This window comes from Gouania willdenowi, chromosome 17, assembly GCF_900634775.1.
Source record: "Gouania willdenowi chromosome 17, fGouWil2.1, whole genome shotgun sequence".
Classification (NCBI taxonomy): Eukaryota; Metazoa; Chordata; class Actinopteri; order Blenniiformes; family Gobiesocidae; genus Gouania; species Gouania willdenowi.
In genome coordinates, this window is record NC_041060.1 from 14,185,818 (window position 1) to 14,328,859 (window position 143,042).

The 143,042-nt window shown below is 37.1% G+C and overlaps 8 protein-coding genes and 1 non-coding gene across 14 annotated transcripts; 2 read left to right on the forward strand and 7 right to left on the reverse strand.

The window, feature by feature from the left end:
- Window positions 1–3,944: 3,944 nt before the first annotated feature.
- On the forward strand, window positions 3,945–29,508 carry LOC114479683 (SH3-containing GRB2-like protein 3-interacting protein 1). Of its 3 annotated transcripts, XM_028473497.1 has the most exons (24): window positions 3,945–4,346; window positions 10,456–10,519; window positions 12,495–12,540; window positions 13,557–13,613; window positions 13,868–13,925; window positions 15,159–15,334; window positions 15,455–15,466; window positions 17,147–17,158; window positions 17,691–17,715; window positions 17,890–17,953; window positions 18,379–18,449; window positions 18,541–18,615; window positions 19,409–19,477; window positions 19,559–20,320; window positions 21,352–21,473; window positions 21,564–21,708; window positions 21,842–21,898; window positions 23,205–23,316; window positions 23,402–23,557; window positions 23,738–23,870; window positions 26,420–26,622; window positions 26,987–27,051; window positions 27,169–27,333; window positions 28,799–29,508. In XM_028473497.1, the coding sequence occupies exons 1-24, from the start codon at window positions 4,337–4,339 to the stop codon at window positions 28,819–28,821; spliced, it is 2,682 nt and encodes an 893-aa protein (XP_028329298.1). In that variant the 5' UTR covers window positions 3,945–4,336; the 3' UTR covers window positions 28,822–29,508. The 3 variants fall into 3 exon arrangements, with proteins under 3 accessions (XP_028329298.1, XP_028329299.1, XP_028329300.1); XM_028473498.1 differs by lacking the exon at window positions 21,842–21,898; XM_028473499.1 differs by lacking the exon at window positions 13,557–13,613.
- Window positions 29,509–36,761: 7,253 nt separating this feature from the next.
- Window positions 36,762–38,155, reverse strand: LOC114479678 (relaxin-3-like). Its single transcript, XM_028473481.1, has 2 exons — window positions 37,165–38,155; window positions 36,762–37,043 (listed from the first exon to the last, which is right to left on the reverse strand). The coding sequence occupies exons 1-2, from the start codon at window positions 37,337–37,339 to the stop codon at window positions 36,907–36,909; spliced, it is 312 nt and encodes a 103-aa protein (XP_028329282.1). The 5' UTR covers window positions 37,340–38,155; the 3' UTR covers window positions 36,762–36,906.
- A 1,560-nt stretch (window positions 38,156–39,715) lies between these two features.
- mier1b (mesoderm induction early response 1b, transcriptional regulator) lies at window positions 39,716–51,518 on the forward strand. 3 transcript variants are annotated; one of them, XM_028472468.1, is made up of 13 exons: window positions 39,716–39,823; window positions 40,450–40,474; window positions 42,005–42,153; window positions 42,243–42,461; window positions 44,609–44,738; window positions 44,831–44,898; window positions 45,642–45,714; window positions 45,779–45,930; window positions 46,006–46,087; window positions 46,320–46,414; window positions 47,355–47,482; window positions 48,898–49,028; window positions 49,843–51,518. In XM_028472468.1, exons 1-13 carry the CDS (start codon window positions 39,815–39,817, stop codon window positions 50,157–50,159), a joined length of 1,578 nt encoding a protein of 525 aa, XP_028328269.1. In that variant the 5' UTR covers window positions 39,716–39,814; the 3' UTR covers window positions 50,160–51,518. The 3 variants fall into 3 exon arrangements, with proteins under 3 accessions (XP_028328269.1, XP_028328270.1, XP_028328268.1); XM_028472469.1 differs by having other exon boundaries at window positions 39,805–39,823; window positions 41,981–42,153; window positions 47,436–47,482; XM_028472467.1 differs by having other exon boundaries at window positions 39,806–39,823; window positions 41,981–42,153.
- LOC114479042 (UDP-N-acetylglucosamine/UDP-glucose/GDP-mannose transporter-like) lies at window positions 51,389–59,986 on the reverse strand. The gene is made up of 13 exons (XM_028472470.1): window positions 59,788–59,986; window positions 56,820–56,853; window positions 56,656–56,742; window positions 55,931–55,998; window positions 54,723–54,794; window positions 54,582–54,650; window positions 54,404–54,506; window positions 53,187–53,279; window positions 53,044–53,111; window positions 52,872–52,950; window positions 52,711–52,793; window positions 52,569–52,630; window positions 51,389–51,803 (listed from the first exon to the last, which is right to left on the reverse strand). The coding sequence occupies exons 1-13, from the start codon at window positions 59,964–59,966 to the stop codon at window positions 51,793–51,795; spliced, it is 1,008 nt and encodes a 335-aa protein (XP_028328271.1). The 5' UTR covers window positions 59,967–59,986; the 3' UTR covers window positions 51,389–51,792.
- A 1,571-nt stretch (window positions 59,987–61,557) lies between these two features.
- On the reverse strand, window positions 61,558–76,912 carry serbp1b (SERPINE1 mRNA binding protein 1b). Of its 2 annotated transcripts, none has more exons than XM_028472889.1 (9): window positions 76,506–76,912; window positions 71,579–71,759; window positions 71,332–71,472; window positions 69,050–69,121; window positions 68,090–68,164; window positions 67,769–67,955; window positions 67,525–67,590; window positions 66,932–67,117; window positions 61,558–63,351 (listed from the first exon to the last, which is right to left on the reverse strand). In XM_028472889.1, exons 1-9 carry the CDS (start codon window positions 76,759–76,761, stop codon window positions 63,292–63,294), a joined length of 1,224 nt encoding a protein of 407 aa, XP_028328690.1. In that variant the 5' UTR covers window positions 76,762–76,912; the 3' UTR covers window positions 61,558–63,291. The 2 variants fall into 2 exon arrangements, with proteins under 2 accessions (XP_028328690.1, XP_028328691.1); XM_028472890.1 differs by having other exon boundaries at window positions 67,778–67,955; window positions 76,506–76,911.
- Window positions 76,913–78,969: 2,057 nt separating this feature from the next.
- On the reverse strand, window positions 78,970–86,566 carry LOC114479481 (3-keto-steroid reductase-like). The gene is made up of 9 exons (XM_028473177.1): window positions 86,422–86,566; window positions 85,162–85,365; window positions 82,347–82,439; window positions 82,150–82,264; window positions 80,699–80,893; window positions 79,615–79,719; window positions 79,472–79,528; window positions 79,283–79,381; window positions 78,970–79,170 (listed from the first exon to the last, which is right to left on the reverse strand). The coding sequence occupies exons 1-9, from the start codon at window positions 86,454–86,456 to the stop codon at window positions 79,048–79,050; spliced, it is 1,026 nt and encodes a 341-aa protein (XP_028328978.1). The 5' UTR covers window positions 86,457–86,566; the 3' UTR covers window positions 78,970–79,047.
- Window positions 86,255–86,337, reverse strand: trnal-cag (transfer RNA leucine (anticodon CAG)). Its single transcript has one exon. It is a non-coding gene; the product is annotated as a tRNA-Leu (tRNA).
- Window positions 86,567–91,985: 5,419 nt separating the features above from the next.
- LOC114479202 (discoidin domain-containing receptor 2-like) lies at window positions 91,986–108,684 on the reverse strand. The gene is made up of 14 exons (XM_028472755.1): window positions 108,448–108,684; window positions 106,969–107,116; window positions 106,740–106,842; window positions 105,944–106,127; window positions 103,313–103,553; window positions 103,022–103,087; window positions 102,230–102,366; window positions 99,847–100,057; window positions 98,131–98,348; window positions 96,368–96,495; window positions 96,062–96,283; window positions 94,330–94,564; window positions 92,553–92,702; window positions 91,986–92,428 (listed from the first exon to the last, which is right to left on the reverse strand). The coding sequence occupies exons 1-14, from the start codon at window positions 108,643–108,645 to the stop codon at window positions 92,294–92,296; spliced, it is 2,376 nt and encodes a 791-aa protein (XP_028328556.1). The 5' UTR covers window positions 108,646–108,684; the 3' UTR covers window positions 91,986–92,293.
- A 5,771-nt stretch (window positions 108,685–114,455) lies between these two features.
- On the reverse strand, window positions 114,456–137,663 carry LOC114479871 (carboxyl-terminal PDZ ligand of neuronal nitric oxide synthase protein-like). Its single transcript, XM_028473789.1, has 10 exons — window positions 137,198–137,663; window positions 135,701–135,772; window positions 133,002–133,094; window positions 132,840–132,898; window positions 131,205–131,313; window positions 124,209–124,338; window positions 122,435–122,562; window positions 120,001–120,165; window positions 118,777–118,945; window positions 114,456–117,429 (listed from the first exon to the last, which is right to left on the reverse strand). Exons 1-10 carry the CDS (start codon window positions 137,300–137,302, stop codon window positions 116,894–116,896), a joined length of 1,566 nt encoding a protein of 521 aa, XP_028329590.1. The 5' UTR covers window positions 137,303–137,663; the 3' UTR covers window positions 114,456–116,893.
- Between the last annotated feature and the right edge of the window lie 5,379 nt (window positions 137,664–143,042).

Genomic DNA, 143,042 nt, shown 5'->3' on the forward strand with positions numbered 1-143,042 from the left:
TGTTTCCTTTAGGAGCACAATCACTTTGAAACACTATGTTCTGATCAGTATATGTTGATCACTTTTTTTGTTTTGTCGACTAAAAGGTTTCGTTACAGTTTTCGTCGACTATTTTTTTCAAGTGACAACAAGGAGACTATGAATAATTCAATAAAATACATGTGATCGAAAACTGAAGCTATAAATATACTGATATTTTTTCATTGGCACACACATTTTAAGTTTGATCAGATGAACACGCTTTGAGATATGGGCAATTTAGTGAGAGGGTTATGTGTCAATTTTTGTTTGTTCCATTTTCGGTTTCCAATATAAACCACTGAAATTTGGTATATTAATACAGCTCCACCTACTCTCTCACAATATCAAAAATATCTGCTTGACATTCTATCTGGTGGACACGCCAGCCTCTCTGTAATTTGATTAGTTTTGACCCATGTACATAGACTGTTCAAATCACTAATATTTATTCAGATATATACATTAGTTTCTGGGTGACAGTCTCTTAAACTTTTTTTTCCCCGTTTTAACTATTTTCAAAAGCTTCATAACCCTGCATGTGCATGGGAATGTACGAAGATCTTTGTTTTAGTTTATAGTACAAAAGTTACTCTTTCTTGGGATATAAATCTATTTTTCTTTATGCGACTTCTTTATTTTTATTTTGGACTCAAACTTTGGGTCATTTCACCACTCGTGGATATTGAGGACTTTGTTGCTTTCCTATGCGTCACATCCAATTTGCAAACATTAATTAATCCCATATAAGGCTGATCAATGGTGATTTAATGCATGAACTATATCTTTAACAGATTTAGTTGACTAAAATATTGGAAAATAATGAAATACAGCATGTACAGTAGGTGGTGAGATGCACCTATTCATATTGGTTGCAACGTGGCATTAACCAAGAAAGAAGAAGACAATAAAATATTAATGTCATTTACTGTAGTTGACCTAAACTAGAACAGTGTTGTTTCCCAAACTTTATTGCCCCTTGTACCCCATAACCTTTATTTCTTATCGCAAGCACCCCTTAGCTCATGTTACACATTATTTATTTGTGTCTGCAGGCTCGTCTAAATGCTTTCCTGTGTCTAGTCCAACAACAACCTCAAAATAACCTTAAATTTAATTTGGTGTATTTTAGAGTCGCGCCACAAACTATTATTAACGGCTGCGAAAAACGTCTGTGTGCAAGGTAAAAGAAATAATCTATAATGTTAAAAAAATAAACTGACAAATGTTTCTGTGCACCTCCCTAGGGGTTCAATTACATTTTTCAGTTACAGTTCCATTTTCAATTACCCATATTACACTAGTGACCAGCATTGTTTCTAATTACATTTAATTTTTTTATCCTCAGAAAGTCAATTACAATTACATTCTCAATTACTAAAGCTCAATTACAATTAATCACAATTACTGTGCTTGAAATAAATAATCTAATAAAAGTGAACCTTCCTCCTGTGTTAGCTTTCTGTTAGCATATCTGATGATAGCGGGTCCTAAATCATCTGTGAAATACACTAAAAATAAATATCTATCATCTAATTTCTTTCCTTTCCATTGGTTACCTTTTAGGCTTCATAATCAATGAAAATATTGGTTTGAATCATTTTTTTGTGTCAGTATACGCCTCGATTTACATTTTTTTAAATGGTAAAATGTGGGAAAGCTTGATATGAAACATATTTTAATAACTGTTAACTACATATGTGTAGAAATGCAACACGGTTCCCCAGTTTTGCGTATAATTATAATTGACAATTCTTGTAGAATTTTTATGGCCATTACAATTACAAAGTTAATTATCGAAACTCAATTAGAATTATCCACGATTACGACAGCAACATATCTTTAAAATGACAATTACGATTACAATTACGCCATAATTGTAATTAATGATTAATTGTGCAATTGCAATAATATTTTACCCCCAACTCTGGTGCATGTACCCCAGTTTGGGAACCAATGAACTAGATATTAGAAATTTGGACTAAAACCAAGTTAGAAATGAGTCAAAAGACTATGACTAAAACAATCATAATTTGCTGTCAAAATGTGCACTGGTTGTAATGTTTCTCTGCAAAAGTGCAACAGAATTAAAGTTATTTATAATGTGATTGAGTCACATGATACTGTATATAATATCACAATGAGCTAATGTACTGTATTCCTTCCTGGACCTAATGTCTTCATTTTGGGTGCAATAGGAGCTCTGTTACTAACAGTGTCTGCACCTGGTGACGTGTCAACGTCATCTTGAGTTTAAACAGCCGTGACACACACAGCCACATCAGTGCAGCCTCACTTCCTTCCAATGACGATCATCACTTTTACACGGCAATGATGGCATGTCAGGCGAGCAGCTAAAGCTTCACCAGTGTCTCCTTCTCTGTTCTCCAGTTTCAGCTGGGCTCTTCTTCGCTAATCCATCCACCTTGACCTCTGACCTCTGCTTGACTTCTTATGTAAGTCGAGGAACACACACGGGAATGTCCCATGGTGTGCTACGTCACGTGAACTAAGCTCATTAACAGTTTTTCTTGGATGCCAAGCTACAACAACACCTGCAAAACAACATGAAGGCTCATGGTGAGGACATAGATCCTATATTAGATGGGAGGATATGTTCGATTATTATGACCAAACGAGTGTTGCACACCTTCTACAATCAAGTGTCTCCGCTTTTCTTGTAAAATCCCCTTTCTCTTTATTTCCTTATTTCTTTAAATGTGTGTTTTGTACTGTGTGTAGGATAAATGCTATTGTCTGCAACACTAAATATAAACGTGCTGCTATTGTTGCCGGTATGGATTGCGGATTGTAAAGTTGCGTATGCTAAAATAAACGGCAACTTTTTGCAACATTTAGCAACAAACCATGTTTAAAAAAACATTTGTGATTTTTTTTTTATTTTTTACTTTTGACTAGATTTACAGCAATATTTGTGAAATTTATGATAATTTTTTTCTCATAAAAATATAATGTCAATGTTAAATCTAAAAGATAAATATTAAATCTAAATGTTCCATTTAAATATAAATGTTCCATTTAAATATAAATGTTCCATTTAAATATAAATGTTAATCCAAATGCTAAATGTTAAATTAAAATGTTAAAAGTAAATCTTAAATGTTAAATCTAAATCTAAATGTTAAATCCAAATGCCACGGGTGAAACTAAATATTCAGCTAATATGCAAATTCACCGATTAGACTTAGCATTGAACATTTAGATTTAGCATTTAGATTTACATTTAACATTTCGATTTACATTTATCACAGGTGAAACTAAATATTTAGCTAATATGAAAATTCATCAATTAGACTTAGCATTGAACATTTAGATTTACATTTAACATTTAGATTTACATTTATCAAGGGTGAAACTAAATATTTAGCTATATATGCAAATTCAGCAGAGGTACCAAAATAAAAATATTTAGATTTAACGTTGACATTATTTTTTTTACAAAAATTTAACTTTAAAATTAACATTAAGATTTAATATTTAACATTCAGATTTAGATTCAATATTTAATATTTAGATTTAACATTGACATTGACAAATATTGCTGTAAATCTGGTCAAAAGTAACAGAAAAATTCACATACATTGTTAAAATGTGGTTTGTTACTAAATGTTGCAAAACGTTGCCGTTTATTTTAGCATGCGCAACTTTACAATCGGTGCCGCCCATCACTAGTATAGTGCATGCATGCAGCTGACTGTATTGTGTCTATGTAAAGCTCAGAGCTGCTGCTGGGTGCTGAGGGGACAGCAGCCATGTGACCACAAAGGCAGAGATTGGTTTAGTGCAGATGTGACATCAGCAAGCCTCCCACTTCCTCCCTCCTCTCTCTATCTCTCTCTCTCTCACTCCCAGTTTCTGTCAGGCTCTCTCTTCCCTCTATCTCTCTGTTTTTTTTCTTCCACTCTCCTCTTCCTTTCCTCAGCGTCCCCCCTCTCGGAGATGGCGTGTGTTGGGTGATGCTGAGGCGTCTGAGGCCTAGCACTGCGCACTGAGGAAGCCTCTCTGCTCTGCTGCTCTCCAGGATTTACTGCTGCTTACATCTCATCTGCTGCCACGTTCCTCCATCATCCCTGCTGCCCCCACCCTTCCCTTGCACCCCGCCTCACTGTGCGGGCGTTTGGGAGTCGGGCCCTCAAAGGGTAGAGGAAATAAACACCGTGCTTTTGGTGGGGGGGAGCTGTGCAGAATTGGCCATGCCCTGGCCAGGCATCCAGTAAACCTGCTGGATCTCTTTTTTCCTCCTATCTGTGATCACCTGGTGCAACAGAGGTGCCACGTAGGATGAAAATCTGCAGCCATGATGCAAGGTAAAGCTTCCATGGAGTCCTTCATATTCATTCATTCATTCAATCATCCCTGGTCTTCTACATGTCCTCCTCCTCTTCATCCTGATCCTCCTGCACTTTGTATTGAAACTGGTGGATCCAGTGAGACGTCCAGATCACCTGAGCAGCATCCATGACCAGTGTGACTGTGTGTGTGTGTGTGTGTGTGTGTGTGTGTGTGTGAGAGGGCAGAGTCATTGACAGCTGTGATGATGACCTGAAAGGTGGTGTTGTATAAAAGCTGACCATATGACGCACTGTAGTGCATGCGTGGCTTTCCCCCCCACATGTGACCTAGCTTATCTCTGTGTGCTCATGCTCTGATGACAGCTTTAGCTTTCAGCTTGTGTTACATTCATTTGCATTGAAGGAGGGATGGAAAAGCACTCATTCTTTACCTCTGAAGTGATGCTTCTTCTATCATCATTGATTCATCAAACACAATTAGCCCTGTAAAGCCTGAAACATTAAATAATTGACAGAAAAATCCAATGTTTTGAAACTGGAGCCTTTATTGTTTAGGTGCTGAATGTAAAAAACTTGGTGACTTTTTCATAGCTGACATATTTTGAACAATTAGCTCATTTTTCTTTCATTTGAGACAGAAATTCATGTAAAACAGTATGTTCTATATCATTGTTAAAAATATGTGCACATGAAATCTAAATCTAAATGTAAATGTTAAATCTAAATGCTTAACGCAAATCTACATTTAGATTTATTTTTCATGTTGACACATTTTTTAACAACTAGTACAGTGCCTGTCAGAAGTGTGTATTCATATAGTGGGGGCTTAAGTAGAGTTGCCAATTATGGCCAAATGAGTATATGTTTGAAGGTTGGATGTACAAAGAGGTGTACATACTCTGTATCGTCTGGCTTAAACAACAAACGGTCAAACAAACATGAAAATAAACGTTTTGAAATCACCAAATAAGTCCAAAATGACGCATGCACACACTCGGGCTATGTGCAAGCTGTTCATAAAGTTTCAGGTTGAACGGACACATACTCCACAAACACGCACACACACACATGAAGACCTTTCTTGCTTTATAGATAGATCGATAGATAGATGATATAATGCTGTTTTACACAAATGTGTCTCAAATGAAAGAAAAATATACTAAACGTGAGGAAAGTGAACTAAATGTTCAAAATATGTCGGCTATGAAACAGTAGCCAAGTTTTCACATTCGGCATCCCATATTATTGGTCCCTATGAAAAACCAATTATTTTTTTTTTCAAATAATTCAAATATCAATTTCCATTTATGAGTTCTGTGTCTCAATGCTCAAATATAGTTTTTTTTTTGTTTGTTTGTTTCTTTAACCAACAAAAACATAAATAACCGACATTTTTAGTGCTATTTCTATGCAACAATGAGATATCCACCACTGGCGCAGTGAAGTTAACATATAACATTTCACTTAATTTTCCTCATTTTGTGGATCACAAACTTTTTTTTATTTTGCATGGTGGTCGGCAATTTCTCACAGTACACAAAGTACAAAAGTGGCCTGCACAGTGCTTACATCTCTGTCTGTTTCAATTTAAACATTTATTTAGTTTACTAGAAAAATGTAAAAGACCTTTTGTTGCTTGATGATATGTAAAAAGCATAAAGTGCAATAAAATGACAAATGCCTAATTTAGAGTTACATGCATGTTACATATACCTGCTGGATCAAATCTGATGCACCATTTTCAACACGGTTTTACTCAAACAGAGATTATGTATCAACCCAGTAATTCTTCCTATTGAGGTTTCAGTAAAAAAGTGCATATTTTTCTTGTCTTAATCTTTAAAAAATAGGAAAAGTTCTTCCTCAAAAACCACCTGTGCATTTTTCCTCATAAACGATAATACTGTATTGTAGAGATGCTGGAAAGGCCTTTGCTGAACTAATTACTGCCCTATGGTGGATTATCCTTGTATTGCATGGACATAATCATATACATTGGGTTTTTCAGGGGAACAAAACCATCGCACGGATCATGTAGAGAGTTCCAAAACTCATGCATCAAATATGATATGTTTGGCGTTTTAAGAAGAGTTATTTATTTGGTCCCACGTGGAGCGAAGTAAAGGATGCTGTATCATAGTTTCCTGCTGATAGTGATAACATACATTATTCACCACGATTAAAGTCGATAAATCATCAATATAACCATGCATGGAAGATACTTTGCCCATATCATCCATTAACGCCAAGTGCTAATGGAAGCCGGTTATTCTTAGCTAAAGCCTTCAGTCAGCCTTTCAAGATATTGTACTCAGATCACAAGCTTGAGGAAATCAACACTAAACACAGCTGTCCCTTACTCATTATGGGCTTTGTCAGCTACACAAGCACGACTAATTATACAGTATAGACTGCTGCCAGTCCTGATATAGTATTTATACCGGATATTGGTCCGATATCAGCCAGAAAACGAATATCGGATTTTATTGGACTGCATCTAATATATATTATATTTATAGAAATTGTAGAATACTGTAGATATTATGTTGAAGGTTAAAATGTATGTAACCCATTGGTTAATAATAAATGGGTCAGTTTTTCTCTATTGTTCTCTGTTTGAGTGACATCACTTGATCAAGCCTTTTCTAACATTCCACAATACAAAATAAGTCATAAAAGTATGTACGATTCGTGCTGATATCGTATCGATATTGGTATCGGCCAATACCCAAGGCTGCAATATCGGCATCGTATCGGAAGTGAAAAAGTTGTATCAGGACATCCGTACTGTACATACAGTGTAGCCCGACAGTGAAATTTGGCTCTGAATTTTACCTATCCTGTTGAAGAATAATATATACTGTATAATAATAATTTAAAAAAGAATAATAATCTGTAAGCTCACAAGAAAACAGGGTAGTTTTACAGAGGCCAATGTGTAATTTGTAGGAATGCATGGAGGCTTCTGACGAGTGGTCGATTTATATTCTAGTTTGTAATGTTGTACATATCCCCTATGACAATTTGCGTACTTTACTTTGGGAACTTATAGGAGCTAAAAAGTATTACAAATCTGATATTGTTGTGGTTTTAATGCAGTTTACTTAGCAGATTTATATAGTTTTTTTCTTTTTTTTTTTTTTCTTTCGGTATTTGCTACTTTGTGACCACTACCAACTTATTCAAACTTTAGAAAGGTGATGAACTTTACGAGCACTGGTTGTGTTAGTGCAGTCAGTTCTACATTGCTGTGGAACAGGGAAAGAGAAGGGCAGTGGATGGAGACCGATCTGAGAAAATCCAGGTTACAATCTGTATAGCAGAGGTGGGAAACTTTTAAGACAAACAAAATTGATTGAATCTGATCTGAGGACCTGAGGGCCACATTATCAACAATCATTTCAGCATTGAGATTAATGATGACCAAATTTGAGCATTAATACAGGAAAGAGCAAGGGTTTTGTGTGATTCCTTGACTTTTTGTAGTTGTTTTGTGTCTTTTTCTAGTCATTTTTGTGTATTTTTCTGTTAACTTGTCATTTTGTGTGGTCTTTTTTGTATTTTTCTCTCATCGTTTTGTTTGTTTGCGGAGTCATTTTGTGTGTTTATGTTTTTTTTCCAAAATTTTGTAGTTTTTTTTTTTTTTTAAGTATTCTTGTCATTTTGGGTTTTTTTTTAGTCATTTTACTTTAGTCAAAGTAACTCAAATGACCTAAAAGTTGACTTCAACTTGTAAAAGAAGCTTGATACTGCAACTCTGCGTGAGGGCCACATATGGCCCTCATTCTATTTTTAATGCTGCACACAGTCAGAGTTCCAGTCTCAAGCTTTTTTCAAAGTTGAAGTCAACTTCAGCATCATTTGACCTTAAATTCTCCTTTGATTTCTGGCATTACAAGTCATTTTGGCTCAGATAATCAACCGCTCACAGTATATTTTCTTTGGAACATTTATTGTAAAGCGATGGTTAGAGGTGAGTGTACATGACAATTTCAAAGATTCACAGTTGATCAGATACTCAGACTCACCCATCTGGCACCAACAAGCACTCATCTTTGTTCTCTGAGTGTTTATTACACGATTATTGATATCTGATATCGCAAAGCAATTGTGATCCGTGACGGACTACTAATCTGTTCAAAGTGTACCCTGTCCTGCACGAAAGACGGGCAAATCAAGAATAGAGTTGAAATTTTGAGAATGAAGTCGAAATGTCGAGATTAAAGTTGAAATTTCAAGAATAAAGTTGAAATATTTTGAGATTTTAGATTAAAGTTGAAATGTATTGGTTAGTGTGTTGCAAGTATTTGTGTGTGTATATAAATATATATATATATATATGTGTGTGTGTGTGTGTAGACTGTGATTATACTGTGATGTCAAAATGTACTTAAAGGGGACATATTATACCATGTTTTCACCTTTTAAAATAGTTCCCTGTGGTCTAAATGACATATCAGTGCTGGGATTTGGTCAAAACATAAAAGGGGAGGTTTATGACCCGGTATAAAACAACTTCTTCAGAGCTTTCCGTTTCCCCCTCCCTCCCGCCCCATTCTTCCGCGGGGTGTCCTGAAACGAGTTAAGACTTGCAACCATCTTGAATAGGTGTATATTGCCACCTACTTTTGGGTTTTATTTCATTACTCTCCCATACCACATTGGCACAGGCCATCGACGGGTTTCCTCAAACTTATCCGATTCTGGGCTCTCCTTCCAAGTTCAGACCAGCTAAATCCCAAACCCTGAAACTCGCTTTCTAGATCCCTCCTCCAACTATGCCTTGGGCGGCCTCTTCACTTTTCCCCTGTGGGTTCCAGATAAGAGCCTGCATTGGGGTGTTGTTTGCAGGCTTTCGTAGGGTGTGTCTATAAATAATAATAATAATAATGCATTGGATTTCATATAGCCCTTTTTCATAGACACTTAAAGCGCTTTACATTGATGTGCATTATTTTTTCACTCCATACATGTTGGTGTTAAGCTATTATTGTGGCCACAGCTGCCCTGGGGCAGACTGACAGAGGCAAGGCTGCTATAGCGCGCCATCGGTCCCTCCGACCACCACCATCACTCATTCACACACTACATTCATACTAAGCAATGTGGGTAAGATACCTTACCCAAGGACACATCGGCAATGACTTGGCTAGAGTGGGATTCGAACCCCCAACCCTTCATTCTATCTATCCTCACTTCCTCCTCTTTATCTGTAGTGGCATTGGCCTTTTTATGAGCCACATTTTTATTCTTCTTAAATTCTTAATGTTCATATTTTTTTTTACATTTTTTTTTTTTCAAAAGTAATCCTTGTGGGTTTTATAAAGTAAACTATTTAAGAAGAAAACTTTTTTTAAATTATTAATACATCAGGTTTCTTCCGGTCCCAGCCTCCACCAGGATTCTTTCAAACACCCAAACTCTAAATGAAGCAATTGCACGAAAGAACTTCCAATTAAAACACATTGAGTTTGAAAGTCGTGTCATATACAGCACAAAAAAAAAAAAAAAATGCAGAAGTTGTGGTGGTACATACGGAAAGTGAAACTTATGGTCGTGACAGTGTCACGTTTCCCCATGAGATTGTGTTGTATGCTACTGGTATTCCTCTTGGAATGTAATATTTATTGCAAAAGGCTGTCAATATTAACCTTTCTGGTTTAATCACATTATTTTTTTTTTAAATAATAATTTTGTGTTGTGTTGCCTTCACTCGTCTTATTTTCATACCTTATCTTTAAAAAGGGTCAAATATTGTAAATCTGTGGATTTTCTTATGGATTAAAATGTGTCAACATTGTATTTTCTCAGTAATCCTGCTCTTGTTGCTGCTCTGTCTGAGCTGTAGGGGTCTTGGTACTCCATCTGTCTGATTGAAGGCCATAGTAGACCAGTCAATGTGTTATAAAACATACAGATAAAGTGGACTCATTGATCATTCTGGATTGGCATGTTTTATTGAACTATAAATGGGACACACTGCAGGATTACATTATCTTTACCTCATCAGGTCGATGCTCTATGTAAAGGACAGGGTACATGTTTTAAGATACAAGCATAATAATGAGGCACTAAAACAAAATGTGTTATAATGTTGCTCTTCTTTTACCTCCCCTCTACTTAGGACTGAAAAATCGTACCAGGAAAGCCCTGGGCTTACGAAAGAAAGAGAGGGACGCGGACACAACGTGAGTACAACACAAACCAGGTGACAAACACATTAAATGGCATACTCCGTACTACACACTACAAACTCAATGAGTATATACTGTCTACTATATACTATAAGTATGGTTAGGATGTTGACTGATGATGACCGTTCCCACTGAAGTATACTACCAAGTTTCCCAAGATGAATTTCAAACCCACGACAAAAACCTGAAGCACACTGAGGATAAATGTCGCCGTTAATTCCCCACCTTTGAAAGTTCTGAAAACATTTTAAGCAAGATAGTAACCTAGTAGAATATCAACACGTGGTCATTTGATCCATGAAAAATGTGTATACATTTTCTGGGATTTTCGGTTAACTTCAAAACAAGAGCCCAATTTACAAAAGCGTTAAACTAATGGAAGACAAGAAGAGATGCTTTTGTTTTGAAAAGAGGATGTTTGATTTTTAGCTAGAGTAGTGTGCCGACCATGCATACAAATGTCCCGATATGGTATACATCTGGGTATCTCTCAAGTACTTAATCTTTTCCTAGTATCTAATGTGAATGCACTACTCATTTTGACGTCAGACTTAGTAGTATGTTAGTATGCGATTTCAAACACAGCCAGTGAGTCAGACCATTACACTTTAAGGAACCTATTTTGATGACCTAAAGCACAGCTTTGTGCTGCGTTTCGATTACAAGCGCCTGTTTTGTCAGTCACTTAAAGGATTTCCATAAGTTTACACACCACAGCTACAGCGGGCTGTGTGTGAGCGCTAAAAGTACACCCTGGCCGCAAATGTGAATGTGAGGGGATTATTTCTTGAGCTTCATGCTCCTGTATTTTTAAATCTCAGCCAATCTTTCTACCAATAGGGCGATCCCATGAGCTGTTTTAAGCATTACTATTGGCTGCTTGAGCTGCTCGTCAAAAGTTAATGCACATTCCCGATCTGAGAGTAGGGACAGTCCCATTGCTCTATATTCAAGCAGAAGTGTCTAACGCAACTTTTGTCACAGCGGTTACACGGCAAAGCAAGGAGGAAAAAGGAAGACCGAGGTGGAGAAACAACAGAATAAAGGCACAAACATTTTCAGGAGGAACGGCGGACTTCGCGGAGGTTCCACTGTTATCACTATCTCTCTCTGACTCAGGGCAGACTGCGCATGGACTGAAAGCGGAACGCGCGCAGTCTGTCCCGAGTCAGAGAGAGATAGTGATAACAGATGGAATAAATAGCTTGTAAAACTAAGAGAAATATTATCTAAGGTGGAGACAGAGAAGAGACACATTTCATTTGCAGTGTGGAGTGTGTCTGCTCTGATCAGCAGAGGTCGCTGCAGCGTGTGTGTGTGGTGCGGCTCTGAGCCTCTTACTGTCCTCACAGCAGTGAACGATATGTGCTTTCATGTCTCTAAAACATCAGAAAACTCTTCAATAACACAAAATAAAGTCCCTAAATTTGTTACTAGTCTCCATATAGAAAATACTCATAAGGAATTCCACAGTTGTGCACATGCACATCAAGCTTTACCAAGAAGATCGGTCAGTTTTTCAGGAGGGGAGGGCCTCACGCTTCTGCAAACTGCAGCTTTAAAGGCACCACCGAATTGGTCCTTGGCTACGCAGCCGAGTTGCACCAATTCAGAAAGATGCACAAAGACCCCACGTGCTCTCACCGACACCCCACGCTGCACTTATTGCAATGTCTCTTACTGAGCCATGGCCCTAATGCTGGTCACCCTTTGGTCTCTACGTGCATCAGTAGCAGTTCATGAAGCTGCACAGCTTTCTCATCATTGGTTACTTTAGATAGAAATTGCCAACTGACCATTTCAGACCAGATAAATGCCACTCATTTACATGGTAAAGGATATTAACTATACTGATGTCCACATAACAGTGCTGATTTGGGTGTTAATGTCAATCTTTTTAAAAAGATGTTTAGAAAGATTGTGCGAACAAACTGGTGCTTATTGTGCTTCTGTTTTCTTGTGACCTTAGGAGCTCACCTGACAAAGAAGGAAGTGGAAGTGGAAAGAAAGGAAATGTAGGTACATTTGTTTGAAAGTGTTCAAATGTTCCTTTCTACAACAGAATGTACACCAATGAATGAATATATGAAGCAACTAGAATAAGAGTCACAACCTACTGTTTAGTTATTGTTTAACTTAAGTGAGAAAAAATGTAAACACATTAAAGCAATATTTGCAATTGATTACTATCGCCATCCATTGGAGTTTACAAAACAATACAATATGATCCTCCTGAGAGCCAGTATGTTCATATCTAGTCAATATTTATTTTTTGGTCCGTCTTTTTTTTTACTCCTTAGTTACCAAACTAAAGGAAATCCTAACCTTTTTAATAACATCTCATGTAGTACAATGTGATGATGTGAACTCTTTTAATCTGAGACAGAACAAAGAATACAGTAAAATGTCCGCTTCAGGAAATCTAATAGTTAGTTTCTTTTAAAAAATTGCAATCATAGGTATTTTCTGAAATCATGAACATGTCAGGTGTTATAAATGGTGTCAGTTAAACTTTTTAGGAAAGATAAAAGCCTTTTATCAGTGTTAATTATAATGGACATGATAAGGATTTTATACATTTGTCTAAATTATAACTATATTGTCATCTTTGTTTAGACTCAAAATTCGGTTCCAAAACGCTTAAAAAAAAACAACTTTCTTGTATTTTTGTGTAAAATGTAGTTGACTCAATTAATAAAAACCATGTTTTATTTGTCGTTGAATAGCCATTTTTTTTGTTAGACCATTCTGTTGTCCACAAGTCATACAATTCAAAACAAAGCATCTTTATGAAAATCTTAACTGTAATTATGTGTTTTAGCTTCAAAGTGGCTGGGAATTTGGAAAAGTTCTACAATACATTAGAAACAAATCGCTTTTAATTACTGTTATTCATTTAAAAAGGAGTAGTTGTTTTAGTTAGTATATAATAATATAATATAAATTAGGAAAAAAATTGCCTTTTCTATTTTTTACTAGTTATTCATTATAACAAGTCCTTTTTTTCTTCTCTTTTTATTTTCAATCATAGAAAAAAGCAAATGGGGCGCCCAATGGCTTTTATGGGGAAATTGACTGGGACAGATATGTGAGTATTCATTGCCTCAGTTTTACATTGTACTGATAGTGACAAAGATTTGTCACTATCAGTGCCTTGCCCATGGGTTTCAACATTATTGAGTAAATGGTGAGAATAAAGTGAGAGCGTCCTATATTTGATGACTCAGCAGGAGCCTGAACATCGGGGAACATTAATATGCACAGGACTATAGAGCTCATCAGCAGCTGTCTCTGTTAAAGAAGCTCAAAAATGACATTTCCGTCTCCTTTTTTTTTTTGCAGGCTTCTCCTGACGTCGATGAGGAGGGCTTCAGCCTCCGGCCTGGTGACGGTAGCGATGATATCCTTTTTAGGGAGAAGAAACCAATCAGCAGTGTTGGGACAATTCACCTAAAAAACTATTGACTTGTTTAGCTGAGTGACTGAGTACATGTCAGCATTAATCAGGCCAAATCAATAGTCACTCCGAGTGAGATAGCAAGAGGTGGCAGTGGGTCGGACGGACAGTGTCACATTACATTCGTTCACTTCGGTATACAACACTTTTAATTAATCACTGGTGCAGGTGTCAGTTGCTTTATGTTTAATTCATTCATAGACTTGAAGCTGGATCGAGTTGACACTGAACTGTAGGTCACATAGAGCAGTGGTTCTCAACCTTTTCAGGCCGCGACCCCCAAAATAAAGGTGCCAGAGACCGGGGACCCCCACTGTACCTGAAAGTAGTTCAACACAGACATAAACAGGGCCATCTATAAGGGGGAATAAAGGGGAGAGCTTTTTAGGGGTCCATCCATAAAGTCAGGAAAATGATGGTCCATTGTTCTATGAATCTGTGATAACTACATTTATTTGTTGTTCTGAATAATATCCACTGTTATCCAGGAAGTTTATTATTAGTATATAGTCATATATAGTATATAGTCAGATGCTTAAAGATGGAAGTCTTTGTTTTAATCAGAAATAAAATGGGTTAAAAGTGACCAAAAATGGTGGAAAAGGTAGTAAAATAAGATTTTAAAAACCACAAAAATTGGTTAAAAGTTGCAAATTAGAATGGCCAAAAACTGCCAGAAAAAGTGGTTCAAATTAAGCGTACATATTGGCTTAAAAGTGGCAGAAATGGGGCAAATAATGGGCATGACAAATAGTGAATATGGTGAAAAGAGGTTAGAAGTGACAATAATGGGTCAACATATGTGACATTAGGAGGAAAAAGTGGTGGAAAAGGTTCATGTGTACTGAAAATGTGGGAAAGATTTGCAGAAAGCAAAAGCCGCAAACCCCGCATTTATACGCTAACCATCGGGCTTGTCAGAAGCACCAAGACTGGTAATCATTTATATCAATATAATATTAATTTATACACAGACATAAGTAGCATGTATGTAGAAAGGTAAAACACTGTAATAAACACAAATGGAAATTCATTGCATCCATGTACAGAATAGAATATAACAAAAAAGAAAACAAAAATAACCTTGATTAAAAGAATAGATTCTACATTTGGTTAAAAAAACTATTTTTTCATCTGATAGTATTTTTGTCACTTTGTCCTTGACACTTTTTCCACCAGCTTCCAAAGAAAAACACTTTTTCACCTCCAGCGATTCAGAAGAGGACGAAGAAAGCAGGAAAAAGTTTAAAATCAAAATCAAGCCTCTTGTGTCCGACAGCGCCAAGTGTGTGCCGCCTTCTATGGACGAGCTAAAGGCTTCTGTGGGCGGTCTAGCAATATCTCCCTCTCTAGTGAGAAGCTGCTGATGATGAATGAGCACATTTCCAACTGCTTATAATCATTCTGATTGTTAAAAAAACAATGTTTTGCTCTTTCTCTTTCCTTCCTACTCACCCCTCTGGCCTTTGCAGAGAAGAAGTCCGGTAAGCTCGTCATGCATTTACACATCTGCATCACTATGTGACAGATTGCATGGCATATATCCTAAATAATACCAAGACTAAATGTAGAGTGAAGTCTACTTTCCTGTGATCGTCCATTTGTGTCCTCTAGCATATCAATGCATTATTTAAGCATGAGGTGTAAGTTTTCTTCTTAAACCGTGAGCATGTTAAGTTTCCTTACTTATACTTATCGAGTTTTGTTTCCTCATTTTATGTTGTGTTTTGCTACATCTTCACTTTACGTGTCTGGCAAAGCATCAGTGTAACATATTGTATGTACGGCTGGAAATCCAATAGGATCTGGCCTTTTTAAAGAGGATTTGTCGTGGAATCTTCTAGGCTAGAGTTTCATTTCTTTGGCCAACTGGAGACTCAAAAATTGGATACACACATCAAATTCAAAGTCCATTTAAACATATGGAAAATGGCCAAAGTTAAACTAATTTAATCCTGACCAATACCGTTATGACCCGATACGATATATGCACAGATCACACATACTTTTTAAGTTTATTTTGTAGTGTGGAATGATAGAAAAGGCTTGATCAAGTGATATTCATCAAACACAGAACAATACTCAGCAACCTTCATTTACGATTAACCAATACATTTTAACTATGAACATAAGCATATTTAATAATTGAATAAAAAAAATTAAAAAAATGATTTCAGAAAAATAACCGAGGTAGATCCAAAAAAACCTAATTATTTCAAAACACCTGCATCGGGACTTCCCTAATTCCTGGCATTATGTTAAGATTTTAATTAAATCTTTTATTACAGCTTGTTTCGATAAATACAATGAAGGTTATGTTGGGAATAAGTCACAGCAACTTTTTGCAACATTTAGCAACAAACCACATGTAAAAAACGTTTGTGATTTTTTTTAACGTTACTTTTGACCAGATTTACTGCAAGATTATTTCAATTTGTAATATTCCCTTTTCTCGTCACAATATGTAAATTTTAAATCTAAGTCTAAGTCTTAAATATTAAATCTAAGTCTAAATGATTAATCTAAATCTTAAATCTAATTGCAAATGTTAAATGGTAAATCTTTATGATAAATGTAAAGGATACTTTTAAATCTAAATGTAAATCCTAAATGCTGAATGTTAAATTTATTTGTTAAATCTAAATGTTAAATGTTAGACCACGGATAGCATTTTAGCTAAATATTTAGTTTCACCTGTGACATTTAGATTTAGATTTAAATTTAACATTAGATTTATCATTTAACACTAGATTTAGATTTATTATTTAGATTGAGATTTATTTCACATTTAGATGTAACATTTAGATGACATTTTTACGAGAAAAGTAAATGTAAGAAATTTCACAAATGTTGCTGTAAACCTGGTCAAAATTAACCAAAAAATTTGACATATGGTTTTTGATTGGAGTTTGTTGCTCAATGTTGTGAAAAGTTGCTGTTTATTTTTGCATGCTCAACTTGACAATGGGCGCCCCATACCCATAAGCATGTGCGTGTTGATAGAAGGAAACCCTTCTCCTCTGCGTTGTTGTGTTGGGTGCATTAATAAAGATTTGCTGTGACAGTAAAGAGATGCGTTGCAGTTTTAGTTGTCGTTCACTTGACTGATATGTCACTCGCTCTCTGACCCAGGTCTGTTCTCTCTTCCCTTTTGCTGGTCTCAGAGACGCAGTCCGGTGAGTTTTTATCCGTTAACTAACTCTAAATGCTTTAGTGCTTCTGTGGCTAATTCTAACCGACTAGGTCTGATAATTAAGGAACACAACTACAAATCATATCAAGTTCGCTATAATTTAGTTCGAGAAGTCCTTGTACGAAATAAGGCCACACATCTATCTACAATGCAGGGGTGTTTCCTTTGGAACCTTGGTATATATGGTATGTTAATGTATGTCCCATCAAGTAGTGAGAATACATAAAGTTAAAGAGTTTAAAGGTCACTGAATCATCAACAACGCAACAATATTTTACTTTTTTTGTTGTAAAACATTAAAGGTTCACCTGCAAAACACTGACAGTTTGACGTGTAGTGAACATAGTAGCTATAGTCAACCTTGCTAGCATCATAGCCTGTTAGCATACTGTATAAGACAAATAACAACCTTTTTGAAGCTGGCTCAGCTAAATTTCAATTAATTAAAGGCAACAATTTTGTGGTCATTTATTGTATTCTCACATTATTGTTCACATTTTTTTTTTTTTTCGCAGGGACAGATAAAGCGAAATTTGTCATGTAAGTATCCATATTTGGAAATGCAATGCATAAAATGATCTAATCATGTAAATATGCTTTGTAACAGCAATGCTAACATGGTAATGTTTCACCACTGACAATTTCTCATGCTCTTCAGTTTAGCTCAGTTATCTTCTACAAAGGCACCAGTTATATGTGGTCAATTTGTCATAGGTGAAGAGATTGTTAGACCAAGACGATCTACTCCGACACCAAGTCCTGTTCCTGACACACCAAGGTTTGTTTGGAAAGTTACATTAAACATTACCATTTCCCTCTATGTTCATGTGTTTTATTCGCAGCATTGATCTTTAGAAACAAAAATGTGTTTCAGTTTAAGCCTTCATGAATCCCCTGAAGGGACACATGCTCGCAAAAAAGTTCTACGCGAGGAGACATAAAACCTTAGTCGTGTTTGCAGAAAAATGTGTTACATGCACACAAACGTCTGAATTTTACACGTACACATAAATACGCAGCGATGCCAATGTTATTGGTTGATGTTGACCACCTACACATTGGCATGGTATAATTTCAGCATCTGCGGTCTCAGAATCAGTTGTCTATGTCTGCTTTTTAGGGGCTCTGGTTATCTCTCTGTAAACTCTGATGATTATTTAAGGACTTAGTTTAAAATGTTTCATATGGCATTGTCTCCTACAGTGACAAGCAGTTACAGAACAATCCCGCCTTCTTCGGTCTGCCGTCTGCGAGCAAATTAGCTCGATATGATGGTGGGTTCTCTATACACATACGCATATATAAAAAGTATTTTCATAGTCAAGAAGCATCAATGAGTGTTTTTGTTTTTCTGTTTGCTGACAGTGGTTCCAGCTGATATGAGGGGGGATTCTAGGCCTCACTCGGAATCTCAGCTGAGCAGAAGTTTTCCAACAGGAGGTGAGTGCGTCACCTTCTTTGCCTACATCTGTCTATATACCGTTTTGAAAGTTTTTCCACCTATTTAAACTTTTTCAACCCATTTCAACCTTATTGCTAATGTTCAGCTAATGCTCGGTTAATGCTAATGCCAGGTTAGTGCTTGTCAGTACCCAATCCTTTCATGGGCCAGATCCTTTCAGATCTTTTCAATGCATGCGCTCAACGCATCTACACCCGGGCCTGATCATGCGCGATATACATCTCTATCCGGTCGACTTATTTTACAGTAGGCAGTTTGTGTACTATTTAAAAGGTTGAAACCCTGCTATTTAAAAAGAATTCCTATTTATTTTGTTTTTTTATCTTATTTTCTGTTTGTTTTTTGATTGTCAATGTTGTGTATTGTGTTTTTATCAATTTTTCTTTTTAATTAACAATTAAAAACACCACAAAACAGTCACATATTTAAATGTGAGCTATTTATATATTTAACAAACATCATATGGTTGGTTTACATTCAAATATCACATCCCAGCAGCTCTGTCGTAAGGATAGCGAGTGAAGGAAGTGAAGTAGCATTGAAAGGATCTGAAAGGATCCAGCCCATGAAAGTATTGGGCACTGACAGTGCTAATGCTAGAGTAATGCTAATGCTATTGTTAATGCCAGGCTAATGCTATTGTTATTGCTAGGATAATGCTATTGCTAATGTTAGGCTAATGCAAATGCTAATCTAATGCTAGTTATTGATGTGTTGAAGGTACCAACCATATCTGTGTTGATGCTAACCTGAGTTTTAATTCTTTTGCAGCTCCTCCTCCACTTCCTCCAAAAAACTTTCCATCAAGAAATAACTATGGCAACCCGTCAGACTTTGCTGGTATGTTTTTGTTGGAAACCATGAGGTAGACCATTTGTGATGACCGCAATGATCTTCCAACTTCCAACTACTTTTTCACAGCTGATCTACCAAACGGAAGAGCAACTCGTCGGTCTGCCCCCATCTACCTAAGCATCCTTTCACCAGCCTCTCACCGAAGCTCCCCGGGCCCCGACCTGGATGACGTGTTTGGCCCTGTGGGCAGCCCTCACCCAGGAGAGGAAGTTGTTTCTCCCAGATGGGTCACTTTTGTAGATGAAAGGCCACCACCACCTGATGAACCTGCTCCGCCTCCACCTCCAGACTCTCCTCCCCCAGATACACCTTCATCCACCCCTTCCACCCCATGTCTCTCACCTGGACCACCACCAATGGAACCCCCTCCTTCGCCGCCATCATTTTCCCCTGGGTCGCCACCTCCATTCACACCACCAGACCCACCCCCCTCCATTGTCTTCGGACCTCCACCTCCAGATGAACCGGCCCCTCCTTTGCCCCCTGACTTCTCCCCCTGCCATTCACCTCCCTTATGCCTCGATGAAGAGGCAATCGATGAAGAAATGCTGCAGTTTGCTGAATATTCCTCCTCGCCTGTCCCCATCAGCCCTGCACCTCCTCTTCCAGCGGAGCGGCGGTCTCCCCGGGTGGGAGTCACTTCCCCATTGGTCTTAGGTGCTGTGAGTGGCAAGAGAACACCAGAGGGTGTGTGCCTAAGGGAGGATGTCCAGGACATGGTTGGCTCTCCAAGAGAGTTGACTCCAAGCTTTAGGGGGACGCCACCTCCTCTTCCTCCAACGACCTACAGGTCAATCATGTCTTCCCCGGGGCCGTACTCAGGAAGTAGTAAGTACTTATTTTGTAACTGCCTTCAGAGACCCCTTTGTCATACATCATTTTTTTCAATATCTGCAAGGTAAATAGATTTATTATTTGTACCGTACATCGGGGGCGTCAAACTCATTTTAGTTCATGGGCCAAAGACGGAGCAGTTCATCTTAAAGCTGCAGTATGTAAGATTTTTTTTGGTACAGTTTGTTCAAAAAGCCATAATTATCTTTGAGTATATTGTATTCCAAAGTGTTCTAAGGGGACAGTGAACCTCTTTTCCTTCTCCTGGCCCTGTAACTTAGCTTTAGAAATATAGGAGCGTGACGCTGGTCTTCAGCCAATCAGAGATCTTTCTACAAACACGTATGCTCCATAAGCTGTTTCGGCCATTTCTATTGGCTGCTCGACTGAAGTCAGGTGGGTTCACATGCTATCGGTAGTAAATGTGCAATGGCGGACGTCCCAGCAGAAGCGGCGTTAGGCACAACAGTTACACCGCAAAGCAAAAAAATTTGGGAAATCTGTAATGAAAACTTTTGACTACTGGGGGGCCATGCTCCCCGTCACCCCCTTCAAACTCTGTGTCTGCTTGGGGTATATTCAAAAGGGCAGTGGCTATCCGTACAGTTGCCATATCAATATACCGACATTCTTTATTCCTATTTGGCCAGTTTGGGTCCCGTGATAGGTCAGTCATTGGCCAGTTTAGGTCACGTGACTGAGACTAAACCTTACCCTAAACCTAACCCTATCTCTAACTCTAACCCTAAAAATTGTTGCGATATTGGGTTAAAACCTAACCCTAACCCTAACTCTAAAACTAACCCTAAACCCAATCGTAACCCTAACCCTAAGACGTGTACTTTGGTAACTGTACCAATAGCACCAGGGGTTGTCCGTACGGCAACCATACAAATAGACACTTTGTATTTTAAATCCTTGTGACGGTACCCCGTCTTGCGCTGAGCTTTAGTCAGCAAACATCCCAATCCAAGCAAATGTTTCCTAACAGGAATATTGTTTAAGACTTAATTTTTGTGTTGCAGGCCCCTCGTCTCCAGCGCGAGCAACCACTCCTCAGTCTCGAAGCAGCCCGGTCCCGCCTCCCCCGCCTCCTCGTCCATCCTCTCGACCAAAGCTTCCCCCTGGAAAACCAATCACAGACCTGGTATAGAATAAATGTATTATTTTTCTTTTCACCTAAAGATGGCATTTGTGTTTCTCTTGATGTCTGTCATACATTGTCTTTTGTCTCCAGACACGGCCGTTCAGTCCACCAGTTTCAGGAAGCCCTCCGCCCTTTGCCCCACTGGCCAGAGCAGAGAGCTCCTCCTCCATCTCTTCTGTCACCTCTCACAGCGCAGCGTCTACTCCCACCTTAGGAAAGGACATGTCCACCTCAGGTACTGCTCCACAGGATGGCAACCCTCCTGTTTTCTTTACTCTCACCTCTCAGTCCACATGTCGTCTGTCGATCATCTATGCCTCACTATCCCTCTCCATTATTGTCTCCTCCTCATGTCTCTGCTCCCTCAGAGGCCTCTCAGCCTTTGGTTTGGTTTGACCACGGGAGGTTTCATTTAGCTTTTGAAGGTGAGTTGAGCATATACATTTCGCTGTAGAGCCTCCACCACAGTATTAAAGTCCATCTAAAATCTGTGTTCCTCTCACTCACTTCCTACCCGATGTGTTAAACTGCTTTAGTTCAAGGAGGAAACTTTTATTTCATGCAAACCTGGAAAAATGTGGTAACTAATTAAAAAACGACATGTTGGTAACACTTTATACATGAGGCTGACATTACATTGTCATTATTATGACATGACACCTGTCATTATCCTACATAACCCTAACCCCTACTGCTCACCCAACCTAACTCTACTAGATATCTCCATCTTACCCAAAAAATGCCAACATAGCTCCAAAGGTGTCATATTTAGCAACTTATGATACCTTCATCATACCTTATTCATGCTAATGACAGATAATGACATCGTAATGTCAGCCTTATGTATAAAACTTTTTTTATGGGTAAAAAAAGTGACCTAAAAAAAAAAAGGACTATTATTCTAATCTCATAAAATTTGCAAACATATTCTAGAAGAGTAATATAGCTCTTTATTAATAAAGTGCAATGAAAAACACATTTTCTAATTTCCATGCTCAAGGTCATTCTAGCCACCCCACCTCGCGCACCCCTGACATGATGTCATGCCCCCCCACCCCCCCCCCACCCTCCCCCCGAGGGAGCGACCACCCAGTTTGAGAACCCCCGATTTAGAGGATAAAGGGTTACACTTTACTTATAGATTTATACATAAAGGCTGACATGATACCTGCCATTAGCATGAATAAGGTGTCATGAAAGCTGTCATTAAGTGTTGTACGTAACCCTAACCCTAAGTTACCGTAACACTACTTAACACCACTAGATCCCTCCACCTAAAACAAGAAATGCCAACATAGCTCTAAAGGTGTCAAAATTTAGCAAAATGTGTCATAATTCAGCGAACGCCACTTAATGATAGCCTTCATGACACCTTATTCATGCTAATGACAGATAATGACAGCATAATGTCAGCCTTATGAATAAAACTTCAGGTAAAATGTTACCAGATAAAGTTTATATTTAACTTTTTAAAACAATGTAGATCACAGAAGTGAATTGTATGGTATTGTTTTTTAGGTCATAAATTAATTAATTAATAGAGACCACTGCATTTACAACACTCCAAGATAAATTTAAACCTGATGGCGTTTTTTTTTTAGGACTAAGGGCAAACAAATATTTAAATTTTTGCTGCAGTAGATTTAGAATTTAGAAATTTAGAGTAATTAATAAAATTGAAACAAATTTTCCTTATTTCTATTGCTTCATTTGTAAATATGCTTGCTTCAGGTTGCTCCAGAGGACCCAGTCCACTAACAATGGGACCTCAAGATACACTTCCAGTGGCAGCTGCCTTCACTGAAACAATCAATGCTTACTTTAAAGGCGCTGACCCAAGCAAGTAAGCCTAAAATCACCAGTGAGAGAATGGTTAGAAAATGTCTTTTTTGGCGGATATAAAGTTTTACCTTTTTTGTCCTTTGTAGATGTGTCGTAAAGATCACCGGGGAGATGGTGCTGTCATTTCCCGCAGGCATAACTCGACATTTTGCCAGTCAGCCAACGCAACCCATTCTCACATTCAGCATCAGCAACTACAAGCGCCTGGAGCAGGTCCTCCCCAATCCACAGCTGCTGTGCTGGTAAGAAAAGGTTTACAAGTACGGTTATGAAGATAAAGGGACAAAGAAATACACAGTGTATCAAATTAGTTCTGTCTTTTTATTTACACTTCTCTCAGGATGCCAAAGTCATAAACACCATGCTCATGTTGTTTGCCAGTGATTTGAGAAGCTAAATGAAACACGTCTCTCTCCTCTCAGTGAGTCTTTAACAGATGGTGCAGACTCTAAGGAGTTTTGGGTGAACATGCCAAACCTGATGAGTCACCTGAAGAAAGTGGCGGAGCAGAAACCACAGGCGACATATTACAATGTTGACATGATCAAATATCAGGTATCAAGTAACTTATGGCAAGACGTTTGAACATGTAACAGCTGTCCTGGATGTTAGAGATATCTTTCTGTTTAATTATGCTCCATCAAAATGAATATTGCAGATGTCCCAACTAGCACCGTTCTTCCTAGAAAGAAACTAGGTAATTTTTCTCTATAATGTTGATGGTTAAATATATCTCAAATGACATTTTGACTAGGCAGAAAGACAGTCACAGACATGAAAGTTCTACTTCATATATTCTACTCCTATCTAATAAAGATATACTGCACGGTTGGGGTCAATTACAATTGTACTTGCATAATTGATAATTAATTACAATTATGGCATAATTATAATTAGGGCCCAAGCACAATGGTGCATTGGACTCTACGATCGCCTAGTGGGTCTGTCCTGCTATCTGCGGGCCGATAGGTAAGTCCTGGCGTCTTTGGCTGGGGACTGCTATACCATACCAGGTGTGTGCCATTGGTCAGCCTCCTTCTTGCGGCGGCGGCCGTGAGTCGGTCAGTCGCGCACCAGTGGGGGACATGGCCGGTGGCTTGCGCTGTCCAGTGGGTGGCGAGGCCTGGGCTGCTGTCCTTTTGCCGTCTGGGGCTGTGCGGTCCTGCTGGATGGTGGCTGGTTTGTGGGCTGGGGTGGGGGGGCTCTCCTCGGGGGGCTTCGCCCAGAGGCTTGCCCTGGGGGTTCCCAGTCCCGGGGGGATGCCCTTGGGGTCCAGAAGGCTTGGCCTGTTGGTGTCCGTGTTGGCCTTGCATGTCTGCGGGTGCAGCATGGGGCGGCTCCTGCTTGGGCAGTGCCCTGCGGCTCTGCCACCTCGTGGCTGTGCGTGCAGCATACTGGTATGACGGTCTAGCTGGGACTCTTGGGTGAGGTCCTGACTTTGACAATAACTAAGGCTCATTGCGCTGGCGGCATCGATGAGGGGTGATCTGGGGCGCTCTGGGGGACTCGGCCGCAGTGCCTGGGGGCCAGTGGGGCGACTTGCAGCATCCGCTTGGTGTACCGGGCGGCTGGGGATGTGGCCGTCGTTCTCTGGTGGGCTGCTGCCGGTGCTGCTTATGTTCCGGTTCCTTCTGGCCTGGGGTTCAATCCCTACTGGCTCTGGGCCCTCTGGCATGTGCCCGCAGGCTGCCCGTTTGGCGCGGCTCTGGCCGTCTGCTGGTCGTGGGCCTTTGCTCCTCCACTGGGATCTCGGGTGGGTGGCCCTCTGGGCCCTCTCCTTGGGAGGTTTGGTGCTGTGGCATGGGTGGGGGTGTGGCTGTTGACAGGGGGGTTTGGGGTCGGTGGCAGGGTACGCTGGGTCCTTGGCTCCTTGGAGCTTTCTCGAGTGTGTATGTGGGGGGCAGTGGCTGGGATCTCGGGGGCGTCAGGAGGGCTGCTCGGTTGTGGGGGGGTGGCCTGGGCCTCCTTGGCCCCACTCTCTCTGTTGGCATTACTGCATTTTTGGCCCGGGGCAGCGCTTGGGTTCACAGAAGCCGTTCTTTAACAAACATTGGTCATGGATGCACTGGCATGTTTTGGGCTGTGGGATAAACTCGTACTGGGGTTAACTTTAGACACGTTGATCCCAAATACCAGTTTTAGGTATAACCATTCACTCCTTCCCTCTGTTCACGGCCACCAACATTATACTTTAGCTCCACACTTGTCACCAGACTGGCTGAACTGATTACACAAAACAAAAAGCACAATATGCACAACTATAACATCACATCTCACTCTCACTATAAAGCAGTTAACTCTTCACCACCCTTTCCATTTCCTACCCTGACTCCCTCTTCCCTGTTCCCTTCCCCCTCACCTAGGTGTAACACTGCCCTCTCTTTTTATATCCTCCCTATAATAAAGCGTTTCTTACCCTTCCTTAGGGAGGGCTGGTGACGGTCACAATTATGCAATAAAATAAATTAATTTATTAAATTTCAATAACAAAACATGCATTGCTGTCTTTGAAAGATTGCACTTTAGAAAAAAGAAAAAAAAGAAAAAAGTAATTGAACATGGGTAATTGAAAACATAATTGTAATTGAAAAAATGTACTTGACCCCAATCCTGGGTTAGTATGTATGTATTGTTTATTTTAGATATTTGAGATCATGTTTTATAAACGTCTACACAAAGGAAATGACGTATACCTATTTCACATGAATGGGAAAAGTGACAGAGTTTCATTAAGGCTGAATGACAATAGAGATATCTGTAATCTTAATTCTGCACAGGCACGTTAAAGGCATTAAATGTTAAAACGTGCCATATTTCTTTTCCTCATCAAATATTTTCTTTTTACATTTCCGGTGATTTCTTTTAATCCTGACTCATTCTGTCTATTTGACATAGCATGACATACTTTATTCTTTATACGGCAACTTTGTGCCAGTGAAATTTGGCCATTTGTTTACTTTCTTTCCATTCAACTTAAGATTAGTTTGCAAACCACAACAAATAATTCAGTCTGTTTTTGAGGTAGCTAAAGCTAATGAAGTATACAAGTTAAAAACTGTTACAATACATTAGTTAATACCATCTCTTGGGCATCTTCTGCTCAGGTGTCGGCAGAGGGAATCCAGTCCACACCTCTCAACCTGGCGGTGAGCTGGCGAGGAGAAGCCACCAACGCTGACCTCAGAATAGACTACAAATACAACATGGAGGCCATGGGCGCCCCCACCCCACTACACAACCTTCACTTTCTTGTTCCTGTAGAAGGAGCCACAGCTAAACTCCAGGCTATGATTCCACCTGCCAGCTGGTGAGGAATATAGATGATTACAAGCTACCCTTTGCCATTACATTACACTTGGTTCCTCTTTATTTGCCCATTTTTTGGCCACTCTTTACTGGTTTTGGCCCATTTATTTTTTTTCCACTCTTTTCTTGCCACATTTTTGCCACTTTTCAACATTTTTGGGCCACCTTTTACCATATCTGCCGCCACTTGCTCCTCAAACCCCCCCAAAAAAACATAGCGGACCGGACTGGCCCACTTTGTGTCAACGGCCCACTGGGATGATGCCCGATATGCCAGATGGCCAGTCCACCACTGGACATTTATAATGTTACATAAGGGTGTCTATGTAACTGTCTTCTCTCACGTTGAGTTGTTTTCTCTTTAGGAATCAAGAACAGCAAACAATAGAGTGGAAAATTCCCAGTCTGTCTCACAGGTCTGATAACGGAGGTAAGTCACAATAATCTTTAATCCTCATTTGTTTTTAAAAATTATTTAATTTATTTTTTTTTACTTTGGCGACCCAGTTACAAATATTCATGTCTGCCTGCACTGTCTGCTGTGCAGGAGTTGGGGCTCTACTGGGCCGGTTCCAGATGATGGAAGGTCCCTGTAAACCCTCCCAGTTAATCGTCCAGTTCACCAGCGAGGGAAGCACCCTGTCACAGTGTGACATCCAGCTGGTTGGGACTGGATACCGGCTATCACTGGTCAAAAAGAGATTTGCTGCAGGTAAGGTAGACTGTAAGAAATAACTTGATTTATTTATTTTTAACACACATTTCTTTCAAACTAAAATAAACCTGTTGAAAATACTAAACTCGGTTTACTTTGCCTCAAAATATTTCCCCCCTAAAATAGGAAAAACTTTGTGTTTTTACATTTCTAACAACAGAACGTTGTGACCATGACTACCAGAGATGGGGTCAATTACATTTTTCAGTGGATATTACGTTTTCAATTACCCATGTTCAATTACAATTCAGTTATGATTACAGTGACCAGCATTTTTTCCAATTACAATTAAATCATAATATTTTTTTATCCTCAAAATTGCATTCTCAATTACCAAATTTCCATTACAATTAAGAACAATTACTGAGCCTGAAATAAATAACCGAATAAAAGTCAATTTCCTCTTGTGTTAGCTTTCTGTTAGCATCTCTGATGATAACAGGTCCTAAATCAGCTGTAAAATACACTAAAATGGAATATCTATAATCAAATTTCTTAACTATCTATGGCTTACTTTGTTAGGCTTCCTAATCAATGAAAATATAGTTTGATATGAAACATATTTTAATAATTGTTAACTACATATGTGTAGAACTGTACATAGAACTGAAACATGGTTCCCCAATTTTGCGTTAAATTATATTTGACAATTTTTATAGAATTTTCATGGCAATTATAATTACAAACTCAATTGTCTGAACTTAATTTTCAGAAATCAGTAACAGCTTTATTAAATACATCAAACACAAGATCACACAAGTTTAGGGACAACTGTTTCAAGATAACTTGGACTGCTTAAATGTAATTTGTTTTATTTTATTTTTTATTTATTATATTAGAATATTTCACAGGTACAATGTACATTCATTCACTTTCCAGTAAATTTACCAGTTAGCCAATGGCTAATCATCTGTTGTTCTTGTACAGATGATACAAAGTCATCCTAAGAACAGGATACATCATGAAAACATGAATTATTGTGTAAATCATACCAAATCATTCAAATGTAAATATCTCAGTCCCTCTAAATTCACATATTAAGTTAAACTCTGCAATATTTGCAGGGGCACGCAATTTTCCCTTGCCTGTATTGAATGGTTTCAGCGTTTTTAATCACAAATTGTGGCAATAAGAACTCTCATTTTTTCACACAAGCAATCACAAAAAAATAATTTACATTTCACAAAAAAAAATGTTATAAAATCAAGGAATTAATTTTGAAGTGAAGATTTTGTCATTTGTTGTGTGGATATTGTCTGTGCTTTGTATTTATTATTTACACATGTAGAAGTACAAAATAGGCCACAAATTTCCCTTTTTTTTCTGCCCGTCTAAAATCTGTGGCCCACTTCAGATAAAAGTCATCCGTATTTGGCCCCTGAACTAAAATGAGTGACATGCCTACTCTAAGCAATGACGTAGTACGTCCCTCTCTGATGTGTTTTTTCATTTCTCATCACAGGGAAATATTTGGCAGATAACTAATGGACCTGTCGGTGAACACAAACAAGGATCAACGGCTTTTGACTGTGAAAAATGTGGATCCATCCCCATGTTTAGTGCTTTTTACGATTTGTGTTGTTGCTGTCAGAAAAAAAAAAAGAGTCGAGATCTACAGGAAAAAAACGGCAGTGATTGTGTCTTTGTATACCACCATAATCAGTAGAAGGACTACTGCTGGGTTTATGCAAGTACATGTAAATCCATTTGTTTGTGCCCTTTGAACCAACATGTTTTTGGTCTTTTTAAAAACTGAAAATGGATTTCTCTCCGTTCCAGCCTTTTTTTTTTAAGCATTTTCTTCTGTCTTAATGGCTGTCACTACACAAACACTGTACAAGGTACTGTGTATAGTGTAAATGATATAAAATAGAAATAAATTAATTGGATGAAGGAGGATGAAGGGAGAATGTAGATAAGGGTCATTTAGACATCTGCTGGTTTAGCTTTTCACTATCACCTCAACACTGGTTTTAATTTCTGCCATGTTTCTTGGAGTGGTTCTCAACCTTTTCATCCCGCGACCCCCAAATTATAGGTCCAAGAGGCCAGGGACCCCCACTGTACCTGAAGGTGGTTGAACACAAACTTAAAAGTTGCAAATTAGAGTGGCCATAACAAGACAGAAAAAGGGTTCAAAGTGTCAATATTGGCTTATGAGTGGCAAAAAAATAGTAGGAACAATTAGTTTAAACAGGCAAATAATGGGCATGACAAATTGTGAATGTGGTTTAATTGGCAAAATTAACCATGAAATATGGTGAAAAAAGTGACAATAATGGGTCAACATATGCGACATTTGGTGGGAAAAGTGGTGGAAAGGGTTTAAAAGTGCCGAAAATGTCTTGAAAGTGGAAAAAATGTACAGAAAAGGCATTGAAATTTGATGGAGAAGTGGCAGAAATGGGAGTAATGTAGCAAAAATGCATTTAAAAGGAGCAAAAATGTGGCAAGAAAAAGTGATAAAACAGTTTAAATTATTAGTAAAGTTACAAAAAATGCTAAAAAATAAGCAGAAATGGACACAAATTGTTCAGAAAATATTCTTAGTTTCTTGAAGGTATCTGGTGACCTCCTCCCAGTGTCTCGCAACTCCAAATGGGGTCCTGACCCCAAGGTTGACAACCCTGCTTTAGAAATGTTGTCAAAAAAAAAAAAAAACTGTGAATCTAAAACTCCATTTAAATTACAATTATTATGTGAATCTGTTTAGATAAACCTGGTAATCAAAGCAAATCATTTTTTGCTGACTGGTATCAGTAACAGCACAGTAGTGATCAGAAAACACCCAGGTTTCACTGCTGTACATTGAGGGATCCCAATGGCGCCCCCTGGTGGGATGAGATATATTAACACAACAAATTCTGGGATCACTGCTGGGATTTGTCCCATTTTTCCCAGAAGTTGCTGCAATCAGTGCCCAAAACCTCCATCTGGCTTCAGTCGGTGGACACTGAATAAAAATGTATTTAATATAATATATAAATCTAGTTTAAATAAAATGTAGTGTAAAGAAAAGAAGAAAGAGAAAAAGTACAAAAAAGGAAAAAAAAGTCTTTGTGGTTGCTAGAAATGTTATGATATAAAAATAAGGGTCATGATCTCAAAAAAGTTGAGAACCACTGCTTTAAGGAGTTTGTCATAGAATGACCTTGTGAAGTCTCACAAATCATAATATAAAATGTTGCAGCAAATACTAAATAATTTCCTGTATTAAATTCCAATAATCCACACAATTGTCTTTTGTGAATTAAAAACTAAAAACTATTGCTCTACCAAACAAAACTTCTGCTAACATAACTTTCTTTGCCTCACACTAAACACTGGTAAAAATTCATAACCATGTATGTACAAGCCTTTTAAAACAGTTTTTTGTGAGTATATGTTCATGGGGACATTTTTCCCAAACCTGCTGCAAATTTGATTTAATTTACATTACATAACATGGAAATTATTCCTGTGTGTGTGTGTGTGTGTGTGTGTGTGTTTGAACCAAGCCAATATGTTTTTCAAGAAAAATGAATTGATTCTATGTGGAGTGACATGCATACATATTGCCATACTTTAAAACCAATACAACTACTGGTACGAGTACTTCTACTAACACTTTTGCATTTACTGGTGGCGGTTTGGCATAGATAGATTAACAGTCTGTCCAATTTAACAAAGTAGAATTAAACATTCATACTTTTCCATGTTGGGCATGTGCAATGTTGTGAATCATTAGCGTTGATGAGTTACAGGACTTGGTTGGTGTTTCATTTCATTTCTCTAACACTGGTGGTGTTATTATAATGATGATAGAACAAGCTGCTAACTGTGCAGGGATAGTTTGGGTAAATATGCTCACAGATTAATCAATATGTTGGACTGAGAGTGAGTGCTACAGTATATGCTGTGAAAAGGACCTTTTTACGTTTCCAGGGAAACACAAACAAAGGGACCTGCGGGCGGATGATTGCAGGCGTTGCCTTTGATGCTGCTTTATTTTTTATTTATTTATTTTTCTTAAAATCTCGAAAAGACGTCTTGAGAAAATGTTCCTGAAGTAATGAACAAGTGTCTATGAAAAGACAGCACTAGTCCCTGTTTCAGTTTCTTATCTCTCTCGTGGATCATTTTATAATAGCAATATATCTAAAGACTTAGGTGTAAATAGTGTGTATATAGAAACTAAAGCTATGTTTTTTTCCCTCTGAGCATATGGATGCATTTGTGGTTGTCCTGGTTTATGTCAGCACTGATACATTTGACACACACACACACAATCCTCTGAGTTTTTATTTTTTTATTAGTGGTTTTCTTTAACAACAACAACTACTACTACTGCTAAAAAAAAACTGTTGATTAAAGTGTTCAATGCGTGCTGCGTTTGTACGTCACTAATCGCATCACATGTTCATTTTGTCTGGGTAACGAGTGTGTTGTTGTATAAGTGTGCTATAGAAAGAGACTTTTATTTGGTCTCCCATCCTCTATTTTGCTGTTCAAACGCATTTGTCAATGAATATGGCATGTGCTCATGGTTAAAAGAAAATTAAAAAAAAAAAAAAAAAAAAAACAGCCTCCGACACATCTAATATAGGTGTTTTACATTCCTCTGTCTTTGACTTGCACATGAAACGACACCGTGAATTTTTTATCCATGAAACAATGCATTGCATAATGTGAAACATTTTGTCCGTGAACACCAAATTTGACAGTGTCTTAATGTTTTTTTGTTTTGTTTTTGGTTGTGTAACTTTACATTCATGAGGAAATTATGTTTCTTCTATTTGTGTTTTATTTGCTTTATTTGCCTTATTTTTTTTATTTTTTCTAAAACATTAGTTCATTCAACACATAAAATCCAAGACTGGAGTTGTTGTTTTTTTTTACATGATATATTGTTGGTATTCTTTCACTTCATTAGAATAATGATATGCAAACAGTTCTTGTAAATATCCCATCCAAAGTTTTTGAAAGTGAATATATGAAAAGATATAACATGTGATACCTGTTTTACTTGGTAATAAAGACAAAGAAATATACGAGATGCATTCTCTCTGTTGTTCATTCACATTACCCGTCTTTAAATCAAGAAATAAAACTCATCTGTTTCAAGTTGCCTATTTTCTGTTACATCGCTGATTAATTTTTTTTATTTACTTAACTGTGTTTTCACTCACTCTGTGAAGCAGGGGTGTCAAGTTAATTTGAGTTCAGGGGCCACAAACAGCTACCAGTTTGATTTTAAGTGGGCCACAGATTTTAGCAGGAAAAAGAGTCATTTCAACATGAATGTGCCCTAGTTTGCATCAAAGTATATGCAACCGACAAGTATTAGGTGACTTTAAACTTAAATTCACTCATATTTCCTAGCTATTTTGAACAATTGTACACAATTATACAATAATTAGTAGAATAATTTGAGGACATTTGCAGGATTTTGAAAAAAAAAAAAAAAAAAAATATATATATATATATATATATATATATATTTTTTTTTTTTTTTTTTTTTTTTTCCCCATCAATTTGAGATTTAAAAAATGACTGAAATCATGTTATATAAGCATTGGAAATGAGTACATTAGGGCTGAGATATCTACAACTGAATTATTTTGTAATTTACACAATGATACATGTTTTTTCTGTCATTTTTACTTTCTCCTGTGGGCCGAATTAGTTGCTCAAAAGGGCCGGGGCCGTGCTGAGAACGGTCCTCTTAAAACTGCAGTATGTAGAATCATGAGACTTGTATACGGACCCTCCCCTCCATGTTTTGAAAGCTATATCGTCCCTTACCGGTATATCCTCATGAACGCACACAACTGTTGAGCTCTTAGCGACTTTTTTTCTCATTAGAGAATAGTGTAAAATGTAGAGACTTTATATTGAGTTATTGGCGGGGGTGGAAAGAGTACAGAAAAAAAATCTACTTAAGTAAAAGTCCTGTTACTTTGATTAAATTTGACTTAAAGTAGAAGTAAAGGTACTGGCGTAAAAATCTACTCGAGTAAAAGTAAAAAGTAGAAGTAAAAAGTAGATCACTTAAAATCTACTCAGAGTAATCGTTACTTAGTTACTTTTTTTTTTTTGGGGGGGGGGGGGGGGGGGTCTCTCCCATGCAATAAAAAAGTACAAAGACGTGTATAAAAATCGATGAGGTAAGGGCTTGTGTCAATACATCGAATGCGTCAGAGCATCCAATAAAACATTTTCCAGTAAGATAACATTTCCTATCTAGGAATTTCTGAAAAACTATAAACATTCCGCTCTGAATCGCCCCCCCAAACCCCCCCCCCCCTTCCCCCTTAACGACGACGTTAGCCTGACAGTCAAGGCTACATGGTTTGTTTGTCACATACATACATATATATATATATATACACTACTGAATAGTACTTTATGACATGTAGTGAAATAGCATTATGGTGTTCAGCTTTATGTGCACAGTGTACAGCTGGGGTGTAAGAAAGAAGGCAAATAATAGTAAATGAGTATTTAATAGGGATGTAACGATTAATCGTAAGGCAGTTAAAAATCGATTCATAGGTATCACGGTTGATATCGATTTTCTGAAAATAGAATCGCAGTATTTTTTTTAACCAGCAGAGGGCGGCGTGTACAAGTGTAGGCGGCGGGCGGAGTCTGCTAATAGTTTCTTTCTGGCCGCCTTCTACTCTTAAATATGTTAATAAATGATTCATTACCGAAAGAATATCTGTAGTATTACTTGAATATCTGTAAAAGTCACGTTTTTCTATTAGCTCTGTCTGCTAGCGTAGCTTCTCTTCTTCACTGCAATATATATGCATGCCAACCGACCACTGTGTTACCAGCGCCCTCTGCTGGTCCAAACAAATATGACGTAAATCAGTGTAATCACGGTTTTTTTTTTTAAAGTCCAATTGTTAAGGCACAAAATACATTTTCAGTTGCACTTTTAAAAGAAAAAGAACTATTATGCAGTTTTGCATTGTTTATTATAGAACCAGAATTTAAATTAATAGGCTTCATTTTCATTTGTATTATTCCTTTATTTATTTCATTCAAGATTTATTTTTAGTTAAATTGCATTGTTTTGAATTGTTTATCAAGGAATTCTTTTGACAATGAAAAATAAAAGGAAAATAGTACAGTATTTTCTAGTTTTTTTCCCAAAAAAAAAATTTGTCTACAGTCCCATTTTGTAAAATAAATCGTGAGAGAATCGTGAATCGAATGGTATCGGGAGTTGAGTGAATCGTTACATCCCTAGTATTTAATGACAACCTAATGCTATATAAACACAGCCAACAAAAAGCAAAGTTAGCTCGGTTGCTAACATACCTCTGACAAAGTGGTCGCTGCAGACACGGGCATCAGCAGACTCTGCTCCTCTTGACCGCGGACGTAGGTTTAAAATCCACTTTTTACGGCGTTGTCCTGTGAGCTTTTTACATTTCTCGCCTTTGTGAACGACAGTCTTCGGTACTCTATAAAATATCTTTTCCCTTTCTCGGCTGGAGCAGCTGTAAACTACACAAAACATGAACATTTTGATGATTTCAGACGGCTGACTCTCAAACTTCCTGCTCTCCGTCTAAATTTTTCTCTCCCGCTTCGTCGAGATGCAGCAATGTGAGTGACGTCACAACAGAGCAGGCCATAGACATACACACATTCTATTGGCTGATCCTAACAATAGCTGTAGGGTAAGTTCACTATCACAAATGTTAAACAATTACACCACAGTATATTATATCTATGGAGCAGACTCCCGTCTATTTTACTAGAATATATTTCCAATGTAATGAAGTATTGTTACTTGAAACAAAATTTACTGAAGTAAAAGTAAAATTACAGATTTTAGAAACTACTCAAAAAAGTAGAAGTACACAAAAAAACCTACTCAATTACAGTAATGAGAATAAATGTAATTCGTTACTTTCCACCCCTGGTTATTGGAGAGTTTTTTTAGGCTGAGACTCTGACATGAACCTATCACCCTCTAGTGCAGGGGTCCCCAACATGGTGTCCACGGGCAGCCTGCATGGACCATGTGAGGTGCCCTCTAGCTCGGTCTAAAATTTTATTTGCTTTCCAGGATTAAAACTCACAAAGATAAATCCATACAGAGATGTAGTTAGTTATTAGTAAATTTGAATACTGCTGATAAAGTTTTATTATTAATTAACCCCCCCTAAATGTATATTTTTGCCAAAACACTGTGACATATGTCTTCAAGTGTGGCAGATCTGGTGTATGGTCAGTGGTACGTTATATATAAGATATCTTTTAATAAAATGCAAGATGGATTTTCTATGAAATTTGAATAAAATTACAAGAAATTGATTAAAAGAAAATAATAATAAAAAATAAATAAATAAATTGGAGACATAAAGTGTTTCTTGTTGGAACTTCAACAGTTCCTACCTTTTTAAGTTACTGCTAACCTTCCTTGTTATCTCCCCCTCTATTTAAAGTGAAACTGTGGAAATGTAGTATTTAAAGGTGCAGTCTGCAACTCTTATAAAAGTGACTTTTTGTCATATTTTCTAAAGCTGTCACTATGTAAGGACAACTTTACATCAAACTAGCAGTTTGTGTGAAAAAAAGAAACTCATTGAGTCCTGTCTGCTGTTCCTGCATCCTTTGGCAGATTGCCAGAATGCACCGCGACCGAGCCGAAAGAACCTACCAGAGCCAGGATTGTGTTTGATGGACTGTCTGACAGCTGTTGCTCACAGGCCCCGCCCCCTTACCAGGGTTGTAGTGCCGACTTTTTTACAGTGTATGGTCTGGAGGAGTAGAAGATGGAATTGGTGACTTTTCTGCCTGAAAAGTAATTACTGCTGCTTGATTTACATTATGTTTGATTTGTAATTGTTCCACGTGAACTCTGTGGTGCATGTGTTGCTGAGATATGTGCATATGGAGATAGAGAAGCGCTGCAGTAATATGCTTTTAACAGAGCATGTTATATTAATGTGATGTTGCTCTCAGACTAATGTTTGCTTGTTAGCTCCTCTGAGAGAGGGACTTTGCAAAGTTTGGAGGCAGGGCAAGAGAGAAGCGGGGAGGGAGGGGGAGAGGAATCTGAGAGTCGCAGACTGTATCTTAAAGAAGTGATTTTCTCACTCGTAGCTGTTTGGATTATACAGTACCTATGAAGTAGCTCACAGTTTCATAAAGGTTGGTGACCCCTGCTTTAGTTACTGCACCCCATTTTGACCAAATGAAGCAAAAAAAAAAAAAAAAAAAAATTACATACTGCAGCTTTAAAGAAAATGTATTATTATTAAGTTTTGATTGTTCAAAAAAAGTTTACCAACGTGCAAAAACATAATCATTACTATTTCTTTGAAAGACCATTTTTATTAAGACAAATCGCCATTTGTCACAACTTGCATATGGATCATGGATGGATGGATGGATGTCTTAAAAAGTGACACAACAAGAACTTTAAACCAAATATTAAGTTTTTTTTTATTTTTATTTGCTTGAGTGATAACTGTAACCACATTACTCTACATCGTTTAACAATTTCACCACCAATTTCTAAACACCAACGACAAACTAATGAGAACCTCGTTGAGCTGTTTCTCTCTAGCAGAGCATGCCAAGGTCAGATCTTCTACAGCCTTGGTGACAGCACTCGGACATTAATGCCTGGTTCTGGTCTCGCCATTGACGACTCAGCACTGGCACCGCTGTCATCTTCAGCAGGTCTGACTCTCTGTACGCTGTCAGGAGATATCATCACCTTACTTCATCACATCGGTTACACTGCATTGACTTTGTTTTGTAGTCTTGTGACGAATACGATGAATGAGAAATAAAGAGAAGTGAATGAGTGGTGCTCACCATCTGGTAAAGGTTCCTCCTCTCCCATCAGTCGTCTCCACCTGGAGCCTCCACAGGTGAACACCACGGCTCTCAGAAAGGATCGACCGCACAGTCTCAGTGGGTTGTCCTGTGTTTGGACCTGCAGTGTGTACAACACACACAGCAGTGTGACCAGCAGCAGTTTGGAGCTCATGCTGTTAATGCTTCACACTCATCCTCGTCCAATGACCTTTATATATGTGAACTTCTCCTCAGATGATCCCTGCGTAAATACTCAGCTATTATCTCTCATGACCATCTTAAGCTTTTAACGGCGGATGTCCGTCTGGTCATTTGGTAGATGTGTGGGAATCTGGGCTGTTGAGAAATCAATGATTGACGACATCTTCACTAACATTTAGGAGAAAGATCTGCTCTTTTATGTCTCCTCTGCAGGGTTTTTATGGCCATGGCTTTAGTGTAATGAGTGAATGGAGATAACTAAAAGAGCTGATTACTCTCTACATAGCAACATAGTGGTATATATAGTCACTATCAACAACATTAATCGGCTTTTCAAGGAAGGGCGGATGTTTTTTCCTGTATGGTGTTTTTATCCTAATTAAACTGTGGTGGAAAAAATATATCTTTATCCAGCAGTAATCATTTTTATCTATAAATTGTCATTTCATTTTGCCTTTTAAAAAGTAGCATTCACCAAATAATCACATATTTCACAATTTTTTAGACAGGCTGGAACTAAGCGATGCATTTGGGAACTCAAAATGTGAGCTTCCATTACCCTACCACTTATTTCAGTGGTCCCCACCTTTTTTGGGTTGTGACCCCATTTTGATATCACAAATGTCTGATGACCACAGGACATTTTTTTCCCCCCCCTAGAATTATTTTTTGATCATGTTTGCAAAAACAGAGTAGCCATCACCACCACAGATATTTTTATACTGCTTTTTCCCCCTAAATTTATAATTGAGAAAGTTTAAGTATAGGATTCAGTTATTTGATATTTATCGTGTGTGATGTGTGTTTGAAAAATAATAACATTATTTTTTAAAATTAAAAAAACTTTTTTTTCCCCCTTTTTTTTTTGACAATTACGAGACATTTCAGGCGACTGCATTTTAATTCCAGGACGACCCCACATGGGGTCCCGACCCAAAGATTGAAAAACATGGACGGAGCTAATGAAAATGTGGCCAAATCTCATATCGTCATTGGGTTCAAGCACAAAGTCCATCAATCACATGCGCACACAATGACTTGAACAAACACATTAGTGCCAAAGAAGTGGACACATTTGGTTGAATGGAAATGTATTATTAGGTGTATAAATAACACTATAAATTATGAATAATAAAGTAGTACTTGCAATAGTAATAGCAAAAGTCGGGCACTTAAAAATATACGTCTTTTAATGTTACATTTTCCAAAATACAACAAATAATATGAGGAAATGTCAAGGAAAAACACAGCCTATAGTCCGTCACTGTTAATGTGCTATTCACAAGAAAGAGTCCATGTAATAATTGAATAATACACTAATATTTATTCATTTATTGTCTGTTTGATGTAGACATAACAATTACATTACATTAGACAACTCATGCACACATTTTTGACAAATATCCACAGCATAAAAGTAATAGAATTAATAAGAAAATAAAGTGGAATAAATGAAATGTACAATAACAATAGAACAGTTAAAGAGAAGCCATTTTCAAATTACATACATAGATTAGTTACAAGCAAGCAGCCAGTTAAAACTATTCATGTGAACACTGTTTTATATTAAAGGACTGCATAGTATAATTGATGAATACAAACATTAGAAATGTACAGTAAGTATATTATTACATGTTTAAAATAAGCGTTCTTTTGATCAAAACATAATTTTGTGAAATGGTTGAAAATCATTTTCTTTTTATTAGACACACATTTAGTGACCATTATATATATTTTATTTACATGACATCATAGACAACAATATAGAAAAAATAAAATAAAGAGGTAATATTGTTTAAAGGAAATAAAAAGGAGGTAGATCAGTCTTGATTGAAGAGATTACAAAGCAGTCAGAATTCTGATCTTTAAATAAATAATGTATTAAATTGAATGTGTGGGTAAACTTGTTATTATTGATTAATTTGATGATTCTATCATGTAATATATACACTCAATGCTGAATGTTGTAAAGGGTGGGTTAGTTTTGTGGAATTTATACTTATGGATGTGGAATTTATCAAGTAAAATCATCAGATTAATTGTTTGTTGTAGTTTTTTGTTTTTGTATAACAACATTATATTTTTTGCTGTCAGATTTACTGTAACTTTCAAATTATTAATACATTTTTTTTCCATATCCTCCCAGAACAGTTCAATTACTGGACATTTGTAAAATAAGTGCAGTATATTGTCTTCAGTTGTTTTGTAAGAATTAGTGGGATATATATTGTTTATTATTTCATGCTGCATTTCCTTCATTGTGTTTGGAATATAAAATGTACAGGCTAAAACCCATATATTTTCCAATTAATTAAGATTAGGAAACATAGTGTAGGATTCAAAATAATCATGATATGGGGGTGTGACGTAAGCCCACACTGCTGGTGGGCGGGGCCTAACATCCGGGTACTGCTGACCCCTGACGTGACCCTGCAGGATTGCAAACATGGCGGAGGTAAGAAAGTGAAATAAATATTCTGGAAGAAAATAAATTCTCATTGTGGAGTGTTTGGTTCAGCTCGGAATGGTTGCTGTGTATATAATGCCGCTTTATTATTAGAAACCTTCACCAGGCTGTGTTTGCTGTAGGAAGAATAAACATTTATCAACTCGAGCGTGTTTGGTAAACTTCGGATTAAGCTAGCCGTTAGCAGCGTTAGCTGCGATATTAGCGACATTAGTTTTAGCAAGATATTACCGCAGCTATGTATAAAAGAGCTCAGTCCAACGCCTTGTGTATTTTTAGCTTCAAATATCTTCCCATGATGTGTATTGTCCTGTTTTTTTTCCCTCAAGCTAATATAATTGGGTGATTTTAACGCGCCAATATTAAGGGGATTTAATTGTACCAACTTATATTAGTAGCTGTGGTGGGAGAGCGAAGCTGGTGTTCATTAGTCAGTTGTGGGCAGAACTAATGATGCTGGTGTTAATAACAGAGATCTTATCTGTGCTCTACATGAGCAGCAGTTAACTGCAGGTCAGGCGCGCTTTTTCCTCCCATCACAAACAACACAGCGCCACTCAGCCCAGTGTGTACCCTAACCCTAATATATACCCTCTGTTTCCTCTGCTTTACAGCCCTCCATCGGGAACACGAGCCCAGGTAATTTTCTCATTTTATTTACATTTGCATGTGTGTGAATATACGACGGCGTAATCGGGCCACATCAAAATAAAAATAAATCTGAGCACTACGAGATTAAAGTCATAATATTTTGAGAATAACGTAGTAATTTTATGAGAATAAAGTCGTAATTTTATGAGAATAAAGTTGTAATATTTTGAGAATAAAGTCGTAATTTTACGAGAATAAAGTCCTATTTTATGAGAATAAAGTGGTAATGTTATTAGATTAAAGCCTTAATATTTCGAGATTAATGTCATAATATTTTGATAATAAAGTTGTAATATTTTGAGAATAAAGTCGTAATTTTATTTGATTAAAGTTGTAATATTTTGAGAATAAAGTCGTAATTTTAGGAGAATAAAGTCCTATTTTATGAGAATAAAGTGGTAATGTTATTAGATTAAAGCCTTAATATTTCGAGATTAATGTCATAATATTTTGATAATAAAGTTGTAATATTTTGAGAATAAAGTCGTAATATTTAGGGAATATTTTGTGAATAACATAATATTATGACAATAAAGTCATAATTTTATTACATTAAAGTTGTAATATTTTTAGAATAAAGTCGTCATATTTTGAGAATAAAGTTATAATTTTATGAGAATAAAATCGTAATTTCATAAGAATAAAGTCATAATTTTTCTAGCTTAGTCATAATATTTCAAGATAAAGTTGTAATATTTCGAGATTACAAATGTAAAATTTCGGGATTAAAATCGTAATATTTTGAAAATAGTCATAATTTTATGAGAATAAAGCTGTATCTTAATAAATTGTGCCAGTTTCATTGCTGCATGAAAATAGCACTAAAATATTCTTATGTATGTATGGAATTACCAAGTTGTTGACATGTTGGTTATTTAATGGGTTTTTATGTTGGTAAAACAAAAAACAATATTTGAGCGTCGAGACCAGATGCATCAAATATGGTACAAATTAAAACTCATAAATGGAAATTGATATTTTAATGTATTTTATTTTTTTGGTTGTTCATAGGGACCAATAATGGCTCCAGTTTCAAATCATTGGATTTTTTGGTCAATTATTTAATGGTTCAGGCTTTACAGTTAGTTGTAATTTTTTGAGAATAAAGCTCAATCTTAAAGAACTTGTAATGATGCAGCGCTCAGAATTCCCTGTTGAAGTGAACGCATCTAACACAGATTTAATTGCATAATTACACAATGGCTTTTGTGTTTTTTTAATTGTATCCAATCAACTCTTTTACATAGGAATATAAGAAATAAATTAGACTTTAAATTAAAAACATACATAATCCGATGTATGCTCTTTGAATGTCTGAATGTTGTTACATATAAAGACATAACGTGTATCTGTACCAATGATTTTAATTAGCATTTTAAAAATGTGTGAATACAATTTTAATATATGTTTAAATAAAAATGCCTAAACATCAGTAAAAAATGTGTGCAGAATATTGTAATTTTTTGACTCAGTTTTAACATTAGTTGACGTTAGCCCTCCTTCTGGTAACTTCTCCAGGAGGTTCAGCACGTTCCGAGGACCATGATTTCGACCCTTCAGCGGACATGCTCGTCCATGACTATGATGATGAGCGCACGATGGAGGAAGAGGAAATAATGGCAGCCACAGACGAGACCAATGCTCACGAGATTGAAGATCTTGCACGGGTTTGTTTGGGAATTTTGAAACAGTTGTTTTTAGTGTGAACTTGTTTTTTTGGGGATCAGAAAGCATTGTTTTGCTTTTCTTTCATTAGGAGGGAGAGATGCCCATTCATGAGCTGCTGAGCCTCTATGGTTATGGTGGCAGATCACCAGCAGATGAGGAGGATGATGAGGAAGAGGAAGAACCTGAGGAAGAGGAGGAGGAAGAGGAAGAAGAAGAAGAAGAGGAGGAGGAAGAGGAGGAGGAGGAAGAAGAGGACCTTGACAATGATGAAGGCAGCAGAAGCACTGGCGAGCTGAAGAGGATTGAGGTGTGTGAACAGTTTTCTAAAGATTGTAACATTTCATCCTGGATTTGTCTCTAAATTTGAGGCATTCTCATTGGTTGGGCTTCTGTCCAAAAGCAAATGTTTGAAGTTCTGTTCAAACGCTTTTTTTTTTTCTTCTAAGCTGCTAAGAAACTGATTGTTTTGGTAAAAGAAATTTTACTGTGCGAAGCCTGTGAAGAAGATACTGCTCAAAGTAGTAAACACGGTTCCCGCGGATCCTTAAAAAGTCTTAAAAGGCATTAAATTCATGAATTTAAAAATAGGGCCTTAATTGTCATTATAAGGTCTGAAATCAGTGTTTCAAAAGTCTTACATTTTAGGTAGGATTTTATAATTGTAATTAGTTTCGTATTTCTAAATAAATGGTAACAGTTTTAAAAAAAAAAAAAAAAAAACGTATAAACAACCTGGGAAAATGTAAAATTGCCTGTCCAACAAAGTTTTTTCTTAATGGTTTTTATTTTTTTTTTTTTTTTTTCAGTTTTGTTGTTTTATAGAAATATTATTAATTTATCAACAAGGCGGATGCACTCGCAACCTGATTGCAGAAACAGCCACGACCGCCACTTTAAACTATCTAATGTCATGTCCATTCGTTGTAATCTTGCAGTTGCGATGTTAGCTGGCGATGCTTTCAGCATATTACAACAGTTTATCACCAAGTGGTAAAGTAAGTGATGCAGCGTTACATGCGGGTGAGTGGATAAATGACGAGAAAAAATGGGCCAAACTTCAGTGGCCAGACATCAGTTCTTACCTGATCGACACACCAAGTCTTTATTCCCGGGAGAGCCTGAAATCCTACACGACACTGGATGTCTACAGCTGTGTAACTGACAATCATGTCCAGGATATACTATTTCATGATTATAACTCAGAAGACTGAGGTTCTCCCTGATCAAAGACAAGGGAAGAGAACTGGGATGTATAAAGTCTGGGTCATTGTTAACAAGAAAAACAACTGCAAACTGCTCCTGCATGTCTGGGTATGTAATTTAGAAAAATAGAACGTTGCAAATCAATTTTACCTTGCTTTTGATCGCTTTACAACCTTGTCTTCAATCACTGTCATTATTGTAAACATTTCACAACTCATTTGCTGCAATGTCTGTGGGCCTATCTACCTCTATCACTATTAAAACCAATATTTGTAACACATGACATTACGGCTGGGTATCGCCAGGTGCATCACGATACAATATATCGCGTGAAATTTCATTATTCAGAATTTATCTACTGCACTGAATCAATTTCACAGGAATTACAAAACATTGTCAATCAATTTCACATGAATGACAGCCAAGTAAAACAGTGTATACTGCATAGTGGCTCTTAACACACACACGCACGCGCACACACACAGTCTCATTGTAGTGTGTATGTACTGCATTATCTGTGTATCATGTATATATATATATTGTTTTCGTCATTTATGTTGCAATTAAAAAATTGATATTTGCCGCCAGTGAATCGATAACATATCGCGAGACGAAACCTTACGATATATTGTCGTATCAATATTTTGGCACACCCCTACATTACTTTGTTAGATATTAATACCAATATTGTTTTTTCTGTCAGCTTGGGGTCACGTTGTAGACGTGCTGCTGCACTGATGCTCAAAGTCGAGCATTTTTTATCATCTGCTCGTTCCATTCGTGTCTTCTAATGGCCTGCAACCAAAGACGTCTCTTGTTTGCCTTAAAAGGGCTGCGAATTGACGGGATTCTGTAAAACTTGTGCGTTTTATTGCATTTATCAAAACGGTTTGTGTAACCAACAGCACAGCAAGACATGATTACAGCGGCTCTTTTTGCAGGCGACATGCGCAGTGTTGCAGGAAGTGATGTAGAGGGACGCAGACCAATAATCCCTCTATAGATTTCTGGCTATTTTTCTAGACATCTTTTGTTTTTTGAGTGATTTTGATCATTTTAGTCTGTGTTTTTTGTATTTTACTGTAATTTTGTGTGTTTACTGTGAAGTTTGTCTTAAATTTCATTTCAAATGGCAATAACAAGTCTTAAAAATTCTTGAATTGAATTTGACTAAAGCTGTAGGAGAACTTCGTATGTGTACATGTTGTTGTTGTCCACAGCTGTGTGAAACTTTTCTTTGTTTGTTTACAGATTGACGATGTGAAGACCTCATCAGGACAGGAGGGGGAAGCCCAGGAGGTCCCTGAAGGCCGCACACGCTCAGTCAGGTCCCTTGGCACAGCAGACCTCATTCGTGCTCCCAAACTAAAATACTTTGAAAGTATGTGGCGTTTAGAGTCTATTGATCGTTTTTTAAGGCACTTTCTTAACACTAGAGTTAGCTGACTCAGCGGATATTGCACCTGGTTGCAGGTCATAACGACGCAGAGGAAGAATCAGATGAAGATGAGGACTATGTTCCATCTGAGGACTGGAAAAAGGTATGTTGTAAGGGTGTAAGAAAAACATCCATCCATCCATTTTCATACCCGCTTATTCCCGTTTATCAGGGTCGTGGGGGTCTGCCGGTGCCAATCTCCGGCTCTCATAGGGCGCTGGGCGGGGGTACACCCTGGACAGGGAGCCAGCAAGAAAAACATGGATTCAGTGATATATCGAGATGTTTCACCACACCATTATCGTATTGATCCAAAGAAATTCCAAATAATTTTTTTTAAATCACGTTTTTTAACGAAAAAAAACATATGCATAGCACGTAAACACACGGTCACTAGGTGTTAGTGAACCACATCAGACCTTGTTAAACTACCTCCACTCCTCAATGCAATTTTAGTTTGGAAGTTGAGTTCTACAACAGAATCAGAAAATGTAGAAGCAAAAGTTAAACTTTTTTGAAAATTATTATTATATTATTATGAACTCTAAAACAGTGCCATGTGGGTAACAACACAATAGGTAGAAACCACAACCTGAACCATAAAAAGTGGGTGTTGATCAAAAATGGAACGACCGGAAATAAAATAATATTAATTTACTCAGTAATGGTTGGGTGTAGAAATGTAATGAATTACTTCTTTTAAAATGTACTTAAAGTACAAGTAAAGTTACTGTTTTAGAAATATACTAAAAAAGTATCCGTACAAGCAACTTAATTACAGTAATGTGAGTACTTGTAATCATTACTTTTTGACGTTTGATGAAACCAAACTTGTTTTCCCAACAGGAGATCATGGTGGGCTCCATGTATCAGGCAGAAACTCCTGCTGGTCTGTGTAAATATAAAGAAAATGAGAAAGGTAAGAATCGATGGTCGACCTGTTTGAGTCCAGATCAAGAGTCTCCATCTTTTTTTTCTTGTAGTTTATGAAAACGACGACCAGCTGTTGTGGAATCCCGAGTGTCTTCCTGAAGGAAAGGTTGTGGAGTTTTTGACGGAGGCGTCGAGGCGAACAGGAGAGGAAAAGGGAGTAGATGCAATCCCTGAGGGATCCCATATCAAAGACAATGAACAGGTGGGATTAGAAGATGGTACGAGAACCTATTTCATATACCATGACACGTGACTTATTGATCTGTTTCCTTTGCAGGCGTTGTATGAACTAGTTAAATGTGACTTTGACACAGATGAAGCTTTAAGAAGACTTAGGTTTAATGTAAAAGCAGCCAGAGGTGAGCAGCTCACACACACGCACACACACACACACGCACACACACACGCACACACACACACACACACACACGCACACACACACACACACACACGCACACACACACACACACACACACACACACGCACACACACACACACACACACACACACACACACACACACACACACTTACCACCTTTAGAACAGCCTGGATTCCTTTTGATGCCTTAACACACTTTTCCTGTGAAACAGAGGAGATATCTGTGTGGACTGAGGAGGAATGTAGAAATTTTGAACACGGATTAAAAGCTTATGGAAAAGACTTTCATTTAATACAGGCCAACAAGGTAAGAGGAGCATTTGAAAAGTCATTCACAAGTAGTAATCTGTGATGTTCACTGTGTTTTTAAAATTAAGTTTGTGTGGACGAGTCTCTCTCTAGGGTGGGGGTCAATTATTTTGGCAATCATGTAATTGATTATTGATTACAATAATGCCTTGATTGTAATTTTAAAAATCTGCTGCTGCTGCCGTAATTAAATTGTATTTAAGTTCAGATCATTGTAATTGGCATGAAAATTCAATGAAAATTGTCAATTATAATTTAACGCAAAACTGGGGAACCATGTTACAGTTCTACATATGTAGTTAAAATATGTTAACTAAACCTTTCCCACATTTTAACATTTAAAAAAAAAAAAATTAAAATGAGGGGTATACTGACTGAAAAGGCTCGGAGATCCACACCAAAAATATTAAAACCTATATAAATTTTCATTGATTAGGAAACCTAACACGGTAACAATAGATAGGAAATAAATTAGATGATAGATATTCGTTTATGGTGTATCTTACAGCTGATTTAGGACCAGTTGTCATAAGAGATGCTAACAGAAAGCTAACGCAAGAGGAATGGTCTTATTTATTTCAGGCTCATTAATTGTGATTATTTGAAATTGAACTTTAGTAATTGAGAATGTCATCGTAATTGACTTACAAGATCTACAAAATAAATGTGGATTAAAATATAAAACATGACAGTTTGTGTAGAAGTGGATATATTTATATATTCAAACAAAATGAGATTGTGTTTAATTTAATCAGACAGAGACCCTGTATTTTTAAATGTCCATACCATATTTATTGTTTAATTTATGTTTCCTTTTGCTTTTGAAATGTTTGATGATCTTTTTTCTAATAAATTCTGCTGTTGTATTTGAATTGCGCCTGTGTTTTGACATGATGGTAATAATGGTCATTTCATGTCTGCTGAATTAAATCTTTCAGGTGAGAACTAGGTCTGTAGGAGAATGTGTGGCCTTTTATTACATGTGGAAGAAGTCTGAGCGTTATGATTTCTTTGCACAGCAAACCAGACTTGGGAAAAGGAAATACAATCTCCACCCTGGTGTCACGTAAGTCTGCTTTTATATAAAAACTGCTCACAGTAACAAACTGAGTCTGAACAGCTGTATACTGCACTGGTTTGGGGTTACGTTATCACGTTCATGTGCAATATGATTAAACCTGCAATTTCTCTACTTTTTACTTGTGTGTGTGTGTGTGTGTGTGTGGCATTTATTAGGGAAAAGATATTGGGTAGAGTAAATAAAAGTTTGTTTATATACCTGTTGGTATATCTGAGAATGATGTTTTCAGTAGGTGTTTTATTTCATAAAATAAAAACAAAAAAAATGATTTAAACACATTTTTTTAATGTGTTTTATTTCATCATAATTCTTATTATTTTAGTTCACATATTCTGAATTCATAAAGGTGAACACATGAACCTGGTAAAGTAGTAGACTGAGGGCATGCATTTTAATTAGAAATGAAAGAAAAACCATCTATAGACTTTGATTAATTTGTGTCCTGTCATTTTGCACCAACTTCACTCAAAAAGTAAATTAATACAGTTTTGTATGATTGACAAAATCAATTTAGTTCTGTGATATGATCAGTTTCCTACTGTATTTATTACTGGAAGTTAACAACAATCTGAATTTATTAGCTTACATAAAATCCCATTAGGTTTCTCACTCAGAATACTATTTATGTATAATTGATAACTAGCAATAATAGATTAGGTCTTGTGCTTATTTTAAAACAAAATGTTTGTTTAAATTAAAAGCACTTTAGGACTCCCCCTCAAAGGAGAGTTTTAAGTTTGACAGTTATTATATTAGTTACAACAAACTAAAACTGATCATTTAAAAAAACGGTTCCCTTGCATACAGTAAACATCTCATGTATAAACTTAAGAAAAAGATCAAATCTTACTGAATTGGAACTTCATTTTCCACAAAGGCTTCTGTTCTTTTTTAAATAAAATAACACCAATGAATTCAATTCTTTTCTCTAAGTATAGCGACATTTATTAAATAACCTCCATTTAATGCTGTTTTGGTGCAGCGCATTACGTTTAATCTGATTGGTCAGCTATTATGTGATGCATTTGATTGTTTTCTGATCATTTCATTTTTTGTTGTTTCACAATGTCTGTTGATCATTTTAAAAGAAAAAAATAATTATTTACTCAGTAACGATTGGGTGTAAAAATGTAACAAATTACTGTACTTCTTTTAAAACATACTTAAGTACAAGTAAAAATACTGATTCAATTCCGGTAATGTGTAATCTTGTAATCCGTTACTTTCACCTGTGGGTGTTCCTGTTCTAAAGTAGTCAGTGTCTATAAAAAGTTTGTCCAAATGAAAAAGAAAAAAGCAATAATTGGACGTCTGTGTAAAACCTGATGAATCTGATTATGGTCACATGGAACATGTGCATCCTTTCTTACTTATGACTGTGTGCTGTTGTGTTCCATCAGAGACTATATGGACAGGTTACTAGACGAGACTGAAAGTGCAGCGTCCAGCAGGGCGGCGTCGCCCCCACCCAACACTTCCACCTCCAGCAGCACCAGCCAGTCTGAGAGAGAAGACAGCAGCAGTCAGAACGGTGAGTCAGCACTTTTTAATCATTACTATTTAATTATTATATTAGGGCCATATAAAATCCGCGTTCACGGAATCGACCAATGAAAATGGATAAACGCAAAAATAGACAAAATTGGCATGAGACGCCGTCACCGTGGGGCAAGGAATGTTTTTTTTTTTATGAGGGAATGTTTCCAGGGATCACTTATTAGGTGCACCGCCCTCCCTCTTCCTGTCCTGGCTGCATTAAACTCATCTTAAACCACCACAAACATCATCACTGACTCCTATATACAGAGCCTCCAGTGCCCGTCTAACTTTGTTGTGCCTGTGTAGAATATATATTGAATGTGTAGTGTAAAAATATTAATATTTGTTAATTGTTTCTTAATTTTTGTGTGTCATTATCTAGTGCTGTGGTTCTCAACCTTTTTTGGATCGTGACCCCATTTTGATGTTAAGAATTTCTGGCGACCCCAAAGACATTTTTGATGTTAATTTTCCACTTTATTTTTTCAAGTACCCCCTGTAGTGCCATCTCGTACCCCTAGGGGTACATGTACCCCCATTTGGGAAACCCTGATCTAGAGAACGTGTTTTGTTTTTTGTGCTGAGGTAGGTTTATATAGGCTTTTGCTTCAACCTACACCCTTTCAGCTGATTAGTTGTATCATGATTTGGTCTGGTTTTTTGTTTTTCTGAAGACTGCCAAAATAAAATTTGAATATCTAATAAAATAATGATCAGGGATAGCAGCTTTAATGTTGCTGGTCCAAAACATGAAATGAGTACCTAATAAGAATTAATAATGATGTTATATCTTTTTTCTCCTTCAGGTGTTGTGAGCCATAATCTGAGCCTATCAGTGGACGTTGCTCAGTTTCCTGTGATGAATCCAGTGAAAGTTGAGGGTGTTCAGTCCAACGGTCCCTCCTTCTCCTCAGCAGACGCTCCTTTAGTGTCAGACAGCAGCTCCAACGGCTGCAGCCAATCGACTGCTCCCATTTACGACACAAACGGTTCCTTGGAGCCCCTGTTGGACCACAGAGACACTGCAGCAGTGATCAACGACAGACCGGTGAAGAGGTGTCGGACCGAAGCCGAGCCTTTGGGCAAAAGTGAGGCGGAAGCAGCCAGAACGCAGGAGAACTGAACACCAGCGGCTACATTTAGACTCATCTTTATTTTGGATTTTTACAGCTTAAAAACTTTTGTTGCTGTTTCACTTCCTGGTTACTCAGGATTAGTCCTGATCCAGTTACGACATGGACGAGGGGATATTTCCATTTTTTATGTTGACTTGTAGCATCCTCAGCCCCCACACCCCCCACCCTGTGGTACAACACGGTATTACAACATTGCAGAAACCATTCCAATGTTTCCTTTATTACAATTCTATACCTAAAACCTAAAACTCTTCCGTAATGTATGAAATTTGAAGATGACTGATGATCACAGCCCAAAGAGCACAGCCTCACACAGCTTCACCCCCCCACCCCTAACTATCTTTAGCCTGCAAAAAGTTTGCCAAGAACCTTCCTTTCATATTTGTATGAAACAAGAAGAAAATTGTTGTGCTATTTTTTTACCGAAGATATTTATATTTTTACCACAATTTAACAAATGGGTTGTTTGCTGTGAAGGATGTGATGGATTTGGCATGTGAAACAACAACTTTAAGCAACATAAGCAAACCTAGAGGAGCAGCTGCTGACACCAGTTCACTGCACTTTGATTGTATTTTTCTTTCTCTGCTGATGCGTGACGTCAGAGACCAGCATTTTAACGCGTTCATCACTTTCTCCTTGTTCTGTTGGTTGCAGCGGTTCCGTCGGTTGGATGAGGATAAATCTACCTGCAGGTTTGTTTGTGTGAAGCAAGCTGACATCAGTGATGTCTTGTATTATAATATCAAGTGTGGAAATTTTCTGTATTTTTTGTTTTTTGGGATGGATTTTTTCCACATGGCTTTTTGCTCAACATCTTGTTTCTACTCGACAGAATGTCTGGAATGTTCAATGTAAAGTTTGTAGAGATTTCGTACCCAGAGCAACTGTCGCATGATTTTATGATGTGTTTTTGTTGGGCTTCCTCTATTTTAGGCTTTTGCTCTGTTTGCAGAAACACTTACGTTCTTTGTGATGTCACATTTAAAAAAAGTAGCCATTCCTATTCTGCTTGTTTCTGCCCTTTAGCTGTGTGACCTGCTTGATCTCAAGCTCTTCACAGTGACGTTGTGATCAAGTCCATGGCTCCACACGCTGCCTGCTCAGTTTCAACCAACCACTCTTTAACATGTGACTGCAACTCAGCTTAACTTCTTACCCTTTACTTTTATACCCCACAGTTAAGATTCGTTCAAAAGTTAAGATAAAGTTGTTCAATATTAAATATCTTTTTTTTTTTTTTTGACATTGTTCTCTGTAAACTAAATAAAACTGAAATGTAATTCCATGAGCAGCTATTAGTGGAATAACATTGTTTATATTTAATAAATTCATCATTGAATTGTGACGTTGCATTTTCATTCCAAGGATTTCACTTCACAAATACACAAAATGTCACGTACAGATAACATCTGTTATTTCCTTCGTAAAAAAATTAGTGATGAATAAAATCATTTAAAATAAAAAGGTAGATTACGGAATATAAAGTTCATTAAAAAAAATAATTTCTGATTATACAATGTAAAAATTGAGGTAAAATACACTTGTACACCAAACATACAGTTTCTACAAACTGAATGAGGTGTGTTGGATGTCGATCATCATCGTCGGACTGAAGCGTCACAGTTTCTCTGTTAGACACAAAATGTCAAGTTTACTACACTGATAACAGTAAATAAATCAGTTGCTACAGATCAATAATCATACAGTAATAGACTTAGGTGAGCTACCACAGTGCAGAGAAACGTAAAATAAATCAATAGTTTATGTTCAATCAGGAAACTGCATGTACATTTCTTATTCATGCCTTATTTTACACTTTTATTGACTTCTACTTACTCTTGATATCTTTTTTTTTTTTTGGGGCAATTATGGTAATTTCATCCCATTTGAGTTGTACAACATTTTTAATGTATAATGATTATTAGGCTTTTCCAGTGTACTAGTGTAGCAGAGGTCTGACAGTGTGTCACGGTTAGTAGCATAAACATGGCACAGGAAATGCCAATTATGTCCATAACTTATCATATAGCATAGTACAATGGCACAGTTGCCTTTGACGCTTCTTTTGCAATATTTTTTAAATAACGATACATCAGCTATTGAATGTAACATTAAGTGTGACCATGTTTAGATAAGATTACAATTTAAATTATCAGATATCTTTATCCAAAGCAATGTATAATACAAGGTGTTAGGGTTAAGGGACTTGCCTAACGTCCCATAGTAATGGCAAAGGTTGGATTTTAAATATTGAAATAAAATAGGCTATATTTCCAAAACAGTTAAATTATTCCATGACTTTTCAAGACTAGAAACTTTTTTTTTTCAAATTCCATAACTTTTCCAGGAATTTCATGACCGTGGGGACCCTGAATATAACAGATGAGACTTACTGCTCTTGTTAGTGTTCTCCTGTGTGAAGGTGATGTATGAGTACACCAGGCTCCCAGCGATGCTGTGGAAAAAAACAAAGAGTCAAACATTTGCTCCTGGAAAACCAAACTTGATGAAACTGCTGGTGTGATCTGGTCTCACCTGATGTTAAGACCTAAAAAGTTGGTCCAGGTGAAGATGTAGTCTCCTCCAAACACCATGCCAATGTAGGTCACCAGGATATTCTGAGGACGACACATGGAAGTCAGCGCGTACGTGTGCATCAGGAATAACAGAGAGAGAGAGAGAGAGAGAGAGCGCACCTTAATGCAGCCTATGATGGAGGTGGTGAGGGCTGAGTTGTACTGCGTACACAGCATGATGGAGTACATTAACACAAAGCTGAACAACGCAGAGCAAAGCAAGAGTCACCGAGGAGCAGCTTAGTGGGAGATCATTCTCTGACAGACAGTGGGAATACTGGGAATACTTCACCCCATCACACAGGAGAGCACAAACTGCAGCACAAACAGGTGATCAGACCAGCTTCTGAACTCCCAGGCCTGCAGCACACACACAGAGAACAGCATCTGATACAGCTACACTGAATACACACACACGCACACACACACACTCACCATCTGCAGGTCTCCAGAGAGGTAGGCGTACACCGTGGTGGGAAAAATCATGATCAAAGCATTGAAATATAGAAGGCCGTATTTACCCAGCTCCTGTGGAACAGCAGAGGAAACCCTATTAATCTATTTAAAGAGTCTTCTTCTTTTTTCTATTCTATTCTATTTACATGCAGCCTGTAGATACAGTAAAGAGGCGTCTCATAGTTTTCAAAGGGATCCTTCACTGTTTTTACAAATGTGGCCAAAAATCTTTGAAATGTCGTCATTAGAAGATCTATGCCTAACAAAATGCATTATTTTGGTTGCTCTAAATAATCAGGAAAAGTTAAATATGTTGGTTTACTAAAAGAGGATAAAAATAGTTGTTTTCTCTCCCTTAAACAGTGCGCTGACACGCTCTAGTGGCTGAAGTTAGCGAGTAAATCACAGACTGTTGAAGGACTTCTATCCTCAGGGTTTGTGTGTCTTCAACAGTTCAAGACTACTCGCTAACTTAAGCGAGAGTAAAGGCCTCTTAGGAGAGCTCTTCTTCTCCGCTTCATTGCCTACTACCAAACTGCAGAGTTGTAACTGTTGTCCCCTGGAGTCATAGATTTTTTTTCCGGTCACAACTGTTTTTGTCCTCTTTCCATAAACAAAAGAGAGTTACATGAACTTCTTTAACTTTTCCTGGTTTTTCACAGCAACCAAAGGCATCAGAAATTGCCTTTTTGACCAAAAAAGCTGCAAAATGATCTAAAGCACAGGCTGAATGCTTCACTCCAATAGAAAACAATAGGATGTTTACAGGCAAATGGGGTTGTGTGAAGTCATCAATCACGTTATTTCAAGATGGTGAAACACAGGTTTTAAAAATGGTAAAATAGTCCCACTTTTAAAAGTTAATCAACAAATATGGCGCAAAATAATGAATTTTGTTAGGCACAGATCTTCTAATGAGGATATTTTAAAGATTTTAGGCCATATTTGTAAAAACAGTGGAGGATCCATTTAAAATCACTTTTTTTTTTAGTTTTGGTGTTCATTTTGTCATCAATTTAAAGATGCTACCCCGAATCATTTTTTATTAGACACAACCTTAGTGTAAGCTTTATAGATCAATGAATTAAACATGATTTACTCCAAAAAGAAGTTTGTTTTCATCTCCACCATTAAACATTGCAGCCCAATATATAAATAAAAAAGAAACAATGGTGGATAAACAAACAGCTGCTCACCTTGGAGTCCAGCTTCTGTTTGACATACGCCCCGCTGGCTGCAGTCAGAACATTATTCAGCATGATGAACACATATCCCTCCAGGTCGAACGCCAAGTCAGCACTACGACAAAGACAAGCATCCAAACTCATCTCAAACAAAGAGTTGAAGATAAAAATCGGTGTGTATCCATCTCACCTCGCTGCAATAAAAGCTCCAAAAACCATTGTGAACACGGTCATCTTAATGGAGGCAGAGAACGACTTCCTGTGAGGAAACAAAACCTCCGTCGTCAACATCATGTCCATCACACGTGCATTAGAACTGAGCTCAACTTACTTTAGTAAAAGACCTTCAAACATCATAGTGAGGACAATACTGAACCTCCTCAGCACAGTGAACATTGGCAGACTACAGGATGACAAATACATTCAGTCACGTTTAAGGACTCGCATGGACTTCATTGTTATTTATGACGGCGTATTAGGGCCACATTAAAAATATAAAGATATGAGTGCTACGAGAGTAAAGTCGTAATATTTCGTATAGCACTCAGAATTCCCTGTTGAAGCGAACGCAACTAACGCTGATAGCCCTGAAGTCAACCACTTCCAGTCAGTTTCTCCTCCACTAAAGAGGCTCTTTGCTCTTACCTTAATCTCAAAATATTACAACTTTAATCTCAAAATATTAAAATATTATTCTTGAAATATTATGACTTTATTCTTGAAATAATACAACTTTATTCTCGAAATATGATTTTAATTGAAAAATATTACCACTTTAATCTCAATATTATACAACTTCATTCTTGAAATATTATTTTAACTTAAAAATATTACAACTTTAATCTCAATATTATACAACTTTATTCTCAAAATATTATGAATTTAATTTAAAAATAAATAAATATTACTTACTTAATCCTTTGTTTTGTCCAACCGTTGTGTCGCAGATCAAGGCAAAGGTGATACGAAGCAATATAACTAATACTAAAAATGGAACTGCTCCGGGTGCTACACCGTTGCTGCCCACTGCTCCTCAGGGAGGTGTTAAATGCAGAGAATACATTTTGTGTATCAAGCTTTACATATATGACAATAAAGTATAATATATATTCTGTGTTAAACTGCAGTGTTTGTTTTAGCTGTGAGGCACTTTGAGAGGGAGCAGCTCACATTCTTATAGGGGAGGAGGAGCCAGGATTGTCAGGAGGAGGAGTTTCCACGATGTGATGTGACATGCGAGAAAAATCAAACTTGCCCGTTTGGAGCTGACTTTTCACAAAATGCGAAATAACAAGCCTTCTGAATGAGGCTAAAGGGATATATATCATTAGAGCAAAACAATTCTAAAGTGATTTTTTCATAATACTGCCCCTTTAATCTTGAAATATTATTACTTTAATCTAAAAATATTACGCCTTTATTTTCAAAATATTACAACTTTAATCCTGTAGTGCTCAAATGTATTTTTTATTTAATGTGGTCCTAATACACTGTCGTAGTTATTGGATTAGACTGACGGCTAATCTAAGAAGCTCTCACTTGAGTCGCTGCGTGCCAAACAGTCCTGATATTTGATTTCCCACATACAGCAAAGGCAGTGGGAACATCTGCAGAAACAACAAACACACAAACATGTGTTAAGATCCATAGCAGAGAGAAGAGATCAAACTGTAGGGCTCATTTATGACTGTGTGGTAACAGCATAACCACCCTGTACGCTGTATGTTGTGTTTGTACAGTACGCTACACCATAGGTTCCTTAAGTGGGGTACGGGTACCCCCAGGGGTACGCAAATTGTCATGGGAGTATGTGAACAAAAAAAAAAATTGAAAACTAGAATATAAATAGAGCAGCAGTCAGGAGCCTCCATGCATTGCCACAATTTACACAATGGTAAGACTGCCCTCTAGTGGTGACGGAGAAACAATCTCATCAAAAAAGTGCAAGCACTTACTAAAAAACTGTAAACACAATTTCTAAACGTTTTTTTTTTTTTTTTACCTTAAAATGTGTCTTCACACATTTCAAACCCTCCATGAAATATCAATAGGCTTACGTTATTTTATTAAACATTGCAAACATTTTAAATATATTTCTAACATTTCTCATTAACAGTAGATGTTGTTCTTTCTTTTGTTGGCTCAGACTGGGTCTTCCCACCTCCAAAATGCAGACACAGGGAATAGATGGAGGAATTCCATGAAAAGGCTGCTTCTGATCTGATCACGCTGTGAATGCTTCCTGTTTCATGTCAGCATCTCACCTTTCCCGGAATGCTTAAATCTGTATCTGGAAACGAGATGACACCCAACATCTTCCCGCTCTGCAGAACTACGATGGTGGCCAGCATCTATGTACAGTTATAAGAGCAGAATTATGTTCTAGTGGTAAACAAGAGTCATTAGGCTCAGATCAAGCCATGCTTACTTGTCCAATTCCGACACATGTCGATGATGGAAATCTGTAAAACACAAAGACAAGTTGGAAACTCAGTGGCACAGCAACATTCACAGATAACATTAAAAAATCTAAACAATTATGAAAAATAAATTATAGAAATAGATTGACAGTGTTAATCTGTGGTTTAAAGAGTCACCAGGACAAATTGGGCCAGTTCATAAAAAAAAAAATAAAAAAAAGTGGGCAGCATTCTAACATGCTGACTCCCTCTACCCTCTGTTGTTGTTGTTGCTGCCCCCACAGGTCAGAAAAGGAAGCGCGTTTGGATGATAATTAGTCAGCGGATTTGAATATGGATGGGAATTGATAAGAATTTAGCGATTCAGATTCTATTATCCAGATATTTTTTTGCTCTTTTTTTCCTTTTTCACAAATATCACATGGATCTAATGAACATAATCTTGTGTACAAAGTGTCTATAGTTCCGAACCCGGGGTTGCCACTGTGTTAGCATGGCCGAGTGCTCTAAGGTGCTAGACTCAATGAATATTCCTTCTGCTGATATGGGTTCAAATTCCACTTTTGACATATTTTTTTTTTTAATTTTAACAAATTTAACACAGCAAATTCCACCTATAAAAATACATACACAAAAAAGAAACATTTTAGGGTATTTAGGGATAGTGTTAGGGCTAAAATAAAACTGACGGAACTATAGCTAGAAGGACACGGGTCCGGTGTAGTGCAAAACAATCCTATCGTGAAAGTTCCCTACGGTAGATAATGGGCATGCGCACCAGAGGGGTATTTAATGAAGCGGGTTATGTTCAAAGTCTGAGTATGTTGGGGCTCAAATGAGGGAAACTCTGAGTATCCCATTCCTAAACGCGAGGTATGTTCTCTGAGTATGTTACCATGGCAACTAAACCTGGTCGCTGGCAGGTTTTATCGAAGAAACCCTGGGTTTCTGCCTGGCTCCGCCCACCTGAACACCGTTTCGGAACACTTTAATGAACCTTAACACTGTTCTCTGAAACACATTAGTAACATCACACATCACAGACGCGTTCACATCATTACTAATGTTGTGTTACATTTTTTTTTTTTTTGTGCAAAGTTTTTTTTATAACATTGTGGATACAGAGCATTTAGTGACAGACACTGAGAGGTTGATCTGCATTAAAACGTCTACTGAAGTCTGTAGTAAAGTTCCTTGGATACAATACAATTATGGTTTTTTTTAATGACATTTTTTGGACGTTGAGATGACTCTGGCAACAATATTACATAAAAAATCAATATAAATGATTAGACATCAAGTGGCAGTCACTGTCTTTATAGCCAGTGTAAAAATAAAAAATACATTGACCAGTATATTGAACATAATAATAATAATTAGAAGTTTAATTTCATACCTGAAGTGGTGCAGATTCTGTTTTGTCCTAAAGAAAATATTTTCAGGACACAATTTTGTTTTTCTTTAAAAATGTATTACCTAAAACATATAATTATTGAGAATTAAAAAAACCTTAGTAGTTATAAAATATATCCTGAATTATTTATTTATTAGTTATTTAGCTTTTATTATTATTATTTTTTTAAACAATTATTATGAATTTAATACCTGAAAAAATCTAATTATTAAGTAAGAATTCAAGTGCCTTATTTTGATATAAATTATTTTATTTTTGTTATACATAAAATGTTCATGAAATCTGTTTTATTTATCACCAAACGTTTAATTGGTTTACAAAATACTTAATATTTACAACAATGACATCTACTCAATGATACATAGTATTTTTATTTATTTATTTATTTATTTATTTATTCAGTTTATTTCCGACATGGTTACATTAACTTTTTTTTTTTTTTTTTTTTACATTTTTTGTACATGCCGAAAAAGGAGACGAGAGAAGCAGTTTGCTTATCAGGGTCCCGTCCCGTTTTACCATCGCAAATTTACATGGGTTTACATGTCTCTCTGGTCAAACATTCTTGAGTTGTTCTGAACAGTCCTTTCTTGTGTATTCTCATCTGTAGTCAGTGTTGTCTTGTTTTTATTCCTCTTCCTCTCTATCGTTGTTCGTGTTGGCCGTGTTCCCTGCCAGACGTTGTTAGCATTCCTCCAGTTCAAGAATAGTTCCTCTTTCAAAACAAGTTTGCAGCTTGTTTTGTCTCTACATGAAGGTTAATCCAGCTGTTAGTTCTATTGGCAGTGTTGCAGTGTTGTATTTTCCACTGTTAGATTTCACTTGTATAAACACATTATTATATCTTAGTTCATAAGCAAGGTAGTAATTTCATTGTATTATATCTTAGTTCATAAGCAAGGTAGTAATTTCATTGTACAGGAAAACGTGTTTCTAACTGCACATATGACAATAAACACTTTGAATTTAAATTGAATGTAATCCTTAATCACCCCTCCACCTAGCAATTAAAATGAATAAATGACAGACCTTTTTTACTCTTGGTTTCCACATTTAATTCAGTCTCCGTAAAAGACTTTGCTTTGATGTATACAGTGGAGCGCACATGCTCCACACAATCATGTCAGGAAGTTTGCTTTGTCCGCGCTTGCGCACTCCGCAAGTCCGTTCTTGAAGTCTGCACACGAGTCTGTACCCATAAGTACATAGTATGCATACTTAGAATTGAGATTTGTGTATCGTCCCAACCTGGTAATTAAGCTTTATTACCGTTTTATATGTGGACACGTGGCATAATTTATATATAATTTACATATTGCATTAGTTATATCAGAAATCATATTACTTAGTTTGCTCATAATATATCACTAAGTACACAGTAGGTAAAAGGAGAAAACCCTTTAGAAAAACATGTTGCCCAGCACTTTTACACAAACATAACATTGTAGGTTATTCCATTCATCATGAATGACACACTTGTTAAACCTGCGCGCTTGTCTCCATGGTAACTAATGCATGTGACCTGTGACCACGCTGGGTGTACTGTTACATTGAACTTTTACCTGTAGTTGGTCAAAACGCTTTTGTTCACAACAACGATGAGGAACGAGCTGACACCGTAAAACGCCGCCGCCAGAAGCTTAGCGAACACCGGCCTGTCCTCCCTGCTCTGTGGACCGGGTATAACGGACGCCTCGTCGCGCTGCGGCTGCGGCTGCGGTCGACGTTGAGACGCAGCCATCGTTCAAAGTTTATAGTGAACAGCTGCACGAGCAGGGCGTGGGGATGCGCATGCGCACGGCGATAAACAGTTTTTTCTTTTAAATAACTTTAAAAAAAGAAAAAGAAAATCTTGCCTAGTTACATAATAATAATAATAATAATAATAATAATAATAATAATAATAATAATAATAATAATAATAAAATAGCAATTATTTATAATTAATATAAATAGCTATTTTTGCCAGCAACATTTTCTTTTTTTAATGTTATGAAAATTCTATGCGTTGTAAGTCTTGGATCTTTGTTGTATGAATATGTAAATTATAATTGTTTAATAAAATAAAACAAAAAAACGGGGTGGGGGGGTGACTGGGTGACTATATTATATTATTTATATTTTATAGTCTTTACTTGCAATATGTAATGTCACAATATTTAAATTATTTGAGTGGAATTAAGCAGAAAACATCCAAAAAATGGAAACCAATGTGATGGTAACCTTATCAGTAGTCTTTGTTTAGATTTTCCCCCTACACTTCTCCTTACTAAGGTATTTCTAAATTGTCTCCTTTCTAATGTGAATTGTTTGAATATAATAAAAATTGAAAACATTCAATAAATAAAATGGGAAATAACTTTCATGAATTAAAACAGATGAATTATTTCAACATTTTTTCCATTTACACCAACAACATAAGGGCGTTATCTGAGATGAAAGATTACTAAAAAAAAAAAAAACAACCTCAAAATGTATTATTAAATCATATTTGAATACTTTAAGTTACCTAACATTTTTGAAGTTTGTTTACAATTTATTACTTCATTTCAATTTGTTTAAATAAATAAAATCCTTTTTGTTATACAAATATTATGCATTGTGACTCTTGAATCTTTTCTTATGTGAAAAAAATATACTCTTTGATTGTGTATATGTAAATTACATTTGTTTAGTGGTAAATAATATTGTATAGTCTTTATTTGCCATATGTAATGTTCCTATACTTAAATAGTTTGAGTGAAATTAAGTAGAAAACATCTACTATAATGAAAACCAATGTGATGGTAACCTTATTAGTAGTCTGTTTAGATTTCCCCCCTACCCTTCACTATATTGCAGGTATTTCTAAATTGCCTTCTTTCTATTGTTTCACTTTAAAAATATATATATATATATTTTTTCTCTAATAAAATATAAAACTTGAAAACATTCAATAAATAAAATGGGAAATATCTTTAATGAATTAAGAGTTTCATTCTTTCAACATTATTTGCTATTCATTCACACCTACAACGTAAGGGTGTTATCTTAGATGAAAACTTACTAAAATTGAAAACTTGCAGCAATTTTCATCATATTTAAATATGCCAGCACAGAGCTTGAGGACCTCTACAGATCAAAATGAATTCATTTCATCACTAGACCAAAAACTGGAGACAAGGCACCGCAGATAAAGAGTCAACATATTACTTGAAAAGGACAGATGAATTGTCAATATATGAAGATTCATTCATTCTCCATCTGACCACTTCCTGTTCATTCAGGGTTCTTGCTGTGAGGTGGATATTAGTAAACAGAACGACAAAAACAAAACAACACAGTATATATAACACCTCTAAAGCAATTTATTAGAACTGGGATGTTTGCAGAGAAAATTTTCAAAGTCATGTGGCTCATACAGGAAATAAAAGCTGCTCTAGCCATCTGTATCAGTGCATAGCCAGAAGAAAAAAAAAAAAAAAAAACTTTGCCTACAACATGTAAAGCTTTATATTAAATTGGTCACATTTTCACTGCGATGCCCTGTCCCGACGCCATTAACCCCTGCTTCACTAAAAAAAAAAAAAAAAAAAAAAGAAGGGCAAGAAGGGCTCACTGGAGACACTGAGACAGATGGCTGACAGCATCAATAGCTTACATTACATTCTGTAGCTCGTGATTGTTCCACAATGACAAGCTGACATTTCTTTCAGACAATTTATGCATTGATGCATCTCCATTGGTAAAATAATACATTATTTAAAAAACAGCAAATACGATTCAGAGAAAGGGAAATAACAATCACCAGAGGACGACTGGTGCTGACAAAAATCTGATGGTATGAGATCTGAATAAAACATACACTTTTGAGAGCAAGATATGACCTTGATCGGTGCTTTCCTCCCCTCACATATACGCTTTTTAACAATCACTTCTCAAACATTGCTAGCAGGCAACAACCTTGTAGTTTGAGAATGGCAAGTTTGTAGCAGAAAAATACTTAAATCCTAAGTAACTAGCTCTGTACACACACACACACACACACACACACACACACACACACACACACACACACACACACACACACACACACACACACACACACACACACACACACACACACACACACACACACACACACACACACACACACACACACACACACACACACACACACACACAATAAACCAAACGGTTTGCTTAGTGGTCCATATACAGTATTTTTGACCTAAGAGGACCAGCCTAAATATTCATTGGGCCCTGGGTCACCCTGAAAACACAGGTAGCACTAATTGTTGCTCAGGGGGTACAAAGCACTACTAACCACTGGTCCACCAGAAAAAAGAAAAAAAAAGGCAAGCTATGGAAAAAAAGGAAGAGGCATTACCTTTCACTGCACAACAAGCAGAAAAATATCAAGCCTTGGTTAGAAGTCACTTTACCCATCCTAGATTTGTGCCTCACAAAGGGAATGGGCAGGGTAGTCAAGGTCTGAGTAATTACACTTAAAAGCATGTTAAGCCATACTTCAGACATCTAGTACAAGTTTCCTACATAGTGCTACCACATCAGTGTGTATTACCAGGGGGAAATGCTTCTGTGGGAAGTCTTATTTTCTCTTAAATACGACCTCAACACCAAACTGAAGTCATGAGAAAACTATTCACAAAAGCTCTGAAACGGGGGGAGGGGTTAGGGAAGGAGGTATACACACACTTCAACCTAAATGCAGAAATGCATAAAATTCAAGCAGCACAAAAATATCAATGAAGTATGCATAATCTCTGAAAAAAATGTATGAAAACATCCCTGCTTTCATGTTCCTAAATACAAAACTTCAGTGTAACAAGAGGTCCTTTCCCCGTCTTTTTTGTCTTTTGTTCTCCTTTAAAACAGGTAAAATCTGAGTCCTTTCATGTGTGAGTGGTATGGGATGATGTCTCTTTTTTGTTGTTTTTTTTTTTTTAAGTTTTGTTGTCATTTTCTTATACATTTGAGGATGTGGTAAGCATGCAAGCCTCGTAGAGGAGGGGCCCCGGAAGGGTTGATGGGTGGGCTGGTGGTGGTGGAGGAGGAGGAAGCCTTTATGCCAGAGCTGGGAATGCCTCAGGATCATCCACGTTAGGGACTGACACTCCACTGGCCTGGAAAACACCAAACATCAAAACCAATGAGCTATTTTCAATATCAACAGATTATCAGCTTGTTTATAACATATACAGGTAAAAGCCAGTAAATTAGAATATTTAGAAAAACTTGATTTATTTCAGTAATTGCATTCAAAAGGTGTAACTTGTACATTATATTTATTCATTGCACACAGACTGATGCATTCAAATGTTTATTTCATTTAATTTTGATGATTTGAAGTGGCAACAAATGAAAATCCAAAATTCCGTGTGTCACAAAATTAGAATATTGTGTTAGGGTTAAATTTTGAAGATACCTGGTGCCACAAACTAATCAGCTGATTAACTCAAAACACCTGCAAAGGGCTTTAAATGGTCTCTCAGTCCAGTTCTGAAGCCTACACAAACATGGGGAAGACTTCAGATTTGACAGCTGTCCAAAAGGCGACCATCGACACATTGCACAAGGAGGGAAAGACACAAAAGGTTATTGCTGAAGAGGCTGGCTGTTCTCAGAGCTCTGTGTCCAAACACATTAATGGAGAGGCAAAGGGAAGGAACAACTGTGGTCAGAAAAAGTGTACAAGCAATAGGGATCACCGCGCCCTGGTCAGGATTGTGAAAAAAAACCCATTCAAGAATGTGGGGGAGATTCACAAGGAGTGGACAGCTGCTGGAGTCAGTGCTTCAAGATCCACCACCAAGAGACGCTTGAAAGACATGGGTTTCAACTGCCGCATACCTCGTGTCAAGCCACTGTTGACCAAGAAACAGCGCGAAAAGCGTCTCACCTGGGCTAAGGACAAAAAGAGCTGGACTGCTGCTGAGTGGTCCAAAGTCATGTTTTCTGACGAAAGCAAATTTTGCATTTCCTTTGGAAATCGAGGTCCCAGAGTCTGGAGGAGGACAGGAGAGGCACAGGATCCACATTGCCTGAAGTCTAGTGTAAAGTTTCCACCATCAGTGATGGTTTGGGGTGCCATGTCATCTGCTGGTGTCGGTCCACTCTGTTTCCTGAGATCCAGGGTCAACGCAGCCGTATACCAGCAAGTTTTAGAGCACTTCATGCTTCCTGCTGCTGACCTGCTCTATGGAGATGGAGATTTCAAGTTCCAACAGGACTTGGCGCCTGCACACAGCGCAAAATCTACCCGTGCCTGGTTTACGGACCATGGTATTTCTGTTCTAAATTGGCCAGCCAACTCCCCTGACCTTAGCCCCATAGAAAATCTGTGGGGTATTGTGAAAAGGAAGATGCAGAATGCCAGACCCAAAAACGCAGAAGAGTTGAAGGCCACTATCAGGGCAACCTGGGCTCTCATAACACCCGAGCAGTGCCAGAAACTCATGGACTCCATGCCACGCCGCATTAACGCAGTAATTGAGGCAAAAGGAGCTCCAACCAAGTATTGAGTATTGTACATGCTCATATTTTTCATTTTCATACTTTTCAGTTGGCCAACATTTCTAAAAATCCCTTTTTTGTATCAGCCTTAAGTAATATTCTAATTTTGTGACACACGGAATTTTGGATTTTCATTTGTTGCCACTTCAAATCATCAAAATTAAATGAAATAAACATTTGAATGCATCAGTCTGTGTGCAATGAATAAATATAATGTACAAGTTACACCTTTTGAATGCAATTACTGAAATAAATCAAGTTTTTCTAAATATTCTAATTTATTGGCTTTTACCTGTATACTAAATTACATTTAAATACAGTTTAACATAAGTGTCAATATTTCTGCAGTGTACAGTTTAAGAACTACCATATTTTTTGACATCTAGGACGCTATTTTTTTCCTTTAAAATAGAGGGTGGGGTCAATACAGTGGAGCGCTCTAGGGGGCAGATTCACTAAAGGTTTAGGGGTATTAAAACGTGTGCAAACGTCACTCCACACGCTAACAAACCCCAGGGAATCAGGAGTACGCGGCTGCTGCGCATCGCAATGTGCTCTAAATCCATTTAGTGTGTTTCTCTCTAATGAATATGTATAATGCAGGGGAGGCAATGAAATTCATCAAAACTGGACTTCATTGGTCCCTCTGTTTTTCCGTATAAATTTAGCGTGGCCCACAACCAGGTGGTAACTGTCAAAGCAGTGTTATTTGTGAGGAGACGGGGCAGGGGAGAGGAAAGACGACCGGGGGAAGGCATTTTCAGACCTTGAGTTAATATATTTGGGATGAATGAATTTACAATTTCAAGAACGTATTTAAACCTTTCCTGTTTCATCTCCCAACCATGGCTGGGGGGTGGGGGGGTGGGGGGGGCACATCAAGTTGCCAATAACAGTACATTTGTTCAGAAGCAATCGTGTCCGGACTATGAATCCGATCAACGTGATCGCTCCTGAAGCGATTTTGCACGGGGAGCTGATGATGGTGTGTATCAGTCTGGGTCCAGTATTAAGTGACCATAAAAAGCTGTAAATGGACTGATATGTAGACAGTGAGGAGTGAATTTTATGTGGGGATGGAAACTCGTCCGTCCAAACTGATCTACCGATCTGTTCTGATTGGCCGAGTCTTTTGAAGGGCACCCTAATCAGCCAATAGGGTGCGGCCTATCTGACGGTGTGACTTTTCCTTGGAAAATTGCTAAATTATTGGAATGCGGCCAATACAGCAGTGCGTTCAATAGCCCAGAAAATACAGTATTAAGCTTTTTATTGGATATACAGTACTTTCTACAGTACATCTCGTTCTGGGTGACAAACCAACATCTGCAGTGAGTCCCTCACAGAGGTGTAAAAAAGTACTGATAAATCCTACTAGAGTAGAAATACTGTTACTTGATTAAAATTGTACTCAGGACAAGTAAGTTATACGTAAAATATTCAAATACAAGTTCAAAGTAGTAGCTGAAAATAAAAAGTACTCAAAGTAAAAGATACTAGTTACTTTCACCACCCCACAGGTTATTTTTGGTAATAAATCTTGCCATTGTTCTCTTTCATACAGTAAATATCTAATGTATAAACTTTAAAAGGAAGAGATTGAGATGAGACCTGTATAAAATACAATTGTTTTTTAAATTAAATAACACTAATCAATTAAATTTGAAATAAAAACATTATTAGGCTCTAGCTACATTTATGAATTTGGGGCAAAAACGTTTTTCGCGTCGTGTATTACGTTTAATCTGATTGGTCGGCTATGATGTGATGCATTTGATTGTTTTCTGGTCATTTAATTTTTTGTAGTGTCACAATGTCTGTTGATCATTTTCAAATAGAAAAACAATAATTTACTCAGTAATGATTGGATGTAAAACTGGAACGAATTACTTAACTTCTTTTAAAACGTAATGTGACAAGTACAAATGACTGATTTAGAAACATACTCAAAAAAGTTCCCATGGAAGCAAATGCATTAGCTTAACGTGTAGAGTACTTGTTATCTGTTACTTTCACCTCTGCTTTTACATGACCCAAGCATGTGTTCAATGCTTTGTTATTTTGAGCCACAGTTTTTCAAGTCAGTAGTTTTGCAGCTCATTCAGAGCCACTGAGCCCAATCCTTTGTGTGGGATGCTAAAAAAAACACCAAACTCTGTTCTCCCTACAACAACAAGCTTTTGTCGTTACCTTTTCAGAGCGTCCTCCCCCGCGTGTCGTCCTGCTGCCTCCCCCACCACGGCCTCCCCTGCCCCCACGTGCGCCTCCACGCCCGCGGCCGGGGCGGCCTAGGTCTCCAAAATTGATCTCCAGCTGGGAGGTGATGTCGTTGGCTGGTTTACGAAAATGGTGGTCGCTGGACTCGTCAGGAGTGCCCTACAGGATGGAGCGATAGAGATAAATGTGGTCTCACTACATTTATGTATATATAAATAGTCTGCCCATGCATGTATGCATATATACATATGTGTTTGTGTACATGTATGTATATATGCATGTACTTCAATATGGATATTGTAAAACTTATAAACACTTATAAGTTAAATGTAAATTTTGTTCTACATATATATAGTGAAACCCTATTTTTATTTCATTTAATTGTTTTTCACATCACAAATGTTGCTATTTGTGTAAACATCGTTCTATGTCACACTTGTAAACTTGTTTCTCATAAGTGAAGCTAGTGAAGAACAGCTTTCATCTGGGAATAACGTTGTTATAGAATGTGCTTTAATAAACAGGTGAGTGATGTTTGCACAGGCGAAATAGAGCGAGACGAGCACCTTGTTGTACAGTGTTGGTGGTTCTGCTTCCGTCTCCGGGGAATCAATCAATGCCCCCGCAGGCCTCTGAAAACCAAAAAGGAAATATTATTAGCAGTGTTTCTGACATGAAAATGAGCAATAAATCAACCTGACTCTACATTTACATTAATTTTACATCTTTATTTAGAACAGAATGAACAACAACTTACTAAACACTTTATTGTACAGTAGAAATACATTCTGTGAGTGAAGATGTGCTCACCACACTCACATCTTCACTCTTGGACTTGTGCAGCACGTAGCCCTTCTTCCACTGGCTGTCGGCTCCCTCGTTGGGTTTGCGGATGTTGAACTCCACCTTGGTGCGTTCTTTGTCCTGCATGGCCTTCCACTCGTCCAGGGTCATCTCTTTAGGGCCTTCATTTTTCACTTCTTCTACCTCGTTTTCCCTGGAAGACACACAATATTAAATGACCAAATCTTCTTATCTTTCTACCTGCTCTTCTAATCCAGAGGCCTACAGTACAGATCTGCATTAACGCTTAGAAAATAAAATGTAGTTGACGATCAAGCTGAGACTCACTTGTTTTCAGAGCTGGCAGGTGGGTTTTCCTCACCCTCCGTGGTCGCCTCAGGAGCTGCAGTCTGTTCAGCCTCGCTGGGGAGGAACACATCACAGATCAATATCAGGGTTCCTACAGCTTTAGTCAAATTCAAGACTTTTTCAGACTTTTTCATGCCATTTGAAATTAAATTTAAGACCAACTTCACAGTAAACATAATTGCCACATCAATTACATAGGGTGAGGGTAATTATTTTCTAGTGTCTAGTGCAGACGTGCAACTGGCGGCCCCCAAAGTAAACACACTAAAATACACAAAAAAAAAAAAAAAAAAAAAAAAACGCAACTGAAAATAATCAAAATCACTCCAAAAACACAAGATGACAAGAAAAATAGTCAGAAATCTATAAAACAACAATACACACACACACACACACACACACACACACACACACACACACACACACACACACACACACACACACACACACACACACACACACACACACACACACACACACACACACACACACACACACACACACACACACACACAAAACCAACCGTAAGAAAAATCATTGTTGGACCATTTATTATGAAATGTGAGACTAATTACAATCATAAAATCATACTTATTATGTGTTAAAATTTAAGACTTTTGAAACATTGATTTAAGACATTTTAATGACAATTAAGGCCTTATTTTTAGATTAATGAAATAATGCTTTTGAAGACTGTTTAAGGATGCGCGGGAACTCTGAATATGATAACCTGCCTCTAGTCAGGCAATTTCCAAATGCCTGTGATGCGTTTTTTCCCTGCATGAACATCCAGGCTGTAAAACGATTCAGCACCATGCAGCGTTTTACAATAGACACATCATCAGAGCACACACACACACATATATATATATTTACCTACCTCGCGGCTCACAGCCTCTCCTTTAACAACACGCCTTGTGTTGCTGAGAGGAAACTCACCTCACTTCCTCCTTCACGTTGCCCCAGTTGTGTGAGCCAGTGCCACTGCGCTTCTCCTCGCTCTTCTGATTGCTGAAAAGAAGGAAAACCAAACACACAAAAGGCTTTAACACCCAGTTCAAAATAAAAAGCAATAGTGGCACCGAGGGTGATGCAACATTTATTATATTAACACTTTTTCCGTGTTAATCGACTTTTCTTCAAGCAAAATTCATCAGCGTGATCAAATATATTCCATACGTACTGCTTTTTAAACATGAATAAATAATTAATGCAAACAGGCCGTTTAAAGACAGTTATATTCCCTTGGAATTTTATTTGAATCCAGAGCCAATTCTATGCCTATGATTAGGGCTGGGCGATATGCCTATAACATTTATCACGATAAAAGTGTTTCATATCAGTCGATAACAATAATCATTGATTTTTTTTTTAAAAAACTTCTTTTGAAAATAAGACCAGAAGAAAAAGGCCAAATTTAAATACTTTTATTTGAAACGTAACCTTTAAAAAAAGGATTAAACTAAAAAAACTTCAATTAAAAAAAGAAAGTGTTCAATGTACAAAAATAGACATTAAATAATGCTTAATCAAAGAAAAATGTGCAACACATTTTTATAACTAATCAATGCACACCTGAGGTAGAACTAACATCTCAGACATGAAGAAACATATTTTTTACTTGGTCTCTCTGGTGGTTAGTAGGGCTGCAGTCAACCAAGTGGTGCAGATTTGCTTTTAAACACAGACCGTTTATGATATGAACCTTCAAACTTTGACCAGAAGCCATCAAAGCAAAAGTGAAACCTACAGGTCCGACAGACATTAGGTATTTACATCCGTGCATGACCTGAAACCGACAATTAAAACCTATTTTTTCCTCATATAAACGACATATTTACATTTGTATTAGTGGTAAGGCTGCTTTTATTAATAAACTGTTAATGTCAACATCAGATCAGCGCACGGGGAAACAAACGCATGTCAAACACAGGTGCAGTGTGCCCCGTGGCACCAGAGACAGCAGTGGATCTATTTACATAATCCACATATCAAATGTAAGGATAATCCATGTTCTTGTGCAGAAAAGGGATTGATTTAACAGTGGATGCTTGTGTTTCAAGCCTGTCATAATTTGTTCCCAGCACGCACTCACACAGAACTGTTCCTGGATATAGAATCATGTTTAGGCATTAAATAAATTATATTTGATATTTAATCCCTATCACCTACATAAGTGCATTGCTTTTTTTTTTGAATGGCATTGAAACTGATACCATTGGTGGTCAACCAATGGAAATTTTGGTTGACCACGACGGCATCGACCAATTAGTCGACTAAACGACCAAAGTTGGCAGCCGTTTTATCGCCCAGGCTTATGACTATGACAATAAACAAAAAAGCTGTTTTGTGTTTATTTGTCTAACATTCTTTCCTTCTCAAAGGTCAACAATCTGGTGTCACTGCTAAAGGCACAGCATCGGTTAGAGACAAGAACATGCTGTTATGTTACACATTTACCATTTGATTTTAATTCAATCACAAGGCCAAGTACACATTTTTTGTGGCCTGTGATGATGGTTCACACTACTGCAATGTTTCCTACCTTTTTTGGATCGTGACCTCATTTCAATATCACATATTTCTGGTGACCCCACACACACTTTTTTTCTAGGAATTCTTTTTGGTCATGTTTGTTATTCTGTGTTGCAGATACAGAATAGCCAAGATTAGTGACAAATTGCGCAAGCTCAAATATTTCTATACTGCATTTTATTTGAACTAAATTTGTATTTGAGATTGTGAAAGTATGGAATACAGTTGTTTAAAATTGTGTGTTGTGTTTTAATTATAAAAATAATTTCATAATGATTCACTTCAACTTAATTTATATGGTGAAAATTACAACAATACACATCTTGTAGCACTCAAATAATTTATATACGATAAGAAGATAAGAATATATAGATTAAATAATAAGAATTTAATAACTGAATTTTTTTTAAAATATATTTTTAATCAGTAATTATTTTTTAATCAATTACTAGACATTTCATACTACCCTAAGGTTGAAAAACACTGCACTACAGGTTTCATGATTTATCAGTCAAGTCCTGACAGCCATTTCCACGTCATAAATTTAAATCTAATTTGCAGCGCTCCCTGCACTCTGTTGTTGTCCTTTTACTTATAAACTATAAAGACTATAAACATGATGAAGTTAAGGATTCTGTGTGGAGGAATAATATACATCCTCTTTGCTGTCATCAGGTCTGACTCACGATTTGTCATTGCCGCTGTGTCGGTCGAAATCACGTTTTCCACGGGAATCGAATCCTTCTCCTCGTCCCATGCCTCGTCCTCTCCCACCACGCCCACCCCGGCCGCCACCACGCCCCCTCGGAGGCCGGTCACCGGAAGGCCTGTTTAACACAGACACACATAATTATTCATGCATTCAAAAACGAGAGGTGTGCAAATGATGAAGCATCATGCATTGTCTATTGCTTCTACATCAGCAACACTCACTTGTCCACGGAGAACTCTCCACCTCCCTCAGGCTTGTCCTCTGAGGGCTTCTCAAAGCGCCGCTCACGGGGAGGTCTCCGTTCCGGCCTCTTGTCTCCAGAACGTGCTTCACTTGGTCCACCTGGGTGCTGAGATCCTGATTGGCCTTGCTGGTCTGGCCTTCTGCCAACTCGCCGGATACCTGCAAGTTCAACCAGTGACAACTGTTTAGGGCTGGCCTTTTTAGGTTAACTATAGGTGTCAATGTTATCCAAACTGGAATATATCGTGATTCAAGATATATCAAGTTTTCCATTTTGACGATATGAAAAATGCCAATATGGCATATATCAAAATATATCTATATAAATTTTTTTTAAGAATGCACCGATCACTCGGGCGGCATGATCGATTGGTGCCGATTTCACTTATTTTGGGGGATCTGCGATCAGCCAATCGCAATCTTAAATACAAAACAGATTTTTTCCGCCAATCTCTTCTACCTCCGCAAAGGACTTGGAAGTCAGCCACTGTCGTCTTCTGCTGTGACTTGGCTGACAGACCCGCCCACCAGGTCATGTGTGCTATGCATGCCTCTGCCGCACAGGATAACAACAACAGCCAGAGCACGGTTAGCTTAGCATGTCGGCAGTATGGCAGTTTTACACAAAAAGAGAGCAAAAGATTGCAATTTGTAATTCCTGTAATGCGGAAATAAGTCTTGGTGGAGCTGCAAACAAAATGCTACCCCATTCACAATTTAAGAAACCACCACACCGCTGAGTGTGCAGTATTTGAAGCGAGCAATCAAGCTAATGCTAAGGCTAAAGCTAGCGGTAACCAGAGCCAGGGGTCCGCTGAGAGCGCTTATGAAAAGAGCAAAGCTACTACGAGGAAAATGAAGTTCACAGCTTTGGATTTGAATAAAAACCTTCCACTAATGTATAAGTGACTGAAATAAGACTAAAAACAACTAATCTGTGTCATGTTCATTCTGTCCTTACCCTTTGATTTATGAAAATACTACAAGACATGATACACTATTATTTCTGTAGAATATTTGACTTTCAGGAGCTTTTATCCTGCAAGTTATTTTTAGAATAACATTTTTACATTTAAATATCCACAAAGCTGCTGTTTTTTTTTTTTTGCTCTCCAAGGAAACTTAAAAACAAATGAAGAAGCCTATTAATTTAAATTCTGGTTCTACAGTAAACAATGCAAAACAGCAAATTAGTTCCTTTTCTTTTTAAAAGTGCAACTAAAAATGTATTTTGTGCATTAACAATTAGGATTTAAAAAAACAGCCATTGTACTGTATTTACATCAGATGTTTGTTTGGACCAGCAGAGGGCGCTGGTAACCCAGTGGTCAGTTGGCATGCGGCTATTCTAGCAGTGAAGAAGAGATGCTACGCGCTAGCAGACAGAGCTAATAGAAAAACTTGACTTTTTACAGATATTCACGTAGTATTACAGATATTCTTTCAGTGCTAAAGGGGTAAGGAATCATTTATGAACATGTTTAAAGGGGACATATCATGCTAAATCCACTTTTTTAGCCCTTAAATGCATTTTGTTGTATATTTAGAGTGCTTAGAAGTACAGAAAAAATAAAATTAGTCTCTTCAGGTGCTCCGTAGATATCTTTATATTCTGTTTTGCTCATATTTTTCAATCTGTTTCGATTTTTCTATTCTCTATTACGTTTTTTGAACTATTACATCATAGTATTTGCAGCAGAACTGCCAAATTAGTACATCAACTCCAGGTCCAACACTTCGAGCAATCCGCCATTTTTATTTCTCGCTTTTATTTTGTAGTCCAAGCTCAAGGATGCCGAAGTTATGAGAGGATAAGTCAAAATGTTCGGTTGTTGGATGTAGTAACCCACACGCTTCATTACACCGTCTCCCAGCATCAGAACCATTTCGAAGTGCCTGGTTGAGTTTTATTTTTCACAGAAATGTACCCACATCTGTGGGTAAGGTCATTTTTGTGCGCGCGAAGCACTTCAAGGATGACCGCTTCGCCAGTATAAAGAAGGATTTGCCAAAAGACTTTGTCTGATTGAGGGTTCAATTCCTTCTATCTTTGGAGACGACGAACAGAGCACTTCGGTAAGCTGTAAATAACGCTAAAAAGTGTGATGATAAGACGTCCCTGTCATTGTTTTGTTAGCATTAGCAGTTGCACCGTCTTCAGACTTCATATGTTAGCGCTGTGTGCTCGTTTTAGATCCTTGATGATATGGCCTACATGGTTTAATTTAAGTCTAAAGTTTTCATTAGTCATTTTGCCATTTTTGTCTTTGAAAAGACTGTATTAATATGCATTTCATGACGTTAGCTTGGCGCTAGCGTTAGCTCGGTGCTTGTGTTAGCTCACTTGTTAGGGTTCTGCAGGTTCATCATCTTCATTTTCATCTCGCTCCGCCGGGTCAGACTCTGGCTCAAACATGTAAGGCTGGATGGACAAGTCTTCTGTTGTTGACATTTTTTAAATAACCTCTGAATAAAAAGTTTATGCGCCTCTACATAGCCGTATCTCTTCTATCAAACTACAAAAATGGCCGAGCACGGTGGAGTTGAACTGAGTGTCACCTGAAGAGGGGGCGGGGTATGAAGTGTCTCATTTGCATTTAAAGAGACCGCACCAAAACGAGTTGCTCTCAGAAGCACATCAGAAAAGGGGTAGAAAAGGGGCCTGTGGAGCTATAATAATGAGGAATTCAGACCCAAGCATTGCAGTTCCGCTTTATATAGACCACGACTGTATGATTTATTTGTAAAAAGGAAGGATTTAAAACCATGATATGTCCCCTTTAAGAGTAGTAGGCGATTCCGCTCGCCGCCTACGCTTCTGGACAAGAGAAGGATAAATAGATAATTAGATATTGCCCTCTGCTGTTCAAAAAAAATACTCCGATTCAATTTTTAGAGTATCGATATGAACCGTGACACCTATGAATCGATTTTTAACTGCCTTACGATTAATCATTACATCCCTAGTTGTCAGTTTAAAAAAAAAACGGTGATTGACCAGAAAATTGCAATCGGTGCACCCCTAATGTTTTTTAAATTTGTTTTTATATATACAACCACAGTACAAATCACATTATACAAGTATTTCATATTATTCATACAACACAGTGTCCTTAACAATTTTTCCATATTTCTGATATTTTTTTAAATACTCTTATGAATCGCTGATTTTGTTACTTCTCAGAACAGCATTAAAAGCACAGTTTGATGCATTACTGAGTGCGTCCGAACCCATACCTTCCCCTAAACAAGCCACACTACAGAACTCACTCACACATGCTGTCCTTTATAGAAAGAAAAAAAGGTCAAAAGTGGCAGACATTGTGCAGCATTTTGTTAATAAATATGCCTATGTGGCATTTTTAATTAGCAAATTTAACCCAGAATTGTCTTTCCGGTGAGACTTTATGAAGTTAAAAATATCAAGATTGATATCGTATGTCGCCATTTTGAGAAAAAAATATCAAAATACAAGTTTTGGTCCAAATTGTCCAGCTCACGTCTTGATAATAACAATGTCTACAAAAAGATCCTAAGTTTGATGCATTTTATAGAGCATCTGAGTTCCAGTTTCAGAATGTCCTCAATTACGATTCAGATTAGACCCATTTCATCAGCATTCCCTAATTAAATGTCATCATTACTGACGACTAAATCCCTCATATTGTGCCAAACATGCTTATTACGGTTAATTTAGTATTACTCTTGTTCATTTCATATTTATTTGGTGTAGAAGTGTGCCAAAATCCTGCTATATTAAGTAGCATTAGACGTCCACCTATTTATGACGCATTTGCCATTGTATAAACGTGTGACTGTCTTTAAACATGCAGGTAGTCCATGTCATGATGTGTTTTTACACTTCAACAGGATGTCCATCATAACGCCAGGTTTAATATTTACGTCTCTTTGCCCACTCGTTTATGATGACATGACAAGAAGGTTTGACATTGCCCCAAAACATGCATGTGAAGAATATTTAAAAATGCAATTTCTATTTAGTTTTGCTTAAAAGTATTGTTTAAAAAAATAAATAAAACATCTTTAAGGAGACCTGCAAAAGCATGGTAAATGTCAAAGTATGATTATTATGATTACATATATTGTCATTGAAGCTTATTATGCAGTTTTTATAGAATACTGCTTCACATTTGCAAGTCATTTCAGCGATCCCCAACAAACCATCACCAGGGGATTCTAGACCAAGCGCTGGGCGATATATTGAGATTACAGATATATCGAGTTTTCTATTTTGGCGATACAGAAAATTACAATACTGCCTATACTGATTTTTTTTAATATATAGGTTTATTTTGTTTTATAACACTTGTTTTAGGAGTTAGTTAGATTCTGGTCAGACCATATCGCCCAGCCCTACCTAAAAACATGTTTTAAAAAGCTGTACTGCATCTGCACAGTATTATTAAACAACAGAATAGTACAAAGTGGAATAAACTTGATAAATGATGTTTCTTATCAGTATAATCGTTGAGCCTTACAAATGAATTTAAAAAGAGGAAAACTAAACAGTGGATTGCTACTTTACATTAGTATAAACATGGGGTTTCGCTTTCACCAGTTAACAACACTGTGTTGTTTCATGGCCTTCAGGTAAACACTGTGACTTTCCAAAGCGGTCGAGCATCCTTTAGCAAACCGGACCTGAACACTGCACCTTTCCTCAGTGATGTCTGAGCTGCAAACCGCTGGTGCGAACACGGTTCGACCCATGTTTAGAAGATTATAACCCCATGTCCTCCCTGTGTTCGTCCTTTGCAGGACAGACAGAGTCCATGTTGACCTCACGCTGTATTTGGCTCTGAGCTTCAGCTAAAGCAGCTAACACGGCTGCACAAGACACCAAAATAAACACACACACAGCTTCAGAGAAGATGCCATTTTTACCTTCTTTCTTCAGAGGGACCGGAGCCTGAGACTCGTCCTTCTTGTCCAGCAGCGGGTTTTTCCTGTCCTTCTGCGACTCCTTCTTCGGCTGCTTGGCGGCTTGAGCCGCGGTCTTGTTGGAGCCAGCGGCGGCCGCCTCCTTCTTCTTGTTCTCGGCGGCCTTCAGGATCTCAAACGGGTCGGACTCGTCGTCCAATAACTGGTCGAACCGATTGGTCACGACGCAGCCGAAGCCTTCCTGCAGGTGTCCGGGCATGATGGCGCCCCTTCAGCGGGATTCTCCTCCGATTCTACGAGGCTTGATGCGACCAATTCGCTGGATGCTGCCACAAGATGGCTGGGAGAGCTACTCCTTCTCTTCCGGTGCAGCCAACATCCGGGACACCGCACGACGCACAACAAATCCGACCACGCGGCGACTCTAATGTTTTTATTTACATTACGTAACCACGCTGCTCCGTGACGTCAGAGGCTGGCAAGATGCCCGTGCTATAAAAATCCAGCGGGTGATAAATGTACTAGAAGAAGCTACTTATACAATAAGCGTAAAACAAGCCCAAGAGGTACATTTTTCTGAATCGGTTATGTCCAAATTTTAAAATTAACCCATCCATCAAAATATGGTTGAAAAGACTTCTTTGCCACGCGTGTAAACATTGACAAAATTTGATAGAAAAGTGGAAAACCGTCGTTTTCTGGTCCTTGGAAAAAAAAAAAAAAAATCTTTAGACGTCTTATATTATAATAAATATGGGTGAAAAGTGAAAAGCTGTCCTTTATCTGGGCGTAGTGCTGTGCACTCAAGATTAATATTTTGTTAATGAATGAATTAATCCTAAGTATTATATCTTACCTTCCCAAAATGTAATACCTGAATAGATTTATTTCTATAGTTTTCATTATTTATGCTCATCTCGCTCCAGATATGAGACAAAGACTATATCCTTGTATTTTCAGTCCATGTTCTAATCAAGATAATTTCTATTATCATTTTGTGTTTTTGGTGTCATTTTGTTGTTGATTGTCTGTACTTTTTTTTTTGGTTTATCATTCATTATATTTTTCTTTGATTTTGAGTGTTTTTGTGAGTTGCTGGTGGTAATATTTAGTATGATTGTCATTTTTGACTAAAAATAAACATGGTAAACCCCCCATTTTTTATGCTTTCATTTGTTAATTTTCCACTCTCTCTCTTAGTGCCATCACGTACCCTGATATTTCATTATCAGTGGATAACAATCTCTTGAGCTTAGATGCGTGGCAGTGCTGGCAGTGAGAGGATGCCTTCAGGAAACCACGCTACAAACAAGCAGCTGATTATAAACTCTATTCTGGGACACAGGATGCAGTTATCAAGCAACGTCAATGCGGGAGGTTTAGTGTCTGCTACAATTAGGAAGAAACCAAACAAAGAGAAAACAAACAAACAGATGAGCTTTTAGTACATTATCTCCAGGCCAAATGCTGTCAGTTTTTCTCTAATGCTAAAAATAAATTGTACATATTTAATATACAATCATATATATATTGTATGTATATGTAGAAGGAGTTAGGGAAAAGATTAAAAGGTTATATTGTTTTGGTTGTGCTGAAAGTTTAATGTGATATCATTATACAGTGGAGTGTATTCTGCTGTATTGGCATATGTAGAGATTAAAGAGAATGAAACATAAAATAAACTAAAAGTTAATGTGGGCAATACTTAGCACAGCTAAAGAGTTTAACTAGTGCCAGTTCTAAAAAGATGAAGCAAATGAAGGTTATCTTAAACTCCACCAGACAATCACAGAAACTGCAATCCATTCATTTATGAGTGTGTAAATATCTAGTATTTCAGAGGTTTCATTTTTGGTACAAGGTTAGACTTTGGTTATCCAAAGGTCATTTTACTCATGCAAAGTAAAATGTCAAAACAAAGATTTTTTCAGCTAAAAAAAAAACATAAAAATGACATTTTGTGTCATTAAAATAATACATCTAGTAGGCGACTCTTTTCCAAATCGCCTCTAGTTATTTGAACTTTGGAGCAATTTTCCCAGCACTGATTTAAAATGGAAGAGTTGAGTGCAGAAGATAAACACAAGCCATTAGGAGAACATTTTAAAGTCCCATTAAAAATGAGTAAGAACTCCTTACTTACAGTTAAATAATACCTCCTCCTTTTGGCTTTAGTTCACATCTGATAGGGCAAATACTTTTTTTTAAATCAGTAAAAATGCATTTTAATAAAACAAAAGTATTTGTATTTGTATCTTAAAATTGGGAATGATAAATGTTAGTCACAAGATGTGTAATATCAATATTACAACTCATTTCAATATTGCTAAAGAGTGAAGCTCTTTCAAACTTTTATTTTGACAAGATTTTCAGTTTTTAATTGCATACATGCATATATACTATCAAATATAGCCAACATGATCACTGGAATACAATCACGCTGATAGATTTTCCAAGATGGACTAAATATAATTGGTTGATCTTTATTTTGAAACACTGCCATGAGTAAAAGTGTTTTTTTTCCTACAATTTAAATCGCCTCAGTTTAGTTCTTTCTCTGATGTGCATCACCATCCAAATGTTCACTTTTCAGCTTCTTTTTGACAAAATTTTCAAGCTCAAGAAGTTTTGCAAAGAGAACCTCAGGAGTCTCGTTATCGACATCCATCTAAAAACAAACAGAAACAAAGAAAAATGATCTTCACGGCAAGTCTTCAGTTTACACCGTAAACACTTTCACACAAGCCAGAGATGGATTTTATGCATTCCCAGGTCCTCACCTGCTGAGGCTGAACATAGTTTCTACCCAGTGCTGAAGTCAAACTGTGGTACTTTGCTCTTGGATCTAAAGACTCAGGCTTTTGAAGGAACAGCCAAAACTTGAAGAAAAATCGAAATCAAAATATTAATCACAATTTGACAATCATTCAGACATTTTTTTTCCTCTTTAGATAGAAAACACAGCATACCAGTGCTTCGGCTCCGTTGTATGGGCTGATGGTGAAAGTGTTGGTGAAAACACGGATCTGTTTTCATAGACGTAGAAACAAAAGTATACGAGACTTTTAGGATAACTCCCTCTTTAAGATTAATGTCTTAATATTCAACATACCAAATACATTATGGGCATGATGAGAGTCCAGAAGAAGGAAGGTACGATACCATAAGTCAAATTAGTCATCACCAGCCCTGGACAAATCACAGAGGAAAACAGCCCCTGTGATACAGAGAGGCACAGAGCAGGTAAGTGTCCGTGTTTATCAGTAATAACAGAGATATAACTATTACTGTCCACTACGGTGGACATTTTAGGACATCCTCAGGTCTCAGAATAAGGTATCATCTCTCAGGAAAACCTCTGTCATTTATCAGACCAAACTGATTCATATATCAGGATAAAAATCTGTCAAATGAAGCAGCCTCAGGCTTCAAAATAAAAGTTGTGAGACTCAACGGCCTCAGGACGTAAAACACGACTTGACGTTGTATTTTGAAGAAACCGGAAATACACATGATGTCATCAATATGTGCCACTTCGGATACGAGAGTAAGTTGAAAGCTGTTATTTTCTATTTATTTTTAATAGAAAATAATCTATTGAATAGAATAGAGTATATTTATTAATCCTTCAGTGGGGAAATTTACTGTCATGACAGCTCAATAAAAAGACAGCAGAAGGCAACACATGGAAAACCCAAAAGACACTTGAAAAATAGTGAAGATAAAAAAATCAATACAATAATAGAAGCTATATATAAATAGAAAAAAATATATACAAAAAATAAAGGATACAGATGTATACATATTTATTTAAAGGTTAAGATATATCAACGTTTTATTTACTATGTATTTATAAATCAAACAATACTTTGATATATCTTAACTATTCAAAAAAAAAAAAAAGGAAATAACTTTTTTTCATGTGTATTTCTGGTTCCTTGAAAATAAAACACCATGTCATGTTTTACAGACTGAGGCAGTTGAGCCTGACAACTTTTATTTTGAAGCCTGAGGCCGTGTCATTTGACGACATTTGATTTGACAAGTGACGCCGTGTTATTTGATGGCGTTTCATTTGACGTCCGTGTGGTCTGACAAATGACAGAGGTTTTACTTATACCTGATACGTCACTCTGAGACCCGGGGATGTCGTAAAATGTACACCGTAGTCCACACAGTGGGAGTGTCCATAAAACCTGACTGTTCTTCTGCCTGTTCAGAGCCACACTGAGCATGTCCGAGGCATATTTGGAGGAGCTGTAGGGCTCGGTCCCATTTCTGTGCTGAATGTCCTCCATACTGAAGGCAGAGTGGCTGGCGTTACTGGAGGAGGTCCACACCACCCTGGACGTGTGACTGGACTGACACAGCAGTGGCTCCAGTTCCCTTATCTGAAGCAAAGATATGATAGTTACATGCCTATAATAGCAGAGTGAGTATTTTCAAAATAAAACACACACACAACCCCAACTGCCTTGCCACTGTCCTGCTCCATAGTAAGAAAAAAAAAAAAAAAACGATCCGGCGATATATCGATCCAAAAAAATGTCCAAATATAATTTTTCAATCATGTTTTTAACGAAAACACCCAAACATACGCATAGCACAGATAGGTGTCAGTGAACCACATCAGACCTTGTTAAACTACCTCCACCCCTCAGTGCATTTTTGCTTGAAAGTTGATTCCACTTTATTTTCATAAGACATACTAAGCACTTTTATAGATGTATGTGGTTACTTAAAAAAAAAAAAAAAAAAAAAAAAAAAGAGCAAAAGTTAAACTTTTTTGAAAAACGTAATTTGACAGTTTGATAAACATATCACTTGTTTTTGATATTGGTACTTGAATTACAATTAGTAAACATTTATTTGTTCTCGCAAGTTAAAAAAAAACAAAAAAACATTGCATTTCATACCTTGTACTTAATTATTACTGATATCGCGACATATTGTGATTTATATTGTCCTGTTTAGTATCAGGATTTATCGGGATATATCGCATCGTGACATGCAAATCGTGAATCGTATCGTAGGATTCATGGCAAAGCACACCACTAGTAGTCATTGTTGTTGTTTATATTGCGTCAGTGAATGTCTATGCTTGCGTAGTCATTTTCTATTTACTGATTTGGTTTTTCAACATCATGAAACGAGAAGAAACAGTTTTCACTCAGTAAACAGCAACATATGCATTCTCCATAACGATAAAACCATTCATTTAAGGATTTCACCGCATGATATGTCATAAAATGGGCAACATTGGGCAAGGTTTAAAGGAATATTATGACGGGAAAAAAAAAATAGAAATACTTTGAAATCTTACACTGGACTATAATATAACTAAAATAGGGCAGAAAATAGATTTAGAGCCATCTTAAAGATTTTTTCAAACAGCAGTCATGATATTCTGAAACTTTGAATGACAGAATAAATTACAGAAGTAATTTAGTAAACAACATTAGTCTAAAATCAAAGTGAGCACATATACATATATTCTAAGTTAATACATATTTTGTATCTTTTCATGCATTTAAACCTTTTTTTAACTAAAAGAAATGCCGTTGGACAGAATATTTAGGCATCATGCCATTGACCCATATGTGAATTATTGGTAAATTTAAACAAGATTTTTTTTTTTGAGTTTTACCAGAAGGAAATGACCAAAAAGGTTTGTGGCAAAAACTTCCTGCAGGCCATCGGCGTTCAGGCGGTCCTGTTGAGTTAAGAGACCCTCTGCTGTGGAAAACATCCTGATGGCATTTCTGCAAAGAAAAACATTTATTAGTACGGTAGAGATTATTACACAACACTCAAATCTAATCAAAGCTGGCTTTGAAAGTTTACCTGGACAACAGACCCTTAAAAAAAGCTCCAATGTTCACTTGCGGATTGGGCATGATTCCTGCATTTAGGTAAAGAAAGTCTACTTTTCTGTACCTGTAGAAACACATGCAAAGAATAATCAACTGACTGTAATTTTCAGCATCACATATTGCATCTACACTGCATGGAGATGTTGGCAATTTGTTTTTAACAATGTTTTATTAACTCCATAAGTGAAAAAATTGATGTTTAAAAATGCCATTTTTGCGTTGACTCCAATTGTTTGCATGAGAGCAAAATTCAATATGCTGTAAAAAAAAAAAAAAAATTATTAAATTTTTTAGGTAAAATTTTTCAAACATCATAAACCTCAAATGTTTCAAACCCATGACCTGGGGGCCAAATCTGGCCCTTTGAAGCATCCAATTCCATCCACAGGAGAAAGTCAAATTGAAATCATGTGTGAATCAATGTGTAAATGAAACTCAACAATATTTGCAGGTGCTCACAATTTTCCCAGGGCTTATATCGCATCATTGCAGTCATTTTTTATTGTTAAACAGTTGAAAAACTCAAATTTCTTACAAAATACTTAAATTTTCACATAATATTTACCTTATTTTAATAGAAATTGGTAAAAAAAAATCTAGAAGTTGTAAAGGGAAGATCCTGTTGGGACTGATTTTTCTCACTTATTGCTTGGATATTGTCGGTTTCTTACATAACTGATGTATTTAATGTATACGTAGAAGTGAAAACTAGTGCATAATAACATAACATAACAAACATGTTGATGCACTGTAGGCTCAGTTTTCAGTGAATCAAAAATCTGTGTAGATCATTTGTGTAGGACAGTGTGAAAATGTGCTGAAGCTAGTTTGGTGTCAATTAAGCACAGATTGTGTAAAGAGATTTAATAAGTTTCACAGTTTTTGAAAAAGTGAAGAACTTCATAACTAACCCCATAACTTTATAAGCCTGCATGTCCTAATAGTCTGGTGCGATATGTCATTTTGGCCATTTCTCTTGCCAAAATGGATTTTATTGTTTTTCTTGGCTTAGATGGAGTTCAAATAAGCCAGAAATATTGAGGTTCAATTTTTCCTACCTCTCAACCCCCTTTTATGTCACTATTTTCAAATTGACCACCTCCAAGTTGAGTACACCATATAATGACCCTTCTGTGTTACACACAATCACAAACTTTGTGTCTAAACTAAGCTTTACACCAATCTGATCGGCTATATCGGATCGACCGATATTTTGCATTGCGTCGTTGTCGTGATGAAACTTTCTGTAGATGCTCCCATTGAATTGTTTTATCCGTCTCATTTACACCTAAGAGGTGTTTGCTTTACGTGACACGGCTTTATTTCACTAACATTTGTGCACCAAGGTGAAAACCCATGAGCAAACAGCGAAAATGTCTCTCGGTTGGAGCGGAGCGTGTGTGCGTGCTCGTTTTCTTTATTTGTTTATTTTTAATTCTTCAACTCTTCCACTCCCTCACAGTCACAAGGCTGCGTTTAGGTCCCGACACATGGGAACGTTTGATTTTCCATTAATCTGTATCAGGTAGTAGCGAAGGAATTTGTTCGGTACCTAAAAAAACAACCTGAATTCATATGTTTGGATCGGTGATCGTTTTTTTAAAATCCTGATCGTGTAAAGTCTAGTCTATATCAATGTTTGTGATAATGAGAAATCTCCTGTGATACTGAAGCGACAGCCATCTTGAAAATCCAATATGGCCACCAGAAAATAGGAAATTGTACATGTTTTTTTTTGTCTGTGAATGCCTGGATGGTAGGGATGTAACGATTAATCGTAAGGCAGTTAAAAATCGATTCATAGGTATCACGGTTGATATCGATTTTCTGAAAATTGAATCGCAGTACGTTTTTTAACTATCCACAAGTGTAGGCGGCGGGCGGAGTCTGCTAATACTTTCTTTCTGGCTGCCTTCTACTCTTAAATATGTTAATAAATGATTCATTACCCCTTTAACACCGAAAGAATATCTGTAATATTACTTATCTGTAAAAGTCACGTTTTTCTATTAGCTCTGTCTGCTAGCATAGCATCTCTTCTTCACTGCAAGATATCTGCATGCCAACCGACCACTGGGTTACCAGCGCCCTCTGCTTGTCCAAACAAATATGACGTAATTTTTTTTTTTAAAGTCCAATTGTTAAGGCACAAAATACATTTTCAGTTGCACTTTTAAAAAGAAAAAGAACTATTATGCAGTTTTGCATTGTTTATTATAGAACCAGAATTTAAATTAATAGGCTTCATTTTCATTTGTATTATTCCTTTGTTTATTTCATTCAAGGTTTATTTTTAGTTAAATTGCATTGTTTTGAATAGTTCATCAAGGAATTCTTTTGACAATGAAAAATAAAAGTAAAATAATACAGTATTTTCTAGTTTTTTTTCCCAAAAAAAAAATTTGTCTACAGTCCCATTTTGTAAAATAAATCGTGAGAGAATCGTATCGTGAACCCAGTATCTTGAATCGAATCGTATCGGGAGTTGAGTGAATCGTTACATCCCTACTGGATGGTTATACATATTTGCCTAGAATTTTTTTGGACAATCGTTAATAGCCCATTGAACCTCAGGTTAATCTTTGCTGATTTTTATTTAGATATAAACATATTCGCTATTTTAACATTCCAAAATGGCCAAAAGTCCTTCACATACCATGTATGTAATGTGCACATGATTTAACAATACGTTGGAAATTCATGTAATCAGTTTTGAAAGTGATAAGTTATTTTCTTTCAGAAAATAACAATTACAGCTATTGCATGAACTGTGTATTTTTTCTCACCTTGTCTTCACCTCCTGAGCAGCATCCAGCACTGACTTCATGGAACCCACGTCAAGATGCAACAAGTCCACGTGGGCGTCTGCATGAGAGGTGAGGAGAGCGGCGCGGGCGGCCTCGGCTCTCTGCATGTTTCTACAGGCCAGACACAGTCGCAGCTGGACGTCTTCAGTCAGCAGCCTCTCACACAGGGCCAGGCCGATCCCGCTAAACACAGAAAGGGAGGCACATGGACGACGAGAACAAGCAAAGAGCGAAACACGGATGGTTAGCAAATTTAGCAAGACCAACAGTCTTAATGGTGCCAAATGTTCTTTGTCGTCGGTTTTATCTATGAAACTTTTGTATCCACTGGTGCTAAATGCAAAGCTTCCAGATATGACCCATAATTAGCCTACTACCTAAATTCAACCTTGTTTTTATTCTGTTTTAAATGAGGTGTTTTGGAACTTTAAGCTAAGCAGATGCTAAACGCAACAAATTAGCGTCAAAGAATTAAAAAACAAATAAATAGATTTCGTCTAACAACAGTAAACAATAAAATAAATTAAGACATACATTAAAGTCATGATGATGAAATTACAACATCTAGACATTATTTTGAGGAACTAAATGTTATATAGTGATTGATTGATTTATTTTATTTAACTGTCATACACATACCAACATAAACAACAAACAGATGGCCACAGGCTGGTTTCACAAACAAAAGCTGTGACAAAGAGCATCCAACTACAAACATCCTGCACAAAACTTCTCATACTGGATACAAAACTTTTGGTCTCGTTTCCCACACTTTATGCACCCATGTTTTATTTTTCTATTATGATGTTGCACTTGTATTAATTTCTCCACAGCTCTGTACAGCACTTTGTGATTTTATCTGCAAAAAGCGTTTTATAAATGAATTATTTACTTGCTTTACAAATAAAACAGACAAAATACAAATGTGACACGTTAGAAAACCAAATTTAATTTTAGAGCTGCAATCAAAACCGTTTCTTCTGTTTTAGTTGCAATATAATTTATTTATTGCTTTTAATAACACGAATGCGTGATAACAATATGATCAACGAAAAAATAATAAGTTTTTGTCTGTCAGAAGTGGGATTCGAACCCACGCCTCCAGGGGAGACTGCGACCTGAACGCAGCGCCTTAGACCGCTCGGCCATCCTGACAGTTGCTATTAAAGAGTATTGCTTTTTTGTCTCGTGGGTTAAACATGTCTTTTTACGTCTTTTCCGCGGGTGTTTTGCGCTTACCTGTTCGCGCCAGTTACTATGACAACTCTCTCCATGTCTGAGCAGGGCAGGGTTTGACTGAAAGTGAAGAGAATGAAGTTGAAGAGTGTCACAAGGAAGGGGATTGTGGTCCGATTCTACAGTTTACAGCCCACCAATGGGTGCACGGGAAAGCGCGTGGTGTGACGACGTCAACAAACTACCAGCCAATCAGCGTTCACTACTGAAGGCGGCGAGGCTCAAAATTGTTAAAAAAAAAAAGCGAAAGGATATGAAAAACCAATATTCACATCCAACTTGTTTGTTGTGTATTATTTTTTATTTTACAGAGATAATCATTTGTAATCATTTGACTATAATCTGTGCACTGGACCGTTTTTGTGGTTGTTGTGATTCTCTTTATTCCATTTTTTTTATTTTTTTTAAACGTAGAAATAATGTCCATATTTCAAGGCAAGGCAAGGCAAGGAAAATTTATTTGTATAGCGCATTTCATACTCAAGGCAACTCAATGTGTTTTACATGATAAAACATTCAATTGTTTAAAATCAACAAGAACATTTAAAATCATCAGTAAAATCAATTAAAATCATCAGTAAAATCAATTAAAATCAGCAGTAAAATCAATTAAAATCATCAGTAAAATCATCATGACATCAACAACATGACTAAAAATCTCTCTCTCAATCATATGCAGTAGAGAAAAAAGTGCCTTTAACTTTGATTTAAAAATGTTCACATTGGATGCTGACTTCAGCTCTGCTGGCAGTTTGTTCCACTTCTTTGCAGCATAACAACTAAAAGCAGCATCACCATGTTTACTGTGAGCTCTGGGCTCCACTATCTGACCTGTGTCCATAGATCTGAGAGACCTGCTGGGTTCATACCTGACTAACATCTCACTGATGTATTCTAGACCAAACCCATTCACAGATTCATACACCAGCAGCAGAACTTTAAAGTCTATTCTGAGGCTGACTGGCAGCCAGTGTAAAGACTTTAAAACTGGAGTAATGTGTTCTGACCTCTTTGTTCTGGTTAAGACCCGAGCTGCAGCGTTCTGAACCAGCTGTAGCTGTTTGATGCTCTTTTGGGGGATTCCTGTCAGAAGACCATTACAATAGTCCAGTCTGCTGGAGATAAAAGCATGGACCAGTTTCTCCTGATCTTTCTGAGTCATTAAACCTTTCACTCTGGAGATGTTCTGTGGGTGGTAGAAGCTGTTTTTGTGATAGATTTGATCTGACTGCTGAATGTAAGATCTGAGTCAATCAGAACACCAAGGTTTTTGACTTGGTCTTTAGCTTTTAAAGATCGAGACTCAAGATAATTGCTGACAGCAGTCCTCTTTTCCTTGTTACCAAAGACAATCACCTCCATCTTGTCATGGTTTAGTTGAAGGAAGTTTTCACTCATCCAGCAGTTTACTTTTTCTAAACAGTCACACAACACCTCAATGGGACCATAGTCATCTGGGTTCAGTGATAGATATAGTTGTGTGTCATCTGCGTAGCTCTGATAATCAACCTTACAGTTCTGTCAAATTTGTCCTAAAGGAAGCATATAAAGGCTAAACAGAAGAGGTCCAAGAACAGATCCCTGAGGAACCCCACAGGACATTGGTAATCTGTCAGATTCAAAGTTTTTAATGCTTACAAAATAGCTTCGCTCCTCCAAGTATGACTTAAACCATTGCATTACTTTTCCATTTAGTCCAACCCATGTTTGCAATCTGTGCAACAAAATTGTATGATCTACAGTGTCAAATGCAGCACTTAGATCCAACAGAATGAGAACAGATACTTTTCCTGAATCAGTGTTCAACCTTATGTCATTGATCACTTTGATCAGAGCAGTTTCAGTGCTGTGATGAGAACAAAAACCTGACTGAAATTTATGAAATATTTTGTTGAATGTTAAGAATTGACTCAGTTGGTTGAAAACCACCTTCTCAATGATCTTGGCCATGAATGGAAGGTTGCTGATTGGTCTATAGTTAGCCAGTATAGAGGCATCCAGGGTTCTCTTTTTTAACAGAGGTTTCACAGCAGCTACTTTCAGGGATTTTGGTACGGTGCCTGATTGGAATGAGCAGTTATTTATCTGACACAAATCAGTGACAATTGACTTTACAACAGTTTTAAAGAAGTTTGAGGGTATTGTGTCAAGGCAACACATTGATGGATTCAGCTGCTGAACAGACTCCTCTATTGTTTTTGGGTTCACTGTAATAAACTCTGACATTGTAGTTGACTCATCCCTCAGTGGTTGAAGATGTTCAAGCTTTTTGTGATTTTGCTGGTTTATTCTGATGTTCGACCTTATTGATTGTATTTTTTCATTGAAACATACAGCAAATTCTTTGCGTTTTCCAGCTGACAGTAATTCAGGGGCTATCTGATCTGGGGGGGTTGTGAGCTTTTCAACAACAGAAAACAACGTGTGAGAGTTGTTGACATTTTTGTCAATAATTTCAGAAAAGTATTGCTGCCTTGCTTTGAACAAGCCATCATTGAATTTTCGCAGACTTATTTTGTACAGTTCTAGATGAATTTGGAGTTTTGTTGATCTCCATTTACGCTCAGCTCTTCTACAGTCAGATTTCAAATTCTGCATTATCTCAGTCCTCCTCCAAGGTGTTTTCTGTGTGTTTGGTTTTCTCTTAGTTTTGATTGGAGCCACCACATCTATGACATTACAGACTTTTCTATGATACTCATCCAGAAGATCGTCAACTGTCTCAGCACTCAATGTTGGTGTCATTGCTATGGCTTCCATAAACTGTGCACTTGTGTTCTCATTTATGTACCTTTTCTTTAAACACACATAACTAGGGGGAACAGATGTTACAGTCTCTAGGTCAAAAAAGACACAGAAATGATCAGATAGAGCTAAGTCTCTTACATCAACAGCAGAGATAAACACCTTTAGAGATAACCAGGTCCAAAGTGTGACCTTGAGTGTGTGTCGGACCAGTCACATGTTGTGTAAGACCAAAAGTATCCATTAAAGCATACAGTTCTTTGGCAGTATTGTCCATGTTATTGTCTACATGAATATTTAAGTCACCTGTTATTATTAAAAAGTTGTATTCAGTGCATACAACTGACAGCAGTTCAGCAAACTCATCCATGAATTCTCCAGAATATTTTGGGGGTCTATAAACGACTAAAAACAGAAATCTTGAATCACCCTTCAGTAAGAATGACATATATTCAAAGGAGATAAAATCCCCAAATATTATTTCTTTGCACTGAAATATTGATTTAAAAATGGCAGCAACTCCACCACCTTTCCTGCAAGTACGACACTTATTTGAATAAATAAAGTCTTGTGGTGCACTTTCATTGATAATAGTATTACTGATACCATCATTCAACCACGTTTCATTAAGAAATAAAAAGTCCAAGTGATGTGTTAAAATAATATCATTAATTAGTAGTGACTTGTTAACAAGAGATCTAACAATAAGAAGAGCTAATTTTAAAGACTTTACTGGAGACACTGGTGGACTTTTTGGATGACATGTTATAGGAGTCAAATTTTTATCTCTATAAAGCTTTTTGCTTTTCTTTAATTTCACAATTTTACCTGTGTTACCTGTCACCACAGGAATTAAAGAAGCTGCATTAACTCCATAGGGCCCTGACTTTTTCTGGTTGTTCCTAAAAATAGAGCTATTGCAGTCTGGACCCAGCACACATCAGGCCTGTGTCACAAAACAAATGATCATAGGTGAAAAAAAATGAAAAAAGAATTATATAGACCAACCACAATGTGTGTAACATATACAATAATGCAAAAAACTTTTAGTAACATAATTGATAATGTTGACATTTACCATTAACTCAAGTCTACTGAGTAAATAAAACAACAACAATCCATAATTTCTGTCTGTGCTATTTCTCAGATGTAACTACAGTATTTTAACATAAAAAATAATTATAACAGAATTCAGTTCAAAATGCAGCCACTTTAAAGGTAGTCCATTACAAGTCTGTTGGGTAGTTATTAGTCAGTATTAAAGTCTCTTCTTAAAACAGGGACTCAAATGTACAACCATCAGTGAGTGTGAGTTATTTACAATCCCAAAGTGGACAAATCAGAAAAAAATGAAACAGGCTCGACGTTTAAGCTAAAAAACAATCAACAAAGCTGAAATAATATAAAACATGACGAGTGAGTGGACCATAATTCCTCCTCAGCATTGTGTAAGACTCATTGTCATTATTGCAAATTCTTGTTTGCAGTCGTTACCTCCAAAGGTATGGAGGACCAACTGTGCCATAATTAAAAATATATAAATAAATGAATCAAATACATACAGATATATCCCATTTATAAATGAATAAATCAACCAATACCTACATATATATGCCATAAATGAATAAATAATTCACTTAATATATAGATATATGTCAGAAATGCTATACATTTATTTGTAATTATGGCAGAGCTGGTTCTTCATACAAAGGTGCAGTAACCAGGACTGATCTTCATCTTGTCTCTACTCAAAAAACAAAAAGAAAAACCCAAAAACAAACAAAAACAAAAACAGAACAACAACAACTAAGAATTGGAAGCATGCAAGTCACAAAAAGCAGCAAAGTATCAACATCTATAATAATGTACCACTCTGCACTCTGAAAAATAAAAGTTTATGAAGCATAATTAATTGATTTTTTTTACTCACAGCAAGACATTTAGAAAATGTTTGCTCTTAATAACTCATCTATTTATTCAAGTCAGCAAAGAAAACATATTAAAACAGAGGAAACTGAACGTTTCAAACTAGGAAGCAGCAGTTATTATACTGATGGTGAAATGACAAAATACAGAAACAAAAACATTCTTTTGTAAATTATCGTTTCATTTTCTAATAAATGTACGGTCAAATCAGATGTTACGCACAAATTTTGAAACAGTATTTACAATATTTGTTTTTTGTCTGAAGATTACATCAGTGTACATATTATATAAACATAATTACAAACAAAAAGTAACATCAAATGAGATTTAATAAATAAACAGAGATATGGATAAGATGTGAATAGTGCTTTGTAGGGTTGGGGTCAATTATAATTGTAATGACGTTATTGAGAATGAATTAGAATTATGGCATAATTTTAATTATAATTGTAATTTAAAAAATCTGTTGCTGTTGTAATCATGATTAAATTGTAGATGAGTTTAGATAATTGACTTTGTAATTGCCATGAAAATTCTATAAAAATGGTCAATTATAATTTAACGCAAAACTGCGGAACCATGTTACAGTTCTATGTGCAGTTCTACACATATGTAGTTACCGTAACAATTATAAGAATATGTTTCATATCAAGTGTTCCCACATTTTGCCATTTAAAAATAAATAAATTGAGGGGTATACTGACATAATAAAGGCTCAGATGCCCACACCAAAATTATTAAAACCTATATTTTCATTGACTAAGAAGCCAAACAAGGTAACAATAAATATGAAACCAATTTGATAGATATTTGTTTTTAGTGTATTTTACAGCTGATTTAGGACTTGTTATCATAAGAGATGCTAACAGAAAGCTAACACAAGAAGAAGGTTAACTTTTATTAGGCTATTTTTTTTCAGGCTCAGTAATTGTAATTGAACTTTAGTAATTGATAACGTAATTGTAATCGACTTTCTGTGGACAAAAAATCATTGTAATTGGACAAATGCTGATCACTGTAATCATAACTGGAAACGTAATTGTAACTAAAAAATGTATTTGATCCCAACCCTGGTGCTTTGCATGAAAAGTGTGTGCCTAAAATAACTATTTTGTCTTTTGCAAACAAAAGAACTATTGTAAAATGTTGATTGACAGAGGAAATAAAAAAAAATCACAAGGTGACTTGTTAAATGTCTCCTCTGCTATGGTGAGCTCTCCAGCAGCTGAGTTTGTATCTCCTGAAAACTTGGCCTCTGCTTGGCGTTCCTCCTCCAGCAGCTGAGCATCAGATCACTGTACACTGCGTCAGGACAACGAGGAGGCTTTGGCAGATACACCTGAGCATGAAAAACATTCAAAGGACACAACAAAAAAGATTCACAGGAAATGCTCTAGTCGTTAAATGTATGTCACTTTATTTTGGCTGTAGGATGAAAACTCGAGCGGCTGCGTGGCTCTCACCTGTTTGCCCTGATCTCTGAAGAACTCTCCTGTGTTTTCAATCACCTGCTCGTCTGAGAGGTGACAGTAGGGCTGCTCCTTACACAGAGTGAGGATTTCCCACAGAGTCACACCGAACGCCCACACGTCACTGGCTGTAGTGAATTTACCCTGGCAGAAAAGAAATGGAGATGGCAAAAAGATACCAAACGACCAACTTGTCCTGATGTTAAATATTCAGAATGCCTTTCAGAATTTTGAGAGTTCTGAGGGTCTGAGTCTGTTGATCCCCAATTGGTAATTAAATCATCACAGATCGAATGATTTTGATCATTTTTTTCTGTGGAATGAGTATACAGTTTGTTGAAAAGAATGGCACATTGACTGATGCCATAATTTGGTGGAACAGTCGATTGCCAATGAAGTAAAGATGAAATCATTGGGAAAAAAGTGAGGAAACGCCTAATTTTTTTTTGCATTAAATTGATGCAAAATCATGTGGAAATGTGTTTTAAGAGCTATTTTTTTTAGTAGATGTTGTCAGCATGTGTTCTGTGTATCTGAAATGCATTTATTGACAGCCTACCCAACCCACTGAGGATTTTAGGGGGGAAAAAAAATTGTTTTTCAAATTTTTATGATAAAAAATACAGGGTGCATTTACACTAAAATGGCAATTAATCATTCAGCTCCAGTTAGCACTTCCACGTATAAATAAATAAAGTATCTACCACACTGATAATATTAAAGCAGTAAGAGACAGATATTGATTTTGTGACCCATTTTTAAGTTATTTGGGGAAATTTTGCAGAATAAATTGAAGAAAATTGCAGGATGTGGGAAAAACTGAGTTCTTTTAACAATTTGAGATGGAAAATGACTGCCATCATGCGATAAGGGTTAGGATGGGGGAAAATGTGAGCTCTGCTTATATTGTGGAGTCTCGCTGAATTTGTGTATTCATTTGGAGATATCTATTCACTGAATTAGTTATTTACACAAGGATTCATGGCTTCTCAGACTTTTTGCATGCTGCTGCGGACCAAAATGGATGCTCTAAAAAGCCGGATTTGGCCCCTGGACCTTGAGTTTGACACGTGTGCTTTAGAGCATCCAAAAAGGCTCAAAGGAGAAAGTAATAATAACAACAGTAAGAACATTATTCATTGCTTCCCTAGCCACAAATTCATTGAAACTCCCCAATAACTGCAGGGGTTCATAATTTTTCCATGCATCTTTCATGTGACTGCAATGATTTTTAATAGCAAATTGTTGAGAAAATTTGATAAAATCCAGCAATTTCTCACCATAAAACACCACAAAAAATTGTCTCAAAATTATTGAATTTTAAAAGGAAAATCCTGCAGGGACATGAGTTCTCTGCATGTATGCACGTAATATTAGTGTTATTACAGGTTACAGATTTTTTAATAATGAAGTTACATTGAGTTTCATTGTTGACTTTACTGTCTATTACAGTTTACAATTTAGTTTGAAATAAGTTACAATATCATAAATCATATATATAGTAGATTATAAAGATGAATCAAAACTTTTATGTATTTTATAACGAGATAAAACAGCTTTTATAAAAATCTGTGTCAAATATCTACATATTCAGGGATTATTTAAATATAATTCAGAACTTTGTCATTGGAAAAGTTTGTAATGTTTCAGAAGGTCAATAGTGACTGCTGTTGCTGCAATACACAATACAATATGGAAACTGTAAATAATTACGTTGATAAGGAACATGTCAACAACCAATGTGTAGTTGATGGTTTCTCAGCTCACTCACCAGCAGGATGCTCTCCCATGACATCCATCGAATGGGCAGAACGGCTCGGCCTTGGATACGGTAATAATCTCCTCTGTACAAATTTCTACTCATGCCAAAATCAGCAATCTTTATTGTGTAATTCTTCCCCACCAGGCAGTTACGGGTTGCCAGATCCCGGTGTACAAAGTTAAGGGAGGACAAGTACTTCATACCTGATGTTATCTGCACTGCCATGCTGATCAGTTTACCATAACTGGGAACACAAAGGGTGAGAGAGAGAGAGAGAGAGAGAGAGAGAGAGAGAGAGAGAGAGAGAGAGAGAGAGAGAGAGTAAATGTTACATACTTGACATACTTTAATATTTTCCTCCTAATCATGACATGTGAGGTTAACCCTCCTATTATCCTCAAATATTAACAACATATTTTACCCTTGCGGTTAATCTGACCCCAGGAATATTTTCCTCCAGAAAATGATTTTCAGAAAATTGTTGACCAAGTTTTTGTGTTATTTGTTGATTACATAAATAACCCCTTGATAATGAAACCTTGACCTGTTCTCTAGCGCCACCATCAGGCCACGCTTTTAATTAAAATACATTTGAAAGATTTTTATCTAAATCATCTAAAATTTACTGACAACATTGATGACCACAAGAGTATGAACCCTATTGGTTGTGGTGATTATACTGTATGAGCTTTCCTGCAGCGCCACCATTAGGTCAAACTTTCAGGTTTAGAGTTAGTGTATCTTGAAAATCTTTGATCCAAATCTTTTTTAATTTAGGGTGCACATAGAATGAACCATATTGATTGATGTTGGTGAACTCCCTTCCCTGTCATAAACATATTTTTGTCACATATTTGGGGTTATTCACTATAAATTCCTCTGTCTCAGGCACATTCTCCTTTACGTCACTTTCACTGTGAAAGAGCTGTTCCAAAACCTAATTGGCCATATGATGTTTTTTTAAAATTTGGAATTAGCTATTCCGAACTAAATTATTCCGAATTAAAGTGTTCTATTTACATAGAAATAGTAATTCCGAATATGAGGTTTACATGGATAGCCGGCTTATTTGTCTTTGTTCAGTTCCGCTTTTGGTCTGGGGGTTAGGAGGGGCTCTAATTGGACATGACATATTCACATCTATCGGAAAAAAACACACCACAAACCTTTTCTTTTCAGCTCCAACATAGAAGACCACATGGGAAGTGTTTTCACTTTTATTTTGATTATAGTTTTGAAGCAGCAGCTCGACAATAACACGTGGTTAGTCTTTACTGATGTTCTTTCTTTTTTCTGATTTATATTTCTTTGTTTTAATCACTGTTTTTGCTAATGTTGTTTTAACTTGTGAAGTGTCTTTGAGTTTCTTGAAAAGCACTTTTGAAGAAGATTTATTATTATTATTATTATTATTATTATTATCAAAAGTATCAACTCTGCACCTGCAGGTGTAGGAATGTAAGGTCACACATGGGTCACACACAGACAGAAAGGTTTTACACAGCTAAAACAGCTTGGGGTCAAAATGACCCCAGAGAAACACCAATGCGTGAAATATGTGTTCAGCACATTGAAAAAAATATATAATCTTGATAATTTTATGCTTAAATGATTGTACCCATGAAGCAAAAAAAACAAACAAACAAAAAAAAAAAAACAGCTATTATTTTCTGAATGATAAACATTGAATGGGGTCAAATTGACCCCAAGGATAATAGGAGGGTTAAAGCCTGCAGCCTACCTGACCACATTGCTATCTTCTCTTTCTTCATCCTCCTCTTTTTCATTATCTTCAGCCACTCCTTTTAGTCTGAGATTGCACAGGAACTGGTTTAGGTCTCCATTTTCCATGTACTCAGTGATCATGCATAAAGGGTCAGTGTCCACACACACCGCCAGCAGGAGGACGATGTTGGGGTCCCTCAGACGGGACATGATTCGGATCTCTTTCAGAAAATCATTTCTACAGCGCAGCAGAGACAGAGAGTTAGACTTGATCCAATGGAGATAAATGATTAGTGTATTTTTCACTCTCCAAGCTCAAAACCTTGCGTTCTTATTGGCATCTTCACGCAGTGTTTTAACAGCAACAAGCAGCGGTGACTCATCGATTCCCGCTAAAGACAAATCCTCATCCACAAAGTCCAGCATATTCTCTGCCTCACACAGGTGAACCTGTTTCCAGAAGGGACTTTTAGTTTTTCACTTTTTAACACAAAAAGATAAAAAAATATGACTATAGTAGTGCACCAAAAATTTGCCCACAAAAACACGTTTATTCACTGATGAAGCAGAGAAGCAACTATTCATCAAAAACCTTTAATGTACTTTTTGTTTTGAGAAAATAAGATATTAATGTTGACTCTCTTTTAGCAGCCCAGTCAGTTATAGGCCTGTACATTATTATTTAATGTATACATAGGTGGGGTCAAGTTAAACCAGTGGTTCCTAACGTTTTTTGGATCATAACCCCATTTTGATATCAAGAATTTCTGGCAACCATTGATATTTTTTTTTTTTTTTTAGAATTTTGTATTTTTTCTTATAATATACTACTTTGCAAATACAGAGTATACAGCATTAGTGACAAATACTGTATATGAGTGCTAGATCAAATATTTAGTATTGCATTTTATTTAAAAAACATTTACATCTGACAAAGTGAAAGCATAGAATACAGTTAAGATTGTGTGTTGTTTTAATTTGAAAAAGACTAATAATTAAAATATATTAAAAAAAATAAAGAAAGAAAAAAATCAATTACTAGACATTTCAGGCGATCTCAACTTTGAAAACACTGAGTTAAACATTTTATTTTTTTTATTTTATTTTATAAAGTGAATTGTTGGAATGTCAGTGTTAAATAAATATTTGCATATATTTTTATATGATATATTCTTTGAAGCATTAATATTAATTTATGCAATTGCAATGCTTTAATTTTTGTGACGTTAGTACATTCACATAGTGTTTTGGTTTTGGGCCAATTTTGATTTTTTAATTACAATTCCATCGTCAATTATCCATATTCAATTAAAACTCAATTACAATTACGGTGACTGGCATTTTTTCCAATTACATTTAAAATTAAAATGATTTTTTTTTTTAAATTTTCTGAAAGTCAATTACAATTACGTTCTCAATTACTAAAGGTCAATCCCAATTAATCCCAATTACTGAACCTTCATTAAATAACCCCATAAAACATATCCTTCCTCTTGTGTTAGCTTTCTGTTAGCATCTCTTATGATAACGGGTCAATTTTGACCCATGTCTTAAATCAGCTGTAAAATACACTAAAAAATATTATCTATCATCTAATTTGTTTTTTTTTATCTCTTGGTTACCTTGTTAGGCTTCCTAATCAATGAAAATATTGGCATTAATATTTTTGGTGTGGGCGTTTAAGCCTTTTTTCTGTCAGTATACCCCTAGATTTAAATTATTTTCAAAAAAATTATTAACTTATACAATTATTCTAAAGAGAACTAACCGCTAGACGAAACACAATTTAATAATTGTTAACGACAAATGTGTAAACCGTAATTGTAACAAGGTTCCACAGGTTTGTGTTTAATTAAATTGTAATTGACAATTTTTATAGAATTTCAATGACAATTACAATTATAGAGTCAATTATCTGAACTGGATTGCAATTCAATTATGATTACAACAGTAACAGATTTTTCCAATTGGAGATACAATTATAATGACATTATTATTGTAACAAATGATCAGCTACACAATTACAATTATAACTGACCCCAACCCTGCATTGAACCCACATTAAAGCTGTAAAAGTGAACATACTTCTCCAAACTGGCCTTCTCCCAGCTTCTCCTTGAAGGTGAGCTTCTCTCTTGGGAATTCTCTCATGGATGAATCAGAGCCGGAAAAAAGATTCATGTTGACAGCTGTGATGGAGTAGCTGTCTGATGACTCCTGCAAGCTGATGATATCTGCCTCGGCATAGTGCGGGGCGCCCTCTGAGATGTTGGCAGCGATGGCTTTGCAGGAGGTGCTTAGTTCTGATGTGAAAAGTAAAATAAATAACACAATGCAGGAGCTATGGGGTGCTGAAAGTTGAGCAAAGCTAAAATAAACAGCAACTTTTTGCAACAAACCACATTTAAAAAACGTATGTGAATTTTTTTTATGTTACTTTTGACCAGATTTACAGCAATATTTGTGAAATTTGTGATCTTTATTTTCTTGGTTAAAGCTAAATGTTACATTTAAATATACATGTTAAATCGAAATTTCTACTAATCTAAAACTCTCTACATCTCTCAATGCAATCGACCACATTTTTTCGTCAAGGAGAACGGGCAGAGGTGAGCCCGCCTGTCCAAGCGAAACATTTGTAGCGGGATACGCGATGGACTCGTGGGAGAAGTGTAGGATTGTGTGTCTGTCCATCCTTTCCATGGAGGACGTGGAATACATCTGCATGATTGGAATTATGATAGCAGGTATGACGTTGACCGGAGCTGGCAGATATCTGACCTATTGCAAAAATTCAGAATTTTGTCATCAGCTGTTTTGGGTAGGCTGCCACTCATTTCTGATGGATTGGGCAGGGCCCTCAACACTCAAGAAGTAAGCAGGATGCTACTTTGGATCATCTACGCAGGTTGGAAAAAAGCTTGGAGTAGTTGATTGTCCAGCACTCGGGTCAAGGCCACCATATTGGATTTACTGCTGAGAGATTAACTGTATCTAAATCGATTCAATCAATGAGCTTTTATTTTGGTTCTTCCGGTGAATTTGCTTATTAGCTAAATATTTAGATTCACCTGTGACATTTATATTTATATTTAGAATTAAAAAATTACATTTAGATTTAACATTTAAGATTTTCATGTAATATTTAGTATTGAGCATTTAGATTTAGATTTACCATTTAGATTTAAATGTAACGTTTAACATTTTGATTTAGATTTAACATTTAGATTTAGATTTAACATTTACATTCAAGATTGACATTATTTTTTTATAAGAAAAGTGATTATCACAAATTTCACAATTATTGCTTTACATCTGGTGAAAAGTAACAAAAAAAATTCACACACATTAACAGTAAATATACATGTTAAATCTAAATGCTAAATATTAATTTAATTTAAATGTTAAATCTAAATTTATTCTGTCAATGAGCTTTTATTTTGGTAATTCCAATGAATTTGCTTATTAGCTAAATATTGAGTTTCACCCGTGACATTAGATTTAATATTTACATTAAACATTTGCATTTAATATTTAGATTTGGATTTTGATTTAACATTTAGATTTAACATTGACATTATATTTTTGCAAGAAATGTAGTTATCACAAATTTCTCAAATATTGTTGTAAATCTCAAAAGTCAAAAGTAACATAAAAAAATTCACATACATTTTTAAAATGTGGTTTATTGGTAAATGTGACAAAAAGTTGCTGTTTTTTCAACTTTACAATTGGTGCCTCATAAGGAGCTGCACTTAAATCTGACTTTAAAAAAGAAGAATTTTCAAGTTGCCACCTCACCAAGATGTTCAGAAGACTGTGCAAATTCAGGAAGTTTTCGGATGAGTCGTGAGGGTTCCTGGTAGTCAGCGCAGAGGGGAAAGATTCTTTCATAGGTGGAGTTGGAGGTCGAGCCACCTTCGCTAGAAAGAGACGAGTGGATGAAGGAGAAAGCCTGCGTCTGAACAGCAAGACGAGCCGTGAGTTCATCATCCAGCATGCGGCGGGACGCCTATAGACGTGTAGAAAACAAAAGCAGAGAGTGGGACATTGTTAGTGTCGTAGTGAACAACTGCAGTATTAACACAGACAAAGGATGAGGGAAGTAAACCTTTTGTCATGCTTATTTCAAAACACACACAATACAATTCCCCACCCGTGTTAATTTTGACAGCAAGTTTTGGTTTAGTCTTTTAACTGAAATGCAACATAGTTGTCCAAATTTAGTCAACAGAACCTTTTCAGTTATATAAACTGTTCAAAATCACATACTAACATACTACTCATAGTCTGTCATCAAATCAAAATGAGTATGTAGTGCGTTCACATTATATAGTATGGAGAGATTGAGTGAGTGAGAAAAACCCGGATGTATACTATATCGGGACAATTCCTAGTATGCACGGTGGGCTCTGTTCTTGGACCTCTTCTGTTTAGTCATTATATGCGTCCTCTAGGACAAATTTTACAGAACTGTAAGGTTAATTATCAGAGCTACACAGATGACACACAACTATAGCTATCACTGAGCCCAGATGACTATGGTCCCATTGAGGTGTTGTGTGACTGCTTAAGAAAAGTAAACTGCTGGATGAGTGAAAACTTCCTTCAACTAAACCATGACAAGATGGAGGTGATTGTCTTTGGTAACAAGGAAAAGAGGACTGCTGTCAGCAATTATCTTGAGTCTCGATCTTTAAAAGCTAAAGACCAAGTCGAAAACCTTGGTGTTCTGATTGACTCAGATCTTACATTCAGCAGTCAGATCAAATCTATCACAAAAACATCTTCTACCACCTAAAGAACATCTCCAGAGTGAAAGGTTTAATGGCTCAGAAAGATCAGGAGAAACTGGTCCATGCTTTTATCTCCAGCAGACTGGACTATTGTAATGGTCTTCTGACAGGAATCCCCCAAAAGAGCATCAAACATCTACAGCTGGTTCAGAACGCTGCAGCTCGGGTCTTAACCAGAACAAAGAGGTCAGAACACATTAGTCCAGTTTTAAAGTCTTTACACTGGCTCCCAGTCAGCCTCAGAATAGACTTTAAAGTTCTGCTGCTGGTGTATAAATCTGTGAATGGGTTTGGTCCAGAATACATCAGTGACATGTTAGTCAGGTATGAACCCAGCAGGTCTCTCAGATCTATGGACACAGGTCAGATAGTGGAGCCCAGAGCTCACAGTAAACATGGTGATGCAGCATTTAATTGCTAAAGTCAGCATCCAATGTCAACATTTTTAAATGAAAGTTAAAGAAACTCTTTTTTTCTACTGAGTATGATTGATAGGGAGATTTATGGTCATTTTGTTGATGTAATGTGTTTGTTGATGATTTTAAATGATTTTACTGATGATTTAAATTTTATTTTTTTTGCCGACTTTAATGTTCTTATGGATTTTAAGCTGTTGAATGTTTTCTGTTGCACTTTTTGATCATGTAAAGCACAACGAGTTGTTTTGTTGCTTTGCTTTGCCTTGCCTTGGGCACACTACTCATACTCAACCGCCCCATGATGCATTGCGAGCGGAATGTAAAATTGTCCTGGAACCGACTTCAAGCTAAAAGTCAAACATCCCCTTTTCAAAATAAAAGCATCTCTTCTACCTTTGCGTAAATAGGGCTCTTGTTTCGAAGTTAACCAGTAGTTTTGTCAGTAGCACAATGGTGGGTCTCCGAAAATCTCCGAATTGTCGGCATGACTTGTGTTTCTGTGAGTTTTATGGATCAAATGACCAGATGTTGATGTTCTACTTGGTCACTTTAAAATGTTTTCATAACTTTCAAAGGTGGCAAATCAACAGAGATATTTATCCTCAGTGTGCTTCAAGTTTATGTCATTGTAGGTTCTTGGAAGTATACTTCACTGGGAACGGTCACCATCGGTCATCATCCTAATGATTTTTATAGTATATAGTAGACAGTATATACTCTTTGAGTTTGTAGTGTGTAGTACGTTAGTGTGTTGTTCTGAACACAGCCAAAGTCTAGTTTTAGTCTACTATGGTAAAGGATTTTAACTTTGTATAATTCTGATATGGGATGGTATTAATGTTTGTAAAAACACACAGATTGATTTGATGTGACCAATGCGTAAAACCACAAAAGCAGTCTTACGTCCGCAAACACAGTCAGCTTCAAATCACTGTGATGCAATCTCAACAACACCAGCGTAAAACTGACCTTTTCAAGCATCTTTTGCCAGACCTGCCTCCACAGAATAATCACTATTATAGTCAGTAGAATGGCTATAATAGCCACCAAGCAGCCAATCAGGATCCTTGTGTTGCTGTCATCCACTTTATGTGTTGGGTCGTCTCCTGAAACAGAAGAGATGGAATTACAATGGATTAATATTTTGTAATTTGTTATACCTAATTTTTTTAATTCATCTTTTAGTTAACACCCCCCCCCCCCTCCCACCCCCCCCCCCCCCCCACACACACACACTTTTAAATCAAATCAAATCAACTGAAATCAAATCAAAAGTCTGGACATAACTTTTTCCCTTTTTTATAACACAAGTTAATTGATTCCACACACACACACACGCACGCACACGCACACAGTAAACCCCTATATTATTCTATTTAATATTTAATTTTGCACAACACAAATGTTGCTATCTTTTTTAAATATTTATTCTGTGTGTACATCATTGTATGTCACAATTGTCTTGGCAATGTAAATGTGTTTCTCATGCCAATGAAGCTGCTTTGAATTATTGAATTAAAAAAAAACCCCAACAGGGGGCAGTGTTTAACCAAGAACTGATGAGTAAAGGTGATCTACAGCAGTGTAAAATACAGCATTATCATAAAATACCACAGTGGAAGTTATGACAATTATAAGCTGTTTGGAAAATGATAGAGGGTTGTATTTTCGAGCATTATCTCTACTCGGCAGTTTGGTATTTCAAAGTCTGTGCTCAGTCTGACTATGAATAATGTGAGATCAAAACACACTGTTGCTGACCTGGCAGTGTGTTTGTGGGGTGTCCGTGTTTGCGGGGAGTCAGGGATGTATTATAGACCGCTGAGCCTGATGGGACATCACAGGAAGAAGGACATGAGGTCGAGCTGAAAGTTTTGCTCAACATTATAGAATTAAAACTCCCACATGTGATGGGAACAGAAGGGCATTGCATTCAGTTGGGAATTTATTTATTTTTTCTGTAATTTTTCTTTCTGTATAATTAAAAGAAAAAAAGATTTTTTTTTTTTCTTCAAGCGAATGCAATACGCTTCCGTAGATGAGTGCAGTTACCTGACTGAAAGGCTACCTCACTGATCAGCATCCAAAGGTCATTGAAGTGGAAGCGACATTTGATGGCGCTGGCAGTGCGATCACCCAGAGGCACAGTAACAAAGCGGGCGGCCTGATTGACATCGTCATCGGCCTGCCTAAAGGTCACGGGGTCACCCTCATAGTCTGACCCGGACTGAAAAAAACAGGTGACTTTTCTGAACATCCGAACTCCTCGGCTGAACATGTTACTGCAGTGAACCTGTGGGATGGAGAGGGAACAAAACACAAGTAGAAACTTTCAGTTACATTAAGGCGAACACATGAAAACAGTGTAAATACTTTATATTGTTGGACTTGTTTGGTTTTCACCAGGGTTGGGGTCAATTATATTTCTCAATTACAATTACATCTTCAATTATCCATGGTCAATTACAACTTAAAGGGGACATATTATACCCATTTTTAACCTTTTAAACAGTTCCCTGTGGTCTAAATGACATATCTGTGCTGGGGTTTGGGGAGGTTTAATACACTGTATAATCCAGCTGTTTCAGAGCACTCTGTTTTTGGGGGTGCGTCCAAGGAGTTGCAAAGACCTCCCCCTCCCCGCACCCCTCTCTTCCACGGGGTGGCACACATTAAAGGTGCGTTCACACCGAACGCGGCTGTAGTGACCACATTACATTCAAAATCAATGTAAATGACGCGACTTCAAGAGGTTCTGCGTGACCTTGTCGCTCAAAGTTAAAAAATTTGAACTTATCAATCGGCTTCAAGCGACAACTCCCCCATCCTTCATTGTCTGTAGAGCCGAGGCAGCAGCCCCTCCCTCCTACAGGTAGATGGCTGCAGCGGGAGGCTTCCTCAACGTACCGGGGCAAAATTAAAGCCGTTAACTTCTTGAATAAGCCTACATTCTGAATGAACTCATCCTTTAGTAACTCCGTTAGTTGATCATTTAAACCGTAAAAGCGGCACTGTTAATGATAAGTACTGTAATCATACGGCCGGAGAAGAAGTGATCAGCCCTCTCCCTTCCTTGTCACCCGGCTCCGCACACACACACCCTGGTCACCACGTCACTGGAGCGACTCATCACGGGCGATTGAAGTGACTGCAGTTGCTACAGTTGAGCACCATCACTCCTTCGTGAGTGAGAAAAACAATGGCCGACTTTTGCAAAAGTTTTCATCCGGTTGAGGGTGGAGGGGAGGGTATTTTCTTTCCCGACTAAACTTGTGATGTCACAAACTTAGAAAATTTGAAACGGAGCACTTTTCTCTGAGTTGTAAGACTGAATGTTTTTATTTCACATTTTGTGTGCTGGTGGACACTCAAGTTACCTGTGTTCAAAAAGACAGCAAAAGTGGATATTTCATAATATGTCCCCTTTAAATATCAATTCCGTTGACCAGCATTTTTTCCAATTACAATTAACGTTACAATTATTATTGTTCACCGAAAGTCAATTACAATTATGTTCTCAATTACTAAAGTTCCATTACAATTGATCACAATCACTGAGCCTTTAATAAATAAGCCCATTAAACGTGACCTTCCTCTTGTGTTAGCTTTCTGTTAGCATCTCTTATGACAACGTGTCCTAAATCATCTGTAAAATACACTAAAAAATATTATCTACCATTTAATTTGTTTTTCATCTCTTGGATCCCTTGTTAGTCTTATTAATCAATGAAAATATTGGTGTTCATATTTTGGTGTGGGCGTCTGAGCCTTTTTTCTGTCAGTGTAGCCTTGATTTTTTTCATTTTACGGCAATATGATCCTGAAGAGAACTGACAGGTAGGTAAACTTGATATGACACATATTTTAATAATGATTAATTACATATGTGTAGTGTAAGCCATAGAACTGTAACATGGCTTCCCAGGTTTGCGTTTCATTCAATTATAAATGACGGTTTTTATAGAATTTTCATGACAATTGTGGTCAGAAAAGTACATTTTCTGACCACAATTACAATTCAATTACAACAGCAGCATATTGTTTTCAATTATAATTACAATTATAATTACATCATAATTGTAATTAATTATCAATTATGTGATTACAATTATATTTGACCCCAACCCTGGCTGTCTTGAACACATTTAGGGGATTATATTATAGCAAAATGTACTAATATGCATCCACAGTCCTTTAGCAGGTAAAAGACAAACGTAGCAATGAAGACTATGTCGATTAAAAAAAGAGACAATAAATCACAATGAAAACACATTACAGAACAGTACACAAATAAGTTCAAAGTCAATGGAACAATACATCACAATAAACACATTATAAAATGGCACACAGATCACTTAAAGGTCAGCAGGGCAATAACTCACGATAAAAGCCATTACAATACAGTGCACAAGGTAAAGTCAATGGACTGGTTGGCCACAAAGGGCAGCATTATTTAATGCTGGCCTATACATGCTCATAATATTATGGTTGATTGGTTTCATCTGCATATACATCTTTAAATATATAAGAGAAGACTATTTTAGGACACATTCTTTTGTCATTTGCTTCTCTTCACCAGGTACAGCTTCAGAACTCAACAACAACAAATAAAACACGTGGCTTTTAAGCTGTAAATTAAATTAGAAATCCCCAATTAGATTCTGGTCCTTAAGGAGGACCTACCTTCATAGTGGTGAAGTTTCGCACATGGTCAAATTGGAAGATTGTCTCCACATATCCTCTGTGAAAGCTCTCGTTGCTCCATCCCACATAGTCGTATCCCGGCCACATGCCGTAAATGTTGCTGTGGAGAAAATCGTCCAGACCCCAGGTACCATCGGTCAGCTGACCCAGTCCCTTTGTCAGCCTAGTGAACAGTTTCAGAGACAAACGTGAGACAAACTGGCATTCTTGTTATAAAAGTGTTCATCTAAACCTCATGTGTCAAACTCAAGGCCCGGGGGCCAAATCCGGCCCTTTAGAGCATTCAATTCAGCCCATAGAAAACAGTAAAAATTACAGAGAAAACGTGAATTATTGTGTAAATTACCAAATAATCCAAATGTAGATATCTCAAATTCACCAATTTAATGAAACTACAATATTTTTCGGGGCTTGCAGTGTTCCTTTGTTTATTTCACATGTGAATGCAGTCATTTTTAATCTCCAATTGTCGAAACAACTCAAATCTTCAATTGCAATTTCTCACAAACAATTCTACAAAACTCCTCTAAATTACACAAAAAATTGGTTCCAAAATCAAGAATTTTTGAAGTGAAAATCTGGCAGCGACTGATAATAAAAACGATGGCACAATGATGCTAAAATCTGTGGCTCAATTGAGATTAAACCCATCCATATTTGGCCCCTGAACTGAAATACATTTGACATCCCTGATCTAAACTTTATCAAAGAAGAAAATTATTAGTTTCTTTCTCTCATATTGTCATATTGTTTTCCATCGTAGTACATTTCAGACCTTTCAGCTGATGCTCCATCATATACAGAGTCATTTAAGAAGACGGACAGTCCACTGTAGACCATCTGCTGTCCATCGGGGATGCTGTACGATATCAACCCATCTGAAAAACATCAATGACAGAACACATTTACCAATTCTGATACGTTTCAGAATTCAACTAAAATGTTGCTACCCATGCATGTCAGTGGTGAAGCTTCCCTTGGTACAATAGAGAGTGATGACTAACCGAGCCATTCACAGCCATAGAGCTCCACTCTCATGCACACAAACATGGAGTGGTCCGTCACCGGCATGAAGCGGACAAAACGGGCGATAATTGGAGGCTCCAGATCCTTCAGGACCACATCATATGCATTTCTGTTGCCCTCGATAACCTCGAAGAGAGTAAGCAGATGACATTCAGTTTTATCCATTTTATAGCACTTCTATTACAATTTAAAGAAAATCAATAACAAAAACAACCTTTTAGGTTCATTCCATGTTATTTCACAAACTACATCACATACATAACTGAAATTTGGAAATTGGAAAAAATTGGAAAAAAGTTTGTCGTGAACATGTTTGGGTCTTCAGTAAACAAAATGCCTCAGGTCCCTGTAATTTGATCAGCTTTGAGCTATGTACATATTCTGTTCAAATCACTAATGATTAGTCAGATATATGCATTGGTTCTTGGTTGACAGTCTCTTGAAATCCAAAATCTTACTAATTTTATTGGCCAATAAGTGCATGTGGGAATGTAAGAAAAAAACTGATCTCTGTTTTAATTTATATATATAAGGTTTCTTTTTCTTGGGTTCTTAAACAATTTTTCTTTATCTTCATTTTTATTTTGGGCCCCAAAAATGTCCTGAAAATGTGCTGAAATGACTTGGAATAACCCTATAATGATTGAATAATGTAATAAAGCCAATTTGATGGAATTGGAACACTTTCAAAATAAAAGCACAGGATGTTGTGTGAAATAATTCTGACCAGATAAATGCTTTCAAGTAGTTTGTTTATGCATGGCTGGACTTTCAAATTAAAGGTTTTATATGGAAGGGGATTGATTGGTTATCTTAATTGTATCTTAAGATGTGGGTTAATTATTTATTTGCTATCAATGTTCTTAGTCGATCGAGTCCAATGGCATAATAAATGTTTATCTGTATCTGCATCAGAGGTGTTTATTGCTATGAATCTGACAATATGATATGTCCCAAGACTAAACATTGCAATATATTGCGATATTATGATTACAAATTTCACCTTTACGAGCACAACATGGTATGAAATACAATTTATTTCTGAACTTGCAGGAACAAGTAAATTGTTACTAACTGTAATTCAAATACCAATATCAAAAACAAGTGGCATGTTGTTTATCAAACTGTCAAATTACCTTCTTCAAAAAATGTTTAACATTTATTGAAGTGTTTTATGGAAATAAAGTGCAATCTAGAGGGCAAGCTAAAATGCATTGAGGCGTGGGGTAGTTTAATAAGGTCTGATGTGGTTCACTGACACCTAGTGACCTGGCGTTTACGTGCTGTTTTTTTTTTAAAAAAAATAATTTAAAAACATGATTAAAAAAATTGATTTGGATATTTTACGGATTGATACAAAAATCGCTCAGAGAAATATCGCGATACATTTGCCAAATCAATTTTTTTCTTACACGCTAAATCTGCATTACATGAGAACATGGATGCTCAGTGCTCACCTGCCTTCCCTTCCTGTCATGCCAGCCCATCCAGCTGTTGCCATCCCGGCTGTAGTTGATCCTGTATCTCTGAGCAAACTCTTTGCCCATCCCGTCGGCATGGCGACCCTGTGTGCCCACCAGTGTGATGAAGTGTAGCGAGCGCAGGTCCACCTGAAGGTACTCCTTCAGGCCGTCACTGAGCTGAGGCTCAGACATTGTGTTGGGACACCAGGCGCCGTCACCATCCCCATTGTCAAAGTCAAGTCTGATACAAAAAAAGAGGACTTTTCAATTTTCAATTAAAAAAAAAAGAAAAAAAAACATTTTCAATTAAAGAAAACGTGTTCATATGCAATTATGCAAGTCATACTCATACTGATATTGAATGAACAAATAATATCAAATATTAAGAACACTTAAGCATGCCTTCCAAATCTTGCAGCAGTGGACTCAGACCACTGACTGGAAGCGGAGATGTCCTCATCCTGAATCTGCCCACCAGTCATACCCAGAGGATAACGACATATTTCTATAATAAACACATGAAACACATTATGATTTACATTATTATCTTGTAATCAACAGATTTGTGTACGTCCCCATCCCACCACCCCGCACCTTTTTTTTCTTATGTACAGTTGCATGAGTTGAGTGGTAAGTGGTCAGAACTCATCCCCCCCCACCCCCCCCCCCCCCCCAAACCTCTTCCTGCAGCCCTGCGAGGCCTCTGAAGGCAAACAGAGGCATCAGTGTGTAGGTGCCAGTCCCAGCAAAAGGAGACAGGAGTGGCCTCAGAGCTGCCAGCGCACCTTTTTTCCCCCTCCCTCTTAAAGCCTGGCAGAAAAACGTGAACGAAAGCTCCAAACTGGGCCTTGACCCTCATATTAACCAGTGAAAGGACATCACTGTGCTCATAGTTTACAAAAAAAAAGGCAGCACTCTTCATTTATAACCTGAACGAACATATAGGTGACTGTGTGTGTGTGTGTGTGTAGGTGTGTGTGTGTGTTCCGTAGATGGCCCTGTGCATGTCAAAGGTCTGTTTGTTCTGCAGGTATTTACTTTCTGACCACGAGGTGAATGCCATACCCCCGACCCCCCCTTTACACACACACACACACACACACACACACACACACACACACACACACACACACACACACACACACACACACACACACACACACACACACACACACAAGCCCACCCACCTGAAGCTGGTTCAGTAAACATGATTGGCCCTCGGGATGATAAAGAGTTATCATTAGCCTGAATATGATTAATCCACGTGTCTACCCCAAAGTAAACCTAAAGGTACTATACACAATGACCCTGTGTAATAGTCGTCAGCTTTAATGGTTGAAATCAATGATATACGCCACATGTGTGAAACTCATGGCCTGGGGGCCAAATCTGACCCTTTGGAGCATCCAATTCGGCCCTCGGGAGAAAGTAAAAATGACAGAGAGAAAATGAATCTTTGTGTAAATGAAACTCAACAATATTTGCAGGGGATCACAGTCATTTTTTAATGTGAAACCGTTGAAAAAAGTCAAAATTCTTTTATAAATATTTCAGTTTTCCTCAAATTATGACATATTTCCCTTGATTAAATAGAAATTGATCTCAAAATCTAGGAAATTTAAAGTGAATACCCTGTTGGGACTAATATCTGTCACTTATTGCTTAGGTGTTGTCGGTTTCTTAGATATATAGTATTTTATGTATACGTAAAAGTGCAAACTAGGGCATAATAATGTTGAAACTACTTGTTTTCCTGCACTGGCTCACTGGAAATCCAACGTCTGCATATTTGGCCCCTGAACTAAAATGAGTTTGACACCGCTGACGTACGCCTACCTGGGTTGACTTGGCATCTCACAGAGACGGCCAGCAGGATGAAGAAGAAGAGACGTTGTGTGTTGGGTTTAAACTCAGTGACCTTCATCTCATCTCAATGGGATGCAAACCTGGAACGAAGGCTCTATGGATCAGTGGGAGGAGCTTAACAGAAGAAGTTACAATGAACTGTTTCACGGCGCATTAATCTTCAGCGAAGAGTTAGTCATGGACCATGTTCATGCTCTCACAACGTACAGATTCGCCAAAAAACACTGCACGTAATTAAAACAAATACAGCCTAATATTAATAGTTTGTGTTTCATTACATTTGTGTGACAACTTGAAAGAAAACAAGCAATATTAACAACTGGAGTCTTGAGACGTCAAAATCAAGTAGAAATAGGGCTATAAAAGTATTTCTTTCTGAAATCTGCAGATAGGATCTATAATTCATTGTGTCATTATAAGCTATGTTAAACTACAGCAAACTTTTAAAAGCATTTCCTTTCACAGTAACAAAGAATAACTACATAGTATGTACTTACTTAACTTGAATTTCACAGGTGCTCCTCTTCTTTTCACGTAACCATTCGTCCCTAATATTCCACATCTACAGTGAGTTCATGCATTCAGCGAGAGAAAGGGAGAGAGCGAGAGCTGCAAACCGTTTAGTCAGTCTGACTTTCTTGGAAAGGGAAGCAGTGTGTGTGAGTGAAGGAAAATAAAGGCTGGTGTAACCCTCCTTCTGACTGAGGGAAAGAAAATAACATGCTTCTGGAGCTTGAGGTGAGGCCAAAATCCCAGAATTCCACCTGATCTGCAAATGGTTTCAATTATGGTCCGAAACTGGCAGCAGAGAGCTGCAGAATGTGGCAATTTTCACAAGCAGCGACTGACAGAAACTGACGAGGACAGGCTGGTAATTATAGACGTTCATTCTTTGATTTAAAGACAGAAAACTCTCCTGGATACAAACAAACTGAGTCAAACTAGGATTGTCTGTCCAAACAGGAACCAGAGGCAGCGTTTTCTATAAACATTGAAGCAGAATAAAAACAAGCGTGTGATTAACAGAAGCTATTTGAACAAATAATATACAATGCCCTTATGTATTTGGGTTAAAACTAAGAAATGATCAGGTGTAAATAGCTAAAAAATGCTGTATATTTAATACCTCACATTCACCAATATCTCTTTACAGAATATTGAGTCATTTCATGTCATTTCAACACATTTTCAGGACATCTCACAAGCACTTTCTGAATTCTGAAATTTTTACCTATTGTTCCTTAATTAAAAACTAAATGTTTTTCCTGATGCAGTGGATTTTCACATATTTTATGCTACTAGTGAAAAACTAGTAACAACAAATGATTATAAGACACGGAGGCAAGCTACAATGACATAATGTAAAGGATTTTCAATTTTGGCGAGTGGTGAAATAGCCCCAAAGTTGGGGTCCCAAATTAAAATGGAGAAGTTGCATAAAGAAAAAAAAATGTTTCATATCCCAGGGAAGAGTCATCTTTATATTATAAATTAAAACAGATATCAGATTATTTCTTACATTCCCACATGCAGTTATGGGCCAATGAAAAAAGTATTTATTTGGATTTCGAGAGACTGTCACCCAAGAACCAATGTATATATGTGACTAATCATTAGAGATTTGAACAGTCTATGTACATAAAGTCATATGCAAAGTTGTTTACTGAAAGCCTAAACATGTTCGAGCCTGAAACACAGACAAACTTTTTTTCAAATTTAAAAGGCTGGCGTGTCCACCAGATAGGATGCAGAGCAGATGTTTTTGTATATTCTGAGAGAATAGGTGTAGCGCTATTACTGTACCACATTTCAGTTTCCTATGTGATGTGGTTCCTCAGATAATGGAAGCTGAAAATGGAAGAAAAATAAGGACAAGTGAAAATACCCCCCCCTCACTAAATTGTCCATATCTCAAGCATTCATCCGATTAAACTAAAAATTGTGACATTGTACCTATTGAATAATTATGGAACAATCTGTAAAAAAAAAAAAATTCAGATTTATTTCAGACCAAAGTGCTTGGGTCATTTGTGACATGAAATGAAATGACCCCTTTTAGCATCTTTGGGAAATGAAATTGAACACAATTTTTGCATTTTGTCTTGATGCTGGAAAATTATGTATTTTGCTTGGTGGTCACTGTGTTGAATTACCTGTACTACTTATACAACATTTCATTCAGCTTTAGGGTGAGGGTTATGGTTAACCCCTTTAAAACACATCACTTTGGAATTTGCTCCAGGCAGCGACGATACAATTTAAACAAAGTCATTCTTGTAACAGTTTCATATTCTCCCTGAGAATGGGTGGGTTTGAAAGGTGTTAGCATATGGTTCCTGTAGCTCCACATGTTTGCAATATCTAGGGTAATTCTGTTGAACCAAACTCTTATTTTGATACGGTTTGATTCTCTCTTGTAAAGCCTTTTTGAGCATGTACTCTGCAGCCTCAGGGTAGATCCAATGAATACGTGAAAATGGTGGCTCAAATGTCTTAAAGAGCATGAGTATTCTTGTGACAGATGGGAGGAGGTTTGTGTATAAAGTATGACGAACATGACGATGCATCAGGAAGCATGGGGGGGGTTGCTTTGGTCTTGATTGATCTGCATTCTATGTGCAGAACCCTACAGGATGAACGGTAATAAAAATAGATTAAGGTCAGATAATTGTGCAGCAATATTGTGTGGACAATGAGTGAGATTTCATCGTTTGGGTGGGAGGAGATAAGAAAAAGATACTTACTTTAAGAACAACTTAAAGCCAAGCGTAACTCTACAAAGATCACCAGGAACTGTGATTCCATAAATTTCTAAGTAGGAATATAGACAATACACACTTAAAGAAAAGTAAATAATCCTTCTTTTTATAGCTTTGTGGGGCCTCAATGCAAGATGCTGTTTGGGGGCTCAAGTTTGCATAGCTGCATGGTGAGATTTCTAAACCATTGATTGGTCCAAGAACTGCCTAGTGGTCGGTACCTGTCAATCAATCCATCCATCCATTTTCAGACCTGCTTGTTCCTGTTTTTCAGGGTCGTGGGGGGTACCTGTCAATCATTCCCCATAAATCCTGTTGGCTGATGTCATCATCACACACGCAAACTTTGAACAAAAATTCAAAAATGATTGTGATTTATTTCACTCTTATATCCTACATTTATTTATTTAAAGTATTTCAATGATGAAGACAGGTCATACTCAGCTTTGGCCTGTGGCTGATGGGGCCCAATGCAAAAAATGTATATAAAGGACAAGGTTATATATATATTTTTTTATACACTATTAACACATTTTTAATGTACTGATAATACCAAAAAAGTACACTTAAACTTGACAAATTTTGCATATATTAGTACATTTAAAGTCATATAATTAAAGCTTAATAAATACCCTTTTAGTTATTCCAGTTTAGCAGGTAAAAATACACTAAATATACGTCCAGTCAAACTTGTTTTTACAATTTAATTACAATTAAAATAAATTTAGTACAATATATATATACTGTATAAATATATATATATATATATTTAAGTTAACTAATCATAGACACTTAGCACATTTATTTTTCACCAAGGTATGCTTTAAGTTAGCTGAGACCTTGCAGTTCATATTCCCCAAAATATTTTAAATATATACATTATTTTGACTGATGGAGAGCTAAAACTAGTATAATATATGCAGATTTCCTTTTCTATTGATTTTCTGAAGCTGCTGCATTCATGAGTAGGAACGAGCACATGCAGCAACACCAGGGAGCATCTACGCTATCATTACTCTTTGTGATGAAATGAAGGAAGAGGTGAACTCCTGGAGGCCTCCCACTACCTCTGTCAGCAGCAGCTGTCGGGGAGCTGCAGGGCATCCTGGCTGGATGTGGACGGGTAATGGCTGACAATTTTTTTTTTTACCTGCTTCCATCAATCTGCTGTCATGTGCAGGCGCAGTGTGCTTAATGGGAACTCACATCGAGCACATTCCTGACAACAGTCACACACCATCGTCTCCACACAAAAACCTCTACACCTTAGTTGTTTTTAAACCACTAATTGAGAGAAAACAGAATAAAAATCTGCATCGAGTGAAGTGCATCGAGTGAAGCCACAGTGATATTCGTACTGAAATCCACTCAGCATACATTTTAATAATTTGCACATTACATCACAGGGCTCTGGATAAACCAAGGCAGCAAATGGCATTTGAGAAAGGGCATTTAATTCCACAAGGAGCGGTGCACATTCAATTTAATGCACTCGCTGTGAAAAGACAAATCCATCGATGGAAATTTACGAGCGTGACAAAAGGAGATTTAAAGAGAAGTGACAGGCAACAGGATGGAGAGAGGAATGGATACATAGATTTTTCAGCCTGAAATGTTCAAAGAAGGAATAAGTCACGTTTTCACCTTCATTTTTCTGTCTTTATGACTTCTTAGAAGAAGGGAGCCACGGTGACACAGCAGTTTACACTTGCCGCAGTACGGCATCGATAAATATTGGACAGAGTTGGAGTTGGCCGCAGAACAAATGGTGCGTACAGCAACAGCATAGGAAGTGATCCTTTATAAGAAACAATATGATCGAAAAAAAACAAAAGAGAAATTAAGCTGTGCAAATATACCGGTACAATACGTATATGATACATGAGTTTATCATTCCATACTTTAAAAAAAATGTTTTTGGAACAAAAAACGCAAACTATGTGAAGCAGTGATTCTCAACTGGTGGGTCGGGACCTGTACTGGGTGTACTTATTATCTCTCATAGTGGACATGTCTTTTATTTTGAAAGAAACTTTTCTTTTGACAGGCATGTTGTGAAAAAAAAAAAAAAAAAAAAAACGTACATATGTGTGTTTTCAACAGCTATTTTTGAAAAACTACATTTGGTTGGTTGAATTCTAAAAAAAAAAAAAAAAAGAACTGAGTCACGATTTAATGATAATGGCAAAATGTGGGTCACCGGGTGAGACCAGTTGAGAACCCCTGGTGTAAAGAACCTAAAAACACGTCACTACTAGCACAGTAGAATAAGACGACAGGTGCACAGATTCAGACTAGAACATTACAGATGTCAGACACACACACACACACACACACACACACACACACACACACACACACACACACACACACACACACACACACACACACACACGCACACGCACACGCACACACACACACACAGAACTTGGCTTTTTAGAGCCAAATCATGAATAAATCACAGTTTCATCCATGATTCACATTGCAAAAAAACGTCTTCAGAGAATTAAAAAAAAAAAAGAAATTAAAAAAAGCTAAGCTGAGCTAGCTTCTTTTGAGTATGGACTTAACATATTGTCATAAAAGTATTTCTATTATTCAATGAAAATAAGATGATTAGACTTTGAAGTTGGATTGTTAAGGTTTTGAACTGGAGCGTAGTCCTTTGATGCCTCGTCTTTGTTGCATCTACAACAAACAGATGTTTGGGGACCATTGATTTAAGAGCAGTAATCTAATCAGGAGATCATTTTCTTCCCTTTCTCCCTCACGGTGTTACATCTGCACCATTCTTTTGTGTTCACATTCTAGTACAAACGACACCATGTGCTTTGCTGCTGAGCAACTTTATAAAAGGTTTGACTCTTTGTTCTGATGGGCAAGTGTTACACAAGTATTGGTATGTTTACTATGTGATTCAACAGTCAGTTACTTCCTTTACAAGGAAAGCAAAGAAGGTCATATTTTCACCGCCGTTTTTTTCTTTGTCTGTTATTACGTCATAAGTACTTAATGGATTTTGACAAAATTTGAATCAAAAATAGACCTTTAGGAATTGTGATCAATATACTGATGAGTTCTCTCCTCGTCTGCAACATCTTCATGAAATTTGACACAGTTATGTATAGTAGGTACCCCAATTGCCCCACCAAATTTCATCCAGATTTAAATGTGATTTGTGCATTTCATCGCGAGTTGAAAAACAAAACAAAACAGGGGTGCCCATACATTGGATTTACTGTATTGTTAGTGACAGAAATGTCTTACAAGCCTTTAAAGTGTGAACGATCCATCCATGATCGGAACCACTACTCCACATAACTGCAAACATCTGGCAGGAATGTTTAACCTATGGAAACAGTAACTGAAGTAATTCTCCTTAAACCAAATAAATATAAACTTGAATAATTAAAAAGTAGAGTTTTCTCTCTGCTGTTTTTTTTTGCTTAGAAACTTCCACAGAATTGTGAAACATTCATTAATATACATTAGTGTACTTGTCTACAGTGACGGCACACAGACTTGTGAAATATCTCTGACTTTTTCCAATATATTTTTAACACCTGAAAACTACTTGGAGTGAATCCTTCTATATATACTTGTGTTTGTGTTGCATTTACATCACTTGTTTAAAACTAGAAGGCAAAACGGTGATTATTTGCCCAAAGTTGAGTGAGAATTAAAAGTAGATTTTTACCTGCAGATGATACAGATTCTGTCTCAAAACATAATATCTGTGTATATACAGAGGTCCTTTAGGTAATTTATATTTGATCATATGTGCAAAGGTCCAGAAAACAGACTTTAGAGCCAAACTAAACTGCCATCTCATCTCCTAAGCAGTCTGACATACTCTCAGCATTCAGCACATTAAGGAGTCGTGAAGCAGCACCATCAGAGGCCCCACCCTCTCCATGCCCCCAGCTGTCCCGGTCATCGCTCTCGTCTGTATTCGATTCATACTCTGAACCGATTCCAGATTCTCTGAAACGAAGCAGCTCCAGTGCTCCCAGGACTTGCTCTCCCAGCGGGGAACTGTTGTCGGGTACGCCATCGCTGGGTGTCAGCCCCGTGTCCTGGCTCTGTTCATGGCTGTCCGTCCCCCGGGAGGGGAAGCGGAACCACTCGAGTCGAACTCCACTGCCGCTGACCCTGAGAGGTCCAGGGTTGGTGCCTGCGGTGTCTGGAGAGCAGGGCCCGGGCAGGGCAGACACCCAGCCAGGGTCATTAATCTGAAGCAGTGACTGAGTTGCTAATGCGTTTGTGGACGGAGAAGGAATGAGGGCGTCATGGGTCATGGTTGGGTTCTTGGCACGGAAAGTAATCTCCAGAAGACTGTCCTGGGAACCCACTGAGGATCAATAGAAACAACAAAGACAGAGAAAAGGAACATAAGAACATAATAGGATGAACGATCTGAGTAAAGTAATCAGATCACATAGAGGTGGGGCTAAATCTTTGCAGAGTTTGATCATTTATGACTACAAGGTCGATACTGCAACCGGCTGAGTGCAAAGAGTAGAGAAAATAAAAGCAGCACTGAATCTGTTGAGAGTGCTGCCAGGAAGTAATTCATTGCTGCTCAGATTGTAAATGCAAAGAGCCTTAAGAAGCATAAAAAAAAAAATCAATAGATAAAGATATAGATAGATAATTATTTGTTCTCGGCTGTCTTCAAACATATACAATACAATTCAAAGAGGAAGCATTCATTTTAATAACCAAAAAACAGAATGGGCTGAAGCAGTAACTGCTTATCCTAGCCCATCCCCAAACAGCATTATGTATAAAAACACAATAAAAACAACTCAATAACAGCGGTATTCATAAGCTTATAGGAGCAAAAAGTTTTGTTTTTTAAATATTTTTTTCAACATAGACAGTGAACTCATTTACTTAAAGTGATCCTCAAGATCATTCCAAACTTTAACACCGTAAACAAAAATGCACCTTCCTTTAACATTTGTTCTAAATATAAAACCCTCTCAAATTATATTTTCCTTCTCTTAGTTTAAAAAGTGATATAGTACCCAAAGAAAGGCTTTTATTTCTTATTCGGAATAAAATCTTTAACACTCTCAACCTTACAATATCCATACGTTTTATTGTTCTGCATTTTTTTAAACAGTTTGTTAGTAGGTGCCCAGAATTCCACTTTATGTATTATTCTTAATGATGTGCTAATGGATCTCCATAGGTTTTACATGTATTATCCCAGCTTTCTGAGCAATATTCCAAGCAAGGCAACCATGGTGAAAAATAAATGTGTTATGTGCAATGTCCACGTCATGGGGGGGGCATTGCCCACGAATGCCCCCCCTCCTCTCTTCTTACTACAGGGGGAGCATTTTATTAATCAAAGATATCTAATTGGCTATCGCAACTGTGTCCATTCACTGACAGTGGATGGGAGTCTGCTCCATAGATATAATATACTGTGGTGTAATTGTTTTACATTTGTGCTATTGAACTCACCCTAGAGCTGTTGTTAGGATCAGCCAATAGAATGTGTATATGTCTATGGCCTGCTCTGTTGATTCACGTGACGTCACTCACATTGTAGAATGTCAGTACTTTAAGATAATTCATTTTTCTTCTAATATTGCTCTTCCAGCAAAGCTCATGTTCCATGATGACGCCCAGAGTACAAACAACAGAGAGAGAGAGTCAAGTTGACTGGTTTCCACTTTCCACTCACTGGATATTAACTGGCCAGACGCTTTGAGCTCAAGCTCCTGGATCTGTTTGACCAGCAGAGAAATGTGTTGCAGCAGGTCCGTGTTCTGCTGCAGCAGCCTCTGAACTCTGGCCTGGGCTTCAGTCCGAGCACACACTTCCACAGACAGCTGCTCCTGCAACACATGCACCTGAACACACACACGCACACGCACACGCACACACACACACACACACACACACACACACACACACACACACACGGTCCAGACCGCTACATTTTTACGATTATTTTGACATGACCCATCATACGGCTTATGTACGGCAGTGCAAGTTTCTTCATTTTCTAAATTCCCTCCAAATGGGCGGGCCTTTAACTCATCATTGGGTAGTAGTGGGATGCCAGCAGCCATCATTACATATTATTGGTCCTTTGGACCAGTGAGGGAGGGGGGGGCATCAGAAGCCGATAGTGATAAAGTCTGTGCCAGGCGATGAGTAAAGTGTAAGTGAAGTGACAAAAAATGAACAACAGGTGGCATAAAAATGGTCCAAAAGTGGGAAAAATGTGGCAAGAAAAAGGTGACTAAAATGGGCCAAAAGCTGTCAAGAGTGGCAAAAAAATGGGCAAAATGAGGAAAAGGGTGGTATGTAATGGAAAAAGGTAGCTTAAATGGGCAAAATGTGGCAAACAATAGTGAAAAAGGGCAAACATTTGCAACAAAAGCAGTATTTATTGGGAAGGAAAGGTATATATTAGGTAAAAGGTAGATTATTTGGATGAAAAGGGGCAAAACATGATTAAAGAAAGGGCAAACATTGGATAAAAGTGACAAACACTACGAAAACATGGGACATTTATTGGCAAAAGGAAGCTAAAATTTGACAGAAAGTGTCAAAAATGTTGCAAAGGGAACAAATATGGTACAATGGAAGTTGCAAAATGGCCAAAGAAAAATAGGTAAAAAGAGTTGGTCTAGACCAAAAATGCAGGGCTGAATATTTGTCCCGGTCCACCCATACATTTGGACCTACTGTATTGTTATTAATGGGGACAGAACATTTTTCCAAGCATGGTACCATGATCAGACGCAATGATCCAGATAACTGCCAATATCTGGCAAAGAGGAGATTTGGCGCTTGGCGGAGGTTTGCGCCCTCAGTGTTTTGTTCACAATTCTGCCTCAAAAGACAAAGATGTTGTCTCAGATGTGGCTCAAAAAGAAAACCACTGCTCCACTGTTACCTGAGCTGAAGCTGCCAAAGCTTTCTGTTCTTGCTGCTGCAGCTGCTTCTGAAGGAGTTGAACCTGGTGCTCGGCAGAACTCAACACTTCACCCGCAGCTGATGGACCTGTGACTGTGGCGCCGAGGGTCGGAGAGCTCGGCAGGAGGGACGGATGGTCATCGGCCTACAAGAGATGACTTTTAGAGTCATGTGAGAGTTTTTCGCTCAGTCTAAGAAATGTTCTGTTGGTGAATGCATGAAGGTGAATCCTTAGGTCTGAGGAGTTTGCGTCCACAGACACTAGTGCAGCAGTATAATGCTTGGCACTGGTCTGGTCATGGCAGAAAAAAAAAGGACCTGCGTCACAGTTGGCAGCGTTCCACATTCAGGAGAAAAGAAGTAATCTAATAATACATTCCATTGCCAATGATAGTTTGCCTGTGTGCTTACAGTTTATACATCAGGGGCTTCAAAGAGCTTAAAAGAGAATGGATCCACAAAGTGACACTGTGCTGCCAACGATAAACCTATCAGCTTTTACCCTGGCGGGACCTAACAGATGGCTTCTGAGACACCATCACTGACTGATTATAATGGACATCTTCTGAAGGCAATTTTGTGATTAGCTCATCTCTGGCAACGGAGGGGGGTAGAACGCATTAATGTCAAAGCAGAGGTCACAGATTGATTTTAATTATTCAAGCTGTGACCAAATCCCCCATCTCCGTGTCCTTGTTAAAACCCAGCAGACAGGTACACACAGTGTAGTTCAGGGGGATAACTTAAATCAGTGGTGCTCAATTATGACATGTACTATTGATTATTTATTGTCGTAATTGTATTGTATTGGCAGATACTTGTTTTTTTTTTTTTTTACAAGTTTTTAAACCTAATTTGCGATTATTGCTCAATCTAGAGATTTGCAGTTTTATACACAACGCTGACATTACGCTGTCATTATTATGACATGACACATTTTCTATAAGTATGGATTTGACGACATTCAAACGATCTAAATGTGTGTAAAGACGTCCTGTGTACACAGCACACACACAGTGTGTCTGAACACTGACTGACACTCTGATCCAGGTCTAGAAGAGGATCCCTGAGGGACAATAAATCATCCCATCTATGGTGACACATGCTTAGCACAGTGCAGACAGCATCATACAGTAGAGCACATACAGACAGTGCCATGGTGACACATTAAGGATATGATCTAACTGCCACTTTTTAGACAGCTGATCAATGAGTTTTGTCTCATTCTCATCAATAATACCTGGCAGTGAAGGCAAGATGACCTTCATATGAAACACAGTAAAATGAACATTTTTACACAATGATCTGCAAAGCCTGGACCATTTAAAAATTATTACCCTTGACTGGTTATTTCATTTCACTTAAAGTAATTAAAAAGGAAATCTCTCTAAAAATGCATAATTTAACACAAAACTGGGGAACCATGTTACACTTCTTTGTACAGTTCTATTAGAATATGTTTCATATCAAGCTTTCCCACATTTTACCATTAAAAATAAATTTAAATCGAGGAGTATACTGACACCCACCCAGACGCCCAAAACAAAAATATTAAATCCTGTATTGTCATTGATTAGGAAGTCTAACAAGATCACCAATAGATAGGAAATAAATGAGATGATAAGATATTTCTTTATAGTGTATTTTACAGCTGATTTAGGACCAGTTATCATAAGAGATGCTAACGGAAAGCTAACACAAGAAGAGAGCTAACTTTTATTATGTTGTTTATTTCAGATTCAGTAATTGCGATTAATTGTAATTGAACTTAGTAATCGAGAACGTAATTGTAATTGACTTTCAGAGGATAAAAAAATAACTGTAATTGTAAAAAATCTTGGTCACTGTAATCCTAATTTAGTTGTGATTGAACATGGGTAATTGAAAACGTAACTGTAACTGAAAAATGTAATTGACCCCAATCCTGAATGGGGATATAATCATAGTTACATTAACATTTGATAGTAGACAGTCAGCTAAAATGATCATCATCTGGTACACTGCACCATTTATAATCCTTCAGGGAACAACTGGGCTTATGTCAATCTGCTTGTTTTGCCGCATAAACTCTTTTCAAGGAGTGTTGGCAATTAAATCATCAACCCTTGGACAAGCGTGGCAAAGAACGGATGGATTCAGATTCAGTCGTCATGGAAACCAAATCCATGTTTGCCAGTTCCTTTTCACACTGTAAAAGTGCCTCAGCCTTTAGGCTATTAAAGACTATACACCTGATGTTTATAATAGTCAAAATGGCCCCTTTCTTTTTCTTACACCTTGAACACTTATTATCATTATCTATTGAAAACCAGCTGATACTGAATAGTGAGGTTTGTTATTGGTTGCACTTCTGCAGATTAGATGAAAGCAAGCTTTTGCATGACTGATACAGTAATAAGTAAGGGTGTGTCTACCTTTCCATTGTTACTAAACGCTGCATTCTTTTTGCCCTTCTCCAGGTCTGATGCTGAGACATACTCGATGCTCTCCTCTGTGGTGACATCGTGGTCCGTCTCCCCAGATGGCCCAAGCCTCTTCTCTGCTGCAGAGGGAACAGATGCAGAGGATTGGTTGTGTGAATCGTATCTTGGTAAAACCACCAGAGGCAATGACTGCATTATAGCCTTTAAACACTTCTAAGACCCAGATTAACAGCAGGTGTTACTCATCAGAAACGAATTGGAAATTCAAGCTGCATACGCAATTACTTTGTAAGCGAAGGGCTTCATCTATTCGGGAAGTCAGGAAGTTTTGACGTTTCTGCTTAGCAACGCCTGTCGCCATATTTGTTGAGTTGTTGTGTGTTTGGCTGTTCATCCAATGTAAAAAAGAATACAGATATAATTTTTTTTTATCATTGCTTTCCTTCATAGGACAAATGCGTAATTATTAGGTATTATTATTCTGAATACGTCACGGTTAGGGAAGGTTCCTAATTGGTCGACGAGCCGCGATATGCCCAAAAAGTTCAACAATCCCAATTCCAGCGTCGGCCGCATTGGAGGCGTCGGAGCTCTGACGCTCCCTAAAAGCGCGTCCACCATATATTGTGAATGTACACCTGCTACTTTTGATGCTTTCGACGCGTTTGGTGTGAATTCGCCATAAGGACTTTCGGGGCATCTCGGTGGCTTCAGTTTTCATTCTCATTGGCAAAATGTTGTATTTATATCAAGTTTTTATCAAGTACACTGTGATTAATAGCATGTGAGGATTTTACTGCAGGGTTTTTATTGTCCGGGTTACTCACGTGCAGCGGTGAACTGTGACAGAAATTCAGCCCTTGGATTTTCTACCCAGACTAGACCCCTACATTATCAGAGGACACCACGTAAAAGTCATTATTAAGTCAGTAATGCTCAATATGTGACTTTTTATGTCTTAATTTTAATTATCATTTCCACAGAAAACCTTAAAAACTTTTTAACCCCTTTTACCTATTTCCTTTGGCCATTTTGCAACTTCCATTGTCCCACTTTAGCTATACCTTTTGCCAATAAATACCCCTTTTTTCCTATTTTGATTTTTTTGGGCCACTTTTCATCCCTAGAAGCTATTTTTTGCCCAATGAATACCACTAGTTTCCTTTTTTCCCCAATTTTTGCCTGTTTTTGTTCCACACTTTTGCCCTTTGTCTCTATTGTTTGCCACATTAAAGCTATCCTTTTCCATTACATACCACTTGGTTCCTCTTTATTTGCCCATCTTTTGGTCACTCTTGGCTGCTTTTGGCCCATTTTAGTCACTTTACACTCTTTTCTTGCCACATTTTTGGCACTTATGGCTCATTTTTGGCTGCCTGTTACCAAGTCTGCCTCCACTCGCTCATAAAAAACAAAACAGGACCGGACCGTCCCACTTCGGGTCAACGACGGCCCACTGGGACAATTCCCGGTATGCCAGATGGCCAGTCCACCCCTGCTCAAGTGGTTCATTTGTTAGGTAATTGTAAAGATCTGAGTAGGTGAAATTGGGCCATTGTTTTAGATTGTTCATCCAAGTGTTGGCTGGACACTCAGAGATTCCTAGCCGACTTCCCGAATTGGCCACGGTTTGTTTCTGTAGGCACTCAGAACAACAGAAAGTTATTATGTGTGACTGACAGTCCGCAAAGGAAAAATATGGCACTGGTCAAGTAGATCAAATTGTGTGTGTGTGTGTGTGTGTGTGTGCTGAGGTATGAGTCACCTGTTATTTCTTCTTGCTCTGTGTTCCTTTCTTTCTCATCCTCCTGCTCATCATTTTTCTGCTGCAGGGTCAGCTGGTGACACACGTCGAAAGCCTGACCCACCGTTCGCACAATCCTCATGGCTTGAGACTGTGGGGGTGGGAGGAGGGCGGAGAGGTTGCAGAGAAGAAGGGTGTGTGTGAGAGTGTGTGCGTGTCCTTGTGTATGTGTCAAGGTTTCATCAGCAAGGGCAGAAGTAAATGGAGGCAGGCGTTCAGTAGGGAAGATTCAAAATGAAGGCAGGTACACACAAGGAAAACAAAGCATGGCCTGAAGGACGTGTTTACCTTAATCTGGCAAATGCTATCATCTATTTGATAAAAACCATGATGTATGCCTTGTGCTGTACATTGATAAATCAAACATCATTTAGACCAAAAAGAAAGGGAAACAGGTCGAATTTGCCCCTTGAAGGTTTCTTTTGATCCTCACCATAAACCAGTGGTTCCCAACCTTTTTTGGATGGTGACCCCGATTTCACATCAGACCTGGTCTCAAAGCTTAGAAGTTGATTGCACTTTATTTTCATTAAACATACTGGGCACTTTTAAAGATGTGGACATCTGTGCTGCACCTACTGTCATTCAAAATGTCAGCGTAAACCAGAGGGATGTAAAGGACACATAGCTGAGTGTGAAATTTCAACCCTGACTAGATGCAGAGAAGTTACAGATGAAGATTACTATCAGAATCATCACACCTGTACACCACCAAAGCAGTGCTGAACCTGTAGAGAACATTTTGCTGCGTAGTTTAATAATATTTTATTTGAAATACATTTTAACCAACCGCCCAGTTTTTTCCCTGGAACATGCTGAGAACATTTTAGAAATAACACATGTGGTGTTTGAGGATATTGATGACTGTCCAGCTACTTTTACCCTCCAAGTGCCTCACTGCCTGATCTATAATATAATAATAATATAATATAATAAAGCCAGGAATATTCTCTCACCAGTCAAGAATCAGGAGTGTCACCACTGCAATGTTCAGAATAATAGTTTTATATATGTTTACAGTTCAATGTTTACACATTTAAGATGTCTGTGAAGTTTTACAAAAAAAGTCGTTTTAATGTTTAAAAAAAAAAAAAAAAAGATGTATGTAATTTAAGAACTTAACAGAATCTGAATCTGTTGTAGAAGCAAAAGTTAAACTTTTTTTTTGGAAAAAAGTAATTTGACACTTGTTTTTGACATTTGTACTTGAATTACAGTTAGTTCTCGCAAGTTTAAAACAAATAAAATAAATATATTCATTTTGTACTTGTAAAGGTGAAATTCGTAATTATTGATATCGCAACATATTGCGATGTACCTCGTTGTTGTTCAGTATCGGGATATAACGTATCGTGACATGCAAAGTGTGAATTATATCGTATCAGATTCATGCCACTACACACCGTGAGTATGAAGTAGTGTTGTTGATGAATTCTTGTCCAACTCCTGACGTCTTTGTCAAAGTATTCAGATTTGGCAGATTTTGTCACAAAAATGTGAGTGTCTGCCCAAAATGTGAGTGTCTACCCACAAATTTTGCAATCGGCTGAGAATGGTAGTTTGTGACGTTTTGGTGGCTTCTTACGTCACTTACAGGTATAATGAGTGTTGAGTAGGTAGATAGCATCGCAAAGATTGATCTTTTGAGATTTTACAGTATCGACTTGCCGTGTCTTAACAGCTCCAGGAGCCCCGCCCATAATCAAAGCAATCTTTTGAATTTCCAGCGTAGAATCAGCCAACACCTCTGGGTTTAGTTCCTCCTCAAACTTTAACCCCTTAATGCACCTCCATGATACCATGTAGACCAAGTGTCCTCACTCTCAAACAGTAATTTCCAACCAGGGGTACGTGTACCTCTAGGGGTACAGGAGCACATTGCAGAGGGTACTCGGTAGCAGTTTTCAATTAATTACAAAATAATAGAAAAAAATCTTTTGAACCAAGTCTTTTCTTGAAATTTACTGAAGCAGGATTAGGAGACAGTATTTATTTATGACTGAAGTATTCATATGAAAGTTGCATTTCAAAAAATAGATTTATTATTTTTAGTTTGTCGATTAAGCCTCATGGAACCAAGGTTCGAGGCACAGGGAGGAGTTTATGAGAGCTCGCTGCATGGTACACGGGACAAAAAAAGGTTGGGAACCACTGCTTTAGAACACCAGGATGATTTCCTGAAAAAAGTCCCCACAGAGAGCACACACACACACACACACACACACACACACACACACACACACACACACACACACACACACACACACACACACACACACACACACATTTGATTTACATTATGTGACCAAAATAATGAAATAATGGACTGCTGAACTTTTCTTTATTTAATTTACACACTGCAGAGAAAGGTCTTGAGGTTCATTTTTTGAATAAAACCAGCGTGCGTCAGAGACATGAGTCGTAATCAGGCTGAAAAATCAAAGCACACTTCTGCAGAGAGACGGTGGATATTAGACAAAGAACACACTGCATTATGATCTCAACACCAGAGAAAACTAATGTGGTGCACGGCAGAATAGTCCTTTCTACGGTCAAAACAAAAGCCTTGAAAACATTTACTGTATTTCGGACATTGATACACCTTACAGCTGAAATTATGCACGTAAAACACATCTTTCATTAGACAACTTACAAATATAAAAAATTGGGTACTTGTCCTAATATTTATAGACTATTTGTAATGTTTGATAGACAACGATTATCTCTGGTTCAACATGCAGCTGGAGTTCGAAACCGCATACTAACATACTATACACTACACACTCAATTAGTATATACTGTCTTCTATATACTATTAGTATGATTAGGATGGTGGCCGTTCCCACTGAAGTATACTTCCAAGTTTCCCAAGATGCATTTCAAATCTACAATGACAAAAACCTGAAGCACACTGAGGCTAAATATCTAAGTTGATTCTCCATCTTTGAAAGGTCTGAAAGTATTTTAAATGAGAAAGTGACCAAGCAGAATATCAACATGTGGTCATTTGATCCATTAAACTCGCAAAAAAACACATTTCATGCCGATATTTCAGAGATTTTCAGAGACCCTCCATTGTGCTACTGATAAAACTTCCAGCTCACTTCAAAACAAGAGCCCTATTTACAAAAGGGTTAAAAACTTATGGAAGACAAGAAGAGATGCTTTTGTTTTGAAAAGGGGATGTCTGATTTTTAATGAGTATGAGTAGTGTGCCCACCGTGTATACTTAGGAGATGTCCCAGTATAGGAAACATCTAGGTATTTCTCGCATACTCAATCTTTGCATACTATCAAATGCAGGGGTGTCAAACTCATTTTAGTTTGAGGGACAAATACGGACCAGTTCAATCGCAAGTGGGCCGCAGGTTTTAGGCGGGAAAACGGACCCTTCTACCAGTAATGTGCCCAAGTTTACACTCCCAGTTATGAATTAGACATAAAGTATGGAAGGCATCAACAATATATATCTAATCATTAAGTAATAGATACTTAAATATCCTTTGATTTATTTATTTTTATGACCAAATTGTATTTACTTTAAGAAAAATTGCAGGATTTTGGAAAATTTTTCAGTTTTTTTGAAACTGAATTAGTTTGTAATTTACATGTTTTCTCTTACATATTCACTTTCTCCTGCGGGCCGAATCGGAGGCTGTGAAGGGCCAGATTTGGCCCTCTGTCCTTGCGTTTGACACATACAATCTAATGTGAATGCACTACATACTAATGTGTGCAATGCAAATTAACATATTGGTATTGAGTCAAGTATATGAAAATAATTACACATACATAAAAAGTGAAAGTTGTGAGTCTTAAACAGATCATTAATCAAAATGAATCAGCTTCCATCTGTCCTGGAAGCGTTCGATTTTAAAGTATTCAGTAAATTTCAACGATGTTGATCATGCGTCCCCATCTGTAACACATTTTTACAGTATATTTAACACCGCCGGGCCTTCCTGTGCCAAATGTAAAAGGCTGCACCGATGAAGGGAGCTGACATCTGAGAAGCCTCTCTGCCCTTTAACGTACTGTGATGAAAATTAATCTCCTTTTATCAGCTGCTGCATCGCAGCCAACTCAGCACACATGCTTCAAGTCTGCAGCGCTAAGATAACACTCTGCGTCCCTCAGGGAAGGAAGATCAGCACCACTTTCTGTGTCCGTGATGATGTATGTGGTGGGTGTTTGGTTTGAGAAGCGGTGAAAACATCTTTAAGTGGAGGGAGAGAAAAACAACGAGCCCCTTTTCTCCTCTTCTCACTTGTGTGATTAGTATTCGCCTTCTCTCAGTCACTGTCTGGTAACCATGGAGAAGGGACGCAAGTCACAGATGTCTTCACTGTCGAGGTAAATTGGATTTACGTGATGTGCAGATAAAAAAAAAAAAAGGAGAAATGCGTGTTTCATTATCAGTTAAAGGTTACAAACTAGGGTGCTGAATCTGAATAATGGTTGGTGTGTGAGTAGCAACAGCAACAGAATACCTTCCAGTGCTACAGCTCAGCTCAAACTGACTATCTATTATTTACTACTCAATCTGTTAAAGCTGCAGTATGTAAGTTTTTTTTTGACATCATTTAATCCAAAATCCATAATCATCTTTGAGCATATTGTAATCCAAAGTGTTCTGAGTGAACAGTGAATCTCTTCTCCTGGCCCTGTATAAGAGGTTAATAAACCTAGGAGCGTGACGTTGGATGTCAGCCAATCAGAGATCTTTCTACAAACACGTGTGCTACATGAGCTGTTTTGAGCGTTTCTATTGGTTACTCGACAGAAGTCAGTTCACGTACCATTGGTAGTAAAAGTATAATAACGGACGTCCCAGCAGAAGTCTCCGTCGCGGTATTAGACACAACAGATACACAGCAAAGCAAGCGGAAAAAAGGCAGGAGGAACAGATCGCTTTGCGCCCTCATGGACAAACACTGGTGTCAGAGGGAGAGTGATAACAGACGGAATAAATCGCGTGTAAACCTAGGAGAAGCTTACTTTAAGGTGAATTCATTTTACAGTCGGAATGCGGATTGATAGCTGGGATCAGTGCCGACTGTGTGAGCTGTTGACGGCAGCAGCCGCTGCTCTGGGCAGTAACTGCAGAGTGATACGTACATTCATGTTTAACTCTCTAAAACACCAGAAGAATCTCCAGTAACACAAAATAAAGTCCATACATTTGTCTCGAGTCTCTTTTGAGAAGAAAGTCGCTAAGAGCGTTCACAAAAGACACCGGTAAGGGAGGATAAGTTTCGGTTTATACTTGTATTACTTTTTGTGTGTGTGTGGAATGTTAGAAAATGCTTAATTAAGTGATATTACTCAGAGTATATTAGTCAGCAACAGAAGGTATGAGAAAAACGGACCCATTTATGATCAACCACTGGGTTATGTAAATTTCAACCTTAGAATGTTCTACAATTGAATAAAATAAATAATAAATTAGAAGACTCTGGAAAAAAGACATTAATAAATTCAATAAAAACACATGCACAATAACCACTGGTTTGACTTAAACATTAAAAAAATCTACAATTGAATAAAATTAATAACTTAGAAGACTCTAAAAATGTACCTCATTTAATCAAATAAAAATAAATTCTACATAAATACAGGGATATATCACAGTTCATGTCTAAATCGAATGTCTTTTTTTCCTTTTCCTGATATCGGACCAATATTCAATATCAATATCAGTTTGCATGGGACACTTTTAATCTTTAGCACCAAAAAGACCAGCCCCAACCGCTAAGCAAGAATCCACTTGCCACATCCTGTGCATTAAACACTAATCTACTGGTAGTTATGTAACATCTATATTTATTTGCTTAATCTTCATTCAAAATAATTTGCCTTGCAGTTTTTAGAGCAGATCAGGAAGCTATTTTTACTGCGTTGATCCCCTAAAGATGAGTTCAGAGGATGGTAGTAGAGTTTTGTGGCGTTGCTTCTCAGAAAGATTGATTAGACTTTCCAGTTCGTTTATTAGACTCTCTAAAGTAAAGTAAAAAGCCCAGCTCAGCATGTTTTAGATGTTAACCTTAGAGTGTGTTGGAGAAGGGAAAAATCTATACCGTGCAGGATGAGGGCTAATGAGGACTGGCCATGAGAACGCCTGCTCTAAAATGATCAATGACAATGAACACCATAAATGTCTAAAGATTTATTTATTTATTTATTTATTCCTTTCATAAAAATCTCCCTACGAGTCAACTTTCTAATATTCTAATATATATTTTTTTTTACAAACCTTCAAATCATTTTCTTGAACATTCCACAAAATGGATGACTAAGAGTAGGAAAATGATTGGTTACGTCAGTAGTTCTCCATTTTTTTGTTGCTGAAAAATCCATGTACCCCCCATAATCTGATTACAACATTTTGCTCAGAATACTGTTAAAAAACAAAACCACTATAGAGCATGAATGATGAAATGGATGAGTGATAATAACACACGTTTTAAAGAATCACATTTTGTAAATAAGTGTAATGAAACAATATTTAGTGCAGTGGTTCCCAACCTTCTTTAAGAATTTCTGGCAACGTTAAAGAGTTTTTTTTCCTAGAATTCGTTTTTGATGATGTTTTTTTATACTGTATTACAAATGCAGACTAGCAAGGATTAGTGGCAAGTATATTTATATATATATATATTTATGAAAATAATTATTTCTATAGTTTTTATAATTTCCAGTCATCTCCTGCCTGGTGTGGGACCAAGACTGATCTTTGTTATTTTCGATTCATGTGCTAATCAAGACCATTAATATGTTGATCATTTTTAACTTAAAATAAACATTATAAAACCACATATTTTGAATGCTTTTATTTGTTCATTTCCCACTCTATCTTTCTCTCTCAAGTAGTGCCATTGTGTACCCCTACATGTACACGTACCCCATTTCAGAATGACTGGGCTACATGACTAAATCCTTTCCATCAGCTCATCTTACCTTCCTCTTTGACTTGAAGACGTTGCAGCGGAAAACGTCGGTCTGTCCTTCTCTCGCTATGTAACTGAAAATCTTCAAATCTTGGGCATCATGTGAGACGTAGAAGATCCTGCATCATAAAAATACATAGAAGAGTCCATAAGTGGGTTTCACATGGTGTGTGCTTGCACAATAAAACTAGCTTTGCTTTATTTTCAAGCAAATTCCTTTGAATCCAGACTCTTTTGCTCACAATTTATGTTGGAATTTAGTTTTACACAGATAAACAAGAGCGGATCAAACTTCTTCATATATGTTGTGCACTTGATGAGTTGAATATAAGCACAGCTAGATTAATCCCTCAAGTGCAAAAGATTTAGCCTAAAAATAAAATAAAAAAATCATAAAAGCTTTGGTTTTGCCGTCTGTTTTTCAGCTTCTGGGTAAAAGTTAGGGTATGTCTACATATCAACTGTAGAGATGGGAAATATCATTGGTCGACCGATATTATTGGCTGATATTTGCCATAAAATGTAAATTGGTTGACATCTGTATCGGTTTTTCCGATATTGAAAAACCGCTGTGTACTGTTAATTGAGACAAGAATTTTTCCATTGTTGAAGTTGAAATAGTTTTTTTTTTATTTAGCACGGTTGATGTTTAGGTGGAATATATTCACTGTGGGACATTATATTAAAAGTAGGGTTAATGTGTTAACGGCTAACAATGTATCATTCTGTAAGTTTGAGAACCACAAATATAATGTCACATGGGGGATGGGCAGGCACGTCTTTTACAGAGGGACTCATTGGTCCAAATAGATTGGTTCAATGGTGATCAAGCCAATCACAGTCATTTGACGAAGAAGGACGTTCCAAAAAGGTAAACAAAGAGCTAACAGCGTTGAGTAAAGTCACAAAAAATTAGTAACAGGTGGCAAAAAAATGGTCCAAAAGTGTCAAGAAAAGAGTGAAAAGTGACTCTAATGGGCAAAAGGTAGCTTAAATGAGCTTAAATGAGCAAAATGTGGAAAACAATAGTGAAAAGGGGCAAAAATGTGCAACAAAAAGAGGGAAAATAGAGGGAAAAAGGAAACAAGTGTTATTTATTGGGCAAAAGTAGCTTATTTGGTTGAAAAGTGGAAAAAAAAAAAAAAGGTTAAAGAATTGACAACAATTTGATGAAGGTGTCAAAAAGAACTTGCAAAAATGGACAAAAATAAGAAAAAGGAATATTTATTGGCAAAAGGAGCTAAAATCTGAAACAAGCAAAAACAAAAAAATGACATTTTTTTTTTTTGAAAAGGGGCAAAAATGGGACAAAGGAAGTTGCAAAATGGCCAGAGAAAAAGGTAAAAAGGGGTTAAAACATTTCCCCCTTTAAGATTTTCTATGGAATAATAAATAAAATTAAGACATAAAGAGCCAGATGTTGAGTATCACTGACTTAATAACAGCTTTATAATGATTTTAGTAAATTAATTTAATAAAAATAAATTGGGAGTTGTCGGTTGCTCTCCCCTCAGAACACCCTCACTTTTAAAACCGCTGCTCCCCCCCTGGTGATGGGGTCTATGGATAGATCAGAAATGGAAATTTGGACACTATCTGCATATCGGATATTGGCAAAAAGCTAATATGGAACATCTCTACTCACCTGTGAATGGGATCCTGTATCACCATGACAGTGTTCTCATCCCAGGACCAGCCTTTTCTCTACAGTCACATCAAAACACACACATGAATACTCTCAAACGTACATGAAATCAACAGCAGTGCAGATGAAGTGACGGATTAAGGAAAATCATTCCAGCCTGACCTTCTTCTTCTTGCGCAGAATTACTTTGACACTGTCGGTGGAAACAACAATGTTGACCTTCTTTTTCTTTATGTTTTTCAGCTTGAAGTCATACTGCAGATGGAGAATGTAGAATGGTTATTGAAGGTAGTGATTGTCATTACTAGACTCTGGCAGAGAGGAAAGTATTCATTTTAAATATGACTAATGACAGAATCAGGGTAAGCTTGGCTTAATTTTCTATTTTGGTAAAGTTATTTTTGAGAAAACACTGTTTTTTTCTTGGGGGTGTTTGTGTTTTTTAAGGCAGACTTTCCCTAAGGAGCTCGATACGTTTGGAACACTTTTATCTTAGATTCATTCTGCTTCACCTCGAGCTCAGATTCAAAACAGCAGGGTTGAATGATTGGAGAAACTGAAAGTTATATTTACAAAAAAAAATAAAAAATGACATGACAAATGTTCTGCTCTTCATCAGGAAAATGAAAGCTATGGTATAAACTTGGACCACCTTCATATGTTATATGAACACACCTTTCCATTTATTAGTAAGGATACATGTTGCATCTCTGGATGACAGATTAGCCACTGATGCTACCATTAGCTAAGATGGAGGGAGATTATTGCGCTATGAAGTGATATTGTGAAGTATCCAGCAGCTCACAGCACCACATACTAACACAGAACATGTGTGGACCTGAGTGGATTATTGATAATGTTGCGATCGTGAGATAAAACCATCAACTAACTGGGCCAAACGGGTCATCTCTGCGTGTCGGGAGGAAGAGGAAGTTACGTCTGTGTGATTGACGGCGGCCAGATACAAAATACAGTAAGCAAAACATTCAACTGTGAGCCAGATATCAAAATAATAATACTTTTGCTATCAAAAGCCTTGTCTAAGTGTTGTTTTTTTTTTTTTTTTAGAAGGAAACCAATGTTCAGATGTTATAGTTTTCAATAAGCTTTTTGCTCTGAAACTGGCGATTTGTGTAAAACTTGCTCTATTCAACTGCTGATTATGGAAAAACGAAAGAAGCTACAAACAACATTTTCTACCTGATGAAAGTAGAGCCTTTAATCTTTCGGAATCTGTCAGATTTCAGATTGTCATAGTACAAAATATTCTGTGGGTCTTTAAAAATGAGTCAAAATGCTCTAAAATGGCTGGCACTGAATGGGTGCTGAATTCCTGACAGCCGTTTGAAATCAGCCTTTAAACGCTAACAGCTGCTGTCTTGCACACAGGTGACTGGCTTAGTCAATTAGTAATGCAACATTTCAGTTTGTGCCTAAAATGTTCAGGCCCCAACCATTGCTGCACAGTAACGTTAACCTAGCTTATTAACCTATTTCATGTCGGTGTTGCCAAATGAAACAACTCAACGAAGGTGGTCCAGGTATTTTCATTTTTCAGTGTTATTTATATAAAAATGGATGTCATTTTTTATTGATATTTGATATTCAGCTACAACCAATATAAGAAAACATTTTACAAGACAATGCCGGGGGTACAAAATACAGGAATCAATAAATACATGTTTCAGTTAAAACAGCGAAATAAATGAAAGTAGTCAATGGTTTCTACAGCTTTAAGGTTTATTAAAGGCCAAATGGATTCTTTGTATTGTTGTAGCTCTAAGAGAAATAGTTTAAAGTATTTTTACATTTATGGACATGGAATTTGGCTAGGGTGATCAACAAGTTCAGCATTATTTGCTTTTTGGAATTGCAAACATTGTAGAATCCCAATAATACATTAATATACACAAGAGAGAAGCTATGTAGGATGTGTACATAATCCATGACCCACCCCCCCAAAAAAAAAAAAAAAAAGTTACTTCAAGGGTAAAGGTCAATCGATAGCTTCTATGACATCCTAAAGAAGTGGGTGGGGCATAGGGTTAGAGCAATGCTGCATGGGAACTCTTCAACCTTTGCTGCTGAGGATCACACAGCTTATTGTCATCACGTTATGAATTAAAACTGCACGTTTTCACTTTAAGAAGACATAATTACGGTCCATGGAATAAGTGATTGTGTACAGAACATCAATTCTCCTCTTTAGCTCTGTTGATAAAGGAAAGAAAGGTTCTCAGCACACAGTGAATCACCAACATGTACCTGTGTGGGTTTGCTTTCTCTCAATGACTTTGCTGCAGTGAACATGTCCTGAGTTGCAACCTGCAGACAAATGTCTGTAACACGTGGAAAAAAAACCCCCAAAACCAAACGCATGAGGCTATTTTAAAGATCCCTTGGATTTGATAAAAATACCAGACAGATGCTCTTGTTAAAGCTTATCCTGCTCTGTATGCAGGGAATGAGGATTAAATCTTTCCAGGGTGTCACTGACCATGTGTCCGACCTCTGGCTGACATTATGTCTTGGTGGTTAAGATGGGAAAAGAAAAGCAGCTAAATTGTTTCATCCCTGTGCTTTTGTGCAGTATATGTTTTCTTGTGTGGATAATATGTTTGGATTTTGTCACAGTAACACAAGAAAAAAAAAAAGAAAAAGCTGCAAGCCTGCTGATTTAAACGTCTTCTGACAGCTCAGTGAGCAGACTGCTGCTTTATGGCAACAGGGAGTCATGTATAGGAAGAATCCTCGGATAAAGGATCAAACACCAGAGAGCATATCCCACAGGCTAAGTTAATGTGTTTTTGTGACTGGAAGGACGTTTAGCTTTAAGGTGTTAAAAATATAATCTAGCTTACTCTGATCCTCCTCATTGCAGCAACTATCTCCATTCGACTGCTGGGGCGACCCACCTCCAAACTGCCAATGTACTGAAAAATAGAACAGAGAGATTAAAAACAACAACAACAAAAAAACAGCCTCAATGAATCTATCGTCTACCATGGCATATTAGGGACACATTCAAATAAAATAAAAAAAATCGGAGCAGAGCAAATTTTATTAAAGTCGGAATATTTTCAGAACAGTCGTCATTATATGAGAACAAACAACGCAATGTTAAACTCATTTTGTGACCCGTTTGATCACAAGTGAACGACAGGTTTTAGGTGGGAAAACAAACAATTTCAACATTAATGTGGCCAAGTTTGCACTTCAAGTTATGAATCAGACATAAAGTATGGAAAACATCAACAATATCCAAGCAAAAATGTTCATTGATCCATCTATCTATCTATCTATCTATCTATCTATCTATTTTTTTTTTTTTTAATACCAATTTTTATTGAATTTGGGGAGATTTTGTGGAAAAATTTACACTTCTTTCGACAACAATTTAAAACTGAACTATTTGGTAATTTGCACAATGATTCATGTTTTCTGCCATTTTCACTTTCTCCTGAGGCCCGAAATGGAAGGGCCAGATTTGGCCCCTGGGCCTTGAGTTTGACACATGTGCCTTAAATCGATCACTTCAGCCAGTTCCTCTTACACTAAAGAGTCTATTTGCTCCGAATCAGTCTGGTTCTTTTGTCGGAACAAAGCGCAAACGTCTGCAAAGTCGCGTTAAAGTCCTTCAAATGGCAACAGTGATGGGTTCTAAAGTCTCAGTATTGTGTGAAACCTCTGAGTGCCCTTGCAGATTATTAACATTTTATTTTATTATTTGTTTTCTTCATTATTAAAAAAAATATCATGTTTTTAGTTTTAAAAGCCAAAATTCTGCCCAAAAAAATTTACAGTTTGTTGTTTTTGTTTTTTTTTTTTTTAAAAAATACTTGTTTATTTATTCATTTGTGAACAGTCTAACACAATTATGTCAAACTCGAGGCCCGGGGACCAAATCCGATCCTTTAGAGCAACCGTTTCGGCCCATATAAGAAAGTATAAATGACAGAGAAAACATGAATTCTGGTGTAAATGATCAAATAATCTAGTTGTACATGATTTTAAGGCGCTTGTATCTTTCCTTTGTTAATACTAGTGCATTACATGAATGCAGTCATTTTTAATTGCAAATTGTGGAAAGAAATTTCAATTTCTGCACAAATTTTGCAAAATCTCAATTTGAAAAAAAAAAAAAAAAAAAATCCTGTAAATTACACAAAAAACTGGTGACGAAATCAATATTTTTTTCTTAAGTGAACTGAACTGATATCAAAAACTTGGGTACAATGATGATCAAGTAACATTGGGTATAAATAGTTTGATTTGTATATTTTTTTTCATCACTGCATGTCCCACTGTGATCCCTGCTGTCTGTCTGTCTGTCTGTCTGTCTGGGCGACGGTCCTTACCTTTGCCTCGAAGCAGACCCCATGATGGAACACCTCCTCGTTGTGCATGGGGATCCTCAGATCGTGTGCATCGTCTACTAGATTATACTTGGTTACTCCAGGCATCGCTGAGGGTCTGCACCGACTATAAGAGCCCAGCACCACTACACAGCTGCTGCTGATGCTGCTGCTGCTGCTGCTGCACAGATGCGCATCTCCAGAGCCACACGCACGCGTCAAACTGAAGCACGAGCAGCTTTGACGTCTTCACTCCAACACCAGTGGTTATTGACACCAGCACTAACCGTATCCGAGGTTACAGCTACTGAACCAGTAACACCTAAAGGAGAGCATCCTCCTCCTCCTCCTCCTCCGCGGACGGGGTCCCGATGACGCACATCTACACAATACACATGCTTTATTATCTTATACTGCGGCGGAACATTCATATATTAATACATCCATGTGAATGAGAGACGGATAACAGAGAGGAGCCAGTTAACCACTAATATGAGGAGATGCACTGTCAGCTAAAAAAAACCCCAAACAAACAAGAAAAACAAACACGTCAAACACTCTTTTACAGACACAGCAGATGAACCTGTTGTTTGGTTTAGTGACACCTAGCGGCAACACAAGGAATAACCAACAATAGTCTAATATTTCAGACCTATGCGTTATAGTTTGATCACGTGTCTAAAAAAAGATAATAATAATAATAATAATAATAATAATAATAAAAAATAATTTAAAAAACAAAAAAAATAAATAAAGAAATAATAATAATAATAATAATAATAATAATAATAATACGAAACTATACTGTATATATCAATGGTTCTCAAACTTTTTTGGCTCAAGTACCCCCTTTCTCTTATTTCTGAATCCAAGTATCCCCTTGGTCCGATACATTTTGCTCAGAATAATGTGACAAACCTCTGTAGAGCACGATAATGGAGCTAAATTAATGAATTTTAAATAATCTAATTTTGTAAATAAGTGGAGGAAACAGTATGTTATGCCTCCGAAATAGAATTATTCCTACAGTTTAAAAAATAACAGTAATTTGCGGTCAGTTTCCGGTTTACCCCTTGTATTTTGAGTTAATGTTCTAATCAAGATCATTTCCATCATTATTATTGTGATTGTCATTTTTAACTCAAAATAAACAACATAAAACCCCATATTTGTAATGCTTATTTGTTAATTGTTCACCCTCTCTCTCTCTCTCTCTCTCTCTCTCTCTCAAGTACCCCCTGTAGTACCACGTACCCCCACTTGAGAAACACTGGTCTAAAGGCATCTCCCCTTGCACGGTCTGTAAATATGTAAATACCTATATTCTTTATACTTTTTATGTTATTTTTCTTATTTATATTTATATATAGCCTGTATTATTGTAGTGTTTATTTTATCTCCTTCATTGCACTATTTTTCAGGTGTCTTAAATGTGTGTTGCCTTCTGTCGACCCCAATTAATGAAACATCAGGGGAAAATAATAAGAACTAGAAAAAATAACAACGATAAATAAAAAGAAGGTGCATTTGAACAGGAGATAAATGTTTTACTTTCAATTAGCTATTATTAATGAATTTATTTTATTTTAAAGACAGCAGCTTCACTGGCCCACATCAGATTTTTTTGTGCTGAAAATCAAGCATGGACAGAATCTGAGGAAAATAACAATGTTAAGAAAATCAGTAAGTTGTGCATTTTTTTTAAATTTATTTTTACATTTTTCTCACGTTATCCTGATTTGATTACTCATTTTACCACAAGGGGGCAGCAGAGATAAACTGTAAGCACATTGAAGTTTAATTATACAGTATACAGGGGTAAAAAGAGACTGTGGGTAGATAGACATGAAGATATTGTTGTGTATATATCAGGGTTGGGGTCAATTATAATTGTGTAATTGATAATTAATTACAATTATAGCGTAATTATAACTGTAATTCTAATTTTAAGTTGATGTCGTAATCGTAAGTGAGTTCAGATAATTGACTTTGTCATTGCAATTGCCATGAAAGTTCTATAAAAAAATATTTATAATTTAACTGCAGGGAACCAGTACAGTATGTACAGTTCTACACATGTGTATGTATGTACACATATGTTTCAATTCAGGTTCCTCCACATTTTACAATTTAAAAAAATATTAAAACCTATATGTTCATTGATTAGGTAGCCCACTACAAATAGATAGGAAATACATTAGATGATAGATATTTGTTTTTAGTGTATTTAAAGCTGATTTAGGACCCGTTATCGTAAGAGATGCTAACAGAAGCTAACACAAGAGCAAGGTTAACGCTTATTGTTATTCAGGCTCACTAATTGTGATTAATTGTAAATGTAATTGTAGTTGACTATTTGAGGATTAAAGAATAATTCTAATTTCATTGTAATTGGGAAAAATGCTGGTAACTGTAATTGTACTTGAAAACGTCATTGAAACTGAAAAAATGAAATAGTATTTATACACTTGTGGTAAATCCATCCAATGTTTTTTATTTTCTTGCCTTGCTTGACATATTCTTATTAGCTTTTTATGAAGAAAGTGACTGTGTGTGTTTGAATGTTTAAAGCCTTAACTAAACAAAGGCATGGATTAAATGTTTCTAAAACATCTTAACTTGGAAACTAAAGACTTCACGATGTCATACATGTTTGAGTTGAAACATTTTAATATACAATCCCAAAACCAATATAGGAATGACCTCTACTCTAATTCAGTCCAAATGTTTCAATGTTTAAACTACTGTTGCTGTAGGTTTATGGTACATTGTCTATCTCTGTGTGTCGTTCCTGTGACTGACTGGTGGTCTGTAAGTTTATGGAGTAATGTTCCTGTTTAATAAATTATCAATGATTGACACATCTTTAGTATTTCTAAGTATATCTATAATTCTTCTAAAAAAAAGATGGAATTCTCCAAAAAAATAAAACACACACACACACACACACACACACACACACATTGGTGCCAGTGCAGTAAATGTGTTGCCCTCTTTTTCCTGTAAACCAAACTCGATGAAAATGACTCTGCACCTGTCGCACTGGAAGTATTATTTATTAAACACACGGATGAGGCTGTGGAGCATTTGCTGGGTTCGTTGCCTTAGTAACTCCATTGCCATGACGACAGCTCTTTGTTTGTGTGCTACACCTACTGCTCCACACTGCCAGCTCATCCAGGTGTGGACTGTCTCTTATGATTTCTAACAAATCAAAAATATCACTATAGTTCTATTAAGACCTAGTTCTCTTATTGTATTTCTCATCTTCTATATTTCTATTGTGCAATCATTCATTTTTAGTTATGTCAAGTGTGGGGGGACTATTTAAATGATCATAAATTAACAGTAATGTTAATAGGGAAATAAAGTGATTTAAGAAATTGAAAGACAAATGTCTAGTAGTTTTATTTACCTTATCATAGTGCCATATTTATTAATATGGCAAATACTGTTAGACACTCTAATACGCTGCAAGTCCTGCATATTATTTTATCTCAAAATTGTTTTTTAATTTTATGGATTCTTAAAAAATGAAGGAAAAAAAAACCTTATTTAACTATGAATGTCTCTTTGAGATTAAGAATCGCTGGAATCCTGACCAATCCCTGGCATATGGTTTAAAAAGCAAAACCAATCATTGTTTGCTTTGGTAGAGGATTTGTTATATTTATATCAGATGCACGTTGTGGGAACCCCGACGGGAGCACAAGAGGGGGTGGAGCTTAGAGGACTTCTTGGTTGTTCAAGTCATGCTAGCTGTTCAACGTTGCTGATTACACCTTTAAGTAGTGAAGGGTAATCAGGAGATGACGAACACCTTAGTGGAGACAAGAGAGAGGAGTCTAGGCACTCTTCCACAAACACATACTAATAAGACCAGGGCAGTGTTCAAAATTGCATACTAACACACTACTGATACTAAGTCTGATGTCAAAATGAGTATGTAGTGAGTTCACATATAGAAATATTGAGTACGTGAGAAATATGCGGGTGTATACTATGCATGGTGGACACACTAGCCATACAAACTGCCCCATGATGCATTGCCAGCAGAACGTAAAATCGTCCTGGGTCCAGCTTCCAGCTAAGAGTGAAACATCCCCTTTTCAAAATAAAAGCATCTCTTCTTGTCTTCCATTAGTTTTTTTTTTTAACCCTTTTGTAAACAGGGCTCTTGTTTTGAAGCTAACTGGAAGTTTTGTCATTTGCACAATGGTGGGTCTCCGAAAATCTCCGAAATGTCGGCATAAAATGTGTTTCCATGAGTTTTATGGATCAAATGACCACATGTTGATATTCTACTTGGTCACTTTCTCACTTAAAATGTTTTAAGAACTTTCAAAGGTGGAGAATAAACGCAGATATTTAGCCTCAGTGTGCTTCAGGTTTTGGTCGTAGGTTCAAAATGCATCTTGGGAAACTTGGAAGTATACTTCAGTGGGAGCGGTCATCATCCTAATCCTCTTTACCATACTTATAGTATGTAGTAGACAGTATATACTCACTGAGTTTCTAGTGCGTAGTACAGAGAATGCCATTTTGAATACAGATGGACCACATGGAACATTAAGACCATGTTGGACTCAAGTATCAGAGATATTGAAATAATTACCTGTACCTTCATGAAATGGGAAAAAAAGTTAATTATATTTGATCAAATCCTTTCATCTTCACAGTGCAGAATGATGAATGGTTTAAAGTTGCTCTGAGCTCATCTTGAATCTGACTCCAAAGCGTGGATAGAAGTTCTTCCATCAAGCAGTTTACTGACTTGTAACATGTAGAAACCTGAAAGCCTACAACACTGATGAAATTATTTCAAATGTCAAACTTACTTTTCAAAAATCACATCATGAAATGAGATGTTATTAACTTTTCCTTTTTTTCTTAGAATGCAGCCGGCAACATTCAGCACATTTACCATCGTTTAAGTGAAACTACATGGGAGTTTTTCTCACTTCAACTAATCATGCACCATGTGTTACATGTGTTGATCTGTTCCTTTTTTTGTTTTAGTCAATCTCCATCTCTGATTTTAGTTAATCAGCAACATAGTGGAAGCAGTCGAGCCTTGAAAGTTATACCATTACATTAAATATGTAGTTTTATTTTTGGGTTAAAGGCTAGACTTTGTATGGAGCCCGCCAGGGGACATCACAAGGAAATTAATTACTGCGTTATTTTGCAATAATTTGCAATAAAACGCAATAACTATTTAAAAATAACGCAATACTATTGCAAAAATAACAAAATAATAATTGTGAAAAAACGCAATAATAATTGCAAAATAGCGCAATAATTCATATCTGGCGTAGAGGGCGAGTGCACTTCCACTCACAAAATGGAATATGAATGGGGGCGTTTAATTGACCTTTATTTCGAATTGGGTTTAAAATACAGATATTTAAGAGTAGAGCTGGCCAACAGACATAATATTGATATAAGTGAGAGACGTCTGAAAGACTTTTGCAGAAAAGGTGGTACTCAAGACTCCAGGAATACTCCGACTTGGTGATTCTGTTTGACTTTATAAGCACACAACTAAACAGTTCTGTACTACTTCACAGACACCTGTGGATGTACGCCAAGTGCCGAGAAAATGGCCTACACGTGAGAATGGAAGACGTGCGCATTACACTGAGGGAATTGGATCCCTGATTAAAACATAACAAAATCATCAGACTTCATTTGGCCAGCCTCATGGATTGTTGCTTTTATTACTACTTTGAACATGAATAGGAAACATTGGGGAATACATTTTTTTTTTTGTGGCAGATTACATCACCCCATATTTAGTGTTGTCATAAACTTTGGTAAGTTTCTTCACATTGCAGCATGAGATGGT

Bases quoted from the DNA above. Each gene is read 5' to 3' on its own strand.
- LOC114479683 (XM_028473497.1), top strand. The intron at 17,716-17,889 runs GTAAGTATCCAT...AATTTGTCATAG, and splicing joins GATAAAGCGAAATTTGTCAT to GTGAAGAGATTGTTAGACCA. The intron at 17,954-18,378 runs GTTTGTTTGGAA...TGTCTCCTACAG, and splicing joins CCTGTTCCTGACACACCAAG to TGACAAGCAGTTACAGAACA.
- LOC114479678 (XM_028473481.1), bottom strand. From the start codon at position 37,339: ATGAGCTCCAAACTGCTGCTGGTCACACTGCTGTGTGTGTTGTACACA. The intron at 37,044-37,164 runs GTGAGCACCACT...ATCTCCTGACAG, and splicing joins GGAGGAACCTTTACCAGATG to CGTACAGAGAGTCAGACCTG.
- mier1b (XM_028472467.1), top strand. The intron at 44,899-45,641 runs GTATGTTGTAAG...TTTTCCCAACAG, and splicing joins CATCTGAGGACTGGAAAAAG to GAGATCATGGTGGGCTCCAT. The intron at 47,483-48,897 runs GTAAGTCTGCTT...GTGTTCCATCAG, and splicing joins AATCTCCACCCTGGTGTCAC to AGACTATATGGACAGGTTAC.
- LOC114479042 (XM_028472470.1), bottom strand. From the start codon at position 59,966: ATGGCTGCGTCTCAACGTCGACCGCAGCCGCAGCCGCAGCGCGACGAG. The intron at 53,112-53,186 runs GTGAGTGTGTGT...TGTGTGCTGCAG, and splicing joins TCTCTGGAGACCTGCAGATG to GCCTGGGAGTTCAGAAGCTG. The intron at 52,631-52,710 runs GTGAGACCAGAT...TTTTTTCCACAG, and splicing joins TTTTTAGGTCTTAACATCAG to CATCGCTGGGAGCCTGGTGT.
- serbp1b (XM_028472889.1), bottom strand. From the start codon at position 76,761: ATGCCCGGACACCTGCAGGAAGGCTTCGGCTGCGTCGTGACCAATCGG. The intron at 71,760-76,505 runs GTAAAAATGGCA...TTGAACTTGCAG, and splicing joins GGTCCCTCTGAAGAAAGAAG to GTATCCGGCGAGTTGGCAGA. The intron at 67,956-68,089 runs GTGAGTCTCAGC...TGTGTCTTCCAG, and splicing joins CCTGCCAGCTCTGAAAACAA to GGAAAACGAGGTAGAAGAAG.
- LOC114479481 (XM_028473177.1), bottom strand. From the start codon at position 86,456: ATGGAGAGAGTTGTCATAGTAACTGGCGCGAACAG. The intron at 80,894-82,149 runs GTAAAACTCAAA...TCTTTGCTTCAG, and splicing joins TTTTTGGTCATTTCCTTCTG to ATAAGGGAACTGGAGCCACT. The intron at 79,382-79,471 runs GTATGCTGTGTT...TTTTTCTTCAAG, and splicing joins ACAACGGAGCCGAAGCACTG to TTTTGGCTGTTCCTTCAAAA.
- LOC114479202 (XM_028472755.1), bottom strand. From the start codon at position 108,645: ATGTCTGAGCCTCAGCTCAGTGACGGCCTGAAGGAGTACCTTCAGGTG. The intron at 107,117-108,447 runs GTGAGCACTGAG...ACTCTCTTCGAG, and splicing joins ATGACAGGAAGGGAAGGCAG to GTTATCGAGGGCAACAGAAA. The intron at 96,284-96,367 runs GTTTTGAGCTTG...GCTGCGCTGTAG, and splicing joins GATGCCAATAAGAACGCAAG to AAATGATTTTCTGAAAGAGA.
- LOC114479871 (XM_028473789.1), bottom strand. From the start codon at position 137,302: ATGCCTGGAGTAACCAAGTATAATCTAGTAGACGATGCACACGATCTG. The intron at 122,563-124,208 runs GTGACTCATACC...TTCCCTCTGCAG, and splicing joins AGAGCAAGAAGAAATAACAG to CAGAGAAGAGGCTTGGGCCA. The intron at 120,166-122,434 runs GTAGACACACCC...CATCTCTTGTAG, and splicing joins CGTTTAGTAACAATGGAAAG to GCCGATGACCATCCGTCCCT.